This window comes from Lynx canadensis, chromosome B1, assembly GCF_007474595.2.
Source record: "Lynx canadensis isolate LIC74 chromosome B1, mLynCan4.pri.v2, whole genome shotgun sequence".
NCBI lineage: Eukaryota > Metazoa > Chordata > Mammalia > Carnivora > Felidae > Lynx > Lynx canadensis.
The window spans coordinates 158,836,876-158,981,054 of record NC_044306.2 but is presented as its reverse complement, the minus strand read 5'-3'; positions in this window follow the sequence as shown (position 1 = coordinate 158,981,054).

Below are 144,179 nucleotides of genomic sequence, written 5' to 3'. Positions count from 1 at the left end.
AAGATGAAGATTTTAAGTTCTCAGCTCAAGGAACGTGAAAGCTTCTATGAGTGCTCTGAAAAGAAACCCTTATATCTCATATCTGCAGGCACGAGATTTCTGAAAACCATGCTCAATATCTGAAAAACATTGCTGATTCCTCTTCAGGGTCCTTCTCTACCACCTGGCGTTGTATCTGGATCCATAATCAGATTCAAGTCCCATCAGGTTCCAAAGAATCTGAAGTACAAAGTGTGACCCACGAGGAAGTGTGATGTGGACCAAAATAATCACACAAATTTGCCAATAGGTATCAATGGAAGTCTTGGGACTGAGTGTGGGAATGGAGGCTATAGATTGAAGGAATATGAAATTGGACTTCAGAATCAATGTTTTAGCTTGCAAGACTAATCATGGCTCTAATAGATTGCCTGATTGGTTGACTGAAATGAGTATCCAAAGATGTCCTACAGTAATGAAGTCAAGATGCCGGAGCTTTTTTGGTATACTACCGCTCAAGGTATCCAAAGATTTAGGGATTTAGAATGCTAGAGAGAGTTTATCACATAAGACTTGCCAATCCACCCCATGAGAATCCAGAGTACATGCCCTTTACCATAACTATAAGAACTGAATTTGAGAGAGAAGACAGAGCATCCTTGAAGAGCTCTGTGGCTACTCCTCTCTATGTATCAGAAGTTGTAGTGACTGCTGCTACCATAAAACTGAGATCTCTAAATATAGTGGGGTTAATTGGGTCCCAGGTTACAGGGTCTAAGTGGAAGAGCCAAATCTTCAAAAACAAGATGTAATATACAGTGGAGCAAAAACTGCAATCAGAATATTCTGACCTGCAGAGATATTTTCATTGGCTAGTTGATCTATGGTGTCCCTTGAGTGGGAAGAAAACTAAAGTGTTACTTGATCTGTATAAATGGGAAAACTCTAGGTCCAGTGAAGAGAAGTCTGACTTGAATCACCAGCACAAAGAACCATTGCCCCTCACACATTCAATTTTCACACTTGAACCATTTGACAGACCTGGAGCCCCTTGAATTAATGGAATGCTGGGTCATCTTGAGGAAGGACTCTTATACTGCCCAGATTTTATATTATTAATTTTTCTCCCTGCCTTTCCTAAAGAGAAACACAGCTATCTTCCAGAATGACTGAATTAAGGAAGGAAGCCCAATGAGACATTTTCGGTATTACAGAATACTGGAAAACAAATGAAACTAAGTCCTGGAGACCCAAACACCAGTCTTGTCCTCTGGTCAGAGTAGAGGCTAATGGTCAGGTCCTCAGGGAGTTTGGCTCTAGTTAATCTCACAGTGTATCGAGTAGGTCCCTGAACCCACATTGTGGTTATTTCCCCAGTTCCAGATATATAATTGAAATGGACATAGTCAATAGCTGGTAGAATCTCTTCATTGGTTCCCTAGCCTGTAAAGTAAGACCTTTCTATTATGATAGAAAATACCAAATAGAAGCCACTAGAACCGCCTCTACATATGAATGTAATAAACCAAAACAAAAACTATGCCTCACTTCTGGAGGGATTACAAAGATTGGAGATACCACCAAGGACTTGAAAATGCAGGGAGTGTGAATACTACTGTCAAAGAGGAGCAAAGCTGGAGGTAAAGGTGGTAAAGGTGGAGCAAAGGTGGTAAAGCCAGGTTTCATTTAGTGGCGACTACTGCAGTAGGAAAAGAACTCACTATAGACCGAGGTCTGCTTCACAGACGCGAAAGTGGGAGACATTTTATTTTATTTTATTTCATTTCATTTCATTTCATTTCATTTCATTTCATTTCATTTTATTTTATTTTATTATTTTTATTTTATTTATTTTTTTGTCAGCATGATTCTGGCAGCCTATTTTTTTATTATTTTGATTTTATTTTTTTAAATTTAAATCCAAATTAGCATATAGTGCAACAATGATTTCAGGGGTAGATTACTTAATGACCCTTACTCATTTAGCCCATCCCCCCTCCCACAACCCCTCCAGCAACCCTCTGTTCGTTCTCCATATTTAAGAGTCTCTTATGTTTTCTCCCCTCCCTGTTTTTATATTAGTTTTGTTTCCCTTCTCCTATGGTCATCTGTTTTGTCTTTTAAAGTCCTCATATGAGTGAAGTCATATGACATTTGTCTTTCTCTAATTTCACTTAGCATAATACCCTCCAGTTCATCTGCGTAGTTGCAAATGGCAAGATTTCATTCTTTTTGATTGTCGAGTAATACTCCATTGTGTATGTGTATATATATATATATATATATATATATATATATGCTATATCTTCTTTATCCATTCATCCATCGATGGACATTTGGGCTCTTTCCATACATTGGCTATTATTCATAGTGCTGCTATAAACATTGGGACGCATGTGTCCCTTTGAAACAGCACACCTGTATCCCTTGGATAAATACCTAGTAGTACAATTGCTAGGTCATAGGGCAGTTCTATTTTTAATTTTTGAGGAACCTCCATACTGTTTTCCAGAGTGGCTGCACCAGCTTGCATTCCCACCAACAATGCAAAAGAGATCCTCTTTCTCCACATCTTTGCCAACATCTGTTGTTGCCTGAGTTGTTAATGTTAGCCATTCTGACAGGTGTAAGGAGTATCTCATTGTGGTTTTGATTTGTATATCCCTGATGATGAGTGATGTTGAGCATTTTTTCATGTGTCGGTTGGCCATCTGGATGTCTTCCTTGGAGAAGTGTCTATTCATGTCTTTTGCCCATTTCTTCACTGGATTCTTTGGTTTTTGGGTGTTGAGTTTGATAAGTTCTTTATAGATTTTGGATACTAACTCTTTATCTGATATGTCATTTGAAAATATCTTCTCCCATTCTGTTGGTTGCCTTTTAGTTTTGCTGATCGTTTCCTTCACTGTGCAGAAGCTTTTTATTTTGATGAGGTCCCAGTAGTTCATTTTTGCTTTTGTTTCCCTTGCCTCCAGAGACGCGTTGAGTAAGAAGCTGCAACGGCCAAGATCAGAGAGGTTTTTGCCTGCTTTCTCCTCGAGGATTTTGATGGCTTCCTATCTTCCATTTAGGTCTTTCTTCCATTTTGGATTTATTTTTGTGTATCATGTAAGAAAGTGGTCCAGGTTCATTCTTCTGCATGTCGCTGCCTGGTTTTCCCAGCACCACTTACTGAAGAGACTGTCTTTATTCAATTGGATATTCTTTCCTGCTTTGTCAAAGATTAGTTGCCCATACGGTTGTGGGTCTATTTCTGGGTTCTCTATTCTGTTCCATTGATCTGAGTGTCCGTTCTTGTGCCAGTACCATACTGTCTTGATGATTACAGCTTTGTAGTATAGCTTGAAGTCTGGGATTGTGATGCCTCCTGCTTTGGTTTTCTTTTTCAAGATTGCTTTGGCTATTTGGGATCTTTTCTGGTTCCATACAAATTTTAGGATTATTTGTTCTAGCTCTATGAAGAATGCTGGTGTTATTTTGATAGGGATTGCATTGAATATGTAGATTGCTTTGGGTAGTATTGACATTTTAACAATATTTGTTCCTCCTATCTAGGAACATGGAGTCTTTTTCCATATTTTTGTGCCTTCTTCAATTTCTTTCACAAGCTTTCTATAGTTTTCAGTGTATAGATTTTTCACCTCTTTGGTTGGATTTACTGCTAGGTATTTTATGGGTTTTGATGCAAGTCTAAAGGGGATCAATTCCTTGATTTCTCTTTCTGTCACTTCATTGTTGGTGAATAGGAATGCAACCGATTTCTGTGCATTGATTTTATATCCTGCAACTTTGCTGAATTCATGAATCAAGTCTAGCAGTTTTTTGGTGGAAACTTTTGGGTTTTCCATATAGAGTATCATGTCACCTACGAAGAGTGAAAGTTTGACCTCCTCCTGGCCGATTTGGATGCCTTTTATTTCTTTGTGTTGTTTGATTGCAGAGGCTAAGACTTCCAATACTATGTTGAATAACAGTGGTGAGAGTGGACATCCCTCTCTTGTTCCTGACCTTAGGGGGAAAGCTCTCAGTTTTTCCCCATTGAGGATGATATTAGCATTGGGTCGTTCATAAATGGCTTTTATGATCTCAAGTTATGATCTTTCTATCCCTACTTTCTTGAGGATTTTTATCAAGAAAGGATGCTATATTTTGTCAAATGCTTTCTCTGCATATATTAAGAGGATAATATGGTTCTTGTCCCTTATTTTATTGATGTGATGAATCATGTTGATTGTTTTGCAGATATTGAACCAGCCCAGCATCCCAGGTATAAATCACACTTGGTTGTGGTGAATAAATTTTTTTAATGTATTGTTGGAGCCAATTGGCTAATATCTTGTTGGGGATTTTTGCATCCATTTTCATCAGGGAAATTGGTGTATAGTTCTTTTTAGTGGGGTCTATGTCTAGTTTTGGAATCAAGGTAATGCTGGATTCATGGTATGTGTTTGACAGTTTCCTTCAATTTCTATTTTTTGGAACATCTTCAAGAGAATAGTTGTTAACTCTTCCTTAAATGTTTGGTAGAATTCCCCTGGAGAGCCATCTGGCCCTGGACTTTAATTTTTGGCAGATTTTTGATTACTAATTTGATTTCTTTATGGGTTATGGGTCTGTTCAAATTTTCTATTTCTTCCTGTTTCAGTTTTGGTAGTGTATATGTTTCTAGGAACTTGTCCATTTCTTCCAGATTGTCCATTTTATTGGCATATAATTGCTCATAATATTCTCTTATTATTGTTCTGATTTCTGCTGTGTTGGTTGTGATCTCTCCTCTTTCATTCTTGATTTTATTTATTTGGGTCCTTTCCTTTTTCTTTTTGATCAGATTGGCTACTGGTTTATCAATTTTGTTAATTCTTTCAAAGAACCAGCTCCTGGTTTCATTAATCTGTTGTACTGCTTTTTTGGTTTCGATAGCATTAATTTCTGCTCTAATCTTTATTATTTCCTGTCTTCTGCTGGTTTGGGGTTTTATTTGATGTTCTTTTGCCAGCTTTTTAAGGTGTAAGGTTAGGTTGTGTATCTGAGATCTTTCTTCCTTCCTTAGGAAGGCCTGGATTGTTACATACTTTTTCTTATGACCTCCCTTGCTGTGTCCCAGAGGTTTTGAGTTGTGGTGTTATCATTTTCATTGGCTTCCATATACCTTTTAATTTCCTCTTTAACTTCTTGGTTGGCCCATTCATTCTTTAGTTGGATGTTCTTCAGTCTCTAAGTACTTGTTACCTGTCCAAAATTTTTCTTGTGGTTGATTTTGAGTTTCATAATGTTGTGGTCTGAAAATATACACAGTATGGTCTCAATCTTTAGTACTTGCTGAGGGCTGATTTGTGTCCCAATATATAGTCTATTCTAGAGAATGTTCCATGTGCACTGGAGAAGAATGTATATTCTGCTGCTTTAGGATGAAATGTTCTGAATATCCATTAAGTCCATCTGGTCCAGTGTATCATTCAAAGCCATTGTTTCCTTGTTGATTTTTTGTTTAGATGATCTGTCCATTGTTGTGAGTGGGGTGTTGAAGTCTCCTACTATTATGGTATTACTATCGATTAGTTTCTTTGTGTTTGTGATTAATTGTTTTATATATTTGGGTGCTTTCCCATTTGGTGCATAAATATTTACAATTTTTAGGTTTTCTTGGTGGATAGACCCGTTAATTATGATATAATGCATCCCCTTAATTATGATATAGTACATCCTTCTGCTACGCTTGATACAGTCTTTATTTTAAAGTCTAGATTGTCTGAAATAAGTATGGCTACCCTGGCTTTCTTTTGTTGATCATTAGCATGATAGATGGTTCTCCATCCCCTTACTTTCGATCTGAAGGTGTCTTTAGGACTAAAGTGGGTCTCTTGTAAACAGCATATAGATGGATCTTGTTTTCTTATCCATTCTGTTACTCTATGTTTTTTGATTGGAGCATTGAGTCCATTGACATTTAGAGTGAGTACTGAAAGATATGAATTTATTGCCATTATGTTGCTTGTAGAGTTGGAGTTTCTGGTGGTGTTCTCAGGTCCTTTCTAATCTCTTTTGCTTTTGGTCTTTTTTATTTACTTTTTTATATTTTCATCTTTTCTCCCCTCAGAGAGTCCCCCTTAAAATTTCTTGCTGGGCTGGTTTAGTGGTCACAAACTCCTTTAATTTTTGTTTGTCTGGGAAACTGTTTATCTCTCCTTCTATTTGAATGACAGCCTTGCTGAATAAAGAATTCTTGGCTGCATATTTTTCTGCTTCAGGACACTGAATATATCCTGCCACTTCCTTCTGGCCTGCCAAGTTTCTGTGGATAGGTCTGCTGCAAACCTGATCTGTCTTCCCTTGTAGGTTAGTGACTTTTTTTTCCCTTGCTGCTTTCATGATTCTCTCCTTGTCATTTTTAAGGGAGAAAATGAATTAATGAGGTAGAAAAATTAAAATAAAAAAATTAAAATGAAAAATATTAAAATTAAAAAATTAAAAACAAGCACACACACACACAAAATTGAATAAATGATGCTAGATCCTAGGTGTGTTTTGGTCTGAGTGTTGAAAGTGGATTGATAGCTTAGAGAAAAAAAGGGAGAAAGAAAGGAAATCATTTGAAAATTTGAAAAAATGAATACATTCAAGTAGACTAAAATGAAAAGATGGAAGTAAAATAGAAATTGAAAAACTTTACACAAAAGTAAAAAGTATAGTAGAAAAAATAAACATTTTTAATAAAAATTGAAAATAAAAATTAATTTTTCCTCTATCTGTATTCAAGAAAAAAAAAGGAAATGAAAAAGAAAAAAAAAAGAGAAAATTGAATAGATGGACCAGCTAACAGACTGACATACGACTGACTTTACTTTGTTTTCCCCTAAAAGCCAAACTATGAAGCATTTTATAGTCCATAAACTAAGCAGGTAATGAGTCTTGTGTTCTTGAAGATCAAGGTTGGCCCAGTTGGGCAAGGCTTAGTGTAATGGGTCTGTTCTCCACTAGATGGCGCTGCTAGCCTACTGCTGTGGATTATTGTGGGGCTTGTAGGTGCCTATGTGCATGTGTGGGAGTGGTGAAAATGGCACCACCCAGCTACCCAGTCTCTAGTATTGGAACTCTATTCTCCCTGATCAGCAATCACACACCCATCCTTCATCTTTGCCTTCGGTCCACTCCCTGCTTCCACACTGTCCATGACCAAGTCCCTCCCAAGTTTTGTCTCAGATGTAGCTGCCTTCCCTCGTCCCCCGCTTCTGAGGGACTATGGCTTTGACCCGTTCGGCCCCTCTGCAGGAGGGTCTCACCGAACAATGGCCGGGTGCTGGTTGCACCCAGGAGTGCTTGTGGGACCATGCTGCTGCTGCTGCTGCCCAGAGACTGCAGCCAGGTGCCAGTCTGCCCCCAGAAAAAGTTCACGAGACAGTGTAGCAGCAGCACCTCAGGGATTATGGAAAATCACAACACACGTCTACCACCAGGCTTAACCCCAATTAATGTGGCCCTTGTCTGGAGTCTGCTGGGCCCAGGTGGCCTCACAGCCTCTACCAAATGAATTCCAGCAGTGGAACTGCTTCTTCCCATGTGGCCTGAGAACCTTCCAGACTCCACTCTGCTCCTGGGGATTCACCCTTCCCACCAGAGCACCGCCAGGTATCGAGCTACGGAGTTTCAGGCTGTGTGCTCCCCCTGTTTACAGTCTTAATGGAATTTAAGCCCTCTCCTTTCTCCTTTGTCCCTTTTTAATTCACTCCCTGTAGCTGTTTCCAATTTTCCACTTTCTCTCCAGTTGCTTTTGGGGAGGGGTGTTTTTCCCGTATTCTCCCCACCATCTCCATCCTCTCTTCACATGCAAAAGCAGCTCCTTTCCCTCTGCAGCTTCTCTCACCCCCAGTTCACCTCTCCATGCCACGTACCTGCTGAATTCTTTGTTTCAGGTTGTGCAGATTGTTGTGTTAATCCTCAGATCAGTTTTCTAGGTGTGCAGGATGGGTTAGTGTTAGTCTGGCTGTATTTCATGGACATGAGACACACAAAAAAACTTCCATGCTGTTCCACCATCTTGGCTTCTCCACAGGAGACTTGTTAAATGCTGGGATATGCTAAAGGAAAGACACCGAAGTTCATAAAGGGGAGGTTTGGTCCACATGACTAGGTCATCTGTGTATGTAATTGGCACTTATCCAGAAGAGAAACACACTTCTTCTATTTTTATGATAGGCAGGGGGTAGTTGTGCAAGTTGGAGCAAGTTGCTCATAGAATTTGGACCCTTGGGAGCTTGGGGGGCCAGAGTGGGAGTGATCTCCCTGAATGTTTGCATCTCAAAGAGAGAACTCTCAGATCCTTGAGGTAAGAATTCTGGATGTTAGAAGATTAACATCTCAAAGGGGGAGAGAAAGGATTTATAATTGCAAGCCCTCCAAGCAGCTATTCTAAAAGTCTATCATCTTTCTGGCAGCATTTAGCTTTTGTTTGTTTAAGTTTGTTTGTTTGTTTGTTTATGTATTTATTTATTTATTGAGAGAGAGAGAGAGAGAGAGAGAGAAAACTAGAGAGAATTCCAAGCAGTCTCCTCACTGTCAGTGCAGATCCCAACAAGGGGCTTGATCTCATGAACCATGTGATCATGAACTGAGCCAAAATCAAGAGTCAGATGCTTAACTTACTGAGACACCCCAGAACCTCACATTTAGTGTTTTTAGGCAAGGATTTTAGGACCCAATCGTAGGGACACAGCCTTAAGCTGCTAGAAAACATGCTACAGTTTGGTCAAGTCTCAGTGCAAGGCTTTGGATGGAGTCATTATGTGCTGAGAGTTTTTGCAGTTAATACTACCACATTCCCCTCCAACTCACCAATTTAGCCTGTGCAGAAGATAAATGAATCTTAGAAAATGATAGTGGATTTTTATAAACTTATTCAGGTAGCGACTCCCACTGTAGCTGCTGTACCAGATTAGATTTGGGTGCAAGAGCAAATAAATACATTCCCTGGCATCTAATATGTAGTTATTGATTTGGCAAGTTCTTTTTTCTCTACATATTGTATCAATTTTCTATTGCTGTTATAACAAATTACCATTAATTTAGTGGCTTAAGCCAACACAAATTTATTCTTTCACAGTTCTGGAAGTCGGATGCCTAAAATCAATTTCCCTGGACTAAAGTCAAGGTGTTGTCAGGATTTGTTCCTTCTGGAAACTTTGAGGGATGAATCTCTTTCTTTACCTTTTCAGCTTCTAATGGCTGCCTGTATTCCTTTCCCTGTGGTCCCTTCCTCCATTCAGGGTGGGCCACTCCAATTTCTACTTTCATCATCACACCTGCTTCTCCTCTAACTCTGACTCCTCCTGAGTCCCTCTTTTGACTATTTGGACCCACAGAGATAATCCAGGATAATTCAACCATCTCAAGATCCTTAATTTAGTTACATCTGCCATGTCCCTTTTGCCATATGAATTAACATTCACAACTTCTGGGGAGTAGAACGTGAACATCATTTCCTCCATTGTTGCATCCCTTTCTCTAACTTTGACCTTCCTGACTCCCTCTGATAAAGACTCATGTGATTATATTGGGCCCACCTGGATAATTTCCCCATCTCAAGATCTTTAACTTCATTACGTTTGCAATATCTCTTTTGTTTTCATGAAAGGTAACATATTCACAAGTTTCTGAGATTAGGACATGGACATTTTGGGGAGATCATTTTTCTGCCTACAGAAAACCCTATGTCATAATTTCATCCACAATGACCTTGACTGCCTTTCATTCCACAGGACGTCACACCATTCCATTACATTGATAATATTATGCTGATTGGACCTAGTGAGCAGGAAGCAACAATTCCTCTACAACTGCTTTGCTGCTGGAACCATATGACTCAGTATACCCACTTGTGTTTGAATTGTCAATGGTAGATAGAGTTGCCTTTTGGAGACTTTAGCAGTCTTCTGCAAGTAGATTACTACTGTCCCTTATGATTTGGGGACAAATTATTCTTGGACCTTTGGACATAATCAAGAAACTTCCATATGTCCAATTGAACTTCAGAATTGCTAAATTCAGATGCATTTGTACTTTATACTTTACTTTTTTGAACAGAAATGTACACAGGGATTATTATGTGTCTTTTCTACCATTCTATATTGGGTGTGTGGGGACAGACATCTTGTCCCTTTGGTTTCACAGGTCTATAGAATGAGAGTATCTGTATTGAGGAGCCATAATTAAGGAATTAAACCCAGTGTCTCTTCCCTACCTGAATGTGGTTTAGATGAAAAGATTCTAGATTTTGAGTAAATTCTGTAATGAGACTTTTGTGGGGCATTTTGAAGGGGATGTATGTATTTTGCATATTAAAGGGCATTAATATTTAGAAACTAGAGTTTGGACTGTGGTAGGCAGCCTCTAAGATTGCCCCCAATGATCCCTGCCTCTAGATATTATCTTCATCTAATATTCTCTGCTTGAATGTGGATTTGATTTGGTTTAATGATGTTCCTCTGATGAATAGAATATGGCAGAATTGATAATATGTCACTACTGAGATTAGATTATAAAATGGATTTTTTTTTTTTTAAATCATGAGTGTTGTTCCCCCAGTCACTGTCTCAGATCAACTTACTCTGGGAAAACTAGGTGCCACATGTCCACAGCACTCAGGTAGCAAATGGAGAGACCCTTGTGGTGAGGGTTTGAAGTCTCTGTTTGGCAGCCAATGAAGAACTGAGGTCTGCTTACAATCATGTTAGTGAACACAAAATCATACCCTGCTCTAATCAAGTGTTCAGGAGAGACTGCAATCCTAGCCTATTCTGGAAATTCACTCCAATTCTGAAAGACATGTTGAGCCAGTACCACTCAGCCAAACCACTTCCAGATTGCTGGCCCAGAGAAAACATAAAAGAAAAAAAAAGGAATGTTTATTGTTTTTAAACTGTTAAATTTGGGGCAATGTGTCATACGTCAATAGGTAACTTATACGGGGCACCTGGTTGACTCAGTCAGTTAAGTGTCCAACTTTGGCTCAGGTATGATCTCACAGTTTGTGAGTTCGAGCCCCATGTCAGGCTCTGTGATGATAGCTCAGAGCCTGGGGCCTGCTTCAGATTCTGTGTCTCCCTTTCTCTCTGTCCCTGCCCTGCTTGTGCTTTGTCTATCTCTCAAAAATAAATAAACATTAAAAAAAATAAAAAAATAGATAACTTATACAGTTTCTCTGACAAACCAACAATTCTGTTACCCTCTCTCTATATATACCATGGAGCAATGGAATATGACCTATATCAACTGTGGCAAACAAGTAATAAAGTAATAAAAGAGAACTATAGGTTATAACATTCTGAAAAATGTTGAAAAGTTAAAAACTCAGTTAATCAGTTTGTTCCTTTTCCTAACATTAGTTCAGAAATAATTTTTTTTTCTGAATAAGCGTGCTATTGAAATAGAACTTTGTATCTTCTGTATCCATAATTTATATGACATGGAAAAATTATTTTGAGTTAAAAAATGTTAAAATAGTAATTAATTCTGAAATTTTCTCCTTCCCCTAATGTAAGTAATTTTAAGAAGCTGGTCTTGGGGAGCCTGGGTGGCTCAGTCAGTTGAGCGTCTGATTCTTGATTTTGGCTCAGGTCATAATCTCACAGTTAGTGGGTTCAAGACCTGCTCCAGACCCTGAGCTGACAGCATGCAACCTGCTTGGACTTCTCTCTCTCCCTCTCTGTCTGCCACTCCCTTGCTCAGGTTCTGTCTCTCTGTCTCTCTCTCTGTCTCTCTCATAAGTAAAAAAAATAAACATGAAAAAAAGAGGCTAGTTTAATTCTAATAATGTTTTTGTTTACATCCCGTCATTTCCAATTCTAGATGCCTCTATTCTTTATTTTACACAGTACTTGTTTCTTTCTTTATATATACACTATCATTTAATTTTAATTAAACATAACTCATCATTACTGAGTGATTTGAAATGAGTTTTATACAAACTTGTTTCTGTAAACAACTGCGTGCATTAGTCATAGGGCAATTTTGCTCAAGTTAGTGACACATAAAACTATTTTAAAATATTAGAACTTAGGAACATATAAAATATGCACATGTATACACACACACACACATATATACATATATATATGCTTTATATGATATCTAGAGAAACAGTTACTGTGATAATTTAAAGAAATAAACTTCTTTAGAAAAAATACTTCACCCATTGCTGAGTGTCTATTATCCATCAGACACTTTAGATGTTGCTATACGATGGTGAAAATAAGCAATAATTCAGTCCCTCATGGAACTTCTATTGTAACAACAAAGGATAGAGAGCAAATAATAATCATAGTAATAAAGTGAATTCCATAGTAGATTAGAAGATAGTAAAAGCTATGGAGAAAAATGGAACTAGAAAAGTGGAGTTGGCTGGAGTTACAAGCTGTGACTTAAAAAAGGGTCATTTGAGTGAGTGGAAATTGAACAAAGACTTGAAGTGTTTGTAGGAGATAGCCATCTAGATGTTAGGAATTAGAGCATTGCAGGCAGAGGGAGCGGCCAGTGCAAATGTTCGAAACCCTGTAGCAGGGCTGGCATCTTCCTGGAGCTGCACAAGGCCAATATACGGAGTAAAGTGAGTGAGTAAAAAGGTAAACATAGGCCAAATTCTGCAGGACTTTGAAGGCCATTTTCAGAACTTGTTTTTATACTGTGCAAACCATAGCAAGATTTTAAACAGAATACTCATTTATTCTGATTTATAATTTCAAATGATTACACTTTCTGCTGTTTTGAGAATAAACTGAGAGGAAAAGTGCAAACTTGATGCAGGGAGAATTTTCAGGTGTCTCTTGCATTAATTCAGGTAAAATAATATTAACTCTGATGGAAGTAGTAATGAAGGCAGTAAGGAGTGGATAGACTCTTGTATATTTGAAGATAAAGTCCATGGTTTCTTGGGATACAAGTCTGGTGCAAGGGGAAAGGGGATGACACAGGTGATTTCAAGGTTCAGAGACTGAGCAGCTGAAGGATGGGATGCTATCAACTGAGATAGGTTAAGCAAAGTAGCTCTGGGAGGGAAAAATGAGAGTCAATTCTGAACATGCTGCATTTGAATTTTTTTTTTTAGAAATCCAAATGAAGTAGCCAGTTGTCAAGTTGAATATCTTAGTGAGGAGTTCAGAAAAAGAAAATCTAGGTTAGACTTATAAATTCAGGATTTGTGGCCATTCGAATGTTATTTAAAATGGTGAAACTGGTTAATATCACTAGGGAAATGGGTTTAGATGTAGAGAAGACAAGAGTACTAAAGAATGCACTTTGAAGCCTCCAACACTGAGGTAGAAGAGAAAAGGAGCTTTCAAGAAAGGAAACTGAAAGTCATAAGTAGTGAAATAGACCAGGAGGAACTGCTGAGTTGTGTGACCAATGAGGTGGACTTAGGGGACCAAAAAGACCAGATTATCACAGTACTTAAAAAAAAAAAATCATTGCCATTATTTGTTCCAGCGTATGTCATTTGAAAGTTTTTTTTAAATTCTGGATACATTCTCAAAATTAGTGGGTGATTCTGAAACCATTTCTTGCATTGTTGAGAAGGAAATGCATCACTGTGAAGAAGGCTGAAATGCAATGATTATTTGATACTTTTTTCACTTGAGCTGAAATATTTGATCCTAACTTTCTCTTCCCAGTGAACCCAGACTTTGGCTCCATTCTCTGAGCAGATTACTGAGGCCCAGCGAATGGCTCTAACGAATTATAGTGGGAACTCCCTGGTGATTATTGATTTCATCTGGCTCACTGAACAGAAATAAGTACTTTCTAATTTGTTGTGACATTGAATATATGTGTTTATTTATTAAAGGATGTTGTAATGGCAGCATGCCACCTTGTCAGAAGAAAGAGCAACTTTCCTTTTCTGGGATAGAGAGAATATCAAGCAAAGATGGGCAAATCAGAGTTTGCTAGAAGAACCCAACTAGTGGCTGTCTATGTAGTCTTAAAATATGACAGATTTCATATTTCAAGAAAGAGAAACTAAAATTAGATTCAAGTACCTCTGAATTTCTTCCCAGCTCTGCCACTCATTAGCTTTGACTTTTGGCAACTTACCCAACCTCTTATTATCAGGGCTTTCATCGTAGACATGTGAATGATGACAACAGCCTCAAGGATGATTGTATGCATATACTGAAAATAAATGAGTGACTGCAAAGTTTAAAGTGGTACATAAATATAAAATGTTGTCAACATTATTAGTGACTAGATTTCCAGTGCCCTTAATCCAGCTAATATGAAAGCCAGAACAACTGTTATTACTCTTGGAACTTCTGCATTACTTGAACATTTGAGCTTTCTTGGGTTTTAAACTTAATACATTGTTGAAGATCACCACAGTAGCATCAGACTCATGAATTTGTATGGAAATAACCCAAAATATAAAAATTAGGTAAGGCTTCCATTTGAAAATATCTTGTTGAGGGATTACTGCTTTACAGTTAAAGACAAAACTTTCTTCCAGAAAATACAGACATTGTTATCAAAAAGAAATATAACGTTGATAAAAGAATATTTTTAATAGGGCTTCTTCATAGATTGTGATGGATTTTTTAAAAAGTTAATACTATAACAGTACCACAGGTGTAAAATGAAAATATGAAAAATGTATACCTTCTACATCCCAACCCAACATTTCCATTTTTTTTTCTCTTGAGAAAAAATCATGAAATGTGTTTTGTGTCTACCTATCAATCCAAGGAGACTGAGGGAAACAGAAGTGTATCACATTTCCAAACACACAGTTGTTTGGTACTGTGTGAGTAATAATTTGGGTGATGGACAAACTGTATATTAACCAATAAAGAGGCTATGTGAAAGCAATATTGAATCAATGCAACTTTGACTTTCTCTCAAAATTTTCTAGTCCTTCCTATAAACCAAGAATAGATTTCTCCCTGACTCGCCCCATATTTACACTTCATGTGTTGTGTGTGCATCTGTATGTGTGTGTATGTGTGTGTATGTGTGTTTGTCCATACGTTTCCTTAAATGGTAGATAGGATCTCTTTAAAACTCATCAGGGACTTTTTTTATAGTCATATATACTTTTCAATGATGATAAAATATATATAACATAAAATTTATCATCTTAACCATTTTTTAGTGTACAACTCAGTAAAGTACATCCACACTGTTGTGCAACCAATCTCCAGAACTCTTTCTATCTGGCAAGATTGAAACAATGCTCTTGTGTTTTCTTATAAAAATTTTATAGTTTTAGGTCTTATATTTACATATTTGATCAATTTTAAGTTAATTTTTGAATGTAGTAAGGTAAGAATACAACTTCATTCTTTTGCATAGGGTTATCTATTTTTACCAATACCGTTTGTTAAAGTGACCATCTTTTTCCATTGAATTGTTTTAGTGTCATTTTTGAAAATCATTTGACCATATAGTGAGGGTGTATTTCATGGCTCTTCATACTTTTCTATTGGTCAATATATCTGTCTTTATGACAATAACTACTGTTTTATTACTGTACTTTTGTGCTAAGTATTGACATCAGGAAAGATGAGATGTCCAACTTTGTTCTTTTTAAGATTGTTTTGGCTATTTGGGGTCCCTTGAGATTCCATGAACTTTAAGATGGATTTTTCTATTTCTGCAAAAAATACCATTGGGAATTTTATGGGGATTATGTTATATTTGTAGATTGTTTTGGGTACTAGTGACATTGTAACAGTAGTAAGTCTTCCAATCTATGAGCAAGGGATGTTTCTCCATTTGTTTGTGTCTTCTCTAATTTCTTTCAACAACATTTTGTAGTTTTCCTTGTACAAGTCTTTTACCTCCTTGTTTAAGTTTATTCTTTTTTTTTTATTTTAAATTTTTTTTCAACGTTTTTTATTTATTTTTGGGACAGAGAGAGACAGAGCATGAACGGGGGAGGGGCAGAGAGAGAGGGAGACACAGAATCGGAAACAGGCTCCAGGCTCCGAGCCATCAGCCCAGAGCCTGACGCGGGGCTCGAACTCACGGACCGCGAGATTGTGACCTGGCTGAAGTCGGACGCTTAACCGACTGCGCCATCCAGGCGTCCCTTAAGTTTATTCTTTAGTATTTTATTCTTTTTGATGTGGGACTAGCTGAACCCTGTAGTACCAAGTTTGTGTTGGAATCATCCATGTTGATAAAAGGATCTGGCTGGATATTTTCTGGGGCTATTCTTTTTATCAGGGGTCATGAAACTGTGGCCCACTTTGTCTTGTAGTCTCATGCTCAAGTTGCAATTACCCATGCAGATAAAAGAGGGGTTTGGGGAATCCCAGGTGCCTGTCTCTTCACTGGGGTACTGGAGAGCGATCTTAGTCAGTCTTTCTGAATCTCCTTATAGTGCCCATTTTCTCACCTGCTTGATGTACTTCTCTCTGGAAACACAGTTTCTTCAGGGTGTCATCATCAGGGACTTCTAATTGTGGAAATATCTCAGAATCACAATTTTCTTTTGAAGCAGTCTATTTGATAAATGCAATGTGTCTAACTTGGATAAATATGAGATTTAAATAATTTTCACAACTCAGAACATTACTAATTTTATAAGTAGTGGAATTTTGAACCTGAACATTAGAATCAAAGAAGTCCTAATCCCCAGAACCTGTGAAGGTGATGGTTATGTTATGTTATGTGGCATGATTGCTCTTAAAAAAGGGAGGAAATTATCCAGATGGGCTTAAATTTAATCATACGATCCCTTAAACAGATAACTTTCACTGGCTGATAGCAGAAAAGTAAGACAAATAGGGAAGACGGATACAGCAGAATGGCTATCAGAAATATGAAGCATGGCAAGAGTTCAGTACATTGTTGTTGCTTTGAACTTGAAGGCGGCCACATGCGAAGGAATATGGAAAACTTCTAGGAGCAGAAAGTGGTCCCTGACTGACAGGCAGCAAGAAAAGAAGACTTCTGATCTACAACTAAAGGAACTAGATTTTGCCAACATTTTAAATGAGCTTAGAAGATTCTTCCCAGGCCCTACAAATAAGAGCCCAGCCCAGACATCACTTTGATTTCATGCTTGTGGTATCCTAAGAAAAACCTAGCCAGCCAACTTGAATGTTTGACCTCAAGACATTTGTGATGTTTCAAGACTTTGTTTGTGATAATTTTTTTATGCTGCAATAGAAAGCTAATAAAGGACCCAAACCAGCATTTGGCACGTTGAAGGTATTCAGTGCTTTTTGAAAGTTGTAACATTTTGTTTTGCACAGGCAGCAATTTTACATACATGTCTAAGAGAACAAAATTGTTACCATGCAAGGTATAACTGAATACCACCTCCTCAAGAAGCTTTCTCTGATCACTCTTGGGAAAAAAAAAAGGTTTTTTTTTTTTCCTTCTGAACTACCATAATGGTTTCATTTATATCTTTTTCCCACACTTACTGCATTTTGATATTTATTTTCTTTAAATTTTTTTGTTTATTTTTTGAGAGAGAGAGAGAGAGAAAACACGAGGTGGGGAGGGGCAAGAGAGAGGGAGATACAGAATCTGAAGCAGGCTCCAGACTCTGAGCTGCCAGTACAGAGCCCGATGTGGGGTTCATACCCAGGCTGTGAGATCATGACCTGAGTCAAAGTTGGACGCTTAACCGCCTGAGCCACCCAGGAGCCCCATGCATCTTGATGTTTATTATAATTATGTGTAGATATCTTCAGAACTAGGTGACACATCCTTTAAGAGCATAGACTGGACTTTACTCATCTTTCCCTCTGATCTCCTTGGCTGGCCCAGTCACTTGTGCCCATTTGTATCTCCTCAAATATTTATTAAATAAATGCATATTTACTGATCCATTACTTGATATATTCTACAATCAAATATATGCAATTGGCAAAAAGATATTTTATTTCTAAAATTATAATTAACAGTGGAACAATCATCTGATAATACATGTGAAATAAACACCTGCTATTAAATAGTGAGAAACGCTGTAAGAAGAATACTTTACCACTACTAATTCTGTTTTGAGCCCACCATTTCATTTGTAGCTGTCCAGTTGTCTGATTTATTTCCTGTTTTACAGGTGAAATGACACTCTAGCTGCTTTAAGGTAGCAGGTGTCCCATTAATGTAAACCCAGAGAAAAAGTTTTGGGAAAGTATTTGAAACTTTAATATTAAAGCTTTAGTGTGAATAATTCTCCATTTGAAGAGGGCCAAAGGTCATCAGTAATCATTAATGGTACCTGACAAGGGCAATGTAATTTAAAAACATTTGTTGAACAATCTTTAAAAACTTTTTACCTTAATATTTGAGAATTTAAAGAGTCCAGAATCTAAGTGTTTACCAGTTCTTTATCTTATCACAGAGGTGAATGACTTATATGGAAGAGTAACAAAAGTTTACATTTTTCTTTGCTCTTTCAAATCTGAAAATAAATATAAAGGAAAAAAGTAATGTGAGTTCTACTTTTAACATAAAATTTTGTTTTAAGGTAGATTTGTAGGCTAACTATAATGATAAATAGCAAAATTAGAATGTTAAATAAATGACGAGAATTTCTTCTTACCACAAGAGTAAAAAGTATGCTTTTAGAAATGCCAAAATTAAGATGTTCAGAGGGAATTGCTATATGTTTTAATTAAACAAATAAGAAAATAAAAAATTCATAGACTTTTTAAAAATAAAAATAAACATTCATTGTTATAAATGAGGTTTTAAAATTACTTTAGACATTCCTTTAGGAAACTCATTAATGTGGTTAAAATTACTTCCCTTTCCTAAATTTTACTTTTTTACATTCTTAAAAAGTTTCATTTTTCTCAGGAGGCTAAACTTTCATCTGTTATAAACCAATTGGTTTATGCTGTGTGACAATAAAAATTTGGCTTAGTGTCACCTAGAATAATTTTCACCGTGGTAATTCTTTCAAATATAGAACTTCATAAATAAAAATTATATATATGTGTATATATATAATATATAACTTGCATATACATAATTATTATCATCATTTTAATGAAAGTAGAATCATATAAAGAAAAGCAAAGACAGTAAAAACTTACAGTAAAAAAAAAAATCCTAACTACTCCTAGGGATTTTAACACCTGAGGATATGCTTGAACTGAATAGGTAAAGAGAAAATAATCTGTGCTAAGGTAAAGAATATAGTTAATGATTAAAGCAAACACAGAAAGATGGAAAATAAGGTTGACCTGAAAGACAGATAAAGAAAAGTTTGTTTTTATTTGAGCGTCTTGTAACTAGTTCTGGAAAAGTAAACTATTACTTACAGAGAATATGGGCATTAATATTACTACATGTTTATGAGGAAATGCAGAAAATTTAAAGGCTGTTGAGCAAAAGCCTCAGAGGAGGCAACATGTGTAGACAAAAATAAGTTTGTGTGAAACAGATGATTGCTGCAAGTAATCTTTCTGAAAAGTAATGAGATGGGGTACCTGGGTGGCTCAGTCAGTTAAGCATCCAACTTTAGCTTAGGTCATGATCTCACAGCTCTTGAGTTCAAGCCCCACATCGGGCTCTGTGCTCTGTGCTGACAGTTTGTTTTTTCAGGATTCCCAAAGACTAACCATTGGGATGACATTCATAAATCTTACATTATAATTAGTACTGTGATTATCAATATTATTCAAGTCAACATATGCATAAAACCTTAAAGTTTACAAAAGATATGTGTGTGACTATATACATATATATATACATATATATAATACTTATATAGATATATACACACTGATATATATATATATACACATACACACTGATATATATATGTAGATGTATATATAGATGTAGATCGCTTGATACACACACACACACACACACACACACACACACACACAAACATACACATACACATACATGACATTGTAGATTATTATCCTGACTTGGATGATGAAGAAACTTAGGCTCAGAGAGTTAAAATGGATTGACTCATATATGGTACATAAGATTATTAAAAAAGAGCTACAGACAAGTCAGTAATCCACATCATAGTCTTGGAAGCTTTTACTTTATAATCCAAGCTACTTTAATCACATTGCCCTGTCACCAAAGAATATAAGTATACTAATTTAGCATAAAAAGTATAAATGACGATATTGAAGACTTTGTTAATTTAAACATTTCTTTTTGGTAATTAATAGGATGGGGAATCATTTTCTTGACCTTGAGGGCAAGTCAGTCCCAGAATGCATTATTTATGTGTGCATTTCTATATAAAATAAGTTGAAAATTATCAATTGTGGGAAAGCCCTAAAATTTCTCACCTTCTGGTATCAATGTGTGCTGTGGTACCTTCTCCCTGAGTGTGGGCAAGGTCTGTGGCTTTGAAGTAATAAAATATAGGACAGGCGATGGGATGTTATCCCTGAGATTACATTCCATTATATAAGTCTTCATTTTAGCAGACTGAGCATGAAATTCTCCTGGATGACTTGGCAAAGTAAGTGTCCATGTCCAGAAAGTTCCTAGGGCATGGTTGGCTGTCTCTAGGACAGGAGACCAGCCCCCAGCCCACACCCAGCAAAAATCAGGGGCCTTCAGTCATAGCCACAAAGAAATGACCTCTTGCCAACAATCTGAATGAATTTAAAAGCAGATTCTTCCCCAGTCCAGCTTCCATATGGCAATACAGCCTACCTAACACTTGGGCTGTAGCCCTTGTGAGATCCTCAGTAGTGGGTGCAGCTAAACCCTACCAGACTATGCCATACAGATTCTATGTGATAATAATTATGTGCTTTTTAGCCACTGCATTCGAGTAAAATTTTTTGTGCAGCAATAGAAAACCAATTTGTTTTTTGTACCAGAGGTGGGGTGCTTCCATAACAAATACCTAAAAATGTGGACATGGTTTTGGGCGGAGGCTGCAATGAATTTGAGGGGAATGGTAGAGAAAGCCTAAATCACCTTGAACAGGCTATTAGTAGAAGTCTGGACTTGAAGTAGGCTGACAGTGACAGCCCAGAAAGAACATGTTATTGTAAACTGGAGGAAGTGAGTTCTTTTGTAGTGGCAGAATTTAGGGAAACTATCTCCTACAATTAAGTGCAAGGCAGTACTGGTAAGTGGTGGCATTGGTTGTATAGAAAAGGGGATTTCTAAACCCAGGTATTGAAGGTGCTGCCTATTCTGTTGTTGTTGTTTTTTCTCCCTGCTATTTATTGTAGAAAGACAAATTAGCAAGACAAATTGAGGGGAGAGTGTTTAAAAAATAGGTATCAGGATTATAAACTGGGAATCTTCTGAAGGATTTAAATGTGGGAATTATGTGATCACATTTATATTTTAGAAAAATGGCACTGGGAATGGAATGATCAAAGAACAGAAATGATATTGACTAAGGATACTGGTAAATTCCTACTCATAATTAAAAATTAACCATCATTTTATTTAGAAAGCCTTCCATAAGTCCCCAGTAAAAGCCCAATGCCCCTTTCCTGGAGTGCCATTGGTATCTACAAAACTCTCTATAATACTCTTGATATTTGTGTGTAATTATTGAAGAATTTGTCTGTATAAGATACAGACTGTATATTTCTTTTGAGCACTTTATTATTTTCATATTCCAGCTGTAGCAATTTCCCACCAGTTTAATGGCTTAAAACAACAAACTTTTCTCACCATTCTCAAGGTCAGAGATCTGAAATTAAACTTACAGGTTAATATCAAGGTTTTGGCAAAACTACATTCCTTATGGAGTTTGCAAAGGAGAGTGTTTTCTTTTTATCTTATTTTTTCTCTTTTTGTTTTTATTTTAGTACAGTTGACACACAATGTTACATTACTTCCAGGTGTGCAATGTAGTGATTCAACAAATTTATACATTATGCCATGCTCACCACACGTGTAGCTGCGCTCTGTCACCATACAACATTACTACAATACGATTGACTATATTCCTTATCCTGCATATTATATTCTCATGACTTATTGTTCCATAACTGGAAGTCCCCTTCCATATTTTCCACTCCCCTTGATCCATTTTGCTAATCCCCCCCCCTTCACTCTTCCTTCTGGCAACCATTAGTTTGCTCTCTATATTTATAGTTCTGGTTCTGCTTTTTGTTTCTGTGTTTATTCAGTTGGTTTGATTTTTTTAGATTCCACATATAAGTAAAATCATATGTATTTGTCTTTCTAGGTCTGACTTATTTCTCTTAGCATAATCCCCTTTAGGTCCATCCATAATGTTGCAAATGGCAAGATCTCATCCTTTTTTATGGATGAATAATATTCCAGAGTGTGGGGTGTGTGTGTGCGTGTGTGTGTGTGTGTGTGTGTGTGTGTGTGTCACATCTTTATTCATTCTTCTATCAATGGACACTTGGGTTGTTTCCATATCTTGGCTAACATAAATATTGCTGAAATAAACATAGGGGTGCATATATCATTTTGAATTAATGATTTTGTTTTCTTTGGGTAAATACCTAGAGGTGGAATTATTGGATCATAAGACAGCATTTTAGAACCTCTTTTCCTGATGTTTCCTTGGCCTATGGTCCTTCCATCATCTTCAAAGCACATCACTCCAACTTCACCTGTCATCATGGCTCTCTGACTATGTCTCTCTTGTTTCCCTCTTTCTCTTATAAAATCCCTTGTGATTACACAGGCCCTTCTTAAATAATCCAGGATAATTTCCTCCATCTCAACATCACTATTTAATCACATTGACAAAGTTCCATTTGCCATGTACAGCAACTTATTCATAGGTTCTGGGAATTAGGCCGTGAACATCTTTGTGGGAGGGGGGCATTATTCTGTTTACCATATGCAGGGTTTAAGGTTTTCTGCTCCATCTTCATTGTCTAGCATTGTTCTAAAGGCATGGTGAAACCACAATGCTTAAGTAATCAAAAGTTGGTTGATAGAATAAATATGTGACCAACTTCTAGCCTTTATTTTTTGTTTTTAACATGCCACCTTATCAAATGTGTCTTGCCACGAAGTTGTGCTCTCTAGAAATCCTGGATCTCCTGGTGACCTCAGCTGGCTTCACTGTTTAGCAGTAGAGGAATCTAACTATTATTCTTGATGTAATGACACTATAATCCTGCTAACCCTGTGACAGAGTGATAATGGAGAAGCCATAGACCTATCTCTTTATTCTCCATATCATCATTTTACAAGTTTATATGAAAGTAACATTTCATAAAGTTCTAATGCTTCCTGTTTGCCACACAGGCTTCTTGAAGAAGAATCCGATACTTTTCCCTCTCTCTAAACATTCTTCAAAAATCTATGCTATCATTCTCATGCCTTTCAGAGGTCCTGCTCTTTACCACAACATCCTTTACCACAAGAAATCCTTTTTTTTTTTTTTTTTTTTTTTTTTTTTTTTTTTGCCTAAGACGGATCCATCTGTTTCTATTTCTTCACATCTTAGTTTGTCATCAAAAAGGTAGTTTTCTATATTTTTACCTGCCTCATGTATTCCCCAATTCTGATTAATTTAAGCCATTGCATGGAAATCCTTATATAAATCACAAACCTCCATAGTTTCCACTGAATCCTCAAAATATGTTTAATTATATACATCTGTTGTGATATGATAAACTGATCATGGCAGAGATATTTTTCAGGAGCTTTTTATCTCTTCTTGTGACACTATATGTGAGAGGTATGGTGAATTGATATTTGCCAAGGCACAATTGTAAGTTTCTATTTCCTAGTTGATTAAACACCCTGAGGAACCAGTATTCATATCCTTCCAAGGTCATGTCAACTACAATGAAAAGTTTTAAGTAAACTAGTGCCTCTAGGTAATTCCTATCACCCATTGTTTCATCTATCAGTCACTGGAAATAAGTATGTTGTTCCTAGATGCTTTGGAGTATTCTCTCAGACTAATAAATTCTTACAAGGCAAATCAAAGCTGTCTTGATGTCATCTTCAATCACAGGCCTTGAATACTACTGCTTATCAAGTCTGAGCACATAATACAGAATCACAAGCATAGCATGAAGCAATTTTGGACACAAGATACAGCATTTAATTTTGAAAATATATCCAGCCTTTTTAAAATAAAATTCTTGCAGTTCAGATTGAATCAATAGTGCCCAAATGTGATAGGTATATGGACTACAAGATAGTTCTTTAACGTAATCTGTTAGTTTATAAAATTCAGAAAAAGGAAGTCTTCTAGATTGTTTTCTGAAATGTCATGAATACCATGGTAATGTGTAATTATAGTTTCTCTGGGTGGCAATAATGATAGTGATGATAGGAGACATTTTTTGATTTCTGAACTATAGTAGATATTGTCTAATATATTAATATAGTGCATATGCAATATAATTTGTCAGCTACTGTTTTCTTCCCATTTTACAATAAGAGGACCAGAAGCAAGTTTAGAGAAATTAGATGGTTTCTTACCAAAGTTTCACAATTAAACAAGTGATGAAGCTGGACACCCATATAGATTCAGACCTTGGCCTGGACAATCACAGAAAGAGAAGAGTTTATACTGCTCCCTTGGATTGACTCCTCAAACTCTTTCCACCTCTTTTTTTTTGAGTTCCTGGTGAATTCTAGAAATATGAAACAGAAGAAAGAGGAGACATAAGAAGTTATTTACTTTTTGTGTTTGATTTATTTATTTGTTCATGTTCTGTTTTGCACTTTAATGTAACAAACTGGGGCATTGTTATATGTCAAACAAGGTTTATTAGAAAGTTAGTGGGTGGATCACTTGGGTGGCTCAGTTGGTTAAGCATTCTGCTTCAGCTCAGGTAATGATCTTGTTCCTGGGTTCAAGCCCTGCATTGGGCTCTGTGCTGATGGCTCAGAGCCTAGAGCCTGTTTCTCATTCTGTGTCTCCCTCTCTTTCTGCCCCTCCCCTGCTTGTACTCTGTCTCCTCTTTTTCAAAAATAAACAAACATTATTTTTTTTTAAAAAAAGCTAATGAAAAGAGAATGGATAACCAAAGGAAAAGAAAGATTTGAAGGAGAGGATAAGGAATAGACTATGATGAAGTAGCCAATGGAATCATCTATTTCTCTGAGATAGAAGACAAGAAAGTAAGCATGGGCATGAGGTACCCAGATCTGCAAGGCAGAAATAAGGCAACTTCTGTGTATTTGCTTCAGCTCCTTTTGGGTAGATATGCCTCATCAGCAGTGAGCAACGAAGATTATGAGAGTCACAGGACCTGGATAAAAAGCTAACTGTTTCAAATATTTCACGTGTCAACTAAAAAGACCTAGAAAAACAAATAGGCAACACTGTTTGTGATTTACAGATATGCAGGTTTGTTGTTGTTGTAGTGCCTGTGCTCACTCCTGTGTGTGTGTGTGTTAATCTGGTTGTAGAGGCAAAGAAAACATTTAACCTGGATTCATTAAGGTTTAGAGGGTTTACAGTGAGTCTCTGCAGTTGAAAAAGTTAAAAGTGCCAGCCAGAAGGTCTGCAAAGGGAACCTTGCACCCCATGCTGGATAGAGAAAGAAAACAAAAGCAGTATGTGCCCAAGAGCCCATAGGAGTATAGAAATTCTGAAGTTTTATTTATAAATAACAGTAGATATAGTGAAAATAAGGCTGTCCATGTGCTAGAATGATGATAGTTTAGGTAAAAGAGTGCTATGTTATATTAATATATCGGACATGGAATTTGTATGTTACTGTGACATACTAAATATACTCATGAAGTTTGGTTGTCAGAGTGACTGAAATAGAGTGAGGCTTTAAAGAAGGTCAAAGAACTCTGAAGGTGGAGTGTGTCAGTGTCCACACATTAATATGGATAGTACTGAGAATAATAGTTGGAGTTGAAAGATGAGGGTTGTGAGTCCAGGGCCACAACTGTCATGGAGAGTGATAGGGTAAATCTGTTTCTCAGAAATTCCTACATGATTATTTCAGGTGACATAAGCCTCAAAAGAGAAATGTTCATGCCTAGTTGCTGAAGAGAAATGATGTGTAAGTGGCCATGTCACTCTTTAACATAAAATATATAATATTTACTTGTCTCGTTAATTGTTTCCCCTAGCAATATATAACCTCCATGAGAACACAGAATTTTGCAAAATTGGTTCTTGATTTTTCCTTTTTTGAAAAAATTTGCCTGACATATAGTTAATGTTCAATAAATGTCTGTTGAATGAAAGCTAGAATACCAAGGAATGATGAAAAGTTGGTAATTGGAAAATAAGAATGTGGGCTCTGCTTTCTGCCCCTATAATAGAAGCATGAGAGTAAAGAGCAGATGTAAGAAATGTGGTAACTTGTGAGGAAATCCAATTTTTTAGTTAAGGCAAGGAGGCAAAAGAATATTTTGACAAATTCTATTAGAAAGTTACTAAATCCAAGATGGAAATATGGAAAGTAATAGGAGAAAGCAATTAATGGCTAAATAGCCTGCTAATTTGGCAGAGATGAGTAAAAAATGATGTTAGTTTTATGGAATAAGTCATAGTAAGTAAATTATTATACCATCATATCAGTTAGTGTCAAAATGAGAAACAGATGGTACATTGAAAGGTTTAGTTGCGGAGAAGGTAATAAAGGACTTATGTATAGGGATGTGGGCAAAGTAAAGGAATCCAACGAGAGATGGTAAAGCATCCAGGAACTAGGATCACAGAAAGTCAGTTGCTTTCCTGAAGGGTAGGGAAAGATTGTGGTGCTATTAAACCTGGCAAAAGTTCTAACCATGAGATTGGCATCAAGAAGAAAGTATTGTCTTAGGTGGAGAATTTCAGCCACTACCAAGGAGATATGGGGGTGGGGGCAATGGACTGACTGTCGCCTACATTCTTCTGCTCATTCCTACTTCCTCCTAGTCATTTCTATTGGTGTCAACCATTGACAATGTCAAACATGGAGTGATAGGGAGTGGAGAATGAATTGGGGGATATACAACCATTTATCATGATGTTGAACACCGATGGAGAAAAAGGAATGTGTATGTGCGTTTTTATGTATGTGTGTGTATGTAAGTTCGAGACCTGTTTGGTTCATTATGCTACGCATTATGCAAGTGGCCATATCAAGTGGGCATGTGTGTCTTTCATTTATGGTTTTCATTTTTATTGGAGAGTGCTGATCTAGAGCTGCTAAGAAAAGAGGCCTTCACAGGGAATATACAATTAGATGGGTCTGGGGATTCCTAGGCTTCTCTTAGTAAACATACAGACAGTTTTCTTCTAGTAGCACTGGCTTTTAATTCCATAATCTTATATAAGCTCTACACATCTCTATGCCCAGAAAGATATATTGATCAAAGTTATGACTCACAAAGAAATGGCAATGTATTTTATATTGATGCTTTATAATTTCTATAGGAAATTATCCTTAAAGTTTATTGAGATTTCTCAGATTTTATACTAGATCTTGAAATTTTTGGCTCTGAAACTGTAGTTTATTATTAGCTAAACTGGGAGCCTTGCAATATTTTCAAGGCTTATTCTAATATTTTATAGTACTTATTTCATAGTACTTATTTACCTATCAACTTGAAATTAGAAAAATAGAACAGAGTTTATGTAAGGTTTGATTTCAATTTGTTTCAGAACTATGGGCAAAATTTCAAAAGGTTCTTATCAAAGAAGACTTGAACATTTTAAAAATCTTGAGAAGAATTTCAATATGCCTATCATTCTGCCATCTGCTATATTCTTCCTTAGTTTTCTATCACACAAGTTCCTGGAAACCACCTGCAAGGTATGCCAAGTACTACAAAACTGAATAAGACGCTTGGGGTTTCCTGCATGCCATTTGGCCCCATTATAATGAAATCTAAATCCTAGATTTCAATACTTGGTGGCTATTAACATTCTATTGAACTTTATAAAAGAACTAAGCTATATAAATCCTGTGCCTTAGCTAAGTTGCATTGAAAACATGACATTATGCTTTCCAAGAAAAAGATACCTACTTATTCCATGCAAAGCATTGCAATATCCAGTGTTAGACACTACAAGAAAGATTTGTTTGTAGTGGCTGCTCTGAGAATTCACAGCCCCAAAGTACTAGCTCGAAGAAGTTGAGCAATGACTCTTTCATGATTTGTTAGTTTCGGTGGCCCAGTGTGCAACAAACCACTTTGCATATGTTGGTTGCTCAATATTTACATAATTTACTTTGACTCAGAAACACGTACTTCAGAGACACAGATCTGCTCATTGGTTAGGAGGAGTCAACCACTGGGCTTTTCCATCGGTTAGTCTTGGCAGAAGCCAATGACAGATAGGGGCCTATTAGGAATAGAACAAAAAAAATATTTTTTACAAAGTAAATGCTGGGGAATAAACCTTGGCGAGGTTACATCAGAATAATAAAGTGAAGTTTGGTCAACCTTATTAATATTATTATTAATTATATTATTAATATAATTATAAATTAATAATATATTTCTGGTTTTAAGAGCTAATTCACCATAAATCTCCCATTATCTTTTTCAGGATATATTACAATTGATATTCTAAGGAGTTAGCTTATATGAATGGCACATGTAGTATATGCAATCAAAATTCCTGAGTTGTAGATCATTTGTGATTGAGGAATTTAACATGAAATAATAATAATAATAATCATGGTTTAAATAAAATATCTTTTTAAAACCTTACTTTAGGTCAGGCTATTTTTCTAAGTAGTTTACTTACATATATTGATTTAATCATCAATAAAAATTAAAAATTCATTATTTATCAAACTGAATTATTAATATATAAGTATCACATGATGAAGTGTATAAATGAGAATAGGGAAAAAATAAATGTGATTTTTTAAAATGTTTATTTATTTATTTTGAGAAAGTGAGAGACAGAGCCCAAGCAGCGGAGGGGCAGAGAGAGACAGGGAGAGACTCCCAAGAAATAATGTTTTAAAAATTGATATTTAGGGGGCATCTGTATGGCTCAGTCAGTTGAGCGTCTGACTCTTGATTTCAGGTCATGATCTCACAGTTTGTGCATTCAAGCCCTGCGTCAGGCTCTGCACTGACAGCACAGAACCTGCTTAGGATTCTTTCTGTCCCTCTCTCTACCCCTCCTGCTCTCTCTTTATGTCTCTCAAAGTGGGTGAATAAACTTTAAAAAAATGATATTTAGTTAATGGAAATGAGCAGCCATAATTACATAAGAAAACAAATTTACTGTTTAAGAAGTTTAAATAGAATAGAAGCATTTGTGGGGTGCCTGGTGGCTCAGTCAGTTAAGCGTCTGACTCTTGGTTTTGGCTCAGATCATGATCTCACAGTTTCATGGGTTCTAGCCCCATGTTGGGCTTTGTGCTGGCAGCACAGAGCCTGCTTGGGATTCTCTCTCTGCCTCTCTCCCTGCCTCTCCCCTGCTCGTGCCATCTCTGTCTCTGTCAAAATAAATAAAAATAAACTTAAAAAAAGAAAGAAGTCTTGAAAGTGCACATCCTTGTTTTTTAAAAAAAAGCATTTGTATTTTCTAGCACTAGCCATTTAATATTGAACAATTATTTCACTAGATTCATTTATTTTATTAAGTGTTTTCTGATTATCCATTGTATGGATTCAGTCTTGAATTCATCATCCTAGCATTTCCATACAGGAGCATGACTTCTCACTTTGTGGAAGAGCTGCCCTCACACTGCTGGACCCTACATTGTCCAGGAGCCCAGTAGCCTGGGAATGCCTCAGATATAACATACCTCCCCTGAAGTCCGCCCCATAATGGATAACAGAATGGTGGGAGTGAGTGAATATATACCCTAGCTCCCCGACTCTGGCCATGCTATTCTGAAACATGTTTCGCACTGTTTCCCAGAGCTTTCTGTGGAGTTGAGCTATGGCCAGTGACCACAGAAGTTCATTTAACAGTATATCCCTTATTGTCTGCATTCCCTTCCCCGTGTCACCTCTCCATGACACTGTCAGCATTCCTCTCAAAATGACGAGTGCTCAACCCTTGCCTAAAAATCTGCTTTTGAGGCTAACCTCTCAACTAAGGCATTTCTTGTGTACAAAACATTGTACATTCCTGTAAGACAAAATGATTCTCGCCTACAAAATTAAAAAAAAAAAAAGAAAAGAAAAAGGCAAAATGAACTTTATTTCTAATCACTTTACCTACTCATATTTAAGTTTATATGAGGCCATACGAGGTAAAAGCAGTGTGTGAACAGCTAGCATGTATACTATATGGATAGCTTATACATATGTGTGTAGCACACACAGTATGTTCAGCACACATGCAATCACAGTATCACCTTGCTTATTCTCAGCAACTTGAACTTTATGAAGAAGGAGATATAAAATTTAGATCTCTAAGAACTAGATTTAAAATCAGGACAATATATATAGTGTGATAAGGTATTAATAAAGACTTTTTATGCACATGGAAATAATGTAAAACATACAAATTAAAAAAAATTATCAAGGATTGCACAAGTAGACAGGAAAAAAGCATTTTGTTCTACCCGTGGCCATTTAAGCTGGAAAAAAAAATACGTATGACATAAGTGTCTTGACTAAAATATTGTTGGCTGTCATGCACCTGATTTTTTTGAATGATTTTTGATGCCTATTGTTCTGTTCTTTTATGTTTACCTAATTTTACAATTTAAATTACTTTCATATCCCGTAACAAGGTTATCCACACATTCATTGTTTAGTACTGCTAATATCACTGCAAAAAATCATACCTAAAATCCTTAATTGTGAACCAGAAATTGGATGTGAACCAAATTGTGAACCAAAAACCACAAGAAAAAAGAAAAGACCAAGTAAAAAATGTGACATACTCTGCTGTTAATTTGGAATTGTATACTCTATGAAATACTGATGTGATGTTGCCAATATTTTTAAAGGACACTAAAGCAGAACTGCTTATAATTTTAAAACCAATATGTAAGCAGGCAAGGATGATGGGAAAATGCCGGTGATATTGCTGCAAGATCCACACCATTATCAACACGAAAACTGTGTACATTTATGAGCTCTGCGAGTGCCTCTCCCATACTTGATTCCTATGAATAAAAGGTTTTATTTCCCCAGTTTTTTTTTCTTTTTCTTTTCTTTTCTTTTTCTTTCTTAATTCCAGTATAGTTAACATGCAGTGTTACATTAGTTTCAGGTTTACAATATAGTGATTTACAATTCTATACATTATTCAATGCTCATCATGGTAAGCGTACTCTTAATCCCCCTCACCTAAAAAATAAGTTTTGAATAACATGAATTTTGAATTTCAAGATTTCTTCAAGAATATATCTCTAGTGGGGCGCCTGGATGGCTCAGTAGGTTAAAAGTCTGAATTCGGCTCAGGTCATGATCTCCCAGCTCGTGGGTTAGAGCCCGGGTCAGGCTCAGAACCTGGAGCCTGCTTCAGATTCTGTGTCTCCCTCTCTCTCTGCCCCTCCCCCACTGGCGCTCTGTCTCTGTCTCTGTCTCTCTCTCTCTCAAAAATAAATAAACATTAAAAAAAATTAAAGAAAGGATATATTTCTAGCACAAAATGCAAGTATTCTCTTTAAATTTATCAAAGTGCAAATTTAATTCATCCTCAATGAAATGTTAATTGAAATCTATCTAAAATAATGGATCTGTAAAATAAATTAGAAATTAATTTTTTTTTACTGTAGTTTGTTTTGGTTTTATAAAACACAATTGGACTACTTATTCTCAAAATCCTCAGTAAATATTTATAACATCCTTCTGGATGTATATTCCAAATGTTTTGTTATATAGGTTAAAAGGTATAATAAGAACTGGTGTGAAAACATAAATCATAGATACTTCATATTATTTTCTTAATCAAATGCAGTATTTGTAATGGAGTCAATTTCAATGGCAGGCTTTGTTTGAGGTTTTGTGTTGTTTTCATTGAACATTTAGGTAGTCAAGTTTCTCTGGAGAAGAATATATCATTACAAGGGTTCTGTAGCAGTATTAGAAATGTGGAAAATATTATACAGTAAAACCTTGGATTATGGGTAACTTGTTCTGTGAATGTTCTGCAAGATGAACAAACATTTCTGATAAATTTTAACTTGATAAAGGAGCGATGTCTTGCAATATGAGTAGCATGTGATGCCGAACATCACATGATCACAACTGAGCCGATGGTTCTTGAAATTTGCTTTGATATACAAGTGCTTTGGATTACAGGCATGTTTCCGGAATGAATCAGGCTCTCAAACCAAGGTGTTACTGTGTATCACTTTTGCCTTGATGAAAAATGTGCCAAGTGCACTTAGATATTATAATTATTTTAACATGATAATTAAAGTATTTATTATAACTATTATGATGCTTAGTGTCTCAGTTTTACATTTTAAATCTTTTCCCTCCATTTTACCTATCCTGGTCTACTTCTTTTACTATTTTTAGTTAATATACACTATTTCATAGTTTCTTTAAATCCTGAGAATAGAATTGTTTTAAAGATTATCTTAAACTTTTCAATAAACATGATGAAACAAAGTTTTCCCCATTTTGATTAGTTTAAGCATTGTGCAATAGACATAATATTTGCTATTTGATGATTTTGAAAATTATAAACATAATTGAACAAAGTATGTAATGGAAATCTACAGCTTTTTTTTGTATTCATTTCTCCCATTTTCTCTATGTCCTTTTCTCCTATCCTCCTTCCTGTATTCCTCTTTCTGTTAAAACATTTAAAAATCTTTAACACAGATAAATGCTACAGCATTTTAGAAACACTTTGCACTGACTTATGCTCAGTTTCAGCAGAGTGTTTTTCAACTTGAGAAATAAATCAGCATTTATATTTAATTAAGTCACCATAGGAATATAAAAACATCAGATTAAGTGTGTGAAGCATTAGAAAAGCCAAATATTTTCAAACATTTGTGCTTCTGAGTCCAGCCATGGAACTGTCTCAAATCTTCCATTTCCCTTCCCCAGAAACTGCTTGAGGGGGCTCTGGAAAAGCAAATGTTTTTTTTACCTCTGCCTTTTTCCACCTATCCTAAAGCTAGAGTTCAAATGGAAAGGAAGGTATTGATCATTCTTTCATCTAGGAGCTATGTTTGGTCTGCTCTGGGCCATGCATCTGAACCATATAATGACAGTTCCCACCAGGTCCTAACTGCACTCTGGGACCCAGTTGAGTAGGTGACACACTCGAAGTTTCTGGGCCCCTGTTTTAACCCACAGGGCAAAAGACTGGCATCAGCAACCTATCAGAAACATTCTTAGCAGGGTCCTGTATCAATGCCATGCCATGTTTACAATAAAACAAAATGGTAACAAAATGATAACACGTTGAGACCATTGAAACAACTGAGGATTTCTCTGTATTGGGAGAAAAAGTATTTGCAATGGTTACTTTCAGGGGTCAAATTGGCCAGGCTATGATACCTGTTACTCAAGCAAACACTAATCTAGTTGTTGCTGAGGACATATTCTGTAGAAGTGGTTAACATCTACCATTGGTTGATTTTACGGTAAAGAAATCACTGTGATAAGGTAGGCGGGCCTCATTCATTTGGTTCAAAGGCCTGAACCGTAAAAATTTAAGTCTCCTTGAAGAAAGAGAAATCCTGCCTCACGTTTGCAACATCAGCTCCTATCTGAAAGCTTCGAGCCTCTGACCTGTCCTACAAATTTGAACTTGTCAGTCTCCACAATCACATGAGCCAATTCCTTGAAATAAATCTCTTCATTTCATAGATATAGATATAGACACAGATACAGATATAGATTTTTTGCTGGGGAACCCAACTGATGCAGTATTATTTACACAGTGCTCAGTATAAGCATCCTCTTTTGCTGACAAAGCTTAGCTTTTTATCATTTCCAACATGCAAGGCATCATCTAAATTGTTTTATAAATAGAATGTAAACTTATTAAAAGACTACAGTCACGAAACAGGACTGACACATGTCTTCATATTTTTCTTTCATAATACTGGGTTTACATGATATTATTTTGACTGAAGTAGATAATGATTCATATTATTTGTATTTTTGTATGTTTATTTATTTTTAATTTACATCCAAGTTAGTTAGCATATAATGCAATAATGTTTTCAGGAGTAGATTCCAGTGATTCATCCCCTATGTAAAACACCTAGTGCTCATCCCAACAAGTGTCTTCCTTAATGTCCCTTACCCATTTAGCCCATGCCCCCACCCACAGTCCCTCCAGCAACTCTCAGTTTGTTCTCTGTATTTAAGAGTCTCTTGTGTTTTGCCCCCCACTCTGTTTTTATATTCTTTTTATTTCCCTTCCCTTATGTTCGTCTGTTTTGTATCTTAAATTCTTCATATGAGTGAAGTCATATATTTGTCTTTCTCTGAGTGACTTATTTCACTTAGCATAATACTGTCTAGTTCCATCCATGTTGTTGCAAATGGCAAGATTTCATTTTTTTTGATTGCTGAGTTATATATATATATATATATATATATATATATATATATATACACACACACACACACACACACCACATCTTTATCCATTCATCTGTTGATGGACATTTGGGCTCTTTCCATAATTGGCTATTGTCGATAGCACTGCTATAAACTTTGGGGTACATGTGCCTCTTCGAAACAGCACACCTGTATCCCTGCAGAATAAATTCCTAATAGTGCAATTGCTGGGTCATAGAGTAGGTGAGATTTTAGCTTTTTGAGAAACCTCCATATTGTTTTCCAGAGTGGCTGTACCAGTTTGCATTACCAACAGCAATGCAAAAGAGATTCTCCTTGTCCACATCCTCACCTACCTCTCTTGTTGCCTGAGTTGTTAATTTTAGCCATTCTGACTGGGTGACGTGGGTGTCATTGTGGCTTTAATTTGTATTTCCCTGATGATGAGTGATGTTGAGCATTTTTTTCATGTGTCTGTTAGCCATTTGGATGTCTTCTTTGGAAAAGTTGTCTATTTGTGTATTTTACCCATTTTTTCACTGGATTATTTGTTTGTGGGGCGTTGAGTTTGGTAAGTTCTTTATAGATTTTTGATACAAACCCTTTATCTGATATATCATTTGCAAATATCTTATCCCATTCTGTCGGTTGCCCTTTAGTTTTGATGATTGATGATTGTTTGCTTCACTGTGCAGAAGCTTTTTATCTTGATGCGGTCCCAATAATTCATTTTTGCTTTTGTTTCCCTGCCTCTGGAGATGTGTTGAGTAAGAAGTTGTTGTGGTCGAGGTCAAAGAGACTTTTGCCTGCTTTCTCCTCTAGGATTTTGATGTCTTCCTGTCTTACATTTAGGTCTTTCATCCATTTTGAGTTTACTTTTGTGTATGGTGTAAGAAAGTGGTCCAGGTTCATACTTCTGGATGTCACTGTCCAGTTTTCCCAACACCATTTCCTGAAGAGACTGTCTTTATCCCATTGGATATTCTTTCCTGCTTTGTCAAAGATAAGTTGGCTATACATTTGTGGGTCCATTCTGGGCTCTCTATTCTGTCGCATTGAACTAAGTGTCTGTTTGGGGGCCAGATTCATATTCTTTAAAAAAAATTTATTGTTTATTTGTGAGAGAAAGAGAGACAGAGTGCAAGTGGGGAGGGGCAGAGAGAGAGGGAGACACAAAACAGGTCCAGGCTTTGACTGTCAGCACAGAGCCTGGTGCGGGGCTTGAACCCACAAACCATGAGATCATGACCCAAGCCGAAGTCGGGTGCTCAACCGACTGAGTCACCCAGGCACCCCAGTAATGATTCATATTCTAAAAATATGACTCTAATATATTTTAACCCATTTTAATGTATTTTGGTGTTTTATACTTCTTTTTTACCCCACACTTCTTTAATTTTTCTATGCTTTAAATTTTGCCTTAACTCCTTTGATATTCTATTTATATTTGCTCTATCATTATTAAAATAATTCCTTCAGCTTGAAAGGGAAAAAAGGCATTAGTTTTATCTCATCTGTCAAGTTTAATAATTTTATAGTGCTATCTGGAAAGCTCAGACTAAGAAGGATTCATAGTTTGTATTCCTGATTAGTAGCAACAATCGATGTCTTTGATATTTGTGATGGGTGTGGAAAAAAGGGTCAGGGGAAAATGTGGTATTTTTGGGAAACCGTTATCTACACGTTGATGCTGGAAAAATCCATATCACCAGCCCTGACCTCTCTTCTGAGCTCTAACCCTAGATTCAATTACTTCTAGATTTTTCTTTGAAGTGACATCACCATTCATCTAATCCTCTAAGCCAGAAAAGATATAAACTCCTTTTTTCTCTATGCCCTTCATTCTAGCTGACACCAAGCCTTGACAATTTTGCTTTCTAAACATTTATTTTATCTGTCCACCTCTATACTCCTATCATAACACTTAAAGGTTACTTTTTTGACTCTTTCAGTACACAATGAATTTCTGAAGAACAGACATTCACATTTGTCTTTGCATACCTAGTGGCTAAAACAGCGTATGACACTGAGCAAGTTAACAATAAATATTTGTTACCCATAGAAACATCCTCTATAAAGGCTTTTTCATTCCTGCCAAGAATAGGTCTAATTTAATTCCCACCTCTCTTTATGCTCTTACTTCCTTCTGAGTATTTCCTACAATGTACTGGAAAACTTGTTTGCACTTATTTGTTAGCATGACTATCTCACACTAGTACTTGTTAAATTGTTTATAGAAATCACATCACAAATCATTTCTGTACCACTTGTACTCAGCACAATTCCTGATTTTTATTCTCTCAATAAAGGCCTGGTTATAGGAAGGAACAAGAATCTCGGGAAAGGTTCTCACTGTCTAGGTTCCAGTGCTCTTCTAAGCACAGAGAACGAGTATTGTGTTTTAAGCATTTATTTTTATTAGTTGTATTCAGAATACACATATGGGTCTTCTGGATCAGAAAGATTGGTTATTATTATTTAAATGACAGTAACTTCACTGGCCATCTCTGTCCCAGTTTTAGACCTGAGATGACACAATGTAAACAACATGAAAAACATCTAGTGACATGTGTGGCCAAATAGTCCATAGATGAAGGAGGAAGTAAAATGGATTTTCTCTGCTTATATTAAGGAGAATGAGGTGGCTGCCTGTTTTCTCTGCCAAAAGGAGGCACAACACCTCTGCTCCTTGGAGATGGGGTGAAATGATCCTAGGTTCTCACTCTAATAATATAGAATTGAGTGTATTTCCCTAAAGGCCAGATATACCCTAGAGTGTTTCTGGATTTTACTACCTCGAGATGGCTCCAGGGTCCTGGGAATGATTTTCCTTTGAAATATAAACCTATATCTCAAAAGCTAGGTAACTCTTTCTGGAGTTTTCTCACTATCTATGTATGTGAATTTATTTTTTCTTCCAAGGTTTTCTTTAAATTTGAGTTAGTTAACATGTAGTGTCATATTGGTTTCAGGAGTAGAATTTAGTGATTCATCACTTACATATAAGTGCTTATCCCAGTGAATGCCTTCCTTAATATCCATCACCCATTTAGCCCACTCTCCACTCACTTCCCCTCCAGCAACCCTCATTTGTTCCCTGTATTTAAAAGTTCTTATGGTTTTGTTGCCTCTATATTTTTATCTTATTTTTCCTTTCCTTTCCTATGTTCATCTGTTTTGTTTCTTAAATTCTACATATGGGTGAAATCATATGATATTTGTCTTTCTCTGATGGACTTATTTTGCTTAACATAATACACCCCACTCTATATGTAGGTGAATATTAACCTCCCAATACTTGCTTTTAGCCCAGGGTCCTGTATTTTAGCAAAATTTATTCAGATAACTCTGAAGAAACACAAAAATATTTCCTCTACATTGCCAGAGTGTGACTATAATCTCTCGAGACCCAGCCACCCCAGTGAAGGTTGCTTTGAGGAACCATAGCTGAACATGGGATGTGAACTAGCAGAACCAAAATATAGGATCTGGAAGGCCTACTTAGACTATTGCACCAAAATAGCTATCTCAACAGAGTGGAGGGTGACTTTATAAATATAAGCTTAAATAATGATACTATGGCAATGGAAAGCAACTACATGATTGGAATAAAGTGAACATAATCCTAATATCAGAATATTACAATGTTTGTACCCCAATGCACATTCCTAAAACATTAGGTCTAATAGATGAAAAATCTTACCTAAAAATAGCAGTAAATCAAATTGTGTTCTACATTAAAATGATAATACATGATTACTTAGTATGTTTCATTCTAGTAATGAATATAAGGCAGTTTAAAAGTATTAAATCTACATAACTAACCACAACAATAATTCAGAATTGAAAACAATTTCCATTACCACTATATTTAACAAACCAATTTTAAGTCTCAGTATTGAAAACCTAAATCTGACAGTGGTACCAAAGTAGCAAAGCAGATCCATGGAATCAATGAGAAGACTCAGAAATAAATACATGTGTGTGGATGTGTGTATGTTTGTCTGCGTTTAGTACAAACAAGTTTCTCCATCCTAGGGAAAAGCTGACTCAGTTAATAAATGGTCGGAGCAATTACTTCTTTCAGTGAGAGTATCACAGTTGATCTTAAATTACAAAATTCCAGATAGATTAAAGAACTAAATATAAAAGAGTTTAAATTTTTAAAAAAATGAAGAAATTATGAGTACATAGTTATCTTGGTTGAAGAAGGCTTTTCCAAATCTGGCATCAAAAACCAAAGATGGAAAACAAAACAAACAAAATATTATTAGTATAAGCCAAGGACAGATAGGAATATTTATGATGTATGGACCACAAAAATAATAAATGTCCATAGTTTAAATTGTACTGACACAACTTATAAAAACTGAAACACATTATTAAAAAAAAATTGAGAAGGAACACAAACAGTATTTTACAAGTAATGTGATTCAAGTGATCCATAAAACCTATGAAAACAAAACTTAGATATGATTCTCTTCTAATGTAATAATGATAATTATTATTATGGTGTATGATTATATCAGATAATCATAATTGTTATTATTACATTATGGGATAATCATTATTATTATTGTAAAAATCCCCCACCTTTGCAATTGTTTGCAAAGTGGACACTTTCCCGTACTGTTGTTGAGAAAGCAAACAGGAATGATATTTCTAAAGAGTAATTTCTAAATGCTTATCAGAAGTTTAGAAGATGCACATTTTTAATTCTAATCTAGAAAAAAATCCTCGGTACATAACCAGAGATTTCAACAGAGTTATAAGCAAAATACCTGGCAATAGACCTGTATTAAAAATTTAAATATATATTGGGGCGCCTGGGTGGCGCAGTCGGTTAAGCGTCCGACTTCAGCCAGGTCACGATCTCGCGGTCCGGGAGTTCGAGCCCCGCGTCAGGCTCTGGGCTGATGGCTCGGAGCCTGGAGCCTGTTTCCGATTCTGTGTCTCCCTCTCTCTCTGCCCCTCCCCCGTTCATGCTCTGTCTCTCTCTGTCCCAAAAATAAATAAACGTTGAAAAAAAAATTAAAAAAAAAATTTAAATATATAGTAAAATACTATGAACAGTAACTCTCCTATGTTTGAGGAAAGTAAACTGCATGAGAAAAGAAGTGAAAATAAAAGCAGATTACAAGTTTTGGACATCATTTTAAATTGAAAATTAAAATATATTTCCAAAAGGATTAGAACAAAATGTTGTTATCTATACATGGCAGGTTAATGGTTATTTCAGTTTTTATCTCTCCTCTTCCTCCTTCCTTTCTCCAATACCCAGCCTTCAGGGTGTTCTTCCTTCCTTCCTTTCAATGAAATCTTTTTCTTTTTTTATGAATATAGCTTATTGTCAAATTGGCTTAGATACAACACCCAGTTCTCATCCCAAGAAGTGCCCTTTTCAGTGCAATGCCCATCACTCATTTTAGCTTTCCCTCCAACCACCCTCAGTTTGTTCTCTGTATTTAAGAGTCTCTTGTGGTTTGCTTTCCCCTTCTCAAGAAATTGTTGGGAATGATGATCTGGGGCTTTTAAAAGGGAATGAACACTGTTTTTTCAAACCAGCTTTTTTCTGTAACAGCAATCACATGCTTACAAGCTTTCTAATTTGAGTTGAAATAACTTAGCAAAAAAGTAGGTATTATACTTTTATTCATTAAGTGTTTAGATTTTTTACATTTATTAGCAATGGAAAAAATTAAAATTAATTGTGAGCTGAGTCTGCATGTATATGAAATACTGTAGTGGATAAAATAAGAAGAAACCTTCTAGAAAAATTAAAATCAGTTAAAAAAATCTTTCAGGTTAAGGGTGCCTAGGTGGCTCAGTCGGTTAATAAGCGTCTGACTTCAGCTCAGGTCATGATCTCATGGCTTGCGAGTTTGAGCCCCACATCGGGTTCTGTGCTGACAGCTCAGAGCCTGGAGCCTGCTTAGGATTCTGTGTCTCACTCTCTCTCTGCTCCCACCGCCACTTGTGCCCTCTCTCTCTCTCTCTCTCTCTCTCTCTAAAATAAATAAAAGCATTAAAAAAATTTTCAAGTCAGAGTCTTGAAAAAATACATACATATAGATGCTACAACCTATATTTACATAGATACATACATATATACTTACCTAACTATATGCATACATAGAAACACACACATAGAAATGTATGTACACACACAGATAATAGAACATCCATGGTTTATTTAAGTAATTGTCTAAGAGAATCCCTTGGGAAGATGCATGAGGAATTAAGTAGACATAGGTGAATAGCGTTTGTGTTGCTCAGATATAGAAGTTTTATTACAGTTAAATTTTTGAGCACAAATTCCATGGGCTTCCAATTGCTTTATCAATTCTCAGGTTTTAACTTGGTTAACCACCATTCCATGAAAATTTAGAGAAATAAAGTGTAGTATTTGGGGACAAGTACAGAGTTTATAAAAATAAATAAACTAAACCTCCAAGTTAACATTAAAAAATAGATGTGAGAGAATATTCTCTGCTTTTACAATTTCACCCCTTGTCTGTTTCCATTATTCATACTTTTTTGCTTTCTTCTTGGGTTTTCTTTGCAAATCTGAGCTGCAAAGGAGTATCTGTAAATCATCCCACTTACTTTTTCAAAGTGGGATACATGTTAATTTATGAGTTATAACTGAAATATTTTTGAATAATAGAATAGAACTTCACCTTTTATAAAATAACATCTTCGATAAAATATAAAATAACTTTACCTTCATCATTCACTGGCAATATACATATTCTGTGTGTGTATATATATCAGTCACATATTGTTTACTCTTGAGTATCATTTCAGATTTAGGACATTAAGTTATGTCAGCAACCATGAACTCTAGTATTATAATACCAAAATACACATATATACACACACCTGCTCAAACATCTAAGCCAGACAGGAGAGCTGACACACTGAACATGCAGGCAAGAGTTCAAAGCTGTCTTCCTGTTTGAAAAGCACTTTCAAAGTGATGTACAGAATGTCTTTAAAAACAGTTGCTGAATCTACAGCCTATTCTTCAAAGGTAGGCTTGAAAGAAATATATTCTGTTGTTATATATAAGTGAGACATTATATGAAGTCATGGAAATATATCTCCTAACATAGCCTCTAGCGTATAAATGCAATAAGAGAATTTGTTCAACTTTTCTTACAGTCACCTTTGATTCTTCTAAGGTTTTAATGCCAGCATCCAATTTCGTAACAGAAAAACTTGTTTTAAATACATAAAGACAAGGACTTTAGTCTTGTTTACTGCTCTATCCTCAGAACACAGTACATAACAATTTCAATGGTTAGGACACTGCTTATACTTTTTCACTGATGTATCCTTAACATCAAAAAAGGTTAACCTCTTGGGAATCAGGGTAGATGCCAAAATAAAGACCTCTGTGTGCAAAATGTATTTGCATCAGTGTTTGCATTCAGTGTCATAGTATTTACGTTAGTTTGGGCAAGTCATTCTCGGTACTATATCTCATAGTTTGTGAAGAGAAGAGAATTTGAAGAAATATTTTCTGTCAATAATCTGGCAACCACATGGCATACTTTACTCCCCTGCACACACACCCCCCCCATATGTAGTCAACCAAGAAGACCTGCATTCACTGTTACATAGAAAAGGAAATACTAAGATTTTGCAGATAAAGGATATAAGCTATAAAAAACTTAAAAAAAAGTAACACACCCAATAAGAGATGAAGTTAGGAAAAAAGGGTCTTCTGCAATTCCAGCCAGATATTCATTTCTCTATAGTACAGGCAAAAACAAAATTCCACCAGCTGATCTGAAGAGACAGGATAGTAATAGCATGTGAGTTAGAACTTAAAATACCAAAGGAATAGCAACTAATAATTTGGCAGAAAAGAAGAGGGAGAACATCTCAGAAACAAAACCCATCGATGCCTTTGAATAAAATATTGGAAATGTTGTCTGATGGATCTTGAGCCCGATTTTCTCTTCAGCAAAGGGGAGATTTACATGAAAGCTTTGATTCTAGTTTGGACCTACATATGAGTAACATCAACAGTGCACAATGGTATCCTAAGGGTTTCTTCTGAAATACCAACTTTACTCAAAATCCTGGGAAGGATACAGTAACATCATTCATTCATTCATTCATTCATTTATGTTTTCATGCATCCAAAATATATTTGTTAATCATTTGATATGTGCCCTGTATAGTGCTATGTTCTGAACATAGAGCAGTGAACAAGATTAAGTTCCTTTCTTCATGAGCTTTTGTTCTTGTGTGTTTCTGTGTATGTGTATGTGTATGCATTTGTGCATGCAAACAAACATGATCTATGCTTATCAAGGGTGTGAGAAGAGATAAAACATATATAATTTTGAATCAGAGAGAGAAAAATGATATATATTGAGTCACCAATTCTTGGTACTGGGAAACTATAATGATTTTGAGCAAGTATATGACAACCATTGATGTACTATAAAAAGATAGTTTGTGACAAGGTATCCTTGAGACTCATAAGAAGAGAGAATGACAAAAGCTAGGAAATGGTTTGAGATTCAAGCAGCAAGCTTGTTTGAGCAACAGAGTTGTGTTAAGAGGCAGAGAAAACATCTGATGTCATTATTTTGTCAGAATCTAGACATCAACAGCAGTGTAGATAGGGGAATTAAGTAAGTTTGCTATCGACTACTTTATTTTTGTCTCATTGATGGAGTGGACCAATATGTTTCCTGTATTTCCTGAGATGTTCATGGAAACCTTTCATGGAAACAAAGGTAGGAAAAATTGTCAGGAAAAAGTCACTTAGGTCACACATTCCAGAAAAAAACATATCAGATGTGCAGTGAGTCAAGGCTGCTAGATATGACGATTACACTCTTATCAATGACTTTTGAAGGAGAGATTTTAGTAAAATCGTGGAATATGCTTTGCAAAGCAGAGCTTGTTTTTCCTACCTCCCACCCTGTGACTATCTCCTCACTCTACTAACCATGATTGGATTTTGGTACATAACGGGAATTCAGAAATGATTATTTAATGAATGAATGAAAAATTATTGAACAGGAAAGGTTAAAAATTAGTTTGGATGTTAAAAATGAGATGAATTGAATGTAATATGTAATCTTCAGCACAAGTTAGTAAATAATAGTATGATTAACTCGAAAATCATATATAGGTCTATACCTCTTAAAGGTTATCTCAGTTAAGGAAAGGTTGTTTTGGAGACCAAAAAAAACCAAAAACCAAAACCAATCTATAAACTCAGCCAGAGGAGAAAGAGTAATTGGAAGAGAACAGGGGAGAGATATAGTATGAGACAAAGGAGGAAAGAATTGAATAGAGGGCATAAAATGTAAGTGAAGGCAATCTTAAAAAGAAGAGTCTCTTTTTTTAAAGACCTCATTTTTTTTAGAGTGGTTTAAGTTCACAGCAAAATTGAGAGAAAGGTACAGAGGTTTCCCATATATCCTCTGCCTTCACACACGCGCAGCCTCCCCCTTTCTAAGCCTTCTCCACCAGAGAGGTACATTTGTTACAATTGATGAACCTATACTGACTTTCATAATCACTCTTAGTCCGTAGTTTACCTTAGGGTTCACTGTTGGTGTTGTATATTCTATGGGTTTGGAAAAAAGTGTAATGACACATATCCATCATTACAATATCATGCGGAGTATTTTCACTGCCCTAAAAATCCACTGTGTTCTGCTCTTATTTTCATTGTCAGTGTTATACTGAATACAAAGGAGTAAAAGAGACAAGGTTTCTAAGAGGGTTTTAAAATATTTTTAACATTATTAAGATTTTTAGCCAAAAAGCAGACTTTGTTTCAAGGTAATCTGTCCAACCAAACCTCAGAGCCATGTACCCAGGGAGATCAGTAAATTTCTCTTAAGGGGAATTTTTAATGACAAGACAGATAGCCATCTGATAGACTTCATTTGTTTCGATTGCTTCTGCACTGTTGGAAAAGGTGACTTTGAGATGGCTTCCAGCCCTACATTTTTGATTCAGTGATTCATTTAAACCATCAGTACTAACTATAGAATAATAATTCAAGCAAATCATAAAATTTTGGTCCCCAGCTTGCCATCAGTTTATGTGGGGTCTTGTGTCCCAAACAAAATGCTTTTATTACCATTACAAACACACACACATTATAAAACTAGACACTGCTTATACTTTATTTGAAGACAAAGATTACATTCTCAAGTGCTCATTCAATAATACCACATGTGATTTTTAATCATTTGTTTACCCTGCCAGAGCTCTGTAATTAGTGTATATCACTTATGAATTAATATTTCTAGTATATGATAAAGTGTTAGAAATGAAATTATTGTATAACACATTATTTAACATAATTATTTTAATGCCAGGCAATACCTGTGGTTCCCAGTGGTTGTTATTGATAGCTCCTTCCCTCACCTAAATGTGGAGGTCATCAAAAAAGGTATTTATATAGGGGCTACACTAATTTCTGATTTATTAAAAGTAGATATGTGTCGTGGATTTATTTTTGCCAGTGATTTGCAAGGCTGAAACAGTAATTACCTCTCTAATCTTGTAGCATCTTTTAAAATTGCTGATGGAAGAAGTCATCACTAAGGTCCATTATTCTTAATTACTTTAGGTCAATTGACCTAGCATAACTACTTATAATACAAAGTAGTATACAGCATACCGTATGTCTAACAACTTAAATCAATAACAACATACTCATGGTAACTATCTTCAGTAAGAAAATGGATTATGAATATTGTCAGCATATTTTACATAAATGTTCAAAAACTATGTATTTTAGGATTGGCCAAGTATTCTAAAATGCCCAATTGACAGCAAGAATGATTTTTTCCCCTAATTTGTGTTAAATATTTGTGTCCAAAACTTGTATTATGCAGAGAGATTATGCAGTATCATATGGAGATGGAGGGGACAGATATAACAAAACATCATGTCCTAAGTCCTTGTTCCTTTGAAGTTTTCTCTGGCTTTTCATTGAATAACCTAGTTAGCTTTATGTCACATTATTGATCCCAATCTATCTTGTTGTCCTTGCTAACTAGACTTTAACTCTGGGACACTCAGAGTCTGTCTCTTACTCCTGTAAATCTTAAGACCTTGTTTTGCCTCACTTATAACTTGCCATTCTGATGTTTAAAGTTCTTCCCCATCCAGATTAGTCCCCTGGTCCATCTAATATGTAGCAAGATTATGACCTAGCGTAAATTGCATGCCAGGTGAATACCAGTCCTAAATAGCTAGAATTACTTTTGTTCAACTAACACCTTTTTACTCAGCAAACAAACCTACTGTAGTTGTTACAGGTAAGATTAAATATATATATATATATATATATATATATATGTATATATATGTATATATATATATATATGTGTGTGTGTGTGTGTATGTATATACATATATATATATGAAAACAATAATACATAAGCAATGTTAAAAAAAGTTAAGCACTACAGAAAAGTATAAATTAAAAAGTCAAAGACAGTTCAAAATTCCAATGAACTCCCCTGTAGCAACCACTTTTGCTTATTTGGGGTTTGAATTTCTTCTGAAACTGAAATCCATAACTCTAAATAGTATAATTATTTTCTCTTTAGTCAATGTTAGGGAATATCTATGGACTTTGCTTTGAAAAATGAGGATGACTTCGTTTCCATCTACACCTTTTATTAGAGAGATTCTGAGGGTGGAGAAACTTCAATACAGAACACCTGGATGATGGAAACCTAACAAAAATCATTGTTTTAAATAAAGCTTGATTTCTGTGTATGAAGGAAAATACCCAAAGCCGAGAATAAAGAGGGCTCCTGCTGAGAATATGGAAAGTGGCAAGAGAATGTAGTCCCTTTCTAACAAGAACAAACTGGAAAATCTATGAAATTATAAAATATTTTAAGGCCTCACAGAGCTGAGATAATCAAATTACAAGAAGTGACAAAGCCTTCCTAGAAGAGGCAGGGCCCATGAAGTATCACCTTTTCCAAAGCATTGGGGAGAATATGTTTTAAAGTTCACTCATTTCTCTCCCATTTTATTTCTTTTAACAAGACAGAGCAACAGTCCATCTGACTGTTGATAGTTTTTGACAAATGACACATTTTATTTTTCTCTGGGAAAATCCATCCTTTTACTTTTGTCATAACATTTACATACTTCAAACTCTTTAATGTTATGTATTATTATTATCTAACAGGTTTGTAAATGCAAGATTAATACTAGTCATCATTTATTAAACAATTATCCATTGGCCATCTACAATGTTCAAAGCACTGTGGTAGACACTGTGGATAAAGGAATTAATAAAAAAAATATATCCTGCCTTTTGATGTATACTTTCTAGTGGGGAGACAGGCATCAAACAAAGACACAAATAAATGCATGTAACTGTAATTTGTAAGTAAAGATATCAAAACGTAGAATGAACCATAGAAAAATATTTTCTCTCATCTCATCCATAATATAGCCCGGTAGTTTTTCATAATACAGTTAACTTTTAAACAAATATGCCCGTTTTCAATAGCTCACAATTTTGCTCTTGTTATACTTGATAATCATAGCAGAGTTTTTTAGAATCTCTATTTTTTAATATTAATAATAGATCTTTGGGTGGTTCAAAAATGTGGCAAAGTATTTGATTTTTAAGGGAAAAATTACGTTTTTTTTCTATGAAACACAGTACATTAAAATCTTGTCCAATAAAAAGTGATTATACCAATTTCTTCCTACTAGAAACTTAAATATAAATATAGAGAAGTTAAAAGTTTTTTAAAATGAGAGAAGTATAACCATATATAAAAATATATATAAAAGATACAGCTAAGCATGAGATAATTGGAGTGATTATTTTAATATCAGAAAAGTAGACTCCAGAACAAGGAATATTACAGGGATAAAAAGAACACTTCATAACGTGAAGGGGACAATCTATAAAGAACACATAATACCCTGTCTACAAACCTGGAAAAAAGTCTTTTCTACACTAAAGGAAAGGAAAAATTATTTCTCCTCCCGACATTCTCAGAACGGTCTACTTCTGACACCAAGTGTGTGGGATTTTCCACACCAACCAATTCTCCAACCCTCCGGAAAACATCCAGGTGTTCTGCAATTCAGCTCAATTCTGGAACTATTTACCTGGAGTTGGCATCAGATTCTACAAGTTAAAGTTTTCAGTCGCACAAGATGGCCTCCATTTCAGACACCAGTCTGAAGTCTCAGGTTGTCTCCTGTATTTGAGACTGACCAGCTATAAATCAGGGTTCACACTGCCTCCTCCTTGCTTTAATAATTTGCAAGAATACTTCATGAAACTCAAGGAAACACTATGTTTACCAGTTTATTTTTTTATTTTTATTTTATTTTTTTAATTTTTTTTTTAACGTTTTTATTTATTTTTGGGACAGAGAGAGACAGAGCATGAATGGGGGAGGGGGAGAGAGAGGGAGACACAGAATCGGAAACAGGCTCCAGGCTCCGAGCCATCAGCCCAGAGCCTGATGCGGGCTCGAACTCACGGACCGTGAGATCGTGACCTGGCTGAAGTCAGACGCTTAACCGACTGCGCCACCCAGGCGCCCCATGTTTACCAGTTTATTATACAATAAAGGATATGATAAAGGATACAGACAAACACCCAGAAGGAAAGATAGGTAAGGCTGGGTCTAAAAGTGCTGGGTTTGACCAGCAAACCCGGGGGTGGCCGATTAACAGATTACTCCAGACATCTGAATCAGAAAGAGGAGAGGGCGAAGGAGCCAAGCGCTCCAGTGGTGATGGCCCGAGCAAAGCTCTTCTCCAGTTTTTACTGCTAATCTTATCAGTACATTTCAAGGGATGCAGGGGAATGGAATGTGTAGTTTTAAAAGCAGAAGCAAAAGCATACTCATTGATTATCAGGGAACAGTACAATCAAGGTAATGACGTGCAGACATACATCACAGGGGCAGTGTATATATCATAGGAAGGGGGTAGTTTTACTACATTAGATCAAGGGTTTACAGAGTGGGAAAACATGTTGATCAACAGGCAAGGTCAGGCTGTCTTCAGCCTTGACATTTCAAAGGAGCTCAGTTTTCCTGGACTGCGTCTCAGCTTCTCAACCAGCTGTTGCCCAGGCTGCAAACATTGCTTATTTAAATCTTAGCCAGCCAGGCTCTATGAGCCTCCACACGCAAGAGTCCCGAACTCAGGAGCATCTCTCTCTGTGGAGTTGGGCTGTGTCACCCTCTCAGTACATGGATGTGTTCACTAACCCATAAGTCTTCCAAACCCCCAACTTTAGGGATTTTTATGGAGCCTTTCTCACATAGACATGGTTATTAACTTAATCTTCAGCCCTTCTTCCCTCTGAATGATGGGAGGGTGGGGCTGAAAGATCCAAGCATCCGCTTTCTGGTGACCAATCCCTATTCTGAAGCTATTCAGTGGTTCACCAAGAGTTGCCTCATTAGAACAAAAAATGCTCCTATCACCCAGAAAATTCCAAGGGATTAGAAGTTCTATGATAGGAACTGGAGTCAAAGCCCAAATACTAGAACAAAGCATACTCCTAGTATCCCTATTGTTTAGGAAATCTCAAAAGTTTTAGGAGCTCTATGCCAGAGATGGGTCAAAAACCAAATAAAATGCTCCTAGCACCCTCATCGCTTAGGAAATTCAAAAGGTTCAGTAGCTCTATCTAGAAGCCAGTGATGAAAACCAAAATACGTATTTCTTATTATATAACAATTCCACAAAACTTATTTACAGAACATTAAAATACTTGATGCAAAAACTGACAGAACTTAAGTAAACAGACAAATTGGCAATTATAGTTAGAAATTTCAACTAGCCTATCTCAGTAACTGCTAGAATAAATAGACAAAAAAGTCAGTGGGGATATAGAAACCATTAACATTATTAACTAAATCAAAGATTGAAGACATTGCTTTTAAGAAACTAAAAAAGAAAATACATTAAAGTTAAATGTGTAGAAAAATGAAATATTAAATACAAGAGCAGAAATAATGAAATTGAAAATGTATGAGAATAGAGATCATGAAAACCAAAAGATTTTTTGTTTACAAAGATAAATATGTTTGAGTATATATCTGGCTAGATCAATCAAGATTAAAAAAACCTCACAAACATTAAGAATAAAAAGGGTATATAAATACCAGGCTTAAGGATACTAAAACAATAATAAATATTATAAACAATATTTTGTAAACTGATTCAATGCAACTCAGATAAAATGGACAAATTCTTTGAAAGTCACTATAATAGGCAGAATTGACCCCAAAATACATCTCTACACTAATCTCTGAAATCTGTGAATCTGTTATGTTACAGAGCTAAAGAGGCTTTGTAGATGTAAATAATATGAACCATGAATTTGACTAACATCTTAAATAAGCTTGGAAGTGGATTCATCCTCAGCACCTCTCAGAAGGGCATCTTGATTTTAGCCTTGGGAGATGTTAAGCAAATGATCCAACTGAGCAATTCTACACCTGGATTTCTGACCTATTAAACTGTGAGATAAAAAATGTGTTTGATGCCACTAAATTTATGATAATTTGTTTTGACAGTAATAGAAAACTAATACAAATATCAAAACTGACTCTAGAATAAATAAATAATTTAAGCTGGCCTACATCAATTAAATAAATTTAATTCATAGTATAAAATCTTTTCACAATGAAAACATTATGTCCAGATGGCTATACTGGTAGATTTTGTTAAACTTTTAATGAAAAAATAATACCAATGCTATATTACCTTTTTCAGAAAAGGAGTCTTATAATAATTCATTGTATGAGGCCTTCACTACCCTAATACTAAAATGAGAAAATATTACTACACTATTGAAATCCATTGGAAAATACCTTATGGAATTATTGACACAAAAATATATTAATATATAATAAAATATATTAATATAGAATATAATTATATATAGCATATAAAATTCAATGATGTATCATAGTCTAATACACTATGCCTGCAGGGTTTTTTTTCCCTAGGAATGCAAGATATCCATTGACTTCTAAAAACATTTCAGTACATTTATCCATATTAAAAGAATGAAAGAGAAACACTATGGTCTAAGATACTATTACTTCTCACCAAGACTACTGCAATAACATATCAATTCATCTGTCATTTTCCACTCTTGCCCATTCTCTATACAATTTAATATTTTAGAAAGTGTGAACTAAAATTTGTTCTATTCCTACTCAAACCTTTAATGGATTCCCATTACACTCAGGAGAGAAAAAATAGAAAAACAAAACAAAATAAAGCTCTTAATAGTATAAAAGCCCAATATTATTTGGTCTCTTTCTGTTACTTTGCACCCCATCTCTGACCACTGACTCTACTGAGGTAACATCATGTTTTTTCTACTCTTTAAATGTATGTACCAAGCTCAGACCTACTTAGGGGACTTAGTAATTTCTTTACCATCTGCCTAGAATATTCTTAGACCTATGCATGACTTGCTCTCTCAGTTGATCTGGGTCTGTTCTCATAGGACATTGGCTCTGAGAGGCCCTTTCCAACTACTAATCTATAAAATCCCTCACTGCATTTCCCCCCCTACATTGCTTTGTTTCTTGTTGTAATGTTTGCCATAATACTTCTACGTGTTTTGCTAATCATTTATTTATATTTATTGTCTTTCTTTTTCCCAAAGCAAAGGTATTTTATCTGTATGTTCACATTTTGCAGTACCCTCAAGAGTGCTTGGCATAAACTAGACAGTAAATATATATTTATTAAATGCAAAACAAATGAATTGATAAAATGATGGTTACTGCTATCCCCTGCTAATATTCTCCTTATTTTTCTGTTTTAAGTCATTTGACTATTTCTGGTTCTAATTTCATGCTATAGAGAGGCATAACAGATTTATATCAGGAAAGATGAAATAATACATGACTGAGGGAGGTCATTTATATGAAATATAAATTGTATTGGGAATCTTTAGGAAAAAAAAGCTACAAATTTTTCCATACAACATTTCAAACAAAATGTTAATGTATTAAAAAGGAGTAAACCTGGAGGAATTTTAGGGCAATGAAAGTATTCTATAAAATACTATAATGGTAGATACATGTCATTTTACATTTGGCAAAATCTATAGAATGTGCAACACAGAGAGTGAATCTTAATGAAAACTATGGGCTTTGCATAATAATGATATGTCAACGTAGGTTTATTGATTGCAACAAATGTACCACTTTGGTGAAAGGTGTTGACAGCGGGGGAGGCCATTCATGTGTAAAGAAGGCAGGTGGTACACAGCAACTCTGTACTTTCTGCTCTGTTTTTCTACGAACCTAAAATTACTCTAAAAAATTGAGTCTATTTTTAAAAAAGAGTAGATTCTTCAATTTACTTGGGAATTCGGTGTACTTGACAGACAGACATTGACATATAATGCTTTTAAAAACATTTAAAAATATACTGTGGTGTTTAACATTTTATAGCAATTACTTGCATTCTTTGAAGTGAGTAGACATGTTTATAAAATTGATCTAACACTTAAAGTTATTTATTTAACCATTCTATTCCAAGGTATTTTTAATTATTATGTCCATACAAAAGTGCTTAGGAAAATAATTTATAATGCACACTTTAATTTGTGAGTAGTTCCTGCATATAGCTTATACATTATTCCCATTTATCTTTTGTTAATCATAAAAAACCATTATTTCTCTTAACCAATAATAAAGAATACAATAGGCATTGAAACAACTAGTATTTATCATTGGATCAAATGAGATTTAATTTATTATTAAGAGCTTTATAAGTAATATTTTAAAATGTGCATCAAAGCACATATGCCACAAAAATACCAGAAATGAATTAAATATTCAATAAATTTGCAAGAATCTTCTGGAAATTATCTCTTTTAAGCTGTAATCCAAAGAAGGAGTTCACCTGTATAGAAGAGTGATTTGTCACCATCGACTTTGTGTTTTATTTTTAGGATTTCCAAAATTACAGTTAATGTAGGCTACAGGGCTTTATCTGAAAATTTATCTGAAACCCAATAAATTCTGAAAGTCTGAAGGTTTTTTAAATAATTCATCTGGCAGTAAAATCTGATTTGACTTGAATTCATTTGATGGAATGCCTGACCTGAACAGGTAGCAGGCTAATGATAGTCTTTATTGATCCCTCCTACTGTGAATATTTATATGTTTTTCTGAAGATATAATAATATGGTCAACTAAAGAATAGTACCCTAGATCCAACTGAAAGGTATTGTAAAATAGATTTCATGTACACTGTACTACTTTTTGTACAATCTAGTAATTCCCGAAATCTAAAGTTCTCTGGCCTCGAGGGCTTTGGATAAGAAAGTGTTAATTTAAACATCCTTATGAAAATCAATTTTGAGCAATATGGATGGGCATTCATTGAAAAGTAATAAGCTTAAACCAACATCTGGCATGTAATAAGTGAAAAATAAATGTTAACGATTATTATTAACCTGAATTACTGGTCTCCCAACTATAAAAAAAAAAGAGTGTTTATCAACTTTATCACTTTTATCATATCACTTTTATGAAAGTGTATTATATCAAATACAACATCTCAAATTCAATATTTATTCACTGTCACTTTCAAACAACAAAAGAAATATTCTTGATCTGTATCCTTTCCCATCCCAACTCAGTTATTGCAAATCTAGTCTCCCAGTTACTCAGATCCAAAACCTTGGTACCACTTGTGATACACTGATACTTTCATTCTAGAAACAAAACATGCTAGTATCAGAAAATATTGCTAGAATCTGTTGGCTGTAACTACGTAATGTATTCAGAACCTGACCGCTTTTATTCAGCTCCATTGTTAACCCATTTTCAAAAGAGCAGATCTGTCTCATCTGGATTATTGCAATACCTTATAACTGGCCTGCCTAATTCTATTTGATCTTCCCCCACCTCCTCTATTCTTTTTTTTTTTAATGTTTATTTATTTTTGACAGAGAGAGAGAGAGAGAGAGAGAGAGAGCATGACGGGGGAGTGGCAGAGAGAGATGGAGACACAGAATCTGAAGCAGGTTCCAGGCTCTGAGCTGTCAGAACTTCAGAGCCCAATGTGGGGCTCGAACTCACGGACCGTGAGATCATGACCTGAGCCAAAGTTGGACACTCAACTGACTGAGCCACCCAGGCACCCCAAAACCTCCTCTATTCTTAACAAGGAAGCTTAGAGATTCTTCTAAAACCTTATTCATACTACCCAAAGCAATCTATCAATGAAATCTCTATCAAAATACTAATGGCATTTTTCACAACTAGAACAAATAATACTAAAGTTTGCCTGAAACTACAAAAAAACCCTGAGTAGCCAAAGAAATTTTGAGAAATAACAAAGTTGGAGGCATCACATTCCAGACTTCAAGATATACTACAAAGCAGTAGTACTAAAAACAGGATGGTACTGGCACATAAATAGACATATAGATCAATAGAACAGAATAGAGAGCTCATAAATTAACACATGCTTATATGGTCAATTATTCTAAGGAGACAAGAATATATAATGGGGAAAAGATAGTCTTAAATATTTGTTATTTTAAAACAGCCACAAACTATAAATCAAAATGACTATTTATTAAATCAAGCCCTCTAAGAACTTTTACACAGTAATGCACTAAATTTTCTATTAAGCTAATAATGGAAGACCAATAATTCACAATTTAAAATTTCATATATGTACATAGCACATCCTGAGCACATTTTTACTAATATGTGAAGTTGAATATGATAAAGCTGCTTATTTAAATAATTTTAAATTCTCTTTATTATATTTGCTTTCCCTGAAATTACTAATAAGTGAGATTTTATAATACATTTAAGTATTATACAAATAACACTTACTAGAACCTACTGTGAACCCAATATGAATATTGAGTTTTATATATCTCATTTAATCTTCACATCAATTTTATGAGGAAAATAATATCTCTATGTTTTATAAATGATGAAGTCTTTGTTACCACATAAATGTAAAGTCTTGCTTTTTCCAAAGTGCTACTTGTGTTAAAAGATATATTAACAGATCTACTTACAAAAATATTTTACAAAAATGCCTTTAATTTGATTTATTTTTGAGGAATGGGGAAAGAGCAGAGGGACAGATAGAAAGAATCTCAAGCAGGCTCTACACCCAGCATGGAGCCCAACATGGGACTCAATTCCATGACCCTGGGATCATGACCTGAGCTGAAATCAAGAGTCAGATGCTCAACCAAATGAGCCACCCAGACTCCCCAGACTTGTTTCATTTGATGAAATGTTTATTTGTCTATTCTTTTTATTTCACAAATTCCTAGTGATTTTAGTACTGTATATTCTATAATAAGCTGGATATCCATGCCAAAGAGAATGACATTATCAGTAGAGTGTGGTTTAATTTAGAGAGTGGCACAATTAACTATCTACATATGTATGTTCTAGGTCCTGAATGTTTACTTTAAATGTTGCCTTTGGAGAAAATGAGCCTCCCAAAAGGGTCAACAAATGTTCATTAGCTGTTTAGATCTTTGCATTTCCATGTTCCCAAAGCAATTTAGCAGTGGCCAAGTTATTCTGGCTTTCTAAGTCATTTAAAAATTAAAATGAAAATAGTTGCGTCTTCCAATTAATTGGGGTACAGATGTCAAATATAATCCATTAAGTCCTTCAGCCAAAAGGTAGAAGTACAAAAAAGTGGGGGATGGATACTCAAATTAGATCATTATAAGTAACAATATTTTAATATTAACAATAACTATATATTGAAAAACAAAGAGAACTTAAAGAAATTTGCAGGGTGAATAGATTGATATTTTATAGAAGGTGGTTATGACATATTCTAAAGAGTTAAAATTCAAGCTGTAACCAAAATGAATTAGAAGATGCTCTTTGACGATGAAATGAAGAACACTCCAGGCATGGTACACACCAGGTGCAAATGTCCTGCAGCTGAAAGAACTTGGCTTATTCCAAGAACTCAAAGAATATTAGAGTGCCTAAAGCACAGTGAAGAAAAGATGAAGGTAGTCAGAGGCAAGGATGGAAATTCACAGAGGAACGCAATTACACGGTAACTTTCAGACCAAAGTAAATAATATGATTTGATCCTAACTTCAGTGGGAAGTCATTGAAACACTTAATCTGCAGTGAAATGTGATGTGATTTGGATTTTAAAGTGGCTTTTGCAGCTGGATAAAAAATGGATTGGGATGTAAGATAAATAGAGGTGGGGAAATAAGTTTGCATGTTACTGGTGTGGGCTAAAGTTATAAATGTGAGATGAGTAAAAGAGGAAGCATGGGGCATAATTGGGGCATAAGACTGAAAGGATCACAGACAGATTGTTTTGGAGAGATCATGTGGACATGCAAATAAAGAATCAAGACTAGGAATCTGGGGTAGAGAAATTAATTAGGAAACATCAGCAGAGAGGTGGTGTTTAAATCCACTGGTACTTATGATTATCATCACAGGTTAAATATTCAGAGACCAAAGAATTGGACCCAAGCTGGTACCCTGGGGAACCCACATATGTGGAGGCTTTGTACAGGAAGGGAGTGAACAACAGATAGCAAGGCAAATCCAGGTTGAGGAAAACAAGGCACAGTGGTATAAAGGATGCTCCTGCTCCCCTCCAAATCCCACCCCTATACACAGTTTTGCAAGGAGGAAGAGATTAATGTGCCACTTTGTTATAGTTTCTAGAAGGCTGAGTGAGATGAAGATAGACAAATGTTCTGGACAAATCTTTTGTTGTTGACTGTAGTAGAGGCAGGATCCAGTCAGCAATGGATTGAATAGGAAACGCAGCTTTGTTGACAGGGAGAGGGGGATGGGGGTGAAGTTTGATCCGCGGAAGCATTTTGTTTTGTTTTTCTTTATTCTTAGATGCTGTTTTTAAGTGGGGTAGTAGATCACCATTTAATGCTGATATAGATAATGTGGAAACAGTTTGCTGATAGGATGGGGAGACAGAATTAACAAGGACATGAGACTTTGAGAATGAGATAAGGAATGGGATCTGAGCGAAAGTGGAGGAAGTACTCTGATAGAAAAGAGATTTTACTATCATAAGGGTAGAAAAGAGAGAGAAAATGGGATTCACACATGTATAAGTTTGTACACTCAGCAGAATTTATTGCTAAAACTGCATATCACATTTATTCATGCATTTGTGTTAGAAATAGATCATGCTTTTTTTCCTCTGCTATTTGTATAATTAAATTGCTGAGTATTTTTTCATGAGTCGGTTGGCCATCTGGATATCTTCTTTGGAGACGTGTCTATTCATGTCTTCTGCCCATATCTTCACTGGATTATTTGTTTTTCGGGTGTTGAGTTTGGTAAGCTCTTTATAGAGTTTGGATACTAGCCCTTTATCCCATATGTCATTAGCAAATATCTCTTCCCATTCCATCAGTTGCCTTTTAGTTTTGTTGATTGTTTCTTTTGCAGTGCAGAAGCTTTATATCTTGATGAGGTCCCATTAGTTCATTTTTGCTTTTAATTCCTTTGCCTTTGGAGACATGTCGAGCAAGAAATTGTTATGGCTGAGGTCAAAGAGATTGTTGCCTACTTTCTCCTCTAGGGTTTTGATGGTTTCCTGTCTTACATTTAGGTCTTTCATCCATTTTGAGTTTATTTTTGTGCATGCTGTAAGAAAGTGGTCTAGTTTCATTCTTCTTCATGTTGCTGTACAGTTCTCCCAGCACCATTTGCTAAAGAGACTGTCTTTTTTCCATTGGATACCTGGAATCTTTCCTGCTCTGTCAAAAATTAGTTGGCCATACATTTGTGGGTCCAGTTCTGGAGTCTCTATTCTATTCCATTGGTCTCTGTGTCTGTTTTTGTGCCAATACCCTATTGTCTTGATGATTGCAACTTTGTAGTAGAGGCTAACATCTGGGATAGTGATGCCTTCCACTTTGGTTTTCTTCTTCAGTATTACTTTGGCTATTCAGTGTCTTTTTTGGACCCAAAGCAATCTACACATTCAATGCAATCCCAATCAAAGTTGCACTGGCATTCTTCTCAAAGCTAGAACAAACAATCCTAAAATTTGTATGGAACCACAAAAGTTATTGTACTTTTTATAGTTCATTATAGAACACAAAGTATATTATCAGAGATTGTTAATGCATTTCAAGATTTGATGACTTTTATTTTTCATAAAATTTCTGCATTTTTAAAAATTCTGAATGAAGTATTCCTTTCCATAGTTTGAAAATATATTCAAGATAATTTAACTTCCTGTAACTAAAAAATTATTTATTCTTTTTCTAGTATCAAATGTTATTTGAATAATTAGTGCTAGAAAATTTCAAAAATGAATGAAATTGGAGTTTGATTTTAAATTATGGAAATAATAAGGCACTAGAATCTGGATCATTCTGAGAAATTTAGTAATAGTTTTTAGAATGTGGGTTAGATGTGGATTTTAGGATGCTATTTTAGAATGAATTGTAAAGGAATATACCTTTCACAATGTCACAGGTACTTGCAGAGTAACAATGTTTGATCTTCTTTTAATTTGGACTTCTTCAATTCTTCCTTACATGAAGATTTAATACTAACATATTGACAGACCATATAAAATACATTCCAATGATTTGTGACCAACTTAATATACTTTTGGGTTTCTTTCTGCATGATGTAACAAATGATTTAAATTGTGGAATTTTTAGTACATTCCATAAATTTTTGTATTCCTTTCTAGAATCAGAAAGATATGGAGTTCTCCAAGGATAGATACATGCTATTAACCCCATTTTTTATTTTTCTTTGAAGACATCTCATAGACTACTACTACTCTATGGTGTTTCAATAATGATAAATTGTGACAGAATTTCAATGAGATATAGAAAAATTGTGCAGGGCACATGGTATGTATATTAAATTATTTCATTTCTTACATATGAGCTATGAAGCTAGGACTGCTCTAAACAGCAATAGATGAAAGTGTCATATTTAATCACACTAATAAAATGTATATTCTCAATCACCAGCTTGTTTAAGATACATTTGAAATTCCAAGGAGCTTACTAAGTGAACAAATTAAAATCACTCGGCCTTGGCATAGTTAGGGTATGATATATAACACAGTTTACCTCTCAAGCACTCAGTATATATTTCCTCATGATTTTGAAATACCTTTAAAAATATATTATTACCTTGAATGTGTAGCATAGGCTTGGCTCAAAAATTAGGCTTTGGAATGATGCAAAACAGAATGTGAATTAATTCATGTCTGCCAAGTACATGTTAAACAACTGTTCTTAATAAGTCAATTTATCTCCAGTGTTGCAGGGAAAACTTTCTTGCATATTGAAAAGAATACTCCAATATAAGAATCTTCACTTCTGAATGCTTGCTCTTATACAAGTTACTGTATTAAAAATTAAGATCCTCCAGGGGCGCCTGGTGGCTCAGTCGGTTGGGCAACCGACTTTGGCTCAGGTCATGATCTCACAATCCGTGAGTTCGAGCCCCGCATCGGGCTCTGGGCTGACAGCTCAGAGCCTGGAGCCTGTTTCGGATTCTATGTCTCCCTCTCTCTCTGACCCTCCCCTGCTCATCCTCTGTCTCTCTCTGTCTCAAAAATAAATAAATGTTAAATTTTTTTTTTTAATTAAGATCCTCTGGAATCTATAACTTCCTAAATGTGGGGATGGAAGTTCTTCATGTTAAACAAAACTGATATGGAGAGTTTGGGACCCAGAGAATTAATGAAGTAAGTGAGATAAAGCACATACTTTGAATAAATTACTGGAGTTATTCATGATACAAGGTGATACTTATTGACAATATACAATATAGTCATTTGAATTTATTTATTTATTTATTTTTTTAATGAAATTTATTGACAAATTGGTTTCCATACAACACCCAGTGCTCATCCCAAAAGGTGCCCTCCTCAATACCCATCACCCACCCTCCCCTCCCTCCCACCCCCCATCAACCCTCAGTTTGTTCTCAGTTTTTAACAGTCTCTTATGCTTTGGCTCTCTCCCACTCTAACCTCTTTTTTTTTTTTTTCCCTTCCCCTCCCCCATGGGTTCCTGTTAAGTTTCTCAGGATCCACATAAGAGTGAAACCATATGGTATCTGTCTTTCTCTGTATGGCTTATTTCACTTAGCATTACACTCTCCAGTTCCATCCACGTTGCTACAAAGGGCCATATTTCATTTTTTCTCATTGCCACATAGTACTCCATTGTGTATATATACCATAATTTCTTTATCCATTCATCAGTTGATGGACATTTAGGCTCTTTCCATAATTTGGCTATTGTTGAGAGTGCTGCTATGAACATTGGGGTACAAGTGCCCCTATGCATCAGCACTCCTGTATCCCTTGGATAAATTCCTAGCAGTGCTATTGCTGGGTCATAGGGTAGGTCTATTTTTAATTTTCTGAGGAACCTCCACACTGCTTTCCAGAGCGGCTGCACCAATTTGCATTCCCACCAACAGTGCAAGAGGGTTCCCGTTTCTCCACATCCTCTCCAGCATCTAGAGTCTCCTGATTTGTTCATTTTGGCCACTCTGACTGGCGTGAGGTGATACCTGAGTGTGGTTTTGATTTGTATTTCCCTGATAAGGAGCGACGCTGAACATCTTTTCATGTGCCTGTTGGCCATCTGGATGTCTTCTTTAGAGAAGTGTCTATTCATGTTTTCTGCCCATTTCTTCACTGGGTTATTTGTTTTTCGGGTGTGGAGTTTGGTGAGCTCTTTATAGATTTTAGATACTAGCCCTTTGTCCGATATGTCATTTGCAAATATCTTTTCCCATTCCGTTGGTTGCCTTTTAGTTTTGTTGGTTGTTTCCTTTGCTGTGCAGAAGCTTTTTATCTTCATAAGGTCCCAGTAATTCACTTTTGCTTTTAATTCCCTTGCCTTTGGGGATGTGTCGAGTAAGAGATTGCTACGGCTGAGGTCAGAGAGATCTTTTCCTGCTTTCTCCTCTAAGGTTTTGATGGTTTCCTGTCTCACATTTAGGTCCTTTATCCATTTTGAGTTTATTTTTGTAAATGGTGTGAGAAAGTGGTCTAGTTTCAACCTTCTGCATGTTGCTGTCCAGTTCTCCCAGCACCATTTGTTAAAGAGGCTGTCTTTTTTCCATTGGATGTTCTTTCCTGCTTTGTCAAAGATGAGTTGGCCATACGTTTGTGGGTCTAGTTCTGGGGTTTCTATTCTATTCCATTGGTCTGTGTGTCTGTTTTTGTGCCAATACCATGCTGTCTTGATGATGACAGCTTTGTAGTAGAGGCTAAAGTCTGGGATTGTGATGCCTCCTGCTTTGGTCTTCTTCTTCAAAATTCCTTTGGCTATTCGGGGCCTTTTGTGTTTCCATATGAATTTTAGGATTGCTTGTTCTAGTTTCGAGAAGAATGCTGGTGCAATTTTGATTGGGATTGCATTGAATGTGTAGATAGCTTTGGGTAGTATTGACATTTGACAATATTTATTTTTCCAATCCATGAGCAGGGAATGTCTTTCCATTTCTTTAAGTCTTCTTCAATTACCTTCATAAGCTTTCTATAGTTTTCAGCATACAGATCCTTTACATCTTTGGTTAGATTTATTCCTAGGTATTTTATGCTTCTTGGTGCAATTGTGAATGGGATCATTTTCTTTATTTGTCTTTCTGTTGCTTCATTGTTAGTGTATAAGAATGCAACTGATTTCTGGACATTGATTTTGTATCCTGCAACTTTGCTGAATTCATGTATCAGTTCTAGCAGACTTTTGGTGGAGTCTATCGGATTTTCCATGTATAATATCATGTCATCTGCAAAAAGCGAAAGCTTGACTTCATCTTTGCCAATTTTGATGCCTTTGATTTCCTTTTGTTGTCTGATTGCTGATGCTAGAACTTCCAGCACTATGTTAAACAACAGCGGTGAGAGTGGGCATCCCTGTCGTGTTCCTGATCTCAGGGAAAAAGCTCTCAGTTTTTCCCCGTTGAGGATGATGTTAGCTGTGGGCTTTTCATAAATGGCTTTTATGATCTTTAAGTATGTTCCTTCTATCCCGACTTTCTCAAGGGTTTTTATTAAGAAAGGGTGCTGGATTTTGTCAAAGGCCTTTTCTGCATCGATTGACAGGATCATATGGTTCTTCTCTTTTTTTTTGTTAATGTGATGTATCACGTTGATTGATTTGCGAATGTTGAACCAGCCCTGCATCCCAGGAATGAATCCCACTTGATCATGGTGAATAATTCTTTTTATATGCTGTTGAATTCGATTTGCTAGTATCTTACTGAGAATTTTTGCATCCATATTCATCAGGGATATTGGCCTGTAGTTCTCTTTTTTTACTGGGTCTCTGTCTGGTTTAGGAATCAAAGTAATACTGGCTTCATAGAATGAGTCTGGAAGTTTTCCTTCCCTTTCTATTTCTTGGAATAGCTTGAGAAGGATAGGTATTATCTCTGCTTTAAATGTCTGGTAGAACTCCCCTGGGAAGCCATCTGGTCCTGGACTCTTATTTGTTGGGAGATTTTTGATAACCGATTCAATTTCTTCGCTGGTTATGGGTCTGTTCAAGCTTTCTATTTCCTCCTGATTGAGTTTTGGAAGAGTGTGGGTGTTCAGGAATGTGTCCATTTCTTCCAGGTTGTCCAATTTGTTGGCATATAATTTTTCATAGTATTCCCTGATAATTGTTTGTATCTCTGAGGGATTGGTTGTAATAATTCCATTTTCATTCATGATTTTATCTATTTGGGTCATCTCCCTTTTCTTTTTGAGAAGCCTGGCTAGAGGTTTGTCAATTTTGTTTATTTTTTCAAAAAACCAACTCTTGGTTTCGTTGATCTGCTCTACAGTTTTTTTAGATTCTATATTGTTTATTTCTGCTCTGATCTTTATTATTTCTCTTCTTCTGCTGGGTTTAGGCTGCCTTTGCTGTTCTGCTTCTAGTTCCTTTAGGTGTGCTGTTAGATTTTGTATTTGGGATTTTTCTTGTTTCTTGAGATAGGCCTGGATTGCAATGTATTTTCCTCTCAGGACTGCCTTCGCTGCGTCCCAAAGCGTTTGGGTTGTTGTATTTTCATTTTCGTTTGTTTCCATATATTTTTTGATTTCTTCTCTAATTGCCTGGTTGACCCACTCATTCGTTAGTAGGGTGTTCTTTAACCTCCACGCTTTTGGAGGTTTTCCAGACTTTTTCCTGTGGTTGATTTCAAGCTTCATAGCATTGTGGTCTGAAAGTATGCATGGTATAATTTCAATTCTTGTAAACTTATGAAGGGCTGTTTTGTGACCCAGTATATGATCTATCTTGGAGAATGTTCCATGTGCACTCGAGAAGAAAGTATATTCTGTTGCTTTGGGATGTAGAGTTCTAAATATATCTGTCAAGTCCATCTGATCCAATGTCTCATTCAGGGCCCTTGTTTCTTTATTGACTGTGTGTCTAGATGATCTATCCATTTCTGTAAGTGGGGTGTTAAAGTCCCCTGCAATTACCACATTCTTATCAATAAGGTTGCTTCTGTTTATGAGTAATTGTTTTATATACTTGGGGGCTCCGGTATTCGGCACATAGACATTTATAATTGTTAGCTCTTCCTGATGGATAGACCCTGTAACTATTATATAATGTCCTTCTTCATCTCTTGTTACAGCCTTTAATTTAAAGTCTAGTTTGTCTGATATAAGTATGCCTACTCCAGCTTTCTTTTGGCTTCCAGTAGCATGATAAGTAGTTGTCCATCCCCTCACTCTGAATCTAAAGGTGTCCTCAGGTCTAAAATGAGTCTCTTGTAGACAGCAAATAGATGGGTCTTGTTTTTTTATCCATTCTGATACCCTGTGTCTTTTGGTTGGCGCATTTAATCCGTTTACATTTAGTGTTATTATAGAAAGATACGGGTTTATGGGGCGCCTGGGTGGCGCAGTCGGTTAAGCGTCCGACTTCAGCCAGGTCACGATCTCGCGGTCCGTGAGTTCGAGCCCCGCGTCAGGCTCTGGGCTGATGGCTCAGAGCCCGGAGCCTGCTTCAGATTCTGTGTCTCCCTCTCTCTCTGCCCCTCCCCGTTCATGCTCTGTCTCTCTCTGTCTCAAAAAAAATAAATAAAAAGGTTAAAGAGCTGACAACTTTGTACAGCTCTTTAACTCCCTTTAAAAAAAAAAAAAAGAAAGAACGATACGGGTTTAGAGTCATTGTGATGTCTGTATGTTTTATGCTTGTAGTGATGTCTCTGGTACTTTGTCTCACAGGGTCCCCCTTAGGATCTCTTGTAGGGCTGGTTTAGTGGTGACAAATTCCTTCAGTTTTTGTTTGTTTGGGAAGACTTTTATCTCTCCTCTATTCTAAATGACAGACTTGCTGGATAAAGGATTCTCGGCTGCATATTTTTGCTGTCTAGCACCCTGAAAATCTCGTGCCAATTCTTTCTGGCCTGCCAAGTTTCAAAAGAGAGATCAGTCACGAGTCTTATAGGTCTCCCTTTATATGTGAGGGCACGTTTACCCCTTGCTGCTTTCAGAATTTTCTCTTTATCCTTGTATTTTGCCAGTTTCACTATGATATGTCGTGCAGAAGATCGATTCAAGTTACGTCTGAAGGGAGTTCTCTGTGCCTCTTGGATTTCAATGCCTTTTTCCTTCCCCAGTTCAGGGAAGTTCTCAGCTATGATTTCTTCAAGTACCCCTTCAGCACCTTTCCCTCTCTCTTCCTCCTCTGGAATACCAATTATGCGTATATTATTTCTTTTTAGTGTATCACTTAGTTCTCTAATTTTCCCCTCATACTCCTGGATTTTTTTATCTCTCTTTTTCTCAGCTTCCTCTTTTTCCATAACTTTATCTTCTAGTTCACCTATTCTCTCCTCTGCCTCTTCCATCCGAGCTGTGGTGGTTTGCATTTTGTTTTGCATTTCCTTTAAAGCGTTTTTCAGCTCCTCGTGACTGTTCCTTAGTCCCTTGATCTCTGTAGCAAGAGATTCTCTGCTGTCCTGTATACTGTTTTCCAGCCCAGCGATTAATTTTATGACTATTATTCTAAATTCACTTTCTGTTATATTATTTAAATCCTTTTTGATCAGCTCATTAGCTGTTGTTATTTCCTGGAGATTCTTCTGAGGGGAATTCTTCCGCTTGGTCATTTTGGATAGTCCCTGGTGTGGTGAGGACCTGCAGGGCACTTCCCCTGTGCTGTGGTGTATAACTGGAGTTGGTGGGCGGGGCCGCAGTCAGTCCTGATGTCTGCCCCCAGCCCACCGCTGGGGCCACAGTCAGACTGGTGCGTGCCTTCTCTTCCCCTCTCCTAGGGGCGGGATTCACTGTGGGGTGGAGTGGCCCGTCTGGGCTACTTGCACACTGCCAGGCTTGTGATGCTGGGGATCTGGCGTATTAGCTGGGGTGGGAAGGCAAGGTGCACGGCAGCAGGGGAGGCAGGCTTAGCTCGCTTCTCCTTAGGTGATCCACTTCAGGAGGGGCCCTGTGGCAGCTGGAGGGAGTCAGATCCGCTGCCGGAGGTTTGGCTCCGCAGAAGCACAGAGTTGGGTGTTTGCTCGGAGCGAGCAATTTCCCTGGCCGGAACCGGTTCCCTTTGGGATTTTGGCTGGGGGATGGGCGGGGGAGATGGCGCTGGCGAGCGCCTTTGTTCCCCGCCAAACTGAGCTCTGTCGTCCGGGGGCTCCGCAGCTCACCCTCCCTTTGTCCTCCAGCCTTCCCGCTTTCCGAGCAGAGCTGTTAACTTATGACCTCCCAGACGCTAAGTCGCGCTTGCTGTTGGAACACAGTCCGTCAGGCCCCTCCGCTTTTGCAAGCCGGACTCGAGGGCTCTGCTTGGCTGGCGAGCCGCCCCTCCGCCCCGGCTCCCTCCCGCCAGTCCGTGGAGCGCGCACCGCCTCGCCGCCCTTCCTACCCTCTTCCGTGGGCCTCTCGTCTGCACTTGGGTCCGGTGACTCCGTTCTGCTAATCCTCTGGCGGTTTTCTGGGTTATTTAGGCAGGTGTAGGTGGAATCTAAGTGATCAGCAGGACGCGCGGTGAGCCCAGCGTCCTCCTACGCCGCCATCTTCCTGCGCCTCCCAGCCATTTGAATTTATTAAACACCAATGATGCTTGGCCCAGTGCAGCATCTTTACTCCCATGAGCCTGATACTGGTGAGGAACCAGCATGGGATAAACCAAGTCATCTTGGCTCATTGCCTGAGATCCACATTTTAACCTCTCTCACATTCTGGTAGATAATGCTTTTCTCATCCCTTAGACTTCTTATCCTGGCAAATAAATCTTATTTTTGGTTTTTTTCCTTAGTGATGAGTCTCAGTGACTGCTTTTATTAGGTATCTTCGGGGGTCTCCATGTTGGTGCCTCATCTAGTACAAGCTGAGCCAAAGCCTTTATCCTCAAATACAGGACCTTCTGGCATCTCCATAGGACAGAGAATGGAACACTGAAGACACTGTAACCTTTTAACTCTTTGGGGAGCCATCAATTTATTACAGGATTAGGAAAGATCTGAAACGTATCTCATTTCACTGTATTTCATCATCATAGTGCTAAACCAAAATTTATATTACCGCAAAACTTTATATATAATTTCTTTAGATTTTCTAACTAGTCACTGGGAACACCATCCACACATGTGTATTTCTCCTGGAAAGAATTGTATGCAACATTTTTCAGCATCTGAATGTTTTTGATTCAAGTTCAGGACTTTATTGAGACCCAAAGTAATGTTTTCAGAAGGACTAGAGTATGTTTTGTTGTTTTGTTTTGCTAGAAAAGGGAGGAAAGAATATAGGTCTTTTTGCATGTGCAGCCAGGCATTTATCTCCAGAAAGATTAGATAAGATTCTCATCAACTCAGTGAATTCTTTAAATCCTGTGTCCCAACCTGGCCAGACCTGAATAATACCATGACTTTCCACCTCTTCAATGGCCATAGTGTTATTCAATTACCATGCTATTAAGAGCTGACACAGGATTCATTTTAGAACAACAGCAGAATTAGACAATGTAATGAATAAACTGGGGGGAGGGGAGTGTGTGTGTGTGTGTGTGTGTGTGTGTGTGTGTGTGGTAAAAGTTGGATTTCTATAATTTTGTGGCAAAGTAGACATTCACATAATTTTGCAATGTACAGATTTCTTTAAAGTATTGTAAGACATAACATTTTAATGGAAATAAGCTAACTAACAAAGCCTAGAGGTATTTCAAATATTGTTTCTCTATATATTTCTCCCTTCAGAAATTTCTTTCTTATCTTACACAACAGTTGATCTCATGTTATTAATCTTTTCAGAGTTACCAACTCTTTAAATTTGATTCCCAGAAGTTAAGAGGACATATTTATAAAGCTGGCATATTTTGCATGTAAGTTCCATGCAGTGTGACCTGCCTGAAGCTCACTTTCAGATTAAGAAACTTTGCCTTGAGAAGAGCTAACAGGTCTGTCCCTCCTCAGTATGTACCTTTCAAGACAGAGTTATCTTGTGAGTAAAATATAAAATAAATTTCTTAAAGGTACGGAATAAATTATCCCAGTAGGCTTTAGGGTCCTATTAATGGCCCTATTTCACAGGTGAGGAAATACTTGGATTTCTCTCTTTGGGGCTTAGAGATGTCTCTTGCTTGGAGACAAGATTTCCATATGGAAATCAAGGTGGACCTAGCTTAACAATGGCATGTGGCTTGCATTCCTTGATGCACATCACCAGTTATGGAGAGTGAATAGGGATTTGGGGGTAATGTTCTACTCAAAAAAGTATGCATGAACTGGCCATTCCTGGGATCCTGGCAGAGAGCATGGCAGCCATTAGAGTCCAGGATCACTTTTTCACAAGGATGAAATGAAATCTTTAGCTTCTGGCTGGGGGCCTGTTTCATCACAGATGGATCATGTAAAAATTTTGTTGATAGTATACATCCTATTAGCCATACAATCAGAAATGTGTGCTTTAACATAGCATCTTCCACATTAGACATTCTAGATACTACATTTTTATCCCAGATTTGCATTTAGTACAGATCCTTGCAAATTGTGATTTCTTTTTGCTCACTCTGGAAAGACATGTCTCTATATTACTTCCTTTTCAAGGTATCTGCCTTTTAGTCCCAGAAACAAAGAACACTATTGGTTTTTAGAAAAAAAAAAAATTCTGCTTCCAAAATGCAAAAATTAGCTGGAATTGTTTTTCTCATTTTGATGGTAAATTGCCGATAAAGAACCATTTTTCTTTCCTGGATTTAACCATCTTTAGAATCAGAAATAAATGCTTCTGGGGCGCCTGGGGCGCTCAGTCAGTTGAGCGTCGACTTCAGCTTAGGTCACGATCTCATGGTTTGTGAGTTCGAGCCCCTCGTCGGGCTCTGTGCTGACAGCTCAGAGCCTGGAGCCTGCTTCAGATTCTGTGTCTCCCTCTCTCTCTTCCACTACTCTGCTCACACTCTGTGTCTGTCTCTCAAAAAAGTGAATAAACATTTAAAAAATATTTAAAAAAAAAGAAATAAATGCCTCTAAGATGACTGATGGTAGTCAAGAGTAGAATGTATCATTGTAAATTCACACTGGGATATATCCCAAGACCTTAGCTTCATTGTTATTGTGTATAAATCAACTGATTGTAACCTATTAATGGCATAACAGAACATTACATACTAAGATTTCTAATTGCCTAAGATTTTTAACATAGCAACTTAAAATTTAGCTTTATTGTTAACTCGAACTTTATTAGATAAGATATGGATTATGATGTCTAGTTAAAGATAACTTTATAATGTAAGCTGCATTTTGAGAAGATATCACCAAATTTTATAAAATTGCTTAAAATTAAAAAATAATATTTTAGACACGGAATTTCTTGCCCTTCATTTCCAAATCAAAGCTCTGTCAAACTGTGGTTTAAGGCTTTTTCATTTAAATAACTTAACTCTTGGTGCCTAATTGTTAAAACAATAACTAGACAAAAATCTAAGTGACCTATTGTCCCTGGAACACTTATGTAATTATAATGAACTTTCTGAAATTTAAATTATAAAAGTTTGAATTTTTTGCCTGCTTAACTCTGCTATCTGAAGTGAATGTATATCTTTCATTTACAGGAATTAAGACTGTCATCAATTGTAAAAATATGTTTTGCTCCTTCTCTTAAATTGAATTCTATTGTAAATGATAGATTTCAAAACCATTGAGTATCTGATTTATAATATTAGTTCAAGAGTATTCCAAAATTGTGGTAACTGGCAATCCTATCTCATTTCTGCAGTGCTCAATGTTGATAGAACTCCTTGAGAAGTTGTTAGTACTTACAGTGGAAATGTATAAGAAAGCTTATAATAATGTACTACTGCAACATGATAGAAAGTGAAGAAATAGTGCCAAGTTAGTATCACAAGAACACAAAATGTATCAAGCAGATAAAGTAATGAGATCTGGATCTAATGCTTCTTCAGTATGTCAGAGCATTATGAAGATCAGGTTTGTTGAGCCCAAAGGTCATTATCTTGTTGTTACTATTTGTTGGTTAATATGACTCTATAGTAGCAGTGAGTTCTCCTGAGAAATATTTATTCAACAGTTGGTGATAATGAGTGTTGGCTTTTTTTATTGTGGTTGCTGTTGTTGTGTTTTATGTTTTGTTTTGTAGTGTTCTATTTTGTTTTACTTTTTAGCCAGTGCCATGGTTAAATGGTCTCAAAAAGATAACTAGATATGACCAAATATAAACTTTGAAAATTGCTAATAGCATTATGTGGACAAGCTATTTAATCTTCCTCAATTTCAGTTTACTCTTCTGGCAAATTATTTCAATCATACCTTAAAGGAGATTTGTCAGGGTTAAATAAGATAACACAGATGAAAACGACTAGTGCCTCATTGGCACTATGATTATTTAATAACGTTCTTAGTTCCATTCTTGTTTGAATAACATGTTTTTGGCAAACCTTTACATTTATAATTTAAAAATGCAAAATTGTGAATATGCTTGGAGACAATTACACAATCTTCATTTTATAGGAGTATGTATGTTACAATGAATGAGATAAAACTAGAGTAACTAATTAGATTTCATTAACTTTGTTTACAGCTCATCCATGCACTCAATAGATCTCTCAGTTTCCTTACTCAAAAGAAATGAGGATAATATTTAATATCTAAGATCAGTAAAAGATAAATTGAGATTAAATACATTAAATAGATTTAATTAGGCTATGTTTCCTCTTTAAATGCATTATTCTCAATAACTTTTACCCCACTTCAGAAATTAAAGCACAACATTCTACTTAAAACATTTCTCTGCTCAAAATAGAATGTACATATTATATATAACCCAAACCATGAGTGTAGTTTTCAGATATGTAAGTGTCTTTCTTAAATAGTTACGCACCATAATGAAAAATTAATTTATGTTGAAAGCCTTTTTATAGTGGAAAATCCAGAGATTTTGAGTATAAGGAATTGATCCAGTTCTATTCCTTACTAGCTATAGAATTTGAAGTAATTTACCTGTATCTCTTTCTCAGTTTTCGCTACTAGAAAATAGTTCTCCTGAGACTACTATCATTACTAATGATACTGTCTCCCACCTTCCCACTACCACCTACTTCTTAAGGCTATTGAAAGCAAAATAAAATGAGAAAATATGTACAAAAAATGTTTGAACAATGTCTATATTGAAGGTCATCATTACTACTTCTGACATTGAAAACAAATCCTTAATGCTGTCCTCAATACTTTTCCATATAAATGCTCCATCTCTCACTTGTTTCTGATGTCCACTTCAACCACTCATTAGCTTGTCCATGACTAGTGAAACACCATTAACTGCACAGAAAGTGACTTTGCTTAACATTTGAGGTGTGTGATTGCTTAGATTATTTTGTGATTTGTGACATTTTCCCTAGTTTGCTTCTATCAAAAATTATTTACCATAACTTGAAAGTCAGAACTCAGAAAGTTATAACTATATATCAGTTAGTTGCTCGATCAAATGCAGAAAATTGTATCATTTTCTCTGAATCCTGCAAATACATTATGCATATTATTTTCTTTTGGAAGAATCATCCATGAGATGTGGAATTCAATTAGCATTACCAGCTCAGATTACACAACTGTGGAAATCATAAAGACAGAAATTAAATAAACAGAGTTATGTCTTAACAATGGGTGGCGGCTGATTCATTACTTCTGGGAGAGATGGCAAATTAGGAAGGAAGGATACCAGTTTGGGCCGTTATACAGTTTGAAATACTGTATAATACTGGTATATATAATTATTACTGAACATACAGCTACTACAAGTTGAAATAAGAGAGGAAGTGCAGAAAATATGAAAGCAGTAAGAAGATTTTACTAAGTATCTATGATACGTTAGTTCATTAAACATACAACATTTCAGAATGTGTGTTCTGTAATCAGGAAGATTGTGTTGGACTCTAGGCTCTGCAACTTACTAGTTAGTGACTTTGAACTGTTCACCTTGCCTATACGGCTCAGTTTCCATACTCATTAAATGGGAATGATAGCAACAACAATAACAATACTTAACTCATAGAATTATTTTGTAGATTAAATTTAAATATCTAAAGCATTTAGAGTATTGGAAAGGTCTGTTCTAGTTTTATACACTAGGAAACCAAGACCTAGGAAGAATAAGAATTTCATAAGGTCACTGCAGACAGCAAGTGTCGGGACTGGAATCCATCTGCTTATAAGTCAATGCTTTTTCTACTGTGCCAGAAAGAGAGTATGATAATGATAGTCATGAACTATTGTAAGTAAGGTGGAAATACAAATGAACTATGCCTGCAGTGAAGGATGAGGGAGGGAAGTCAGCAGGGGAAACAGGTAGTCTTGACAATAGTTTTTATTGCATTTAAAAGAACTTGAATGTAAGGGGCACCTGGCTGGTACAGTCAGTTGAGACACCAATTTCAGCTCAGGTCATGATCTTGTGGTTGGTGAGTTCGAGCCTCACATCTAGCTTGCTGCTGTCAGCTCAGAGCCCTCTTAAGATAAATAAATATTCTATTCAGAAATAAATAAATAATAAAAAAAAGAACTTGAATGTAAGGAACATAGTATTCGATACGTGGATTGGGAGATTTTTTTGGAAGGCTTGATGACTTATTTTTGAGTGTTTGCTAGTCTGTGGCTCATTTCCCTCTGAGGATGTATTTATAGCCCTCTCTACTTTTCTTCTTCTCATTGAGCCACATTCAGCGATTTTCTTTGCAACTGCCCAGCCCAAGATGGCTAAATTTAAAAAAGCTTTTAGTGAAAACACAATAGTCTTGTAACAAAAGTTTTTATCACCGTTATTGAAGACATAGTCATTCCTCCCCTGGACTACTATAAAGGCCTGATTACGAAAGCCTCTTCAGTTTATTCTTCATATATCAGCCAGCATGAGATTTTGAACAGTGTAAATAAAATGTTGACCCCCTACCAGCCCCCCGAAACCTTCCAAAGTTTCCCAACTTACTTTCAAAGAGACCTAAGCCACTTACCATGGTCTCCATGGTTATACATGTTTTGGTTTGTGCATACCCCTCCCATATCAATTCATAATACTATTCTAGCTTATTCAGATTTGACCACACTGGTCTTTCTTCTTTCTGTCCCTTGACCATGGAAGTCATGCTTCCACTTTTTGCTATTCCTTTTACCTGTGATGGTATGTTTTAAGGTTAGGTCTTACATTTACATCTATTACAAAGTATTTCCTTCACTATTTTTTTTTTTACGTCTTTATCTGCCTTTTCTCACTCACATATACAATATAAGTACCATGAAATAAAGTATTTGTGTATCATGGTCAGTTCTGTGCCCTTATTATACTTAAGTGATAAGTAAATAAAATGACATGTTCTCCTTTACATACAGAGATGAATCATCAGTATGGCCCACAATCTGGATGATCACCCCTCTTTTACTATTGAACTTTCACTAATCTATTTTCTTTTGTATTTAATTTACTATGTTACTGAAAGGAATTAAGGGTGTCTCCGGTGGTCAAGAAAGTACATGAAAAAAGAAAGAATTAAAAATTGAACCCATATGTTCCTGAGGAATGCAGCTTGGTTTTCTGAGGCAATCCATTGACTGGTTACAATGCCCTCTTAAGCAATTGTGTTTTCTTGAAATCAGTATGCTGTGACTAAGCTACTTGTGAGAACAGAGGATTGATTTCCTTCTTATACTTCCTTTCCAAGTTCAAACCCTACCGTAAGAAGAAACAATTAGATTCCCTTTAAATGCGATGTTACTGATGAGCTTGTTCCGTGGTCAATGGTGGAAATCAATTTTCATTTAAGAACCTACAGTACTTTGCCTTTTTCCTTTTTTGTAGTCTTTATCGATTCTTTTTCCCGTGGAAAGACACTATCCATTCTGCTGTAGCCAGGCAATGTTTCTAAGTTCTATAATAATAGAGTAAAAGTTCCCAGAGAGCTTTCCTAAACTGGCAATGTGCCCACTTTGTAATATGTAGATGAAGGCCATTCTATCTTTTATGGAACCCAGGAGAAGACTTTCATTTAGAAGAGAGAAATATCATTGTGGCAAGACTCAGAATAAGTTCCTAGATTTATAAAAAACAAGGGAGTCTACCTTAGAGAGAATGCCTCCGTGTTTCACAGCAATGTTGTTTTTGGACAGTTGCCTTCTCAGATTAGACAATCTTCCCTTCTTTGTTTACAGTGAAGATTACCCATGAAAAGGTTGGAAGGTGAAAATAGCATCTTTCACATTTAGTTTTCACATTAAGTCTTCTCTGGCATGAGTCTTCTGATAAACATTTAATAAACTCTTCTCCATGCACAATTGTTATTTCATGTCTTTTGTACTAGAGGATAATGTGTCACTTAAATGCATGAATCAGTAGGAGAAAACAACAGCAACATAACTTAAACCTTATAATGAAATATAATTAATCCTGATAGTTTTATTTATAAATAACAGCAGAAAATTAATACTCTACCTCATTTAACTAAAACAGAAAGGAAAAAAAAAAAAAGCTTTTCCCAGGATCCAAATGAAAGAATTTAAAACAAGTTTTTGACTACAATACTTTGGCATTGTACCCTGCCAACAAAATTGTATCTTACTTTTAACTTTTTTTCATTTAAAAAAAATGAAACTAAAATAAAATCATCTAGCCATATGTATTTTTCTGCCCTACTTTATGAGTTTTTTCTGCTATCTATTCTTTCTCAACTGAAAATTAGAAAACTTTCATTATCCGAATTATGTTACAAAGCATTCTTTGATTACAAAATTAAAAACTTGACAATAAAATGAGAAAATTATTTTCTTTTTACATCATGCTTATGAACACATGCTAATTTGTCTAACTTTTTAATTAAAAATGCCCTTTACTTCTAGTAGCTAATAACTTCCAAAATGAACTTCAGCTGTGTTTATTAACTGAAAATTTATGCTCCATTTTTATTTAAAAGTATACTATATGAATTTGACTACTTCCTAATTCTAGAGATTTGGTGTGGTCTTTATTTCATTTTCTTTGTGGATCTCTGCATTTTTAGCATGATTTTAACCAGTGTATACAACTTTCCCTTTGTTGGAGCTGCTGGTGGATTTGAGCCTTGCACTGTCTAGTTACTGGAGTGAGGTAATCAGAACTTTAAGTAACTGGTTTACCTAAAAAGAGTCTTTTGAGTCTTTGAGTACACAAATATGGCCCAGCAGCCACACTATCAAGACTTGGATTTCTTAATAGTAGTATCACTATGGAATGTTTTTAGCTGTGTTGTGATTTGTAGTATTTTCCCTCCTGGGAACTTCACCTGTATACCTTTGATGCAGAGTATTCTATTGCCCTCTGGGATGCCAGTCAGACCTCAATTCAGCTGTCAAATCAATCAAAAAAAAAAAAAAAAAAAAAAAAAAAAAAAAAAAGGAAAGAGCTAAATCAATAAAGTAGATCTTAGACATGGTATCTTTTACCACCTAGATGTCTATACTTTCTGAAAAAGCATGAAAATCAACTTTTAAGATGTTTCATAGGAAAGTCTGAGGAACAATGTATATATGTGTTTATTTAAGTGTAAGTTAAACATAAGCTTTTAGGTCATCTGCAAGGACTTTTTACCATTAAGTGATAACAGTTTTCTTTTCTTTTTATTGTTACTGAAGTTATTTCTACAAATATATAAATATATGATATACATATATATGTATATATATATATACATATATACAATATAATGATATACATATATATGTATATATATACATATATGCAATATAATGATATACAAATATCAGTTAGTTGAAGACATTTGGAAAGATTTAGAGAGGAAAAATTGGAAATAATTTTTCCAGGTTCTTCTCCACTAAGTATGGGTTAGTTTTTAGCTGCCTCCCTTTCACTTTGTGGTTCATTAGTGTGTTTCCTGTATATTCTTTTTTAAAAAATTTTTTTAATGTTTATTTTTGACAGAAAGAGAGAGACAGAGCATGAGTGAGGGAGGGGCAGAGAGAGAGGGAGACACAGAATCTGAAACAGGCTCCAGGCTCCTAGCTGTCAGCACAGATGTGAGGCTCAAACTCACAGACCCCGAGATCATGACCTGAGCCAAAGTCCGACGCTCAACCGACTGACTCACCCAGGCGCCCCTCCCGTATATTCTAATTGTCTTAGAGATCCTTTTTATAGTCTTCATTTCTATAGACTTTTTCACTATAAAATATAAAACATGATCATTATCTGCAACTCGGAACCTGAGAAATAAATACCTGTACCATATTCATGCATTTCTTTCCAAATCCAGTAAGCTAAGTGTGTTAAATTAAATGGTATATTTCTAACTAAAAGAAGCATATTTTCTCATGGTGGGTAGGGTTACCAGAGAAAATACAGGTGTTAAATTTGCATTTCAAATTACCAATGGACATTTTATTATTAGAAGTATTTTCAAATATTGCATGGGGCATATACTAAGAATTACTTGTTCTTATCTAACAATTCAAATTTAATGTTAGTATAAGTATGAACTTTGCAATATCTGAAACACACTTACAATAAAATTTCCAATAATGTTTTTTTCTGAAACACAGACAACTCGATATACATTATTTATATTTACTAAGTCTGACAACTTTAACTGTGGACAATTTGAGATATGAATATCATATAAAATATATTTAAACACCTATAACTCTAATATGGAGACATGATTACTTGTAACATTTTAATGTCCTTCCTTACAAACTTTTTATATGAATATTTGACCAGAACTGAGCTCATAACACAAATTTTCATTTTAGAAAATAATGCAAAACTATTGTCACTGGGCTAAAATTTATAACATGAGTGGATTGAAGACACTTTGTTGAATGTATTGGTCTTTCCAACTTAGTAAAAAAAATGAATATTCCTATGTCCTTTAAAGGGCAGAACATTGTAATATCAATATATTCAATATCAATATATTTATGCTAAGGAAGATTAAGAGCTATTTTGCTTAGTGATTCTTCCAGCATGGGCCACTGTAAAAATAATTGGGTTTTTCATAATTTGGAAAATGTTGGAGATCATTATTGTTTCAGCTATTAATGAAACAGCAAAACATTTAATTAAGCAGTAGAATGACAAAGCTGGTACAGGAAAAAAAAATCCTAGAAACTAAAAAGAAATGACTACCTAAGAGAGAAAGTTAAGAGAAGCAATAGAGAATAAAATTTCATCTTTGTGTGACAGAATCTAATGATACCTGACTTCTGATTCTAAACTAATTAACAAATATTCAAAAATGTATTTTTAAATGATTTCTGTTTGTGAATTTTAATTTCCTTCCATCTCTGGTGAACCAGAATAATTCTAGTGTTGCTAAAAAGATAAATATTTGGTTGGTATGTTTTCCAAAGCTTTGCATATTTAAAGGGAATGATATTTTCATATTTGGCAATTATTAGATACATTATTTCTGAATTATAATTTATTCTTTCAAAATTTGAAAACACAAACCTATTGTCTTCTTAACACTGAAGGAAGCTTATGAACCCAGTTTTGGTACAGCCTTGTTTTCTATGCCCTAAATTTAACTTCTATTTTCTGTCTGCACATCAGCAGGCCTTTTTTCTTTTCCTTTTATTCAAACATTTACAATTTATTTCTCAAGTATTCCAAGATCCCTTCAATTTACATTCACAAGTTTACCTTTAGCTCAGTTTTCTTCTAATTGTTATTTGTTACGTTTTAGATCTTTTTTTTTTGTTTTTAATGGGATAAAACATAAGATCAACATTTTCTGAATGTAAGATCAACATTCTCTTTCCTTCACGCTTGTTGTATTACTTTCATTTGCTTATCAACTGTCTTTTCTACTTTTTTATAATCCTTTTGAGACATGTTTTGCATATCATACAGTTCACTCATTTTAAACATACACTTCAGTGATATTTAATTAATTTGTTAAGTTCTATAATCATTACCATAAATCAGTTTTAGAACATTTTCATCATTCCATTGAGATTCCATTTACTGTTGACCTCTATTCTCCCCAACTCCTGGGCCTAAGAAACTACTAGTTTACTTTGTTCCTATAGATTTGCCTGTTTTGAACATGGCATGTAAGTGTTTCTAGTCTGTTATGGATTCTTTGTTTTCTTCCTTTCTATGTGAGTACTTCTGGTTTGTCTTCTAGATCAGTGACTCAGTCATTTACAGCTTCAAATCTATGCTCAACCTCTTCTAATACAAATTTTGATTTTGATATTGTACTTCGCTACAAATCTTCCTTGAGCACACCCCTCCACATACACACACATTTTAATCTCATTCTGTTATCTTCTCATCTCCAGTAGTTAGCACTATGTGCCAGTTTTTAGGAGGTAGAAACAGGTTTATATCCCTATGAAAAGTAGCATCTATGAAGTAAAGAGAAACTTCCAGTTTGGGTGAATGGTATAGTCCTTAGGTCTTTAAGAATGTAGCATGTAGGGACATAACAAAATGTCTTATGGATATAGTCTATATTCTTTCAGGTAGTACGGAGTTCATTAGAAAAATCCTTACAAGAATTAATTTGTATGGTAATTGCCCACTTTGTCATTTATTATGACTGGAATCAAGTAATTTAAACAGTCAGTAAGACTCAGTTAAAGGTGTGTCCTCTAAGAGAGGAGCATAACTTAATGAGGTTCAAGTGTTGAGAAAGGAAGCAATGCTTTGCCTGGGCCAATTGCCATAATTCAACATGTATTCGTGGTTGATGGGGTGGATGGGCTTTCAAGAGGTTTAATTATGCCCTAAAATTCTATGCATGATTTTCTTTTTCTGGAGGCTATTTTAATGACCTACTTAAAGAGAGTTAAACCCTGCCTTCTAATTTGTGATAATTTCTGTCAGTCTTAAATTAATTTCTTAGTAATGGCATACAGTCATTTGAGTCATATAATTGTCTATATCAAATTTCTTTTTATCCTTTTCTTACATTACCTGGGTTCTGCTATAAAACAATAAAAAAAACTATTTTTTATTTCTCAGACTAAAAACACAGTTGGATATTTTATAGTCAGCTTTCATAAAGACAAAAGTACAATTGATATTCTTATATGTATATACAATTTCCATGATAAACAATTGTACTAAGGATAATGGTCCTCACAGAAATTTTATCATAAAAAGTAGAACTTTCATAGTGTCGCTTTTCAGAATATCTGACCTATGAACTAAAGCAACATTTCTTTTTTTTTAAATTTTTTTTCAATGTTTATTTGCTTTTGAGAGAGAGACAGAATGTGAGTGGGGAAGGGTCAGAGTGAGAGGGAGACACAGAATCCGAAGCAGGCTCCAGGCTCTGAGCTGTCAGCACAGAGCCCGATGTGGGGCTCGAACTCACTAACCGCGAGATTATGACCTCAGCTGAAGTGGGATGCTTAACCAACTGAGGAGCCCAGGCACCCCACAAAAGCAACATTTCTGACAAAATCTAGAAGCACTAGAACCTAAAATAAAAACAAAACAAAACAAAACAAAACTTAAGATTTCAGAATATAAAGCAAATGATTTAACAAAAACTCTCCCTTTAAATTATCAGGTTGCTTATGTATGTGTTGATGCAATCACAATATATTGTAAAAATGGTTCTGTCATTGTCTTGTTTAATCAGGTTGTAGTCTGAAAGCAGAAGCTGAATTCTGTATAAAATAATCATTAGTGTCTGTAGAATAGGCAAATGCTGGCAATGACCTTGATTCCCAGAGTAAGGGTACAAGGTTCACTGAGCAAAATATTGGTAATTAGTTCTGATTTTACTGTTGTTGAATGTGTTAATTATTTAATGAGTTTTCAAGTGCTTAACTATGTTTTTTCCCCCTCGATGAAAGATTTATACAAATGAGTAATCAACACAGTTTTATTTGCCCACTGAGGGAAAGAAAAAACAAAAAATTTTAATAACTGTTTTAGTCAAAATTTTGAGAGAAATGTATCTCTTCTAAAACCCATTCCCTTATGTTCTTAGAGTAATTGAAATATTGATGGCAATTTAGAAAACTTAAAACACAATTTTCTTTAAGGAATATACATTTGTTTCTAAATTTGATAATTAAAGGAACTTAAAACAAGTACTTAGATTCTTTTCTGGTATTTTAAAACTCTGAAAATTATTCATCAGAAGTGTAAACATGTGTTAAAAGTCAACTTAAATGATTCAGCAGTTATAAACCATATTGCATCAAATTCCTCCAACATATATTCCAGATTCCAAATTGAGGTTTATAATAGTGACTAGAGTTATAGTCTAGAGTCACCTCAATATATTTACTGCAAACATTATGGAGAAAATTTATAGTAGCATAGAACAATCACAGTTTGAGTAACCTGAATTTTAGTATAGTTGGGGGCTGTTGAAATTGTGAATCTATCACTGAGTTTATCTTATCTACTACATGGGAGATGTGAAAGCAGAGGTAAGAATCAACTACGTTCATCATCATGAAGCAAAATAATAAATAAATAAATAAATAAATAAATAAATAACCCACAAAGCAAAATACAAACAGTTTACAGACTTGTAATGTTTGACACATGGATTTCCAAATGTTTATCTATACCATGATCCCCTGTTCTCTTTTGTATCCACTGACACACACTGAGGACGCACAAAGATATCATGGAAGCCATCAACATACAAATTATTTTTTGCAGTGTGACACAGTTTAAACAAGTTTTGTCCTGGTATGATGAGAGGGGTATCCAATAAGGAAGGCTGAAAAGAAAACAGCCAGATTTGTTTTGCTTTAGAGTCATCTACTTCTAAATGTATCATTTCAGGTTTAGATGCCTGTGTCTACAAGAGTAGCACCAATATTCATTGCTTTTGCTCTCATGAATGAGAATGGTGGAAAATATCAGTTTTCCACTTTAGGGAAAGGAATGCTCTCTGCCTTTACTCACATTTCAGCTTCTGGCCAAGGAGGAGTTATTTCTGTCCAAACTTTAATAGATTACTTATTATTGTTTTCCCCCATTCACAAGCCTTCATTGCATCCATATGAGCATATAATCAGAAATTTAATGTAAAATATCATATTTTTAAAAAGATTGATAAATAGATTTAGTATCTACTTAGGAATTGACGTAATGATCTTTTTTTTTAAGAATTATTTGTCTCTCCTTCCACCAAGTTCTCATGTTGAACTTCCCCTCATTGTTTCTATGTGGGAAATATTTTACACAGAACTATGGTTTCCTTACTGATTAAGTGGCAACATCTCAAAACCACAAATCAGTGTAAGACACAACCTGGAATTGATTAGTAAAAGAGCAACATAGGTGATGAGAGGATATTAGTAGTCATAAACAAACTAAGGAAAGCACTCAAAGAAATCTCACCAAACTGAGCTGGGAAGCAGTAAGTCTCTCTGAAGAAAAGAAAAGAAAAAAAGAAAAAAGAGAAGAAGAAATAAGTAGAACATAAAACCTCAATGAAGGACATTGTACAGCCTGCATTTGGGAAACCAGATATCAGAAACCAACGTGAGCCTTTTAAACAGTATTGGGTCACTCCACAAAGTTCTTGTGTATTATTTTTATTAATTTTCTGCATGAGTTTATAAAAGTAAGTTAATCTAATTGTCTTTTTTACAAACTGTTTCTTATTTTATATTTTAAAAATATTTTATTTTGAAGCAATAATAGTAAATAAGGTTTTGGGTATATTTTTAATAAAAAAGTACATTTTGTCATGTAAAAAATTTTCTACTAAAATTAAGAGATGAAATAGATGATCTGAGCAAGGTGGATTTTTTATTCAGCAACTACTTGCTGTGACCTTTTTAGTTAAACGTGGAAAACCTAACTTCTCTTATATTGTTAAAAATAAAAATTCTATTTGAAATTCAAATAAAGGCATTGTCTGAGTCCAATTTTAGAATTGTGAAAGAGTTTGGTTAAAATTTATTATTCTGAAATATTTTTGCCTTTGTCCCAGTTGTTTATTAAAAATTATTTTTCGGGGCGACTGGGTGGCTCAGTCGGTTAGGCGTCCGACTTCAGCTCAGGTCATGATCTCGCGTTTCGTGAGTTCAAGCCCTGCGTCAGGCTCTGTGCTGACAGCTCAGAGCCTGGAGCCTGTTTCAGATTCTGTGTCTCCCTCTCTCTCTCTGACCCTTCCCCGTTCATGCTCTGTCTCTCTCTGTCTCAAAAATAAATAAACGTTAAAAAATTTAAAAATTATTTTTCATCACTAGGTGCATGACTAATACATATGTCATATTTTTAAAATAAAAGTAAATAGCATATGAACTAAAAAATGTTAAAAGGATAAGCCTATCATGAGGATCAGGGTTCACCTTTATAATAAACAATTGTCATGGGGAAAAAAAAAGAAACTGTCTAAATGTTATTTTAGAAGGTGCAACCTCTCAATGCCAACTTTTCACTTCATACCTTTATTTTATTTTCCACCAGTGCTTGGTTAAGCTTGACTCTGAATGGGAGGTGACTGAAGAGGGAAAAGATAGGGGCAGAAAGACTTTAAAGTGATCTTCACCTGCTGGTGTTCACACACTTGTATAATCTTCCATCTTTGAGAACGGACAGGACCTACCTTACTTTTCAATGTCAAATACCACAAGGTGACAGGACTTTATTCCCATTATTGTTATTATATTATATTATATTATATTATATTATATTATATTTATTATATTATATTATGTAAAACTCTGTCTTTCCAGCAGATTCAATCTAGAGACTGTCTCCTCTCTGTCTGGCTTTTAAGAAGCAAGCTGCTAGGAACCCTTTAGATACAAGGAACTGAATGAAGCCAATGACCACAGGAATAGGGAAATGGATGCTTTCCTAGTCCTGCCTCCACTGAAATTGATATGTAACATAGTGTAAATTTAAGGTATACAAGATGTTGATTTGATACACTTATATAACGTATTATGATTGTAATTGTATTCATAGGTAGTACCTTCATCATGTGATGTGATTTTTATTTTTTTTTTTTGTGATTGGAAAAATTAAGATCTAGTCTCTTAGCAAGTTTGATGTTTAAACACAATATCGTTGTCTATATTCATTATACTGGGCTTTAGATCTCTAGGAGTTATTTACTACTCATTGCAAGTTGGCATCCTTAAACAAAATCTCTCCTATCTGCCACATCCCCCCTGCCCCTAGTAATCACCATTTTACTCTCTGTCTTTATGAGTTTGACATTTTAGATTTCACACATAAGTGATGTCATACGGTATTTGTCTTTCTTTGTGTGAAATCTCACTTAGCATAATGCCTTCAGGGTCCATCCATGTTGTTAAAAATGGCAGGATTTTATTCTGATGGCTGAATCATATTCCAGTGTGTGTGTGTGTGTGTGTGTGTGTGTGTGTGTATCTCCCATCTTCCTTATCAATTCATTTTCTGATGTTGCTTCCATATCTTAGCTATTTGTGAATAAAGCTTAAAACTGCAATAATATGGAGTACCTATATCTCTTCAATATCCTGTTTTCATTTCTTTTGGGTATAGACCCACAAATGGAATTGCTAGATCCATAGTCCAGCCAATAGATGGGAACCCAGCACTAATTGATGCTCTGCAGCTATTTTTGCAACTGCTAAAATGTTACTGGATTTAGGACCCTCAGAAAGTATAGGATAACACAAGTGTGTTATTTTAAGCTTCCGAGTTGTAGGTACCATTACACATTTGAGAAAACCAATACAAGCTCCTAGGACTGAGGAAGCTCTTCTCTTTGTTGCTATCACCACAATAAATCCTAAATATATAATTGTATATCACATATCTTCAGGGACTTTGAAAACTGAAAGGAGAAGAAGTAAAATTCAATTAATAGGAAAAACTAGCTCATGTTAATGGTAAAATGAGTTGCAGGATATTACTTATTCTTTGAAAGAAGCAAGCTGTTTCCTACATTCTGTAGGGAGTGATGATTTCATCATTTCTACATTCCCTTCTACATTTTCCTTTGGCCCTTCCACTGTCCCTGACACAGCTTCAAATTGATTATAGAAACTAGTTAATGATACAAGTGATTATTCACTTTGGTAACAAATTATAATGTCAAGTTGGCTTAAACTATGTGGTTTGTTGAAAACTTATGTCCACGCAAAACCCTGAATGTAGATATTTATGGCAGCTTTATTTATAATTGCCCAAACTTGGAAGCAACCAAGATGCCCTTCAGTAGATAAACGGATAAACTATAGGCCATCCAGACTATGGAATGTTATTGTGTTAATGAGTGCTAAAGGGAAATGAGCTATAAAGCCATGAAAAGTCATGGAGGAAACTTATATATTACTAAGTGAAAGAAGTCAATCTGGGAAGACTATATAATTCCAACTGTATGACATTCTGAAAAAGGCAAAACTATGGAAACAGTAAAAAGTTCAGTGGTTGCAGGGGATGAGGGCTTGGGAGGAATAAATAGGTGGGACACAGAGTAGTTTAACAGCTACAAAAATGCTTTTTGTGACACTATGATGGATACCTGTCATTATACATTTGTCGTCCAAACATGTGCAATGAACAACAAGAAAAGTAAACACGAAGGTAAACTAAGTATGAACTTTGAGTGATTTTGATGTGTGGATGGAGGTTTACATTGGTAAACCTTTGTAACAAATATATCATTCTGTTGAGTGATGCTAGTAATGGGGGAGGCTATGCGTGTGTAGAGGCAAAAATATATGTGGAAGTTCTGTGCTTCCCCCCACTCCTCAATTTTGCTGTGATCTAAAACAGCTTAAAAGACATAAAGTTTTAACAAGTGAATTTTTAAAAATTTATGGATAATTTCTTTCTCTATCTTTTCTTTAATGTTTATTATTTTGTTTTTGAGAGAGAGAGACAGACAGAGCACAAGTGAGGGAGGGGCAGAGAAAGAGGGAGACAACAGAACCCAAAGCAGGCTTCAGGCTCTGAGCTGTCAGCACAGACAAAGCCCAGTGCAGAACTGGAACTCACAAGCTTTGAGATCATGACCTAAGCCAAAGTCAAATGCTTAACTGACTGAGCTACCCAGTCACCCCAATTCCTTTCTCTATCTTAAATCTGTATTCCTTATGTTTATATAGCAATATCTTTGGTAAAACAAAGTAGTCTGTAGAATTTATATATTTAAAACTAACAGAAATATTGGCAAATATTTTATTTTGAAAATTTACAACACAAAGAATTGTAAAATCCCCTGTTATTACAATAATCAATAAGTCACTTTATATGGATCTAGCCATTTCTTTTTCCTTTGTGAAAATAGAATAATGTTTGCACATGAGTGTTTTCCTGCTGTGTTTGCAGTGAAAACAACAACATTCGAATTAATTAAAACATGGGAGTTGTAAGGACACACCAAAAATCATTTTATTAATTCTGTTAGGAAGTCACTGGTGCTTGCCAGTGTTTTAAGGAGAGCAATATTTTTGTTCTTGTAGAAAATTGGTCATTAACATTGCTTTGTAAGTACATTAAATTGATTCTGTGCTATACTAGTATCTGCTCAACTATAAAAATAGACTTGTAATTTTGAAAAACATGATTTTAACTGAACTTCAATGCTTTGCAAAAGTGTTTCCAACAGTGTTTTATTTCTTGTAACCTGTTTCTAGTCTGAGTAGAGAAGCTGAATGCTGTATAAAATAATCATTAGTGCCTATAGAATAAGCTAATGCAAACAATGACCTTGGTTCCCGTAAGTATTCAGGATTCACTGTGCAGAGATATTGGGTAATTAGTTCTGATTTTACTGTTGTTGAAAACGTTAATTATTTAATGAATTTGAAGTGCTGAAGTGTTTGCTTCTGACTTGAAAAAATAAAAATACAGATGAATACCAGCACATGTATTTTAGAACTGGGGCAAAAGTTTAAAAAAAAATATCCTGTATAAAAGTGTCTGTTATCCTATACGCAGCAGGTGCTCAGTAAATGCCATTCCCCTCACCTGTCTCTCTATATATGTATTCTTTAGTAATCAAAACTCAGGCTTAGACCAATGAATAGAAGCCAAAGTGATTGTCAAAACCTTATGGACAAATTAAATCATGCTTTTTGAAAATAAAGAAGTACAGACAAACTATTTGGGTCCCATGTTGTATGGTGCTTGATTCTGTAAAACAAATCAACACGACAGGTAAAGAATGAGGAAATCAGTTGAAGACACTGTCTTTAGTCAGAATAAGTATCATGCTACTTTCAGATTTCCTTTAAAATAAAATATTAAATGTAAACAAATTGGAGTTTCCCATTTTAGGAGACAAAAAGTGAAGGTATTCTGTATAAAATAAGATAAATCTTGGAATACAAAACTCTGCTTTAACAGGGTATTGTATGGAAATGTTGAATCGCTATATTGTACACCTGAAACTAATATTGCACTGTATGTTAGCTAACTGGAATTTAAATAAAAACTTTAAAAAATGCAAAAAAAAAAAAAAGGTCAGGGGTTAAAAAAAAACTTCTCTGCTTTCTAAAATACAGACAGTCCCCAACTTATGATGGTTCTACTTAGAATTTTTTGACTTTATGATGGCACAAAAGCAATAGGCATTCAGTAGAAACCATACTTCAGACTTTTAATTGTGATCTTTCCTGGGCTAGCAATATGTGGTATGATACATTCTCCTGGGATGCTGGACAGGGGCAGTGAGCCACAGTTCCCAGCAGCCACATGATCACCAGGGTGAATAATCAACACCCAACCATTGTGCACTCACACAACCATTCTGTTTTTTGTTTTTAGTAGAGTAATCACCAAATTATATGAGCTATTCAATGCTTTATTATAAAATGTGCTTTGTGTTAATGATTTTGCCTAACTCTAGGCAAATGGTTAATGGGTTAATGGGAGTGTTCTGAGCATGTTTAAGTTAAGCCACGCTAAGGTATGATGTTCAGTAGGTAAGGTGCGTTAAATGCATTTTCAGTTTATGATATTTTCAACATACAGTGAGTTTGGGGGGTGGAAACCCACCATAAATAGAGGAAGATCTGTGTATTTAAGGAAGTCATCTACTCTAAATAGTAGAGGGCCCTGAAAACAGAATGCATCAAATAAGATAACACACTTCAGAATAAAAACAGTATAAGAAAAAGATAAATGGTAACAAAGAGGAAAAATTTCTCCCAATTTACTCTTTGTTTATTCTTCCCTAATAAGGGGATAATACCCGGGCCTCTGCACTACAAACTACTATAGTCTATTTCAAAATAAACGAATATCATAAAAGCATTGATAAGTATTTTAGTCTGAAAAGAGAAAGAATGTTTATCCTTCAAAGAAAGGAATGGAAACATCATTCAACAGCTCACTGGAAAGTAAAATTGCCATCACTTAGAAAAATACTGTGAAATATTTTTTTTTTAAGAAAGGAAAGGAATGTCATGAACTAGAAAGAACAGGAATAAGATCTTTAAAGTTAAAAAAAAATAGTTGAAGTAAGTTTAAATGTTTGAGTTAGAGAGTACAATCTTAAAAAGGGACAGTTCAGTCATAAATACTTTTCAGCATCACTGTGAATGTCAAGAAGATCATCTCTCTGTGCTATGATTGTGGTATGGTACACATTTTCCTTACAAAATAATTATTTCGGGCAAACATAAAAAAAGAAGAATTGGTCTGAAAAGAAAGCCAAAAAGCAAGTCATACTAAAAAAAGTAAATCACAGCAAATATAAAAGATAAAATGAAATCCGGCACTGAAAGCTGCAAATATATGTATTTTTCTCCTTTTTAATGAGTTATCAATAATGTGTAATAAAAGTCAAACACTTTACAGTATCTTGGTCTGAATTTATACGCTCCCATTTATGATTTGGTTTTGGAACTTTCATTCTTCTGCAATTATTAGAAAAATAATGTTTGCTGCGAATACTCTTCCATCTAGAATATTTCTATGGCAATATAAACTCTTTAAATTGAATTCTCAAAGTAAAGATGTTTTCAAGGAACAAACAATATAAACTATTATGTTGCCAGTTTGTTACACTTTTTGTCTCCTGGAAACTTCTATGATAATGAGTCTTTTTTCATAACTTCAGTGAAATTTGTGTTTATCCAATCCCACTTTATTCTATTTCTGATCAAATAAGTTCTAAATCCATTACACAAGGAACATCATTATAATGAATAGTGCACTAAACTGAAAGGATTTTAGGAGACTAGGTAATGGCCAAGAATAACACTGCTTTTAAAAATCATTTAGATTGAAAATCACTGTCAAAAGTTATTCAGTAGAGAAAGTGCCTTCCTTTCTCAGACTTTCTTCATATCTTCCTAAGTTAAAAATAAAAAGGAGGCCGAAACCTTGATTGGGTATCTTAGCACAAATACAAAGAGGGCATAACCCCAACTACTTGTCACTGGAATAAGATTTGACCTATGTATGTTCTAAATTTTCTCTTCTCCCAGGGAGCCCATATTCTATAGACTAAGAAGAGAGAATCCTTGCTTCATGTTCCCCTCTTATATATTCTTTCTAAACAAGATCTGAACCTCTTCCAATAGCAAGCCATTTTGTCCCAGTTACAATGTTACCAGCTATTTAGAGCTGGCACCCACAAGGTGAGTAAGGCTGTGTGGTACAATGTGACTTATGGATTATCACTTCATGGGCTAAATATAGTTAGAGAGAAGGTTCTTCGTGAGACAATCTTTCTAACCAGCCTCTGTTCCCTCCATGTCCAGGCTGACTTATGCTCCAACTGTACCATGTTTTAGTTCCTTCATTTAGCCAAATGCTCTCAACCTTCTGCATTTTTTCACATACTTCTCCTTCTGGTGTCTGTTAATATGAATACTCCCAGAAAAGTTATTTGCCTCTCTCTCTCTTTGCTCATCTGACTTATAAAAAAGTTACTTTTAATACAAGTTATAGTCTTTAATACATGAAAAATATATGTGATATGTTATATTCTATTAAGCATTGCAATAATGAACTATCATCAATAAGGCAAGCAAATGGAGTTTTGTCACCCTAGCAGCAGCGATGTTTTCTCCAAAACATATACAGTATAACCAATTAACTTAAGGGGCGGGGGGATGGAGGGTGGGGGAAGATTTAAGATGGCCTTCAAGTATTAGAGTTTTAACCTAAGGCCATGAAATATGAGCAATGTTTGTTTAATTTCTTATTTTTCCTATACACTTTACTCTCATCAAATAAATTCCTCTAACACATTATATTAAGCTACCTATTCAGCAAATTGGGAGCCCAAATGAAAAATAAATTACCAATGTAAGGATGATGGTTTCATGAGTTGATTACTAATAAATACTTGAGAGTTTCCAAATTCTTAACTTATGACTAGATAATTCTAATCCTGAAAATTAATTCAATATTTGTGCCATGGGCAACACTTTCACAAATGATTACACATATTTATTTGGATAAATTCAATATAAAATATTGAATTATTACTATTTAAACCATTTTCTATTTTTAAATAAAGAAAAAAGTTTGTTTTTCTTACAATATGTCATTTAAAAACATAAGAAAAACATGTCTGATATAATGGACAGCAGTCAATAATGAATTCTTGGTTTCAATGAGACAATTTTTCTACCTTTGATTTCAGTTGTAGAGGACAACTAATAGTTATGAATGGTAACATCTACAGCTCTTTGTTGCTCTGTAATGCAAATTAAAACTGAAACATTATAACACAGGCCTGAAAGCCTAATATTTGTGGAGCATGAATAATGATTATCTCAAGGAAAATAGCTTTTTTCTACCCATTAGACTGTCATCATCATTTGCATATGTACATATACTGAGTTTGTCTTATCCTATATCAGTCTAATACCTGGGATGATATATACCTCTTTGAAGGAAAACTAAACATTATACATTTAAAAAATTTTTTTTCCTATCATTGATTGCTGACAAGGTTTGCAAAAGAAGCACAAAATCAGTGAAAACATTTGTTGGCAATTAAGTACAAAGTTATATGGTTCTTGATTTTTGGTGGGGAAGTGACAGCAATAACTATTATGAATCATGCTACAAAGAAAACTCAATATTCACACTATTTCCCTACAGAATTAAGAAGCTAGCAAATCTTGGTTTGCAATGTGGTTGGATGCAAAGAGGGTATTTTAAAACCATAGTTTATTTTTACTTTTATTACTGAACTTATACCAAACATAGGCAGTTATTGTTGCTGCTGTTATTGTTTTAATTCTTATTCCAATTTTAGTCTCCCCTCAAGCTCACTAAGCTGCACTCAACCAGCTACATTTGAACCTCTTTTATCTTGACCGTTTGTAAAGTTTGTATATTCAAAGTGGTTATTCCCAATTACTACATGGCCTTTTCATTTAAGTCAAATTAGGAAGATGATTCCCACTTCATTATTATGAATCTTCCTTTTCATCTTCTGTTCCTGTTAAGTGGACATTTTGAGGCAGAGTATATTGTCCTCTTTGAGCCAATAAAACATATATTCTTCTGTGTAAAGGGGTATTAAGAGAATGTGGGTATATCTTTTGAAACACATTTTTTAACACCTTGATTACTTTTAAAATATTTTGCTAAGCATCACGAATATTACCAATACTAAAAAAAAAATGACATCTGTCAGGTGATATCTCATTGTGGTTTTGATTTGTATTTCCCTGATGATGACTTAACTCAAATGAGGACTTTGAGAGACAAAACAGATGAACATAAGGGAAAGGAAACAAAAATAATATAAAAACAGGGAGGAGAACAAAACAGAAGAGACTCCTAAATATGGAGAACAAACTGAGGGTTACTGGAGGGGTTGTGGGAGGGAGGATGGGCTAAATGGGTAAGGGGCACTAAGGAATCTACTCCTGAAATCATTGTTTCACTATATGCTAAATAATTTGGATGCAACTTTTAAAAAATAAAAAATAAAATTAAAACAATGGCATTTGGAAAATGTCACTTATTTTCATTTCTTTAGGATGGAGTATAGTGATTAAATAGAGGGGCTTTGTAGCCTATTTATTTATTTTTTTAATGGTTCAAGTTTTTATTTAAATTCTAGTTAGTTAACAGATAGTATACTATTCATTTCAGGAATAGGATTTAGTGATTCATCACTTACATATAACACCCAGTGCTCATCACAAGTGTCTTCCTTTACAGTGACATACAGGGTAACTTGTTATAAAGTGAAACCAATGTCATTATTTTATAATAATCTGTATGGTTAAACCAATAATTATTCTTATGTAAATTATCTATGATTTTCATGTAATTACTTTCATTTTATTTATTTCAAAGCTTTATGAATACAGAAAATAGTACTTCTTTGCATTTTCTCATTATTTTTGTTAATCACCTTGTTCAAAAAGGTGCCTGTAGGTTTTTTGGCTCCTCACTTATGCAGGATGTTATCCGCATTTGTTGCCTTTTAAATAAATTTGGATTATTTTTCATCTTTCTTTCAAATGCTGATTCTTAAGACTTCATATGTTTTAAAAATTTATTGCTATATTTGGCTTACCATCCATGTATTCTAGATCTATTTTGTGTTATATTTAAACTAAATAAAAAAAGATTGAGTTTGCAACCTCAAAAAAATTCTTGTAACATCTGTTAGTAGATATTATGACTGAAATTCTATATTTGCAAACAAGAGTATTTGCAATCCAGGGACAAAGGAGATAAAATATATAATCATAATTATATTTAAATAGATGCATTCTTATATAAAATGAGAAGAATATATCAGAGTGTAATAATATTTTGGAAATGACATTTTAAAAAAGATGTATGATGTGTAGTGCTATAGTTTCACACTTATTAAGCCAGTGTTTAGTTTAATTTCCCTACTGGTCTGCTGGTTTCCTTCCTTATTCAATACTGAGTTTACTGTATTCTCATGTGTAATACTTTACCTTGCACTTGAAGCTCTGAAGAAACGTATGCAATTTCTCCCATTGGATTCTTCTAAGTCCCCCTGCCCTGCCTGGCCTTGGGGATTTAACTCTGGCATGAAAGGATATCTTATGTGTATAAACTGTTTAATTGCTTTTCATAATGGCTTTTGCCAGGGTCTAAAATATTCAGTAGCAAAAACAATGCCTCTAACTAGTTTTGTACACTTCAAAGAAATATGCTAATCATTTACTACTTGAAAATCTACTATCCGTAGTTATAATATTTCGGTGCATGTCTAACATGCTCTTTCTTTTCTTTTATAGCAGTCATATTATATATATATATATATATATATATATATATATATATATATATAATCTCTCTTGAAATCAGCCTGCCCATTGAGGAGCTTTCTTTTTACCACATTATTGTACTAACAGCATAGTATCAGAAAAACAAGGCATCTCTTGATGATATTTTCTTTAATTTTCTATGACCGTAGATTTTTTTAGGCAGATGTTTAAAATAAAAGATAAAATGCAAAGCAGCAAAGAATAATTGTTCCTTTTTGGTAACATTACATGTTATTTTTTTTTTCAATATAAATGTCCCACAATAATCCTCAAAAATACTAGGCATCCTGGGAGGGACATTCCAGTGACTGGTGGCATGGGAGGCATTTTCATTTAAATCTCATAAGATGGGATATCTCAGTTAATATCTGCCTTGTATTTATATTTGCTGTAATTTGTAAAAAAAAATAGATTCTAAGAAGCTGATAGTAACAAATATGATGAATCAGTACATAATATTGCCAGAGTTTAATTCTTGAAATCAAGGGTCAGAGAAAACTTATGCTCTCAAGCCTGCTCCTTTGTTCTGGGTAGTACATAGAAAATAATCCCACTCTGGAGACTCCAGGACAAAGTAGAACACCTAGGTCTGGAGGACTGCTGTAGACAAAATATATCCCCATGTACATTCACTTGGGAAATAGCATGTGCAATTAGACATCCTCAGTAAAATCCATTACAAAATTCTTTTTTTAAAGCTTTTTCCTTATTTATTTAGAATAATAATTGTTTTTTTAAATATGAAATTTACTGTCAAATTGGTTTCCACAATAAAATTCTAATAGGCACAAGTAAATAGTTGTCCTCACAAATGACCAATAGGGTTGACAGATTTTGCACTTGAAACAATAGATAACGTCAGTCAGGAAAGGCCCAGGTATGCTATAGTAATAAACAAACACCAAACTTTATTTCCCTAAAACAACGAAGGCTCATTTCTTACTTATTCTATATGTCATTCACTCTAAATATTCATTCTCACTGTGGGTCCCAGGCTGTTGGAGGAGTCATACCAAGAATATATCCACTTGCTTTGATAACATTTAAATAGCAGAGGGTGCTGCAAAACTATTTAAATACTCAACCCAGAAGTGACACACTACACTTTCTCCTCGTAACTCATGAAGTAAAATGGTCACATGCACCCTCCCTGACCAAAGCACAGGGGGACAGGGAATAAGAAGCTACCAGATGACAAGAAGACATAAATATCTAGCAAACAACAGTAATAAGTACCATAGTTGGCCAAGGCCTTTGTGTCCCTTATGACCATTTATTTTTAGTAAAAGAGAACTGCACTGTCTAAAGTGTTTTGCTAACATTGCCTTTTAAGAGTTATTATGCTTATATTTTATATTTCTATAAAGGAATTCTTGTTACCATCAATGTCTCAAATATCAGGGAAACGTATTTGAATATTTTATAGAGCTGTATTTTCTGCTTTGGATGAAGTAATTAAAGTGATTGGCTCACTTCTTTCCTTAGAAAGCCATCTTCTATTCCAATTCAACTGAACTATGCCAACTGTTGGATTTTAGATAGTCAGACCTTTGAAGAATTTTACCTTCAGACAGAGGGCAGGGAAAAGTGAATGATATCTAGATACCACTTGACACTGTATTTGAAAAGGAATAAAAAAAGAATAAAAATAATTTTAGATGTTTTCTGTCTCCTTCTATTTTGACATTTCTATCTTTTTTGGGGAAAAAAGACTAAATCAGAACTTTGTAAAGAGAAATGAGAAATACTTGACTTTGATTTTGGTAGGATCATATAGGAATTGCAATGAAAGCAGAATTACTTTTGTAATGTGAAGGATTTATGCCCAAGCCTGAATCAAATTAGTTATACACTCTGAGACAATTATTTCTTCTTCCAGCATAGGGGTTGGCAAACTATGACCTGTGGGCAAAATTCAGCTTGCTATTTATTTTGTATGATCCACAAGCTGTATTTTATATTTTTAAATGATTGAAAAATATTTAAAATATATTATTTTCTGACCCATGAAAAATATATGAAGTTTAACTCTCAGTGTCTATAAATAGAATTTTGGAACACTGTAAAACTAATTTATTTACATATTGTTTATGACTGCTTTTATACTTCATTGACAGAGCTAAATAGTTGCAACAGACACTATGTTATTGCAGACTCCAAAGACTAGGTGATTTTTTCACATGAAAACCGAACAAATGAGACTCTGAGTTTGGGGACAGCAAACACAATATAGCATAGAGATAAGATATCAGACTGAAAATGTGGGGCAAAATAGTTCCAAAGACTAGGTTTTATAGAGATGATGGAAGATTTTGCTCTGATGAAATGAAAAAGAACTGCTTTCTACAAGGAAGCATGTGAAAATAAAAAGGGACAATTTTTATCTCATAAAATAAAATATTCTAAGATTAATGGAAACATTGAAAGACCAAGCAAAGAAATTCTTTCAGAAAACACATGAAAATTCAAAAACATGGAGAATGGAATAAAAAAACAAGAAAATAGAAGGGTAAATACTGGAGATCTAACTTCCATCTAATAAGAATTCCATAAAAAAGGCAACAGAGGTAAAGTGTAGCAGGGAATTTTAAAAGCGGCATTTTTTGAAAAAGCCAATGTTTCATAATTGAAGTATAGGGCCTCTGTATTGAAAGCCACATACTTACTTTGAAACTTAAGCACAAAGATAGGACCTTAAAGTCTTCCATAGAGAAAAAAGTGATATGTACAGTCATTGGACTGTTCAACAACAACACAGAAAATTGTTCTCTTTCTTGTTCATTTAGCTCTAGTCACACTAGCCTCCTCTCTCTTTCTTGAATGCACCAAGTCTCTGCATTTGTTGTTCCCCTGTCTATAATGCCTTTTCCATAGATACTTACATGGCTTGCTTCCTCAATATATTCAGGAATTTATCCTATTTTTGCCAAGAGAGGATGACAGATCCACAGTCACTTCAATGTGTGATGGACAATGTCCAGTGAACAATACAAATTCTGTTAATGAAACAAAATAAGAAAATTTAATCCACCATAAAAAGAAGTCTGTCAATAGAGAAAAACACAAGATAGTCAAATTTTGAGATTGGTAGACAAAAAAAAAAAAATAAGACAACCATAATAAGTAGTTTAAGGAGTTAAAGGAAAATATGTTTATAAGGTGTATATGGATATGATTATTGACAGAGAAATTAAAATTATGAAGAAAACAATAAAAAGTAAAATTTGTTGGTTGAACTTTATAGAATATTGGGGACAGGAAAAAATGGGGTCAATTTTTATAGGGTAGATTAATAGAAATTATTCAATCTAAACAACCAAAGGAATAAATATTGAAAACTAAAATAAACAGGGTTCAATGACCTCTGGAACAATATTGTTTGGCTTAGCATACACATAATTAGAGTCCCAGAAGTAGATTAAAGGACATTACAAAAAATTATTGAGAATAAAATGGCTGAAAAATTTTTTTAAACTGAGGGGAAATATCAACTTATGATCCAAGAATCTCTAACAATTAAACATCTTAAACCCAGAGAAAATAGTACCTAGGCATACTGTATTTTAATTGCTGAAAAGTAGGGGCACCTGGGTGGCTCAGTCGATTAAGTGTCCGACTTCAGCTCAGGTCATGATCCAACGGCTTGTGAGTTCGAGCCCCATGTCAGGCTCTGTGCTGGACAGCTCAGAGCCTGGGGCCTGCTTCGGATTCTAGTCTCCCTCTCTCTCTGCCTCTCCCCAACTTGTGATCTGTCTCTGTCTCTCTCAAAAATAAAGAAAATTTTTAAAAAAAGTAATAAATTGCTGAAAAGTAAATAGAATAAAAAATTCTTCAAAGCATCCAGAAATAAATGGTACGTTACAGATAAGAAAACAACTGTGCAAAAGATAACAGACTTGTGTTTAAATAATAACCACTTAATAATTTGGACTTAATAATTATATTATGTAAAATAATGACATTGTTCTTAGGAAATACACACTGAAGGTATAAGTGATACAATGTCTGTAACTTTTAAATGGTTTAGAAAAAATATGTCGATATATACATGTGGGTTTATAAGAATCCTGTTACTCTTACTAAAACATTGCTATAAGTTTGAAATTCATAAAAATATACAAGACATAAAAAGAGTGCAAGAGCTGAATGTATAACTACGTGTGTATTACAATTTTTTAAATGTTTATGTATTTTTGAGGAGAGAGAGCACCAGTAGGGGAGAGGCAGAAAGAGAGAGACAGAATCCAAAGCAGGCTCTAGGCTCTGAGCTGTTAGCACAGAGCCCGATGTGGGGCTCGAACTCACAAACTGTGAGACCATAACCTGAGCTGAAGTACCATGCTAAACCAATTGAGCCCTCCAGGCGCCCCTGTGTGTATTAGAAAAGATTGATTTAAACATTTAATTTGGAATGGTGAAAAACATTCAAACTTCTGGTAGAGTAAGCAGCCTCTGCTTGACTTAAATGTTGACGTATAAAAATATGTGCCCATGTAGCTAGATTTTTAAATTTTTTTTCTGGATAAACTGAAAATTCAGAATTTTATGTGAAATTTTATAATTTCACATGTCAGTACAAAGTAAAAAGTTTATACTGCATATTTTAAGCCGTGAATTTGTAATCTCACTATTAATACACAAGAAAATACTTGTGATGTCGCTTTGTACGTTTATAAAATAATATAAAATTTTAGGTAAGATTGATTTTTCAATAATACAAACACTTTAATGTGGACACTTTAGGTCTTGACCTATTTCTGTACTTTTTAATACCAATTATACTTTTGATATTGTTGCTGAATTGTATCTCTATTTAAAAATTATTTTACATCCTTATTATTGTCTTTGTTTAATACTTGAGTTAGTGAAAATAATGGCTAAGATTTTCTAAATTCTGTGTTTCTAGTATTTTCACATTAATTTTTTATATTTTAGCTTTATAAATGTTATGAATTTACTATTTTAAAGTATGTATATACCAAATTCCTTCTATTCTTTTTAATTCTCAGAATAATGAAGGTAGTAAGGGTTAGGGTGAGGAACAGGGCTTTACTGCCAGGGATTATATTTAGGATTTTGCATATAGTACTACAGTGACCACAGAAACTAAAGACTGGAGCAAAACCATAATAACTTCAGAAGTCCAATCAAGTCTGAGGACAGGGTTAATGAATAGTGGAAAGTCACCATAACTGAATGGAAGCAAAGTTACTGTTAAAATCGGTTTATAGAGTCAGGTTTATGGCCTAGAAAACAAAACAGTATACAAATAGGGCAGTGTGTGTGTGTGTGTGTGTGTGTGTGTGTGTGTGTGTGTGTGATTGAGGTCATAATGGTTAGGGGAATAGTGAGGTAGAAATGAACAGGAAAATAAAATTCTGGTCATTTGTGCAAACACCTATTGGTGTCTATATATTTATTTAAAGACTTGGTATGAAGAATAGTGTATACATGAGTAAGCCTGACTTAGAAAGTCAGAGGTAAAATGGATGCTTATACTATAGATAACATAGCCAACAAAGTAAATCAAATCCATTTGCCCATATTAAATTTCAGAAGCTCATCTGATAGCACTGATGTGATTAATGAATCTCTATTTCACTTTTATATGTACAGCAGGTGCTGGTTCTGTGTATGCTGTGAGAATTGTGACTTGTACTATAATCTTAATAGCCTGATTGATGGTTAGACTGTCAACATTATAATGCTGTTTTCTGAACCTTGAGCCCATATTACATCAAAGACAAAATAACTGTATCAGTCCTAATATACTATAAAATATGCAGCATTTATCTTGTCTTATTAAAATATCTCTTATAGTATTTACTTGTCCTAGATCTATACCCACAACCGCTGGTATGCTCCTACTTTCTGAGGTCCACAAAAGGGTCTGTTTTCATTGTTTAAATACTGTCACTCTTCAAAACTTGTGTATTCTGCTCACCCCACTCCCACATTTTCTCAGGATCTTTCTCTTTACTAGATAATAATTTATTTATTTTTAATTATTTTTAAATTTATGTGAGAGAGACAGAATGTGCATGGAGAAGGGGCAGAGAGAGAGGAAGACACAGAATCGCAAGCAGGCTCCAGGCTCTGAGCTGTCAGCCCAGGGCCCGATGAGGGGCTGGAACCCACAGACTGTGAGATCATGACTTGAGGCGAAGTTGACGCTTAACCTAATGAGCCACCCAGGTGCCCCAACTAGAGAATACTTTATATCTATTTAAATATATTACTATGATTAAGATTTAAAGTGATTTATTTCTCTATATTATATATATATATGTACATATACATGATGTATAAATTCACATATGTCTATCTATCTATGTATGTCTATATCTGTATATAGATAGATATAGAGATAGAGATAAAATAAAATCAGAATGTAAGCTCTCTAGAGTGATATAAAAGTCTCTGTCTTTCTAAAATATAGTTTTTGTGGGGCTCCTGGGTGGCTCAGTTGTTTAAGTGATGGCTTCTGCTCGTCCCCTGCTCACGCTTTGTCTCTGTCTTCTCTTTGTCTCAAAAATAAATACTTAAAAAAATAAATAAAATCTAGGTTTTGTAATAAAGAAAATAATCAAGATATAAATTTAAAAAATATAATGTCAATAAATAATTTGTTATTTTGCCTCTGTAATAGGCAAAAACTTTCTTCCCCCAACTTGAATACCTTTGGGTATATATATATATATATATGCACACATGCATACACATATACAGGATTTCAGAGTTCTTACTTTTAGCAGGGTTTAAGTAGTAAGAACAGGCTAGCACAACACTTTTCTTCAGTTATTCATTCAGCAAAAGGTATGGTTATCACCCTGAGACACACATGTATCAAAGACTACCAGTCTAATCCTAGCATAACTTCATGGAGGGTTGTTTAAAGGGAGGAGGCATCAGGCCATTGGGATTGTTAGTAACACTTTTGTGATTAAGTTAAAAGGTCCGGTTAGAAGAATTTTCATTCTTTCATCTTCTAATTGCTTTCTGTCACACAGTGGTTCTTGGAAGGTTCGTGTCATAGAAACCGTCAGGAGAGATTGCTGAGATTATAGCCTGGACAAAATAATGTATGTATAACAGTCAAGCTGCCCGTCTATAGACAGCACTGATATTGCTGCCCTATCAGATTATTTTTGTTGGTAAGCCAACATATGCACACTCTAGTCAATACAGAGGTCTGATTTATTCAAGTCCTTGTTTAAAGTAAAACCTACATTCTTTTCTGGGGAGTCAAATCACTGTGATACAGGTGTAGTGTTCTTGTCCTGAGGTTTAGGGCTGGGTTTTCTTTCATAACCCCCTTTATTGAAATAGCTTATGGGAGGAATTCTTAGCACATTTAATTCACAGAATATGCAAAATCAACTAAATAGAACTCTATGCAAAAAAAAAAAAAAATAAGTTGCCAATCATGGTGATTTAGATAGTTTAGAAAGGGGTCTCATAATTACATATATTTTTTTCCTTGTGCAAAACAAACTGAATTTTAAGAACGTTATCTACCACTAATTGCAAAATACAAAGTGCCTGGTTGTTCTGCTGATTTGTGCAGGTAATTTTCTAACTATTTATTTAAACTTGGTATGCATAATGAATTTACAGCTGATCCTAACCATGATTATAAATACAAATTAAGTATTGTAAATTATCATATAAAATACAAAACTCTTTTGTTTGTACAAAAGAGTTTTGTATTTTACACAATTAAAAATTGTGAAGATTTGAAATAAATATACAGGTAAAATGGGACAGATTTGTGGCATTTATGGAAACATGACTAAGCAATCACAGGAGAAATTGACGATGTTTGGCCTAGTTAATCATTGAAATGTATTATTTGTCAAATTCACCCATTTAATCAGGATCATACACATGCATATACAGAAACACACAAGCCTGTACAGGCACATCAGCCTCTTCCCTCACCCCTGAGTCTTTGCCCATTGGCAATTAGGACCTCTTCACCTACACATGTGGATTTACTCCCATTCCAAAGCCTGGGACCTACCCTGATCCCAACAACGTTCAGTATAAGTAGTTCTAGGTTAATATATTTTTAATAATACAGGCAATTATATAAGAACCCTGCAATGTGTTCTATTCAGATAAATGAAATCTTGTCCATTTGCTCCAGCCACGTTGGTCTTCCTTCACACTGCTGTTCCAGAGTTTCTGCACTTGTTCCCTTTGCCTCAAATGCCCTTCCCTAGATACATGGCTTCTCTTTCATTTCCTACAGGTGTCTGCATAATTGTTATGATGATAAGCCTGTACAAAGAGCATCCAGCCTTGCTTGTAGCTACTCCTTAATTCCCTCCTTTTTTTCTCTGTAGAATTTGTCATCTTCTGACATAAACATGTTTACCTTTCTATTATCTGTCTCTCTACCCTCAGTGCATGCCTTCACTAAGCAAGCTCAGTGAATCAAAGGACATTGTTTTATTTACAATTATATTCCTAATACCCAAAAGAGTTTCTGGCTAATAGTGGGTGCTTATTAACTTTTTAGATAATTGATGAATTTCAGATGATTTTAATGCTGTGTTCTAAAAGCAATATTACAGGCACGTGAGTGGCTTGGTCAGTTAAGCCTCTGACTCTTATTTCAGCTCAGGTCAGGATCTCATGGTTCGTGAGTTTGTGCCCCCCCGTCAGCCTCCATGCTGACATTGTGGAGGCTGCTTGGGACTCTCGTACTCTCACTTTCTCTCTACCCCTTCCCCACTCGTGTGCACGTGTTCTCTCTCTCTCAAAAATAAGCAAGTAAACTTTAAAAATTGAAAAAAATAAAAGAACTATTACAATGATTATTTCAGTTTTTTAGCTATCATGTTATAGGAAAAGGATACAGAATACTCCAGGCACAAGTAGAGGAAAAGAACAGTCTTTTGTTATAAAGTAGTGCATTAACATAAAGGTTATTAGAGAAGGGGAAACAAACAAAATACATCCATCTGGCGGACTCGTGGAAGAATTCCGGGGTCAAGGTCTAATGCTGTTTGATATAATGGAATTTATCTTAAACTGAGAAAAGGAATGTCTAACACTTCTCTAGCAACTCACTTTAGTAGGAATCATATTTTCACACTGAATTCAGCCATTCTTCTACCTCTAGCAAGGCTATGTCTAATTATTCCTAGACAGATGATTATTATTTTTTCAGTATTGTCATATCTTTTTAAAAAGCCTAACACTTAACCTTTACCATTTTAAAATTTGCACCTGTGATGATTTCATTATCCTTAGAATTTTGTGTATTTGAATGCATGGTTACTTCGATAATTCCATAATAATGACAATTATCTGTATATCTTAAAACATTTTCATCTTACCAAAGCTTGTTCATGTTCATTATTATCAATATTGATGATGTTTGACCTATAAATTCCCTTCTAATCCCTGCTTAATTTGGTTGTTTAGTTACAAATACTGAGTAGAGTATTTGAGAATTGGCTTTGAATTATTTTTATGAATGATAGAATTTGTCCACCTCACACAGCAAAAACTGATGGGAAGCACTGGATGATAAAAAAAAAAAAAAAAAAAAAAAAACCTCAGGAGAGCTGCGCTTCATATCCTCTCCTCCAAGGTGGTGAGTCTATCTAGATGAATGTTGCTGCTACTGCACCTGTCTGAATCTCAGGAAAGTACTGCCCTGGAAAAGGAGTCTCTTGAGATGAGGTAAGAGACCAGATGCAGGAGCTTCAAAAAGAGTGGAGGCCAAGGTTTCTCCTTAACGCCTTAGGACAAGATTACCACTTATCTAGATATTTTTCAAGAAAAATTTAAATAAAAAGGGTAATATTCACCAGCACATTCTCAACATGGAATTCCAGGCATCTGCCGTAAAATTAGCAGATTTTTAAAAAATGTTTATTTTTGTGAGAGAGAGCACGTGCATGTCAGGGAGGGACAGAGGATCCCATGTGGGTTCTGTGCTGACAACAGAGAATTCCATGTAGAGCTCAAACTCAGGAACCAAATTGTGAGATCATGACCTAAGCCAAAGTCGGAGGTTCAACTAACTGAACCACCCATGTGACCCCAAATCAGTAGATTTTTAATTGTTAAGGGGCTAAAATATTTTTAAGATTCCCTCTCTGACATATAAATGCTAAACAAATTTGAAAAATTGAAGTATACATATTTGCATGTCAAATACAGAAATAGATTAATTGTACACCATACCCTAGACAAAGGGTTGGGAGCTTTGTATCTGTTAATTCATTGCAACACACACACACACACACACACAGACATGAGATGAAAGATTGAACCTCGGAAGTTAAATACCATGCTTGAGTTAACAAAACCAGTAAGTTCAAAGCTGTATTTATGCTTTGGTCTTCTGCCTCAAAGTCCAGTAATTGTTCTCCTATATCATAGCTACTTCTTTTGATGACCTAAAATAGAATGGATACTCCGTGCTTATATTTTAATATTATGTTTATATTGCTGGCATTCTCAATTATTTACTTTATGCCCTATCATGTTTTTGCAAAAAAATATCCTAGCTTTACCTGAGGAAAAGTAATTGTCAAAGTAAGTTGTTAATGATATCATTTCTCTTGCTTGTTCTATTTCTGAGTTATTTTTATCTTGTGGTTTATTTATTTTGGCACAGCAAGATTCACAGCTTCCTCTGCAATTTCGTAAAATGTTCTTGCCTCATAACCTTGTTGGCTGTCCTAATTGCAACGCTCCTTTAAAATAAAGTGAATTTGGAATGTTATTTAAATACTTTTAAAGTTTTGTTTTATGCACTTTCTCCACATACAGATTAGAGCATATTTGTGACTGTGATTCACATTTTTCTTTCTCTATCTTCTCTACTCCTTATTTATATCCAGTGACTTTCTTGGAGACATATACCTTATAGTTTTGGCTTCACAAAATGTCTAAATAGGTATTTTTGATTAGTTTCCATATAGGATTGAAATAATTTCTTTGTCTAAGAGCAGAGAATATTACTATTCACCTAAAATTTTTATTTTATGAATTTCCATACTTGCTGCTCTGTTTTTGAAAATGCCAGCCAATCAATACATTAAACCAGTCATATAGGCATATTTGCCATATTAGTATGGTACTTGTGTATTTTTCCTTGATGCGTGTGTGTGTGCGTGGTGTGTGTGTGTGTGTGTGTGTGTGTGTGTGTGTATGAAGTGTCTATCCCACTTTGGAGTGCACTGCTGCATTGTTCATTCAACAAATGTTTATTGAGTATTTACAATAAAGCAACCTTTGTGAGAAGCTGGGAAGGTAGATCTACCGTCTCAAAGGCTTACACTGAAGATAGAACTTACATCAAATATTTCCATACAGTGCAGTGCTAAGTCCATTCCACATAAACACATGGGGCACTGCAGGTTTATAGAATAATCACGAACAGTAAGTGCAGTAGAAAATTGATGTGTAGAAGGCCAGATATCTTTAAAAACTTTGTGGTATTAGGAATTTGCAAACTGTTTCTTTAAGCTGGAGTGAAAATTACATGTGGGGAATGGGTGTCGACTTAAAGAGAGGTAGGCAGGGATCAGCTTGGAAGAGCCCAAGGCAAAAAGTTTAAACATTATAATAAAAGGTAGGGAGAATAAAAATAAACATACTACCTGTGGGGTTCTTCATAGATGGCTCTATTTATGATAAAAGGGTTGTTGACCATTGATATATTTAAAAAGCCAGAGAGAAACGTTTCTATTAGCTGTATGATATGCTTGAGATTTTCCACTGTGGTTAGCTTTTGGATAACTAACCTATAAGAAAAACTCAAACTCTCCATTTCTGTCACCATATGTTTGATTAGCTCTAATAACTAGCAAAACTCTAATTAGAAATATAAAATTTATTTTAATACTAGTGGATGTAGGAGGTAGAGGGAAAATTAGAAGCCCTGTGTTCTACTTTCATTCTTTTTTTTCCCCCAGTTTCATTCTTAACAATTATTAGCTACAAGATGGATTAAGTAAGGCTGTCAATCAGATACCATCCTACGTATTTATATACATTTTTATCTTACCACTGTCTGTGAAACTAGTCTTATCATCTTTAGTGTGTGTGTGTGTGTGTGTGTGTGTGTGTAAGAAGATTTTCTCAAACAGGTTAAGTGCAAGTATCTTGCCCAAGTTTATAAAGGTAATAGGTGACAACAAGTAAGTTTTAAACCAGATGTATCTGAGGACGCCTGGGTGGCTCAGTCAGTTGGGCGTGCGACTTTGCTTCAGTTCATGATCTCACAGATCATGGGTTCGAGCCCTGTGTCGGGCTCTGTGCTGGCAGTCCGGACCCTGGAGGCTGCTTTGGATTCTCTGTCTTCGTCTCTCTCTGCCCCTCCTGTGCTTGCATTCTCTCTCTCCCCCCCCCAAATATAAATAAACATTTAAATAAATTTAAACCAGATGTATCTGATTCAGAGTCTGAATTTTCTATACCTTACTCATTTCATTCCCCAGGCAATTTTAATTACTTCCCTTATAAAGTCCAAGATTTTGTTAGATCAGTGGTTGTCAAAGTGTGGTACCCAGATCAGTAACACCTAGGAACATGTTAGAAGTAGAAATCCTTGGCCCCCATATCAGACCTACAGAATCAAAACCTCCAAAAGTGGGTACAGCAGTGTTTTAGAAATTTTCCTAGCTTATTCTTACACAAACCAAAATTTGAAAACTACCCTATTAGAATATCATGTTTTGCGTGATGTTTTTCAACATTGACTACACATTAGAATCACCTTAAAGGCTGGAAAAATACTGGTATTTTGGCAACCCCACAAGAGATTATGATTTATAATAATTGTGCTGAAATTGAGTGCCCTCTACATATATATATGTACACACACACACACACACACACACACACACAGAGACATGGTGTGTATAGTCTATACACATGGATATGGTCTCCCAGGGGGTTCCAAATGTGTCTTTAAGTTTGAAAAAAATTGTAATTGATTAGTGCTTCTCATATTTAATGTGTATTTAAAATACCTGGGGATCCTGAAAAAGTGCTACTCTGGTTCAGTGTGTCCAGTTGATGTTGTATTCTGCAATGCTTGCAATCTACCAGATGATGCTGATGTTGTTGGTCCACAGGAGATACTGAATAGTAAAGTATTATGTTATCTTTAACATACTACCATATCTGAAATACATGATTCTATGAAAATTTTTAATTCATGGTCAAAATGAGGAAATATCACTTTGCCTATGAGAGGGCAGGCTCTATTGTTAGGTTGGATTGAAATTTTGTTTCACTGTGATAAACTGTATCATCCTGAGCAAATTTCTTACTCCTTCTGTGTCTAGTTTCTTCATAATGATAACTACCTTTTATAATTTTGTGAATATTTAGTAAACTACTCAATGGAAAATGATTATTACAGTGTGTGATATGGTGATTATAAGAAATATGTATTTGGTCAGTTAGATGACCAAGATGTATTTCACATGTATATATGGTCTTCCATAGTTCCTGCCTTACAGCTTCCAAAACCTTTGGAATTTCTTAAGTGATGAGAACCTTATACTTTTGTTATGTTAATGAGGTGACTTTTGGACCTCCCCTAAGGATGGAGGCTGTCAATTATGTGATTAGAGGGTTGAAGCTTCAAGTCTCCTCCAACCAGACCTCAGAAAGGAGGGGCTAGAGATTGAGTTCAATTGCCAGTGGCCAATGATTTAACCAATCATGACTATGTAATGAAACTTCCATAAAACCCCTACAGGATGGTGTTCAAAGAACTTCCAGGTTGGTGAACATGTAGAGATTTGGGGAGGGTAGTGATCTCAGAGATAGCACAGAAGCTTTGCACCATTTCCCCAGGCTTTGTTCTATGTGTCTCTTCCATCTGGCATTTCCTGAGTTATACCCTTTTCTAATAAGCCAGTAAGCTAGTAAATAAAATGTTTCCCTGAATTCTGTGAGCCACCCAGCAAATTAATTGAACCCAAGGAGGGGGTTGTGGGAATCTCTAATTTGTAATACAAGTAACAGTCTCGACTTGCAAATGATATCTGATGTGGGGAAGGGTTCAGTCTTGTGGGACTGAGCCCTCAACCTGTGGAATCTGCTGTTATTTCTGAGTAGTTAGTGTCAGAATTTAGTTGAATTGAGTTGAATTATAGAATACCCAGGTGGTGTTCCAAAAGAATTAATTGTTCATGTGGGGACTCCCCCCACCTCCAGTGTAATTAAATCTGAATAAATTTATAGTATTTTCCATGTCATAAGTATTTAATAACTTATTATTATTACTGTTATTAATAATAGTACTGTGAACTTTTCCTTCTAGCTTGACCTATATTAAAGCAGTTTAATACATTTTTCATGGCAGTGTATAACACATATGGAAAGTCTACATGTGTTTTTATGATTTACATAGGATTATGCTGAAAAATTATAAGCAAAATAGGAATGAAAAAATGAAAAAAACTACAACTGATTTATTTATCCTTAGCATCAACCTAGTAGATACATATATAATGTATAACACCAAAAAAATGCATAATACTGTGTAATTGGCTACCAGGTATGGTGTTTTTAATCACCTGACTAGCACTTTACAAATTTGAGTATAAAGCTTATGACCTATTTGGGCATGTATCCTTTTCTGAAAGTCCTTGAGTTCTGAGATATGTGGCTTCTAACAGAACTATCCTTTGATCCAAATGCTTTCTATTAAATACAAAGGATTTCTGAAGAGCTTCTTCACAATGCAGCATTAAAAAGAAGTTTGTTGGATATAATAACTAATTAAATTCATAGTTTCTGATTTTAACAGACCTGAAATTGCTTTATATTTTCCCTTAGAGAGTTTGACCTACTTAGCAGATTGGAGAACTTTGTGATCTGAATCATACTCCTGTCTGACAGCAGGAATTCAAATCCCTTGAGGACTTACCTTAAGTAGGATTCATTAGTCCTCTGTAGTCCAGTGCCCCAGCTGCCCATGCTGAAGACAAAAGGGTAGCCAATTTAATTAACCACAGCCTCAAGGAGCATAATTCATTACCAATTTTTCCAAGTAATCTAAGACTATATCAATGCTCCCAATGAAAAGATAGATGGAGCCAAGTGGTCTATTTAGGAAAGAAATCCCTTAAATCTAATTGCTCTTTTGACTATTTAATTGAAGGTAAAATTAGAGGCCATGACAAGACCACAAAACTTATCATCAGAGTAGAGAGACCTATATTTCTTTCATGTGATAAGAAGTCAATAAAGTATACAATTAAGCTTTGGGAGAAGAATTGTCTGTAAACCGTTGCACCAAAACATCGTATCTCTTCTGCTACTCTTATTTATTTAACTAATTTTATGGCAAACGAACAACAATTGAATAGTTTATTTTGCTGTTGTTTACAATAAATGTCTTACATAAATCCAGTAACTAGAAGTAGGTTCTCAATGATTAATTAATTTAATTTACTCACTCAGATATTAAATGCCTACTACGTGTTGTGCTAAATGCAGAGAAGATAAAAACTTTTTTTTATGGTTTTGAAATGCTAACCACTTATTAAGAAATGGGAGATAATCATATATAAAATGATATTTTGAAAATTGAATAAGTTGAAGTGTAAAATGGTAAAAACTGTGGGAAATATGAGGGAAGATAACTTGTAGGAAATATAATTTGAATTGGGTCTGAAAGAAAGAATCGGAAATCACAAGGGGGAAGATAGGTGAAGGGGACTTGATACAGGGAATGTTATGTTAAGTGAAACCCTAGCATGTCCCTAACTTTTCTGTGGTAGCATGGCTGGAGAAATGAATGAAACTGAGTAGATAGAAAATAAAATTATTGATGACAACTACCCCCTGATTTTATGGATCATGTACTTGAGTATGTTTTTTCCATATGTTTATTTATTTAGTCTTCTAAATAAATATCAAGATTTTCAATCTTATCCTCACTTTGATAAATGATGGCATTGGTAATTAAGAAGATATGTACAAAGTCAATGTGATTTATATATGATAAATGAAATCCCGTAGCTTTGCCCGCACGACTACCTGATTCAAGCTTGCAAATCTTTTCATACTCTGTACTAGCAAGAACTGGTAGGCTGTATTAAGGTCATATTCTATAGACAAGTATTGATACATTATAATCAGGAGAACCATGATTATACTTGATTTCAGACACACACACACACACACACACACACACACACACTGAAAACAAAAACAAAATAACAAAACCAGAAATCTAGCAAGATTGGATTTTTTTATGGAAGGGATGTTGAACACAGTAAGAGATTAAGAGAAACTGAAGTAGTTTCAAATTAGTTTAAAAATAATGTGATATTAGAATAAATGTTAGAAAATATGAATATAATTATTTACCTTTTTTGATTAAAAATATATATGGGATACATTTTATACGTATTGCCTCATTTTTATTAAGAGGTACATGGTGTATTAAAAAGTAGATTGTCCTTGTCATTATTATGTATCTAGTAAGGAATATATAATAAAACAAATAAATACAATAATAAATGTGTCTTAATATAAATTTCATTGAATTAAGAGAATAGTAACAAGGTCACATTGTGTGCTACACAACTATATTTAAGTAGAAGTACAGCAACACTTCTTATAAATTCAAGAATCAACAATTTTTGAATGTTTGCTGTGTACCAGGAACACATCAAAAGCCACAATAAACTTCAGCTGCTTGAGTCTAAGCCCTATATTTTCCCAAGGTAACTGGTTAGTGGGACTTTGAGGCCCTATATTGATTTTCATCTACTTTGCACTACTCTTTGAAACTAGATGTGATCATTTCAAATTGCAGCATCCAATTTCAAAAATATCTGTGTGCAAGGCCTGACAGAAACATAATAAAATAAGTGATTAGGGAAAACTATTTTTGACAAGCTCTTCCAAGTCTTGAGAAGTTCCAATTTATTTATGCCAAGCTCTGCTTCCTCCTCAATCCATATGCCACTGAAATGTGTGCCATTCTTCTCAGCTCCTCAACCTAATGCACAAGCATCTATGCACAAGAACTTAGCAGTTGATGTGCATATAGGGCTAGATGGTCAATGATATTCAGTTCTTACTGCAATAAATTGAAGATTGATCAGAGAATTGTATTGTTAAATTTAAAGTGGCTATCATTTCACTAGACTAAAAAGAAAAAAACCATTGGTTTAAAAAAAATAATTCAAAGGAAAACATTTAAATGACTTACAGTAGAGTAAGAACTAAAACATAAAGGTGGCACTTCTAAGTGTATTTTAAGATTGACTCAATGTAAAGAAGCCTGTCTTAGTTATCTATTGCTGTGTAATAAATTACGCCAAATCATGAGAGTAGTAGGTCTGCTGACATTACAGAAATCACAATCTGTTGTAACCTAATCATGAAAGTAGTGACTCATTATCTTTGCTATATTCTATTGGATAGAAGCAAGTCCCCAAGTCTATCCCACTCTCAAGGCCTGAATACCAAAAGGGATCATTGCAGACCATCTTAGAGCTTATGTGCATATCTATGATGGAGGAGCTCTCAAGATGCTATAAATAGCTACTGCTATAGCTTTGATCTCAAAAATTAGAAATATTATAATTTACCTCCACCTACCAATAAAAATCCAAATTGCCCTTTGAACGTAAAAGTTTGCATATATTTACATATACATTTTTAATCTGATGCTTATTAATTGTGCTGAAAAATTAGAGGTGTCTTTGCTCATTTCTGTTATTTTAGTGCAGTTCACAATTAAAAACACAATTTATTATAAAGTTCTAATTATTTGAAAATTACAAAGGAGGATATTTGCAATTATTTATCACTCCATATCAAAGCAACTACGAAAGGGTCAAATCCCTGAACAATACAATGCATTGATTAGTTAATATAGCTAAAAATGTATGTATGTGAATATGAGCAATATTCATTGATACATAATTAAAAATTTGCATATATTAGCAGAAATTGTTATTGTTGATTACTATGTGCCAGGAACTGTTGTATGCATGACAGATGTAGCAGCGAATCAAACAGGAAATGCCCCTTCTCACATGGTATTTGTATCCCAGAGTGATAATGAGACAACTAGCAAAAAGGCAGAAGTCAATTCCAGATGGTAATATGAGAGAAGTAAAGCAGGTGATGGGACATAGCAGTGGGGACACTTCTGAAGGTTGGTTTTGTAGTGCAGGATTCAGGGGATAACAATATTTGAACAAAGACCTGAATGACAGTTCCGTTATTATCTGAGAGCTGAGCATTCTGAAAAGAGGGCAAAGCAAGTCAAATGTCCCTGAAAGCAGAAAACCTTCAGCCTGCCTGGGGACTAAAGGTGCCAGTGTGCTTGAGGACTAAAGGCTAGTGCGCATGTACATAGTGTGTGAAGGATGTGGAGTGGTCTAGATGAATTTGCACAAGCCATAGAGACACTTAATATAGAGTCTTGTGGACTCTATAAATAATTTGAGGTTTATTCTAATTGAAACAGGGGGCCATTAGAAAGTGTTTATGTGGAGAGTGGCAGGAACTGGAGACTGCTTTTTGTGTGAAGTCTTGCTGGCAGAGGACCTGTGCCTTGAAGGGCTGTGAAGTGAAGGTATTTTTTTTTTTAAGATAGAAAACTTGGGGCACCTGAGTGGCTCAGTTGGTTAAGCGTCTGACATCAGCTCAGGTCATGATCTTGCGGTTGGTGGGTTTGAGCCCCTCATTGGGCTCTGTGCTGACAGCTCAGAGCCTGGAGACTGCTTTGGATTCTCTGTGTGTGTCTCTCTCTCTCTGCCCCTTCCCCATTCATACTCTGTCTCTGTCTCTTTGAAAAATAAATAAACATTAAAAAAAATGAAGCATCAGATGGAGATCAAACAAAATCAGGTGTCACTTAAGCTTAAAAAAATAAAATAGAAACCTCTATTTAAGTATAGAAACCAACCAACATAAAAGGATGTTGCAGAAGAGAGGTGGCCAATTGCAATTCAGAAGGAGACAATAGGTAGTTTCATAAGACAAGTGGAGATGTTGGCCTCAGAGAGAATGTCAGGGTCAAATCACTCAGTGTAGCAGGAAGACAAGTAGGTGGATGAGTGTGGAAATGAGTTTTTGTTGTAGAAATATGAAATGACACAAGAACTTCTTGATGGTGTTTTTTAGGAGGCAAGTGAAACACTAGAATCTCAACAACATTTCTTCATAGGATGAGATTCTATGACTTGTATATATTCCTTTAATTATGCACTCACTGAGACACTGGTTTCTGAGATAAACATGTTTTAGGCTATGCATTCCAAAAAAAAAAGGAAAACTTGCTTTAAACCAGTCATTCTCAAATGCTAATTGACACTAGAGGTACAATGAGAAAAATAAATACCCTCTGGTGAATTTTTCATAAAACAAAATTTTCATTTTTTTTAGGGGTTATGGTCTTCCTACTGCTTGTGCTAGCATGTCTTGTTTTTTTGTTAAATGATGATGAAAGATAGGTGTGTTCTAATACCATTAATTGGAAAAATGTTAACAAAGATAACATTCATAGATGAGGGACACAATTCTTTTTTTTTCCTTTTTCTTTTCTGAACATCCGCCGATTTTTTCCATAATGTTAGTTGGGTGAAAAAAATTAAATATTTAATTTCTTTTATAAGAGAAAAAAATATTAAAAGGTAATAAATGTTGAAGAGTATCACTTTATGGGAGAACAAAAAGCAATAAAAAACATTCTTGCCTAATATCAGTGCTTCCCTTGGAGGAACCAGAAAACTGGCACATTTGAGTTATCTTTTCAAACATGTGAAATTTATCTGGTAATCTCCAACTCATTGATTTCAATAATGTGATGTGCCTGTGTCTCCATTGCAAATTAAGAAAGAGACATGCTATCATGAAAGGAAACTTTTTATTTGCCTTTTCTAGGAAAAAAGCAGGATCAGGAAATACCCTAGAAAAGATTAGTATGTCCCTATGGAGACTAGAACAAAGAACTCTCAATTCAAGTTCTTTTATTTATGTAAGGATTCTCATTAAGAAAAAAAAAGATGTACATGTAACATTACCTATCTACTCATCTATCTATATGTATAGGTACAGAGAGGATACATTTACACCCATATTCATACATGGCATGTATTGGTTATATAGATACGTGTGTGTGTATACGCACACACACACGCACACACACACACACACACACACACACACAAATGCTACTGTGTGTATCAAGCACCATTTTAAGCACTTTGCAGATAATATCAGAGATGTATAGATTGAAATCACTAAGCAATAGTAATTTTATAGTAATTATAATCTGTGAAATTTGAAATATGCAAATTACCTTAGAAAATTATTTATAAAAGAACTTTAATGTCATTTTAGTGCTTTTTTTTTTCTTTCCTTTCTTAACACATTAGCTTTAATGACCACTTTTGGTAAAACCTACTTTTTGAGGACACTAATGAAATTACAATATCATCTTTCCAATGGTCTCCTAAATCTAAATTTCTTTTCCTGCAATTACTCCCAAGAATGGCCAGCTCCTCACTGGCATCTCATATCCAAATCGTTTACATAATTTCATCTAAAATTTCATTGCTGCTTCCCTATTTTTATGAAAAGTATTAAACTGTGACCAAATAATTAGGCTCAAAATGTCAGATTCATTTTAATTAGTAATGGCTAACATTTATTGAAAATGTATTATATCCAGGTCTTTTGGATTCATCATCTCAGGCGACCTCTACAGCAAGAAAAAGTGATTAACATTACTGGTTTCACTAAGTGGAGAAACAGCCTATAGAACTTAAATGACTAGACTATCCCATGATTGCATCAGGAGGTGAATTCAGTTCTGTTGGTTCCTAAACCCCAAATTCATTTCCGGTGAAACATTTACACATTTGAATATGTGAAAATGATTATTGGCATTTCAGAAGACAAATCCTGTATATTCTCTTTTGGAAGTCAATAAGAAGTTCTGCTAAATAAGTCTTTAGGAAAACATTATGGATAAAGGTCATGGTTTCTATGGCCTATTAACATGTACTTTTTTGACCAATTAAAGACTATCTCCCAAAGTCAACATTTTTTTTCTTTATTTTTGTTACCTATATGAGGTTTCTCAGGCTTCCTTAAGGTACACACAAGAATAGACTAACACTTTCTCATGAGACAAAGAGAAGCAATTATGTTACTTTGAAGAGAATGGTATAAAACTTATTTATATTATTCATGTATTTCTACTTTTTATTTTTATTTTTAAGGTATGACTAATTATTTATTCTGGATTTATATATTTTAACGTTGACTTTCAAAGATTGGTTAGATATTAAAGCTAAAAAAGTTATACTTGTTGTTAAAAGATCAGCAGTTATGTTCGTATTTTCTTATTTCCTGGCACTTTTATTCTAGCAGTAATTTTATCATTTAATACCAATTAGATTTCATGTTACTCTCTCTGACCTTAATAGTGTTTCTTTCTGTTTCATTTTTCTTTCTGTCTCTCTCTCTCTTTCTCTCTCCTTCCCCCTCCCTCCCTCCCTTCCCCTCTCCCTTCCTGGCTTCCTTCCTCCCTTCCTTCCTTCCCCTCTCCCTTCCTCCCTCCCTCCCTCCCTTCTTTCCTTCCTTCCTTCCTTCCTTCCTTCCTTCCTTCCTTCCTTCCTTCCTTCATTATTTCCTCTTTCTTTCTTTCTTTCTTTCTTTCTTTCTTTCTTTCTATGTATTTTTTGGAGAGAGAGAGTGAGCAAACGTATGAGCAGGAGAGGGGCAGAGAAATCAGGAGAGAGAGAATCCCAAGCAGGCCCTCTGCTGTCAGGGCTTGATTCCATGAAACATGAGATCATGACCTGAGCCAAAATCAAAGTTGGATGCCTAACTTACTGAGCCACCCAGATGCCCCTCTTTTTCTTTTTTAAATAAGTACAATCATAAATACCTATTACACACCCAAATTTTTGGCTTGTTTACACATTTCACAAATAATTTCTTAGCCTTTTCCTGTATAGAAGAGAAATGGAGAAGGCACATTGAGAAATAGAAAGGCCACCACACTAGGAGCCAATCTTGTCTTATGGTGTGCTATGCAAATTAGATTATGTTATTTAAGGTTTCTGTCCCCATTTGCTTGTTTCCTCAATGGAAACAACAAACTGCCCTTCCTATCTCAGAGATAGTGAGGATGAAATTATGTAGACAAAAATACAGATATGGAAATCCTGACATTTATAAAATGTTGGAAGTAAAACATTGGAGGAATTATTAAAAGCATTGGTATGGACCATAAGAGACTCTTGAATACAGAGAACAAACTGAGAGTTGATGGGGGGTGAGGAAGTGGGGAAAGTGGGTGATGGGCATTGAGGAGGGCACTTGTTGGGATGAGCACTGGGTGTGGTATGGAAACCAATTTGACAATAAATTATATTTAAAAATATTGGTATGGAATTAGAGAAGTGTATATAATACAGCATGATTTTTGTTTTTGTTTTGTTTTGTTTTTTCATTTCGGTTTTGGTTTGGTTTGGTAAGTAAATACCTCATTTTAGTAAAGTTGTTAGGCAAATTATGGAAAGAGCCCAAATATCCATCAATGGATGAATAGATAAAGAAGATGTGGTATGTGTATATATGCAATGGAATATTACTCAGCCATAAAAAAGTGAAATCTTGTCATTTACAATAACATGGATGGTGCTAGAGAGCATTATGCTAAGCAAAATAAGTCAGCCAGAGAAAGACAAATACCATATAATTTCACTCATGTGGAATTTAAGAAACTGAACAGATGAACATAGAAGGCAAAAAAAGAGAGAGGCAAACCAGAAAATAGACTCTTAACTGTAGAGAACAAATTGAAGGCTACTGGAGGGGAGACAGGCAGGGGATGGGTTAAATGGGTGATGGGTATTGAGGAGGGCACTTGTGATGAGCACTGGGTTTGTAATTAAGGGATGAATCACTAAATTCTACACCTGAAACTAACATTACACTGTAAGTTAAGTAACTGGAATTTAAATAAAAGTGACAAAAATATTTTTTTTTAATGAGTTACCAATTTTCTTAGAATGTTACTGAATAGGTTCTATGTATGAGGAACTGATTTAAGTGATTGAGATAATAAACAAAGATCTCTGCTTTCATGGCATTTACACTCTGGATCAGGGGAAACAGATAATACAAATTAACATAAAAATATATGTTGGAATCTGACAAGGCATTGTGGAAAAAGAAGTTTAAAGCAGGATAAGAGGGATTAGGGGGACATGAACAAGGAAGGTGAGGGTTTAAGTTTTGATAAGGGTAGGAACTCAAACTGTGAAATAATAGCTAATAGATAAAAACATAGAGAGATCCCTTTAAAACATAAGACAGATTATGTTCAAGACTCTTGGTCTTCTATTTTGTTAAAATTAAAAAAACACATTTTACAATAGCCTGTATTTCCTAAGCAATTTGAAGGCAATTTGCCTTCTTAATCAATGACCTTTTCTATATTAGCTATGATAACAAGAGCTGCTTTAACAGAAAAATCTCAAATTTCTCAAATTGTGACTTGACACAGATGATTCCTTACTCATTCAAATTTGAAAATGGATACCTGTGATGAATGATAGCTTGTTTTGCAAGTGGTGATTCATGACCAAGTTCCTGATGTCTTGTGCTCTGGCATTTTCAAGCACGTGGCTTCTTAGGTTGTAAGTTCCCTGGTATCATGACGGAAGGAGCTTGTGAGTGTTACTAAGGGGCGGTATTTTAGGGTTCTATTGGAAATACACATATTGCTGTAATTCGCATTCCATTGGCTTAAATTCATACTAGATCACTTCTGCAAAGGAGGCAGAGAAACTATTCTGTATGGCCAGAAAAGAGTTGGGTAATCAGCTTGAACCCTTTATAATAACCTATCACTTCTTTCTGTCTCACGCTGCTCTGCCATACTAACCTCTGTTTTTCCAGGAATACTCAGATAAATTCCTGCCTCAAGATCTTTGCATTGGCGATTCCAAATGCCATTGCATTTCTCTAGACATGCACTTGCCTCCCTCATTTTGCTTCATTCCTATAATTACTCAAATGCTACCTTACTACAGAGGCTTTTCTTGGCACTTTATTTGCTCCATTTTCTGCTTTATTATTCTCTATAACTATCATATATATGTAAGTATATACAGTAAAACCTTGGATTGTGAGTAACTTGTTCTGCGAGTGTTTTACAAGACGAGCAAACCCTTCTGATAAATTTTAACTTGATAAATGGGTGATATCTTGCAATATGAGTAGTATGTGATGCCAAATGTCACATGATTACAACTGAGCCTTGAAATTCACCTTGATGCACAAGTGCTTTGGATTACAAGCATGTTTCCGGAACAAATTATGCTCACAAACCAAGGTTTTACTGTATATGTAAAAAAATCCCCTAACATATAATATTTGTTTCACAAAAATAATATGCCTCTCCTTTTATAACTACCCTTTAAGTCCTGTGTTAGGGTGTTTACTATTGGATTGAGGGTTATAATATGCTTGCCTTGCTTGAATATATATATATATATATATATATATATATATATATACATGTGTGTGTATGTGTGTGTGTGTATCTTCTTAACATATTTATTTGTTCATTGCCTATGTCTTTCACTAAGCCAACAGCCATATGAGTACAGATGTACAGATTTATTTTCTTTTATCAGTTCATCTCCAGAACAAAAACATGTCTCTACCATGTAATAGGTGCTTTATAAATATGTTTTGGATGAATGAATAAATTAAGGAGTATGAAAATATTTCTACAATTTAACTTATATTTTTTTAAATTATGTTTTTATATCAGTCTCCCTCACTGGACTCCTTGAAGGGAGGAACAGTACATTTCCTAGTATGTAGAAGACTGATGATGAATATTGTATGAAGAAAGGAGAATAAATAAACAGATGAGGAAATTTAAGTATATAACTATATACTATAAAGTATATAACTATATAACTATAAATTTTCAATTATAGTAATATGTGGTTACTATCTAGTATTTGTGTCCTACTTCAATGAAAGAATTTTTTTTATTCAAAAAAAAATACATACATATATACCCACATATGTGTATATATATATGTATACTATATACTATACTTTAGTGTGTGTGTGTGTGTGTATAAATATTGTGTTCTTACTCCTGTTGGTCTCACTCAAAAACTCATGTTGTTTTCTCTATCAGATTGTTTGTGAACACTTACAAATTTCTTTTATTTTTGCTTAACTTAATTCAATATGTTTTTGTTCTTCATTAGTACAATAACTACCATTTGACATTCTTCCTTCATTACATAAACCTAATCAATAGTATAAATAAGTTATGAAGTAGGTATAGCATATTCTGCTACATTTTACTAGATTAAAAGAGGATTTTAACAAAACTAGAATATCATTTAATAAAATATTGTTTAATTAAAATATCATTTAATTAAATATTAATTAATATTAAATACTAATTAATTAATTTAATTATAATATCATTTAATTAAAATAAAATAGACCCATGCACACCAATAAGTCATTATTTCTAGAGAACACATTGGAATGTGCCTATAATTTATAACATTCGATGATATGCTAACATTTTTTAAATATCTACTCTCATTATTAGTTTTGTGATATTACATTTCACTTATCTTACTACACTATTTCAAATTATTGATAATATACATCCATACACTTATATAATTAAAATAGGTATATTAGATTATCACCGTCTTGGATTGAATTTTCTGGAGAATTGGAATATCATCTGTGGCCTGATTTTTATCTCTAGTTTATGTCATTTTGCCCTTCCTTTCACTTTCAATTTCATCTTATTTCTCTAAGTTGTAAAATGCTATGATCTTTTATTAAAATAGGAAAAAAAATAATAAAAAGTCTTTTGAAATGATATAGAGAACCACAATTTGTTAAATTCAATACCAAAAGAGCATCTATGACTCATTCAGGACATAACACTCTAAATTGCCCAAGAATAGGAGGCATACACAGTGTAATATATAATACTAATGGTGAGGGTATGATTGTGACTGGCTTATAGAATTAATTCAGAGTACATTCAGTGCAAGTACTTGGGAATGATATTTAGCTTATAAAATATTAGTTTGTAAAGTTTCAAAGTCTTAAATTTTAAAGGAAAATTGAAATTCTACCTGGAAAACAACCAAGGCAATAGATAGGTATAGTCACTAATTATGATGTGTTTGACTGAGAATTTTCACAAAAATAAACATCACTCTTTTTATACCTAACCTGTAAACCCTACTTTAATAAGTTTAGTATTTCAGTGGAGAGACTATACATATTTTCACTTGTCTAAATTCTGGGCTTAAGGGTAGAACAATCTGGTAATATATTTTAAATTATATTTTGCTATAAGCTAATTAGCTAGTGTTTCTTTACTGACATTTACAGTTATTATTTTTTTCATACTATGCACAATCAAGTTTTCTGTGAAAAACAGCCACACAAAAGCTAACTAAAACAAAAAAATGTTCTTGGATCTTAGTATATATAAAAGGTTTTAAGATTTCTTATAATATATTCTCAATAATAGACAATAGAACAAATGTCAATAGCAATGAGAAGGTATATAAATCACATGCTTAGGGGGAAAAGTTTGCTAGATTAAATAAACATATGAGGCAATATGTGGTTTTTCTTTATTAAAGCAAGCTGCTAAGGGTAATTATACTTAATAGTACTATTTCTTTACAGTTGGTTTGAGTAATTGTATATCTGTCTCAATGGCAATACAATACTATTACAAGTGCTTTATAAAGTCTGGTTCAAGTAAAGGCCTTGTAGGTACTTAATCTTTAGGATAGTTCCAATAGTTAAATTCCATAATCCACACCTTATAGTTGCAATAGTCCTTTATTTATATCTGAATCTAGGATGTTTTCTGAAGAATTCTAAGCAATATTTCACTCCAGTCTGTCTTGATCATTTGCCTTATGGAGAGTCTAAACTAGTTATCAACTAGATGGGTATGCGGTTTTTTATTATTATTTTTTTGTAGCAATTTCACCCTCAGACCTCAAATAGGCAATAAAATAGAATAAAATATTCATTTGCCTCGGCAAACTTCAAGAATTGTATGTAGTGATGTTATTTATTTTCCAAGAAGAAAGAACTTCTTAATATTAACACTTCTTAAAATGAAAATTCCGAGAACTAGAAATAAAAAAATCTGGAACAAAGTGTTATTTATTATGTTACTTTGGGTAAATCTCAGCTAATCTATTTCTCAAATAAGTGAATTATACTCTTCTTAGCTAAATGCTTGAGTAGTTCTGAGGGTTAAAATAAATACTACATGCGAAAATGCTTTCTATTCCCGAAAGTGCAAACATGAGCTTTTACTGATTTTGTTAGAATTTTTAAACTTACAACTTTTTTTTACCTAAATGATTTCATTTGCAGTTATATTCTGAATTAATCAATATTTGTTGAACTAATTTTTATAACTTTTTTTGTTAAATGACCATAAAGAAGAAATATATTCATTATAACAATTATGGTAAAGATAATAATAAAACTAATTAATAATGATGACAAATGGCATCCATAGAGGCTGTGTCCCTATTTAAGTGAAATATTGAAAACATCTCCAAAAGTTGAGCCATAGAACTCTGGAAAAGCGTATTCTTAGTTATGTAGTTTATTAATCACTTATGTCTTGGAATAAGACACTTACTTTCTCTTTTGTACAGATATAGAACAATGATAAAGGGTAATATGACAAAAAACCATTCTTTAACTGAGCTGGAAAGATAAAACTACACTGGGGCAATCAGAAATGAAACAATATCACAGTTTAAACATTATATAAATTTTATGTTGTCAAGTACAATTTTTAAAAAGTTAGAAACATGGATCTTATGAAAATACAATATGGAAATGTGGTAAAAATTTCATTCAACACATTAGTGATTGAACAAGTAAGATATTAAGTTTGAGTTAAAATGATTTTGAAGGCGTGGGTATTTATAAGCGACTTAAAAGGTGAATGTTAAAGTAAGTGTGTTAGCTTAGCCACAAAAGTGGCTAATGATCTACAAAGCAATACATTGTAGCCTCTGGGGTGTAATTTCTACCAGACAGAAATCTGCATGGTATTTGCATGTTTTTCAAAGTCTTTAACAGGCGTACCCAAAGTTTATAAAAATCTAGAAGTACTTGTTTTTGGTTTTGCTATTTCCTCTTTGATGAGTCTCCAGACACTATACATTTGTATGTTGCTGGGACTGAATTGTTTCCCCCAAAATTTGTATGTTGAAGCCCCAACCTCCAATGTAATGGTAGTTGGAGAAGGGGCTATTGTGAAGGGGCTATTGTCATTAGAGTTAGAGGCCTCAGGGTGGTGTGGGGTTTCATGATGGGATTAGTGGTTTTGTAAGGTTAAAAACAGAGAAATCTTTCTCCCTCTACTTTTTGAGGGCATAGCAAGAAGGTCGTAGTCTGCAAGCCAGGAAGAGGGCTCTCAGCAGCAACCGAATTGGCTGACACTTTGATCTTGGATTTCCTGGCCTCCAGAACTGTGAGAAATAAATGTTTCTTGTTTAAGACACCATCTATGGAGTTTTGGTATAGCAGCACAGGCAGAATAAATAAATGTTATCATGCAGAATTCTAACATACAGAATTGATTAAAGTGAAGTGTGCAACTGGATAGGTATAGGCTATACCCAAACCACTTTAAGAGAGAAAACTAGGGTAGTGTGTGTGTGGTGTAGTGGAACAGGCATAAGAATAAGTGGCCTTCGGGGCGCCTGGGTGGCTCAGTCGGTTAAGCGTCCGACTTCAGCTCAGGTCATGATCTCACGGTTCGTGGGTTCGAGCCCCGCATCGGGCTCTGTGCTGACAGCTCAGCTGTTTCGGATTCTGTGTCTCCCTCTCTCTCTGCCCCTCCCCTGTTCATGCTCTGTCTCTGTCTCAAAAATAAATAAACGTTAAAATAAATAAATAAATAAATAAATAAACATTAAAAAAAAAAAAAAGAATAAGTGGCCTTCAAGCCGTGTCATTGAAATGATTGTAAAGCTCTGGCTATTTAACCTAGAAAAGAAAATAGTCAAGGGATACTTAATTAACTGTGTTAGTTTTTTGGGTAAAGTCACACACAGAAAGAGCACTCAACTGTTTCATAAAGAGAAATTGAGACACAAAGAGAAGGTTTGTGATAGTGAGTAATGGTAGATATGGAATGATCCATTTATTTACCAAAGGCAAATAATCTCTAAGATTTAAACTATTTTTTTCCATATGATTTTACTCAGAATTTTACCCTAATGTAATACATTACATTCTTCTAGGCTATACATATTCTCCAACAAACACATTTTTGCTACTATAATTTCCTCCACGTTAAAATTTTAGATTGAGTTAAAATTATAATTAAAGTTATAATTATTATCAATATGCTATTGGCATTCCTACATATAGAGCTAATTTAAACAAGCAATTATTATTAATTAAATTATTAATTTGGAATGTATTTTTTAATTAGATGGATTGGTTTTCCTTCAATTAGTTCATATATTATACTAGAATGATAAAAATTTCACTATTATTTATTTTATCATATTTTGTTTTTATGGATGTGAGTCCTGAGAAGCCTTGTCTATATGATAAAAGTAGTTGGAATTAGAAGGAATCTGGTTACAGCAATGTAACTCAATTATTTTGGTCACCATATCAATTATATGACAAAAATCACATAGCGTTCTATCATTAAATGTTATTTTTAATGATTTATTAGCTGACAATTTGATCTTCTCCTTCAATTTTCTTGAAAGCAAAGAGTTGGAAACCTCCTGCTTTGCAGAGTGATTTGTTACTCACTCATTGGAGCCATTCACTCTCTTGCTACTGATGCCAATATTTCATGTTGTAATTTTTTTTGGCATCCTGAGGGTTCTACACCCCTCAGCAAAGCACCCTGTTAATATTAGGGAATGTGTGAAAAATATGTCTTCCTTTTAGAATGTGGTTTGTGAATGTGAGATAGGAAAAGACAAAATCAGATGTTTTCTCTGGAGATTTAGTTTTAGAGGAGTGTAAAGGCAGAGTGGGTATTTCAAAATCAATGCCTTTGACTTTGTGTGCCTGAGTGTCTCTTAGAAAATGATTACACATACCCAGTGAAACACTTACCCTGTATTGAAGATGGGAGCTTGTTCATGAAGTATCCAAGGCATCTAAGACACTGTCACTGTTCAATTTCAGAAAAAAAATGTGCATTGGAAAAGTGCATAAAAGCAATAATGAATACAAAACTCTGTGAGTTTGGTGTTATGATTAGCCTTATACAATCAAAGAGAAAATTAAATCGAAGTAGAGAATTCATCATATTTATTACTTTAGATTGTCTGCTCTGAAGTGTTTTGCCATTTTTGTAAACTCATTTGATTGATTATAAGTGATGGGTTCCCCTGGGACCTCAGGGACATGATTATGTGTCCCAGAGGCTATGCACATGGATTCAACCTCCAGTTGTTTAGAATAATTAAGATTGCTAAAGGAAATTTTAAATTATAAGACCGTGGTTATTCTTATATATACCAGTCTACTTAGTATGAAGTTATACAAAGTAACTATATACATAGAAATGCACTTTTTTTTTCACATATATTTTTCAGGTGTACATACACTAGCATCACAAAAAACATTATTTTCTGTTTTATCAAACATCATGAATATCCATATTAGAGTTCACATGTATACGATCATTGATGATTTTATAACTCCTAATATCTTTATATAATATGGAAATGTTATATAAATATATATCAGGAAGTTTTATATGAGCTATTCTCTCTTGTATGTTGTCTAATATTACCATCTACTTTTGGAAGATAAAATTCTGAAAGGTGTCAAACAACCTTCTTAATATGAGGTTGCTTTGCAGTGATGGTAATTATGAATACTGCTTCTTCATGTTTCTTTCAAAAATACATTGGAAGAAATATAAACTAAACCATGAATCAACAGTTGACTTCTAGTCTTCATCTAGAGTGACTTTTCTTCCTGCTAGATATAGAGCATGGATATAGGATTAAATGCAGATTAAATTCAGCTAAATAAATACATAGTTAAGATACATCATCATTTTTTTTCATATTTTAATGCAATGTTTTCATACTGAAAGGCAAACTAGTGGTTTATGCAATATCTCAGAAATTAGTGAAATGGGAGGCGAGAATGAAGTAACAAATGCTTTTAATAGTGATTTTTATTTCTGGTTAATGTTACTGTGTGTGTATTCAACATGTTAATAAATAGTAACTATAGCTCTAAGCGGCCAAAGTCATAGTAGGTATTCTAAAGAATAACACATTTCAGAGGAGGATAACAAAAAGATAATTTCCTTGATATAGATTACAAAGTAAAAAAGAAATCTCTTAATCCATACTTTATCACTCTATTTATTAGACTGTAAACTTCTTAAGATCCAAAATGATGAATTTTGAATGAGGAATTTTATTCCACACATATGCTCAGCAGGTGGTTTTCGAGTGGATATATAGTGAATAGTGTTACTGATTTCTTTATGTTATATAATACTGTGAAATATGATTTTCATCAACTACATATTGATTTTGTTAATTTTTATTCAGTTTAATTTGGTACTCCTCACAAAGTTAGATGTATATTTGGAAAACAAATATGATTTAAGTATTTCATTTGGGGGCTTATATCAACTCAGATATACATGTAAACCATCAGATGCCAATAAAGTAAGCACATAATAGAAACCTATCCAGATTTCAGGATAGTGGCTTTCTCTGTGACCTCACTTCTCTAATGGGTCCAAGATGAGTTGTTGCTTTTCAGTTTGTCCAGCTTCTTCCTGTAAGAATGAGAATGACAATGTCCAAGGTCTTTACTCTTCTGAACTGAAACCAGAGCCTTTATGTAATATTTTATGTAAGTAGCAACACGAACAAGAAAAAAAAATGAGTAATGATGACCTGATGGGGCATTATGATGAAAAAGGGGTGATTCTACTATATAATTATAACAGCTTTTCATTATAGTTAGTAGAACTATATTATTACTATAATAATAACTAGTATTATTTTCTTCTTTCTACTTTTCTATTGTTTCTGAAGTAGGCTCTACACCCAACATGGGGCTTGAACTCATGACCCCAAGATCAAGACTCACATACTCTACTGACTGAGTCAGCCAGGAGCCCCTCTTCTGTTCTTTCTTAGTTTTCTATGACAAACATGTAGTTAATTTGTAATAAATTTCATATAGAACGTTAGGTACGTGCTCCCTCAATTTCAAAATTATATAAAGACTTTTATCAAGTCATCCCTGGATTTCTTCTGTCTTGTCTAGATTTGGGACAGTAATTGGAGAGAGGGCATGATGGGACTCCTAAAAAACTCATTTCTAGTATTGCTTTTACTCTTAAATGCTGGATGAATGTAGCATATTTTGTTTTCAAAATCAGATTTTATTAACAGTTTATAAACTTTACTTAACTCTTGTTGGAATTAAAGACCATCCAAATAACTATGAAAAGGTGAGTTATATTCATTAATTTAATAACTATATATTTTTAAAATATTTATTTATTTTGAGAGAGACAGAGCAAGAGCGGCGAATGGGCAGAGAGAGAGGGAGACAAAGAATCTCAAGCAGGCTCTAGGTTGTCGGCACAGAGCCCAATGTGGGGCTTGAACTCAGGAACTGGGAGATCATGACCTGAGCCAAAACCAAGAGTCCGACGCTTAACTGACTGAGCCACCCAGGGACCCCAATAAATATTTAAATTAGTCTGCTTTCTCCAAAGCATTGCATCAGCATTGCCACACAAGCAAACAGACCTAAACTCTCCTTTTGTGTGGAGTAGTTCTACACTTATTCTCCATTGTGAGCAGACTCTCAGTTGAATAATCAGAGGCATTAAACCAAAAATGTGGACAGTGAAATGTTTGGAAATTTTCAGTAGTCTTTAGAACACTAGGGAAGAAAATCAATACACCTCTCATGGATTATCGGGTTTTAAGCAACTTGGTTTCTTAGTGCTCCTGCCAGGACTAATTATGAGCAAACTGTTCCTGAACATAGTTAAATAAATTGAGTAGCTGTATGAAGTAATTTGATATAAGGCCACTGATTTCAGTGTACTACCTATCAAAACAATGATTTTGGGATAAGAATAATTATCATTGAGCCCCCATTTTTGCTTGTAGACTTTATATAAAAATAAAAATGCAAAATGATGAGAAGGAAATGAGAATATTGGCTTGGAGAGGTTTTTCCATGAATAAGGCAGTGTATGTTTTTACTCTCAAACAGTTTATTCAGGGGCGCCTGGGTGGCGCAGTCGGTTAAGCGTCCGACTTCAGCCAGGTCACGATCTCGCGGTCCGTGAGTTCGAGCCCCGCGTCAGGCTCTGGGCTGATGGCTCGGAGCCTGGAGCCTGTTTCCGATTCTGTGTCTCCCTCTCTCTCTGCCCCTCCCCCGTTCATGCTCTGTCTCTCTCTGTCCCAAAAATAAATAAACGTTGAAAAAAAAAATTAAAAAAAAAAAAACAGTTTATTCAATGAAACACTGCATAGTAGTAGTTTTGGATAGCTCCTATTATTTTCAGGTATAAAGTAACACATAATTGACAGAAATAGGCCATTATTTTTTTCCAAAAATTCATGTCAACATGGTTAAATATGCAAGCACACACTTTCAAAAATTAAACACTAAAATTTTTAGATACAATCATTGTTCTATTAATGTCATCATGCGATTAGACTCACATATACTTCTGCCCCGGTACCACTGTTCTCTTCTCCACATCAAGCTCTAATGTCTGGAGCTGACTGAATGTTATTCATAATTACTCTGTCAAATCTGCCATACTTCACCCAGATAGATGATAGCTCCTAAAAAAAAGAAGATCACTAATGCAGAAAGAACTCAAAAGCACTTCAATAATTTGCCATTATTGGGGTGTATGATGTTTCAGAAAATCAATAATTTTCTAATTATGGAAAATTGGCTTGTTTTCACTGAAAGGGCCACCTCAAATACTTTTTTGGAGGGGAACAGGGCAAGAGTACAAATGGAGGCCCCAAATTGCTAAATGAAATATGTTCTGTCCTTTATCCCGACAGGAAACTTCTATAATAACAGCACTGAAGAATGTGTATAATTTATGTTTTTAATATGATGTTAGGACTTACATAGATTTACACATATATGGATATATAACATAATATGATATGTTGTATTATATATTGTCTATTTTTACATTTATACATAAATGTTCATTTATATTTATTTATGAATTTATTTATATAAAAAGTATACTTATATATGTTATAGTTATACATTTATATATTTATATAAAGAGGGAATGTATTTAGGTCTTGACTCAATGGTTGAGGGGGTCACTCAGGAAACTGGGAATTAGCCCGCTTTGTCATATAATAGCTTAGTATTAGTGGACGCTGCAATCTCATTAAGAGTGAACTGTCTGGAAAAATGTTTGCAGGCATTTTTTGAAGGAAAGGTGAAGTGGTATACTAATTTGCAGTCTTATCATCCTGTGGAAGAATACACTGAAATAAACAGTTGTCCTGTGTTGATACAGCTGGCCATTGTTGTCAATATAACACGCTTTAATTTAATCATATCAGTTGCATCATGATAATCACCATCTCGTGAAGAAGTGTCTAGCTCTATGTATTCTTTATTAAATTCTTCTTTCAACATTTTTACTGCTGGATTTTATAGGAAAAAATGATTTTGAAAATAAAACTATTGTAGAAAGAAATTTTGTAATTATTTGTACATGAATCTTTTTCTTCATAGCCATGCAAATGTTTTATTTACTTGCAGTGTTTTGTATTACTGGAATGTCACTTTTGTTGCATATTCTCTATGGAGATTTTTTTAAGTATGAGGAATTTAAAACGTTATGTATTTTAATTTTCTTAGAGTTAGGATGGTTTGAACTTTTATAAACTACTGCTAACAATTGCCGTAGAAAGCAATAGTTCATACTAAGTAGCTACAGAGAAAATTCAACGTTAACATAATTTTTTGATCAAACACCACAATTAGCATTAACTCTTTGTACACTTTCTTTCTCCACTCCTACTCTTAACATTTCTCTGCATTTTATATCTTTTCTGAATTAAGTCTCTTACTTTCACAGATATTAGGCAGGATTATCATAATTCTTCTAAGAATGATTACTATGTAAAATTTGATATGTTTCATCAAATTGTCTCACTTTTTGAAAAAAGCTTATTTGTTTTGAGAAAGAAAGAGGGAGAGAGAGAGAATCCCAATGTGGGGCTCGAACTCACTAACTATGAGATCACGACCTGAGCTGATCTCAAGAGTCGGATGCTTAAATGACTGAGCCACCCAGGAGACCCACGTTGTCTCAGTCAGGTACACAGATAAAAAATTGAAAGAAAAATTATAAACAATCTGAATTGTTACAAAAAATGTCATTATTTCTAAACACAGATGAAATATTAAAAAACATCATGAATTTTTGGCCACAATTTTGCTTCTACACCTTTCTTGTTTTCTTTATCAACCATAGTGGAAACATTATAATAAGCTTAACCTCAACAAATATTTGTAGTAATTTCAAAAATTAAGTTTTCGTGTTTCAGTTCTTAGCTTAAGTCAAACCTACATTAACATTTTTTTAATGTTTATTTAATTTTGAGAGAGAGAGAGACACACAGACTGTGAGCAAAGTGGGGTCAGAAAGAGAGAGAGAGACACAGAATCTGCAGCAGGCTCCAGGCTCTCAGCTGTCAGCACAGAGCCCAATGTGGGGCTTGAACCCATGAACTGTGACAGCATGACCTGATCTCAGGTCAGTTGTTTAACCACTGAGCTACCCAGGTGCCCCAAACCTACATTTTTTTGACATTGGGGTTTTGACACCGGGTTTTCTTTTTATTCCTTTTAAAAGTTTATTTATTTATTTTGAGAGAGAGAAAGAACACTCAAGTGGGAAAGAGGCAGAGAGAGAGAGAGAGAGAGAGAGAGAGAGAGAGAGACAGAGAATTCCAAGCAAGTTCTGCACAATCATCAGGCGGTAGGACTCAGGGCTCAAATCCATGACTGTGAGATCATTACCTGAGCCAAAACCAGGAGCCAGACGCTTAACCAATTTCGCCACCCATGCGCCCCTTGTTTTCTAATAGTTCAACAATGTGCAAAATAAACATTAGTCGTTCAATAATATTTTTATCACTGATACCATATAATTGAAGTAAATAATATTACATTTACAATTTTATGTATAACTTTTCTCAGTATATTACCTGATAAATTAATAGTTGTATGTTTGCTTTTTCAGGTTAAATAACTATTTGTTTCATTATTATTGTATCCATCCTACGCATTCAGCCATTCTAGCACTTTATTCCAAAATAACTTTTATCAAATCTACCCCTTTTATTGCTTTCTATAAATATATTGCCTCCAGTAACACTAAAATGTAAATATAAAAAGAAAGAATATTATTTTTTTAAGTCCATCATGATTATAATCTTTCCTAGTGTCATCTTGTTTTTGTTGAATTCTGTGAGTTGTTTGGAGTTTATATCACTTTTTTTTCAGTCATAAAATTGCATATGCTTATTTGTGTGCAAGCAACATTTCATGATTGACAATTAAATCTTCCTTTTACAAAGAATCTGTAATGGCAGAAATTTTATCTGACCTGTTTGAGAACTTAATGAGAATAATTTTCTTGCTAATTTTCATTGTTTTGGTCAGTAATTATACCGTAATTAAATCATGAATTTGTAATATCCTCATGGCAAATTTTATGTGAGTGATGTTGGATAGAAATCTGCTCACCTTTATTGTCTCCATTTTTAAAAAATTTAAGCAGACTGCTTTTTTGAAGATTCACTCTCACATTTTAGATTTTTATTCAATGGAATTACTCTTCTATATTTCTAACATGATTTTGACTTATACTCTTACTAATAATCTAAATAATGTGAAGAATAAAAATTAATTGCATTCAGTGTATAATACGTAAATATGTATTCATCAGAAATAAAGTTAGTATAAAATTAAAAAGTAAAACATTTTATACATTTACAAAGGAAATAATTTCTTTTCTAATATATTAAAAGTATCTAAGACATTCAAATCCATTCAAATTATAATTCAATATTAACATTTAAAATTAAATTTAAATAAATCTGAAAATTATAATTCATTTAATTTTTAAAATTAAACTAAAATGTATAATCTGCATAAAAAGAGAACTATTAGTTAAATCTAACAATAAATGACACATTGTGAATTAAGGAAATGGTATCATGCTTCCTATGTGTTTTATCTGGCCTTATACAAATTTAAAAGGAATATCAATACATCAATTACTTTTTAGAAAATGTTTCTCGGTTGCTAATTCATCTAATGCCAGTGGTATGTTTATCCATAAGTACCACTGGAATTACAAACTGGAAAAAGAGAGGCAAGAAAATAAACACAGCACCACTGAGAAACTATTCTTTCCTATGCAAAAATCCATTGTGTGAACAACTACCTAAGAGACAAGATTTGATAATTAATTTTCTACATGCAAGTGCTTCTGCTGATAACTCTTCACTGCCCTTCGGAGCAGTTCCATGCCCTACACTGGCAGTGGTTCAGCCCTCAATCCTTTACTCAGATGCTTTTGGTCATGGGACTTGTTGAAGAAAAAGAAACCAGCCTCCTCTTGGGGTTTTAACAAGGTTTACCATGAGATTGAGTATCTAGGGTTGGTTGGGGTAAACAGTGTTGGTGTTGAAAGATAGATCTTAAGTGACAGAAAGTGGCATTGGTTCTATAAATGGTTTTGCAGTAACACATGTGGGGACTTGTAAAATATGGGGCCCAGAGCAATCATCCTCTTGCTGAATTTAAGAGTTCCATGGTACTAAAACTGCATTTACTTTTCAGTGATATTCATTTTATGGAAAAACATTTCAGAATATTTATAATTTCTGGTTAAGACATTTTCAGTTCTTTGTGGATGGAGTCAGACTAAGTAAATCAGATAAAATAAATACATATATTTGTTTTCTTAGAATAAATACAATAAAATGAGATATATTAGGAGTAGAGAGTCACTGTGCTGTAATAGAGAAAATGGTTTTTCTGAGTTAAATTCTGGTTCTATTATCTCAGAACAGTTCTGTACTTTTCCCTCCAACTAGATGGGCAGGGCTAAGTCTATCTTCAGTGTGTGCCTTGGGTCTCTCTCCTCTGCTTTCCTTCCCTCCTCCTTCTTCCAACTTGCCTGGACTCCTTGGATTTGGGACCTCTTCTTTTCTTCTCCACCGGGGATCCTTTACTTCACCTTGGCTATTGGTTCAAGTTTTTAGACAGTGGGTTTAATCTATATTTTTCTTCCAGGAACTTGGAGTATAGGCGGGAGTGATGGGAAAGCAACCTTTTGATACAGCTCCAGAGTAAAACAAATCCTGTTTTTTTTTTCTGTTTCTGTTTTCTGAGTAATAAAAATTAGTTGCATTAATATCCTTAAAGAGTCTTTAATCCCTCTGTGATATCAAACGCAGGACTCAAACTCACGAACCATGAGATCATAACCTGAGCTGAAGTTGGACGCTCAACTGACTGAGCCAGCTGGGAGCCCCACCTTACATAGTTTTAAATAGTATTGTTTCTCCATGCAGGCTTTAGGGAAATAATTATATTAATTTACTGTTATATTTGTTTTATAGAATTTTTAATTTTATAAATTTCTTCCTTCAAAACCAGCTAGAAAGGAGTTAACATATTAAATGTTTACATAGTATGAATTTAGATGTAACATTTCTAGTATAAATAGGTAGGTTAGAAAACTGAATAATCACTCCTTATATGACATTCTGCTGCTGAATTTCAGTGTGTCTTTGTGTGTGTGTGCAAGAGGCATGGGCACATGGAAAAATAGAATAGTGAGTGAATATGAGTTTCCTTAATAATTTGATAAACTGCATGTTAACATAGTAAAAAATGGATTGATTTGGACATTTGGTTTGTTGAACATAATCATCTACATAACACACTGAATGACAACATATTTGATTCGGTAATGATATATTTATAAACTGTTCCACAGGTGATTGGCAAATAAGATAACTACTATTGAAGATAACTACAACGATGTATTCAATTTATCATATTTGAATTGTCCAGATCCATTTAATTTGTGAATTAGCAGTAATAACAACAGCAAAAATATTTTAACATATTTTTGTGATAGGTCATTTTATTTTTTTCCATGTCCTAAGAAAAAAACCAAAAAGAACTATTTTGTTTACCTTCCAGCAGAATATGAGAAGCCAGATACTAAGTGTATCAGGAGATAGGACACTAAAAGCAATGTAGGTTGAAAATCATAGTCTTTCAAAATAACCCCATATGAATCAACCTATGCAGACATCTTCTTTGTACATCATCAAGCTTGTTAAGTTATACAGGGTCATTTTTGGCATTTCTTTGGTGGATAGAAATTATCGCTGTTTTCATCTTATTTAATAACACAATGGCATTGTCAATATATTTACTGTAGACAAAAATTAATGACTGATGTGTAAGTTCTTTATATTATCACATCATTTAAACTTCACTGCAATTATTCCTGTAAAATCATTGTTATTAGACCTAATTTTTTTAAAAATTTTTTTTTTCAACGTTTATTTATTTTTGGGACAGAGAGAGACAGAGCATGAACGGGGGAGGGGCAGAGAGAGAGGGAGACACAGAGTCGGAAACAGGCTCCAGGCTCTGAGCCATCATCCCAGAGCCTGACGCGGGGCTCGAACTCACGGACCGCGAGATCGTGACCTGGCTGAAGTCGGACGCTTAACCGACTGCGCCACCCAGGCGCCCCTAGACCTAATTTTAATGATGAATCACAAAGTACTCAGAGAGCTTATGTGACTCTACTCCTAGGTAGTCATCACAGGATTTAGAATACAATGTTGGACTCTAACCATGTTCTTTCCCCACTGTATTATACCGAACATCTGGTAGATAGAATGAAGACCAACAACTTAAAAGTCTAAGAAGAATTTATTTTTCTGTTACTCTGAAAGAAAGGAATGTATTTTTTATCATGTGGTCTTGAATATATTTCTTTTTCATGAATATTGGGAGATAGTATTTTTCATAAATATGTACAATAGTGTCTCCCATTCAACATGCTCTTTTCCAACGTGGTGACACTTCTCCCATTGAGAGACGGGGGCTAGGTTTCCCCCCTTTGAGGTAAGGAAGGGTTGTGACTCTGGCAGAAATGATGCTATGTTGCTTCTTCATCCAAGTTCAAAAAGACAATTCATGGTTTTCATGGGACCTTACTCTTGCAACCTGGCCACCATTCTCTCAGAAAACCCAAGCACTCCAAGGAGAGTAACCAGGGCCCACAACAGCATCTGAATTCCCAGAGCTGAAAGCCCAGCCCCAACTTGCCAGCCATGTCAGTGAGCCATCTTGGATGTGCATCCCCCAGCCCTTGTGCCAGCTGACACTACATAGTACAGACTGTGAGCCCTGTTGAGCCCTGTCCAAATTGAATATTTGGGATCAGAACAAATTATTGTTGTTGTTTCAGACACTAAGCTTTTGGGTGGTTTGTTATACAGCAACAGATAACTCAAACAGTAACCTAAGATACAATTTTCTCCAAGGACTGTTTTAAATTCTATATATTTAAGGTAAAACAACACAATGATTTAATAGATATTTTAAGGGCTTTTATTGCTCACACTCATAACTTCTCACCTAAGATGTGACCATTTTTTGTCTAAACTATTGTAAAATAAAATATACACTAACAATGGATAATTACCTCATTAACTCGTTAAAAGCTTTTTTCTTATTGAGAGAGAATGCATTTTAAAAGACAGCATTTTCATCAAAGAAATATTTTTAAACCTCTGATTTGGCAGGAAAAATCAAAGCTTAAAAGCATTGGTTGCATTCATGAAGTGCTTTTCTTATTAATTGTTGGAGAATGCCAAAGTCCCTTGTGGAACACATGGCAAAACAAGCTGATTAAGAGGCTTAGTATTATTTTTAAATTACTTAATTGCCATTTAATGAAATAGGGAGCTCTGACTTCCACGCTACCTAATAAAATGGTTACTCTGCAAGGAATGAATTGCCGGTTGCACTGACCTTGCAGAGCAAGCTGGGTTTAAAGAAACCACATAATACATTTCTACAATGATGGTGTGGGGACTGAAAGCCAGATTACTGGAAATGTGCGTGTTAGCATTTATATCTCTTTTATAATTGCTGAAATAATGGCCAACATACATTAAGAAATGTCTGGGTATTCCACTGGGTGCCCTGATTGCAGTGAAACCACATATATGAATACCTCTTAATTGCTAAAGTAATTTCTAAGGAACTAAAAACACAGTTCATTTGCTTTTCCACCCTGCCCTTGGGAACCTGCAATTTTGCTTCATTACAACCACTCAACCTTTAGCCCTCATCCACTTCAAAATGGTTTGCAGTGTTTTATATATAATAAAACAGCATCCATATGTAGGCATGCACAAATCTGTTATTTTTGTTAGCGTACTGTTTCCAAGTTTGGAATTAGCTATGTTTGAAGCCAAGAATTTAGCCATATCAATGCATATTTATTATATGTGCTTATTTTAAATATATTATATATATATATATATATATCCTCCCACTTAGTGAATATATCTTTTTTTAGCAGATCTGCAAGAGCAAATGTATATTTGAAAAGGGAAACTGGGCTACTTTTTGTTTTATTTACTGCAGCATCTGATCAAACTAACTAGCTGGATAAAGACAGAAATTCAGGAGCTCACATTGTGTATCAGATTTCCAATCACTAGTATAAAACACTAATTCCCATGGTAAATTTACCATGAGGTTAAAAAAATAAATCTATGTATCTATATTCATATATGTGTGTGTATATATATATATGTATATATATATATGTGTGTGTGTATATATATGTATGTATATATACACACACACACATGCCATATCATAATATATATCTTACATTTATATATCTTATGTATATCTAAAATGTATATTATATATACATCTATATATCTTCTGTTTCTGATGAGATTTTTAAAAATTTTTTTCTTCAAGTTCATCTTATATTTTTTCTTTCTTTCTTTCTTTCTTTCTTTCTTTCTTCTTTCTTTCTTTGTTTCTTCTTTCTTTGTTTCTTTTTTCTTTCTTTTTCTTTCTTTTCTTTGCTTCCTTTCCTTCTTTCTTTCCTTCCTTCCTTCCTTCCTCCTTTCCTTCCTTCCTTCCTTCCTTTCTTACATGTACTTTCTTTCACAGCCTGGTCTCTTTGTCACTGTATTCACTACCTTCTTCCTGTATATATTGTTTACTTTCTTATTGGTAAGTGACCAAAATTAATTACCTTATTCTCAAATAACAACACCCAGATTTTCCTTTTTTTCATCGACTTGTAGTTCATGTATTTCAGATGAAGGTGGCAATCTTCAATGTTGGTCACCCAATCTAACTTGTTCAGTCAATACAATCCATTCCTGTGACTACTATAATTAGTTTGGGTTGAGCATGTGACATGCATTTAGCCAATGAAAAGGATCTGGGAAATCATATGTTTTCACTCATATGTGAAACTTGAGAAACTTAACAGAAGACCATGGGGTAAGGGAAGGGGAAAAATAGTTACAGAGAGGGAGGGAGGCAAACCATAAGAGTGTCTTAGATACAGAGAACAAACTTAGGGTTGATGGGGAGAGAGAGAGAGAGAGAGGGTAAAATGGGTGATGGGCATTGAGGAGGGCACTTGTTGGGATGAGCACAGGGTATTGTATGTAAGCGATGAATCACGGGAATCTACCCCCGAAATCAGGAGCACACTGTATACACTGTATGCTAGACAATTTGACAATAAACTATGTTTGAAAAAAAGAAAAAATAAAAATTTTAAATTAAATGGAAAGAAGAAAGAAAGAAAGAAAGAAAGAAAGAAAGAAAGAAAGAAAGAAAGAAAGAAAGAAAAGGATCTGGGAAAGACTACAGACCTGCTAGGACAGACATTTTCTAAAGACTGATCATAACTACTACATAATAACTACTAAAGGCTGATCATAATAACTGGTGGCCATCTTTGTTTCAACAGGAGGAGAGTGTGATGAAGAATGAAGATAGAATAAGAGACAGATGAAAAATAGATTTTTGATACTTTAGTAAAGTATATGGATCCAACATGATTTAGGTTGTGGACCACTCAGTTACTTAAGGCAACACCTGTCCCCTTCCTGCCCCTTATTCCCCAGAATCTTTTTTGTTGTTGTTTGCTCAAGTTCACTTGGGTTTCTCTTACTTGCAACTCAAAACATTCTGACTATAATCCTCTTGACTTTTTTTCTCTGTTTTTACATTTCTTCCCTTTAGATCTCTCTGTTTGTTGTCTACTGCACAACAATTTGATATTCTATCAAATTTTATTCAGTTTACTTTTTCTCATTTTTTCCCATCTTATGTGGCATTATATTCCCTATTTCCTTTAGTACTCTTTCCATTACTCTGCTACCATTTTTTTTTTTGGTTGTATCCATTCTTTAGCCAGATCTAATAAAAATAGATTCCTCTCTGAAATATCTTCCACAACTTATGGTCAGGTCAAACAACTTTAGTAAACTTTATATGTTTAGACAAATTCCAACCACAAAATAGAGAAACTCTATGCTTTTTTTACATTAGTCAAGGACAACAATAGTCACCATTTTCCATGTCTTATATTTTGCTTCTGTACTATCACCATTTGCTTTTAAGAACTAGTCCACTTCAGAAGTAATAAGTCCAGAATCCTTTGGAACCAGAAAATTATTCTGAAATATATATGCAAATTAAGGGACATTAGAGGTATATTAGACTTATACTAACAATGAATAGTAACACATAATAAAAAATAATACAATGTACCTATGTATTATGTGAAATATAGAGGAGCTAGAGAAACAATATATAATATATGGTGTTTCTTACAATTGATAGCATCTGTTCACATCAAAAACTACTTTGAAGAAAGTTTCTTTCAAAATGTCATTGCAATGAACTATATTTATAAAACCAAAGTAAGTGTAAAATAAAGAATGACATGTAAATGACGATAGGGAGGTTACCATCATGTTTAAATAACAACCAAGTTCAAAATCCTTCAAATAGGAATTGACCTTACCTGTCTCTTGATCAAGATTACCACTTTTTCATCCAAAACATTCATTTAAATTCAAAGAGTGCTTATAAATAAATGTGTAATTATAGCTGATAGTGACAAGTTTCACAGATCATCTGGCTAACATCCAAAAATCCAGATATTTTTGAGGGTTATCCAACTGTAAACAGTCAAGAAGTTCAATTCAATAAACATTTTAATGTACCTTCTTATACTGTGGGAACTAAAATGTTGATAAGATATGTTCTTAGTGCTTTAAGGTAGAGTCTACTGTAGGAAAAGATTCAAGCACATTACCCTATAAGTATTCTAACGGGCCTAGCAAAAATTACTCTGAGAAGACAAGACTAAGTTATATCTCATTATTTCTGAGGGAGTTAACGAAAAATACCATATAATGAAAGTATTTGGATAAGAGTAAAGGATATCCTAAATACTGGGTGGAGGTGGGGAAACTATTTCATACAGAGGGTTAACAATGTTACAAAGAAATGGAAATCTAAGAGCATATTGACAAAGACTCTTCCTTGACCAAACTTTAATCAGTTTCCTCTGAACTCTCTTTCCTATTAGGCCTGAACCCTAGTCCTTGTACCAGTCTTTGGCCTGCTCAGCTGAGTTTTAGCAAGTCTTCCCACTGTTAATATCTAACCACCCTTGGTGATTTGATATATAAATTCTTGCCTGCCTTTAGCAAGAAGTGTGTTAGGACAGTTTAGCAAGAATCACCCTATATCTCTTCTTAGTAATTTTCAATCCATTAACCACTTACTCTGTTCATTGGTTCTAAATCCCCAGCTGCATTTCTGTATTTGGAGTTGTAAGCAATCAACTCTCCCCTACTGCAAAATCCCTATTGCAATTGTCTTGCATAAAGTCCCTTGCCATTTTAATACGTGTCAGAATATATTTTAATAATATGACACCTCTAAGATATTTAATCAGTATGACTGAAAAATTGCGGGAGATCAACATTATCCCTATGCTTAAGAAGCTTACAATGCATTTTAGGAGATAAATATTAAGTATAATGCAAACAGATACAATAAATTATAAAATAAAGTTATGTATATATATGTTTAGTCTCTGAGAAACCATTTAATTCTAATTTGGTAGGAATTGGGAAGGCTTCAAGGAGAGGGAAATAAAGAAAAGAATGCAGTGAAAGTGGGGAAATGCATTCCAGTCAGAGGAAAATGAGTATTTTAAACCATTAAACCTTAAAAGTATAAAGGCTAATGGGAAACCAAATGACATCTGTGCACAATGGATGAAGTAAGTTTTGAATTTAGAATATTTAAATTTGCTTGAAGAATTTGTTCAAAGATGACAGATTGGATACAAGTGTTTTCTTTCATCCCCTGCCAAAGTCTCATATAAAAGACATAAATGACATGAAATGGAACACCTCCATAGGACAAAGAGAATGAATGAAGAGATAATAGTGAAATATTTTGAAAAAGGAAAATGGATAAGTGATGATTAACTTCACAAATACCAAACCAAACAGACAAGCAAACTTGATCCTAAAGGAGCAATGAAAAAAAAGACTTCGAAAATTCCAAACACTCAGGAAATGGTAGCACTGAATACTGCTTGATGTAGGTACTTCCCAGAATAAAATTCAGTGACCTTTAAAGAGAGACAGAAGAGTCAAACTCCGCACAACATATCCACAAAGTCCAGCATAATTTTATGTACATATATATGACATGAAATAAATAACTATAACTATATATTCAGAAAAATTAGTCTAAAATCAATTTTAAAAATAAGAGGAATTGTTAATAGAAATAGAACCCATAATAACTGAGATGTCAGCGTTAGCAGAAAAGATTTTAAAACTCTAACATAAATAGGTACAAGGTAATAAAGGAAAAGATGCACATGATGAGTAAAATGATGGGAAATCAAGTCTGTTCAAATGTCTGGAATGGAAATAGAAATTCCAGGATATAATAGTGCAATATCTAGAATGAACAAATGAATGGGATTACCAGAAGGTTAGCAGTTGCAAAGTAGATAAATAAATAAAGAAACAAACAACAGAAATGACCCAACTTGTATTTAAAAAGGGACAAATAATTGAGAGACTATTAAGAGAGCTCAATATTATGTGAGACAATATTAAGAAGTCTGATGTAAATAAGTTGGAATCCATGAAAGTGAAGAAAGAGTGAATGATTCAGAAAAAAACACAGTATTTGAACAAATAATAGTGAAAATTCCCAATATTTTACAAAGTATCCAAATCCAACAAAGCTAAACACACTCAAGTGGGACAAATTTAAAGAAGACAGTCACATCATAGCCAAACACTGAAGATAACACAAATCTTAAATGCATCCAGAGAAATATGACACACATTTAGTTATCAAGGATATCCATATGAAACCATGCTGATGTATAATCACACATGAGAATAGGTCAAATTAAAAAGAAAAGAACGTAAACACCAAGTGTATCTAAGGATGCAACTCTATATTTCATCATTGATAGGATTAAACTCTTATTTTCAATGTTTCACTTTGCTCTCTTACCAGCCCTTTTTGGGATCACTATCCAAATAAAGTATTTACACTTGAGTGTTTGATTCAGAGTTTGTTTTTATGGGAATACAGACCAAGATGATTTCAGGGACGCTACTGATGTTCTTGGACTATTATTACTGATCCCCTGCTCCCTTCCTCTTACTATTGTATTCTGAAAGTGTCTTAATAAATTGCTTGCAAAGAACTTGTCTCTCACTGTTTGCATCTAAGGAATCTGGCCTCAGACAACAATCTTTTCTATCTTTTCTCTAGTAGACCATTATTTCCACTACTTAACATGCCTATTTTTTGAATGTTTTAAACAAAATATTCCCAGTTCTTTGATTTCTTTCATAATATAAGGAAATACCTATCTATACAATGTTTTACTAGGATGATTACTTTTAGATTCTTTATTCTTTATCTTGATATATAGATTATTCTATGTTTCCTTTTGTGTTATTTTTGTGTAAGTCCTGGCTTAGTCTTTTTCTATTCAATATTCATTTTTTAACATGGGCAATTATGAATTAATTTAACAAAACTAAGATGACTATTGAAGAAAATGAAATGGGACAATAAACAATTGCAATCCATAATTTTAGAAAACTGTTTTCCTAAACCAGGTAGTTGTTTTAAAATTTTTTAAGGTGGCTTAACCTTAGGTTGTAAATAATCATCTGACTTACAGAGAGCTCTGTAGAAACAGGATTCTTTTTGTTCTTACCTGTGTTGGTGTCCACTATCACCACCTACAGAATTGATTTCTGCTTCTCCTTCTTCCTCCTCTATTCCTTACCTTTAAAAGAGTTATAGGTTTTTTTTAATTGAGATAAATATTTTTTTAAGTAATTAAGTAAAAGAGTGCCTTTATTTCTCTTGACAAAAGAATACTTTAAATTATGTTTATTCATATATAAATGCCAAGGTTAGACTCCTATTAAGCAAACCATACTGTTCTCTGCTTTGCAGATTTCTTAGTTTTTTTATAATTTTATAAAGGATTCTTGTTTCTGGTCACTAGTTCATTATGATCATCTGCTCAAGTAAGATTCCTTGTTTGAAAAACATAGAATAATTTTTAGTATTTCTCGTCTTTAAGATTTTTTTATTCATAAAAAATACTAGTGAGACAAGAGCTGTTAGGGCTAAGAAGCTACCTCACTAATTATGAAGTTATAGTTTAAAAGTTGCTAAGATGCTAAAGTTTTAAGAAATATGAGAATTTCAAGACTTGAATAATTAGAAAATTTTAAATGCTTGCGAAAAAACTAATTTTCACCAACCCACTTAAGAGTACTCCATAGAAGTTTACTCAAATGGAAATTCAGATAAATTTATGACACAGATATAGCTTGAAGTGGTCTTATAATAATGACAATGGAACTATCATCTTTAAACTTTATTATACATGCATTAATAAAAAAGCAGTGATAGTTCCAAGGTCATGTATTTAATTCTAAATGTCATTTTTTTTCACAGCATACCTCTGTCTTCTTTATTTGAACCTAGAACCAAAGTGTTTAAGGAGACAGAGAAAGCATCTAGTCCAGCCTGTAAATATTATAGATGAAGAGTTGGGGTAGAAAGGCCAAGAGCCTTGTTCATTATCATATAATATGTCATATTCATGCCTAAACTTGTAATCCACATCCAAGATTGCATACACTGGCCTCATCTAGTTATAACAGAAAAAGGTTGATTTGGAGGCCTTGCTGTGTTCCTGTTTCAATCCCAGCCTGAAGGAACTGTGACATTGATTTCTTTTTAATTAAAATATATACAGTATATTGATGTCATAAATAAAGTTTCTGAACATTTTATACACATGGCAGAGATTTCCTGACCTACTTTCAAATCAGTATTAAATGCTTACAGAGGTGTGATAATTTGTTTTTTGGGCAAAAAAACTGCTCATAAATTTAAATCTGTTATCTCTGTGGAATATCTCCATGACTTACACCTGAAAATCTTGACAGGAGGACATAATAAATAAGGCTCCTTAGCTGCAGCTTGTAATTTATCAGATTTCAATCATCCTCTTCTCATTATGTTAACAGTAGAAGTATAATCATATTAAGAAAAAAATCTGTGGACTCAAAAATCTTGTTAAACATCCAGTTCTGGATTATGTGTTCAGATTCTGATATTAAGGGAGGTAAATTATATGCATGTGTCCTGACATCTGTTGTAAACATATTTGCCAAATTCCGAATTCTTTGCAAATAGACAATAAGGAAACCCCAAATTATATGAATAATTATGTATTTATATATGATCCTGAAGTTATGAAAGTAATTTTTTTTTAAAAAGTGTTCAAGTACTGAAGTATTTGAAAGAGATTCAAATATATGAGGTCCTTTAGAATGGCGTTTTTACTTGAAAGATTTCAGGCATGTGATATAGGCATGCTTATGGCATATTAAAAAAATCAATAACATAATCTGGTACTTTTTTCTGAGAAGCAAGTTGATTTAAACACTAACAAAAACACTCACATTGGGAATACCCTTCCAACATTTCAGCTTTTTAAAATAAGCAGTTAAGGGAGGAGTTAAGATGGCAGAGAAGTAGGGGGACCCTGGGCATTCTTCCTCCCTCAACCACAGCTATATTGAGGTCAGATCACTTGGAACACTCAGGAAATCCATCTGTGGTGTGGCATGAGGATCTCCAAGGTTGGGGGGAGATAGCATGGAGAGTGTGAGGTGCATGGAAGTGAATTGGATGAGGGAAAAAATGGCAATACTGCAGAGGGGAGGGAACCCATTAGAAAGACAAAAAGGAGAGAAAGACAAAGGGGCTGTGAAATGGCAGTATTGAGTTAGCACAAGGGGAAAAACTCTCTGGACCATGGACTGGGAATGAGAAATACAGGGAGTGCCAGTTTTGATTATCTTGTGAAGCCATGGCAGCCTACTTTTATTCCAGGCTATTCTAACAAACAAATCAAAGCACACCTAGTTAAAGGGCCAAACACTCCCCACTGCAAGCGAGGAGGAGCTCTGCACAGGACTGGCCAGTTGGAAAGAACAGCCACAAAGCAATAGCAGAGTGCACAGAGCATACAGCATAAACACTTCCTGAAGTGCCAGAACCTGGACAGTGTATGACCCCTTTTTAATAAAGCAGTACTCTCTGGTGCAGGAAACATAGTAAGCTTTTAAAACATGCAAAAGACAGAACTTAACCAAAATGACAAGACAGAAGAATTCTCCCCAAAAGAAAGGTCAAGAAGATATCAAAGGCAGCAACTTGCTCAAAAAAGATATAAGTGATATATCTGAACAAGAATTTAGAAAAATAGTCATAAAACTACTGGCTGGGCTTGGAAAAAGCATAGAAGACAACAGAGAACCAAACCCTTGCTGCAGAAATCAAAATACTCCACTTGCAGCAATGGGCAGATCATCTAAGCAGAAAGTCAACAAGCAAACAATGGCTTTGAATGACTGAACCAGATGAGCTTAACAGATATATTCAGAACATTTCACCTTAAAACAGTAGAATACAAATTCTTCTCAAGTGCACATGAAACATTGTCCAAAATAGATCACATACTTGGTGACAAATCAGCCCTCAAGGGTACAAAAAGATCAAGATCACACCATGCATATTTTTGGATCTCACTGCTATGAAACATGAAGTAAACCACATGAAAAATTTGGAAAGCCCTCACATACATGGAGGTTAAAGAACATCCTACTGAAGAATTTAATGGGTTAACCAGAAAATTAAAGAAGATATTAAAAAATACATGGAAGCTAATGAAAATGAAAACATGACAGTCCAAACCCTTTGGGATGCAGCAAAGGCAGTTCTAAGAGGAAAGTACATTGCAATTCAAGCCTATCTCAAGAAGCAAGAAAGGTCCCAAATACACAACTTAACCTTACACCTAAAGGAGCTAGAAAAGGAGCAGCAAATAAAGCCCAAGTCTGGGAGAAGAAGGACATAATAAAGATTAGAGCAGAAATAAATGGTACAGAAATAAACAAACAAAAAAAGCCCAGTAGAACAGATCAATGAAATTCAAGATGGTCTTTGAAAGAATTAACAAGATCGATGAACTTCTAGCCAGACTTACCAAAAAGAAAAAAGAAAGGACCCTAATAGATAAAATCATGAATGCAAGAGGAGAGATCACAACCAACACTACAGAAACACAAACAATTAGAATACTATGAAAAATTATATGCCAACGAACTGGGCAATATTGAAGAAATGGAAAAATTCCTAGAAATGTACAAACTACCAAAATTGAAACAGGAAGAAATAGAAAATTCGAATAGACCCATAACCCACAAAGAAATCAGTAATCAGAAATCTTCCAACAAACAAGAATCCTGGGCCAGATGGCTTCCCAGGGAAATTCTACCAGATTTAAAGAAGAGTTAATACCTATTCTTCTCTAAGTGTTCCAAACAATAGAAATGGAAGGAAAGCTTCCAAACTCATTCTATGAAGCCAGTGTTACCTTGATTCCAAAACCAGACATAGACCCCACTAAAAAGGAGAATTATAGGCCATTATCCCAGAAAAAACTCGATGCAAAAATTTTCAACAAGATACTAGCAAATAGAATTCAACAGTACATTGAAAGAATTATTCTCCATGACCAAGTGGGATTTATTCCTGGGCTTCAGGCCTGTTTCAATCTCTGCAAATCAACCAACATGATACACCACGTTAATAAAAGAAACAATAAGAAGATGATGCTCTCAATAGATGCAGAAAAAGAATTTGGCAATATATAGCATACTTTTTCTTGGTAAAAACGCTTAAGAAAGGAGGGATAGAAGGAACATATCTCAACATCATAAAGACCATATATGAAAGATCCACAGCTAATATCATCCTTAATGGGGAAAAAATGAGTGCTTTCCCCCTAAGGTCAAGAACATGACACTGTCTTTCACCACTGTTTTTCAACATAGTACTGGAAGTCCTGGACTTGGCATTCAGACAACAAACAGAAGTAAAAGGCATACAAATTGGCAAGGAAGAAATCAAACTTTTACTCTTCACAGATGCCTTGATTTCTGCATGGAAACCCCAATAGACTCCACCAAAAAAAAGTGCTAGAACTGATATATGAATTCAGTGCAGATGCAGGATATAAAATCAACATGCAGAAATCAGTTGCATTTCTATACACCAATAATTAAGCAGAAGAAAGAAAATTCAAGGAATTGATCCCATTTACAATTGCACCCAAAATAATAACATATCTAGGAATAAACCTAACTAAAGAGGTAAAAGATCTGTGCAATGAAAACTGTAGAAAGTTTATTAAAAAAAATGAAGGACACAAAAAAATGGAAACACATCCCATGCTCATTTATTGAAAGAACAAATATTGTTAAAATGTCAATAGTACCCAAAGCAACCTGTACATTCAATGCAATCCCTAGCAAAACGATGCCAGCATTCTTCACAGAGCTAGAACAGACAATTCTAAAATTTGCATGGAACCAGAAAAGACCCTGAATAGCCAAAGTAGTGTTGAAAAAAGAAAACCAAAGCTGGAGGCATCACAATTCCCGACTTCAAGCTATATTACAAAGCTGTATTCATCAAGACAAAACAGATACATAGCTCAATAGAACAGTACAGAGAACCCAGAAATGGACCCACCAATCTATGGCCAACTAATCTTCGACAAAGCAGGAAGGAATATCCAATTGAAAAAAGGTAGTCGCTTCAGCAAATGGTGCTGGGATTACTGGACAGTGGGATGAAGAAGAATGAAACTGGATCACTTTCTTACAACATGCACAAAAAATAAATTCCAAATGGATGAAAGACCTAAGTGTAAGATAGGAAACCATCTAGAGAACAGAGGCAGTGACCTCTTTGACCTCAGCTGCACAACTTCTTACAAGACATGTCTCTGGAGGCAAGGGAAACTAAAGTAAAAATGAGCTATTGGGACCTCATCAAGATAAAAAGCTCCTGCACAGTGAAGAAAACAATCAACAAAACTAAAAGGCAACAGACAGAATGTGAGAAGATATTTGCAAATGATGTATTGTATAAAGAATCAGCATCCAAAATCTACAAAGAACTTACTTATCAAACTGAACACCCAAAACCAAATAATCTAATGAAGAACTGGGCAAAAGACATGAATAGACACTTTTCCAAAGAAGACATATAAATGGCTAACAGGCATATGGAAAGATTCCCAACATTATTCATCATCAGAGAAATACAAATCAAATCCATAATGAAATATCACATCACATTTGTCAGAATGGCTAAACTTCATAACTCAAGAAACGACTGATACTGGCAAGGATGCAGATAAAGGGAAACACTTTTGCACCATTACTGGGAATGCAAACTGGTGCAGCCACTCAGGAGAATAACATGAGTTTCCTGAGAAAATAAAAAAATAGAGCCATCTTATAACCCAGCAATTGCACT